Below are 138259 nucleotides of genomic sequence, written 5' to 3'. Positions count from 1 at the left end.
AAGAGCCTTTGATAATGAAATAATGATTTATAACTTTAAGGGTGACAATTAAATGGGATTTGTTATTTTATCGACTATTTTTGTCATCATTCATGAAATCTAACCTATATAAGTGAAATGCCATCTGCTTACACAACAACACGAAGAGATAAATCTCATCTGTCACTTCTATAGCTTAGCTATCCTGATCTCTTCCTCCTCAGTTTCCTCCATAGAGACATGACAACTGTAGATCATATAATAAGCTTGATTACAGGTGCAGTTCAAGAAGATGGTTCATCACTGCGTTTTTCTCTGATTCTACTTTTGGTGACTCTGGTTTGGGTTTCTTGGTATTTTTGGATGCCAAAGAAACTGGGAAAGCCACCGCCGGGACCTCGAGGCTTACCATTTGTAGGTATTCTTCCATTTATGGAGGAGGGCATGCACCGCTATTTTGCAAAATTGTCTGAAACCTATGGTCCCATCATGAAGCTTCGTATGGGTCCCAAGCTGTGTGTGGTATTGAGCTCATCCTCCATAGCCAAAGAAGTCCTTAAAGACCATGATGCAATATTTGCAAATCGTGATCCAAACATCGCTTCAGTAACCATGTCTTATGGCGGCGGTGAGATTACATGGAGCTCCAATGATGCGAATTGGCGTTTGATGCGCAGGATATTCACACAAGAACTGATGAGTCCCAAGAGTCTTGATGCTTGTTATCATCTTCGTCGACACGAAGTGAGAAAAATGGTGAGACAACTCTATTCCAAGACTGGTGAAATGATTAACATCAGCGAGGTGATCCTTAAAACAATGTTTAATTTGTTATTCACCATGTCTTGTGGTGGAATGCTGCGTGAGGATGACAAGGATTCTTTCTCAGCTGAACTGCAACCTCTGATAAAGAGAATGATTGTATTGGTTGCAAAACCTAATATCTCAGACGTGATTCCTATTCTTGCTCAATTTGATTTACATGGGGTTAAACGTGAAGCTCTGATGCTGAAGTCTGAGATGGATCGTATCTTTGATTCAATTCTAGATAAGCGGATCAAAAGGGATGAGGGCTCTGACGACAACCATGAAAGAAAAGATTTCCTGCATATCCTTTTACAGCTTCAGCAGCAAGATGGCAAATCTGTGACCGGTGACCATGTCAAGAATTTATTTGTGGTAAAGTCTCTTCCTTCATTGCCTTATTATCTCATGCAATTACTTAGTTATTATCTGATTCAAAAACTTAGTGTGTATTTTCTAAGAATGAAATTCTTTGCAAGAATCGTTTTCTAGTGTTTTATCTGTGATCTAAGCACAATTTTGACCGTTTGATAAAATTTGGGCTGAGATTACAGAGACATTAAAAAATAAATAAATAAATAAATAATTTCTTATGAAAGCGGGAATGAGTTAGAAGTTGGGTTTGAATGAAGTTTGGATTGAGTGTCATGTTTGACGTAATTTTGACATGAAATCTGTTTTTGAGAAGGACAAAACAAGTCAAAGTTGTTTTACAAAAAGTTTTATCAAACACAAAAATTGGACCAATTCGTTTCTTGAAAACGAAAGAATGACTCATTTTATCAAATGCTTTTTGGAGTTCTGAGAATGAAAGAATTCCTTGGCCCGTTACCAAATGTGCCCTGAATGAATTGATGTTTTTATGTTTTCATACACTTATGTTGCTATGCATCAGGATGCAATTGCAGGTGCAACCGAATCTACATCCACTACTCTAGAGTGGGCAATGGCAGAATTGATACTAAACCCTGAAAAACTGAGGAAAGCCAAAGAAGAATTGACTCAAGTGGTTGGTATGGAGAACATAGTTGAAGAGCATCACTTGTCCAAAATGCCATATTTGGATGCAATTATAAAAGAAGCACATAGATTGCATCCAGTGCTTCCATTGTTGGTTCCACATTGCCCAAGCGAAGCCTGCACTGTTGGTGGGTATACTGTGCCGAAGGGTGCTAATGTGTTCGTAAATGTGTGGAAAGTGCAAAGAGACCCCGAGGAATGGGACAGTCCCTCAGAGTTCATACCTGAGAGGTTCTTGGCTGATTCTGATAAGTATAGTTATAGGGGAAGCAATTTTAATTTTCTTCCATATGGATCTGGAAGGAGAGTTTGTCCTGGGATTCCGTTAGGGACAAGGATGGCCTCTTATGTGATAGCTTCACTTCTGCATTCATTTGATTGGGAACTTCTGAAGAAGGAAAAGCTTGATCTATTGGATAAATATAGAATCCTCTCAAAGATAGCATCACCACTTGAAATTACTCCAACTCCAAGATTACCAAAGGCGGAACTCTATGCTTAATCAATAAGAAGGATTTCATGTTTGATTCACTGTATTTTGTACAATAATCTCATACTTGGGAGGCTTTCATATTGCCTCTCCAAAGTGTGCTCAAGAATTTCATGTTATGTTTTGATCCTGTATGTGGGTTTATTCTCTTCTTCACTTGGTATATATATATATATATCGATGTTTGTAATACATGCAATTGCATAAGCAGTTAGTTTATTCTGTAGCAACAATTTTTCTTTGCATGTCAAGTTTCAACCTTAATGGAGTTGGCTAAGTATACTCCAAACTACTCATATATGATTCCTTCTTAAGGTCCTTTTTATAAAGTTGGCAGTGATTAGAGGGACCTTCTGACCTGAGAGGCCGTAGACCGATAATATCAAAGAGTATTTTTTTAACCATTATATAATATATTTCAGAAAAAAAAAAATATTTATATGACAATAAGACATATTATCTCTTGTAAGGCATCTGTCTTTTAGGAATTCTTTTATTATTTCTACTTGCTCATGGTGTCATAGCTTACATAGATTACTTTGTCCATGGTGCATGTATATGCACTACGTCAAAACTAGGATTGAGAACCAAAGAAATAATTGTCTTATCCCCATATAAATGTGTAAATGATATCCGACTTGATGCTGCACATATTTATAGGAACGGAGTTCTCCAAGAACATTGCCCCCACCCAATTATTTTAGACGGATTTTATGTCTCACGTTTAATTACTTTTAACAATTGAATTCTTCTTAGACTTTTGTAACTTAGGTTATAGGGGTCTCTTAAAAGATCTACCTCCACCCAACTGGGGAGCTTCCACTCAAATGAGTGCAAAAGTGAAGCTAACACATACGTTGTCATCTTTTTTGCCAATGGAATTCTTTTAAGTTGGTACACAATACTTGGCAATTGAAGGATCATAAATATTAAGTCAGAACAGACAAGAGTTTAACAGGACAAGGCTTTAAGTTGTATCTTGGTAAATGATTTTGAAGCATCTCCTTCTTGTTGAAGCTCCATGAGAAATTGTAGGTGTTAAGGATAATATGGGTTTTTCTCATGCAAATGATAATTATGGTATTAATTATCATGCAACCTTAGCCAAACCAAACGTTGCTAATCACCATACTCCTCCATGCATGGAGGGTATTTTGGAAGCTCCTCTAAAACCTTGGCAGATCCAACCACTTAAGACACCATCATGATTTCAAGCCTCAGACTCCATCTCACACACCTCAAGGTCTTCAGAAGATTACATTATCTCAACAAGTGAATCATACCCAGAATTGTATTCAAAAACACAAAAGACATAGTCAATGTAAAACCCTAATACCTACCTTGTCTAAATAGAACGAGTTCTATTTACACAAGGTACGTATATATTACTCTTCTATTTAAACAAGGTAGGTATTAGGGTTTTACATTGACCATGTCTCTTATGTGTTTGAGTATAACTCTTGAGAATGAAATGTGCTTCCTTGAGATTGAATATATATAGATACAATAGTCCTTGTTCACAAATTGATTATATATAGATACAAGAGTCTTTGTTCACCACTAGTCTAGGACTCTTAACACTCTAGAGTTCCATTTACACAAGGTAAGTATTCACACAAGAGACATTGTCAATGTAAAACCCTAATACTTACCTTGTGTAAATAGAACTCTAGAGTGTGATTCACTTGTTGAGATAATGTAATATTTTGAAGATCTTGAGGTGTTTGAGATGGAGTATGAGTCTTAGAATTATGATGGGTGCCTAAAGTAGTTGGTTCGGCCAAGGCTTTAGAGGAGCTTTCAAAAATAACCTCCAAGCATGGAGTGATGGCGTCTACGGCAACCCTAGGTTCGACTAGGGTTGCATGAAAAATACTATAATTATCTTAATAGTAGGAAATCCTTCTTTTCCTCCTCTCTTCCTTTTCTTAGAGGGAATCCATCCTTTTTATTTGTTTTATTCACGAGGATCTCTCACTCACTAGACGTACATAATTCGATTACTCTTTAATGAATAATTTTATTGCTTATCAAAAGAAAAATGATATGCTTTCTGGGGAAAAAAATATTTTTATCATTCAATTATTGCTAATATGTATTATTCAATTGGTAAGTGAGGTACAACAATAAAAATCCCTATATTTTTCGTACAAACATGTAAGCACCATTATTTATTTGTGGTCATGTTTGTATTTATTAGCAAGTTCATAGAAGAAAATACCAAAAATCTTGAGGGAGAAAAGGATGTCATACCTAACAAGAGTAGAAGACTAAAAGAGTGGGAAATTGTGACATGCATTAACATTGTTTAAATAAATTATTCTTTCATCTACATTTAGAAATAGATTGATTCACTAAAATGACAAAATGGTAGTACTTACATGAAATCTCAAAGATATTATTGTTTACTTTGCAGTATTTTTAACAAAATATGTAGGTGTTGAGTAAAATACCATAGCTATATAAGTGAAACGCCATCAGCTTACAGACCAACAGGAAGAGATAAATCTCTTAATTGTCATCTCTATAGCTTAGCTATCCTGATCTCTTCCACCTTAGTTTCCTCTTTGGAGACATGATGAGCGTAGATCTTATTGTAAGCTTGATTACAGGTCGAGTTCAAGAAGATGGTTCACTACGTTTATCTCTGATTGTACTTTTGGTGACTCTGGTTTGGGTTTCCTGGTATTTTTGGATGTCAAAGAAATCGGGAAAGCCACCACTGCCGCCGGGACCTCGAGGCTTACCATTTGTAGGTATTCTTCCATTTGTGGAGGCGGGTATCCACCGATATTTTGCAAAATTGTCTGAAACCTATGGTCCCATCATGAAATTGCGATTGGGTTCCAAGCTGTGCGTGGTATTGAGTTCATCCTCCATAGCCAAAGAAGTCCTTAAAGACCATGATACAATATTTGCAAATCGTGACCCAAACATCGCTGCACTGTCCGTGTCTTATGGTGGCAGTGACATTACATGGAGCCCTAATGGAGCGAATTGGCGTACGATGCGCAAGATATTCACCCAAGAACTGATGAGTACCCATAGTCTTGATGCTTGTTATCGTCTTCGCCGACAAGAGGTAAGGAAAATGGTGAGACAGGTCTATTCCAAGACTGGTGAACTGATTAACATCAGTGAGATGATCTTTGGAACAATGTTTAACTTGGTATTGAACATGTTATGTGGTGGAATGCTAAATGAGGAAGACAAGGCTACTGTCTCAGCTGAATTAAGGCCAGTGATAAAGAAAATGATTGGACTGGTTGCAAGGCCTAATATCTCAGATGTGATTCCCATTCTTGCTCCATTTGATTTACAAGGGATTAAACGTGAAGCTGCGATGCTATCCTCTGAGATGGATCGTATCTTTGATTCAATTCTGGACAAGCGGATCAAAAGGGATGGTGAGACGCAAGGGAAGGGCTCCAATGATCATGATGAAAGCAAAGATTTCCTACAGATCCTTTTACAGCTTCAGCAGCAAGAAGACGGCAAATCTCTGACCAAAGGACATCTGAAGAACTTGTTTCTGGTAAAGTCTCTTTCTTCCTTCTCTTAATCTCATGCAAGTACATAAAATATAGTGCAGAGCTGATTAGATGTCATTGTGTTTTCATGCACTTATGTTACTATCAGGATGCAATTGCGGGTGCAACGGATTCCACATCCATTAATGTAGAGTGGGCAATGGCAGAATTGATTCTAAACCCTGAGAAACTGAGGAAGGCCAAAGAAGAATTGACTCAAGTGGTTGGTATGGAGAACATAGTTGAAGAGTATAACTTGGCCAAATTGCCATATCTGGATGCAGTTTTGAAAGAAGCACATAGATTGCATCCTGTGGTTCCTTTGTTGGTTCCACATCGCTCTAGTGAATCCTGCACTATTGGTGGGTATACTGTACCCAAGGGAACTACTGTCTTCACAAACGTGTGGAAAATGCATAGAGACCCTGAGGAATGGGACAGTCCCTCAGAGTTCATACCTGAAAGGTTCTTGGCTGATTCTGATAAGTATGGTTATCAGGGAAACAATTTTAATTTTCTTCCATTTGGATCCGGAAGGAGGATTTGCGTTGGGATTCCATTAGCAACAATGATGGGCATGTATGTGATAGCTTCACTTCTGCATTCATTTGATTGGGAATTTCTGAAGAGGGAACAGCTTGATCTACTGGACAAATATCGAATCCTCTCAAAGATAGCCACACCACTTGAAATTACTCCAACTCCAAGATTACCAAAGTCAGAACTCTATGCTTAAACAATAAGAAGGATTGCAAGTTAATTCACTGTATTCTGTAAAATAATCTCACAATTGGGAGGACTTCATATTGTCTCTCCAAGTGTGCTCCAGGATTTCATGTTATAGTTTTTGAACTGGTGTATGCATGGGTTTATTCTGTTCCGTATTTGGCATAAATATTGCTTTTTGTAAGAATTTTGTACTTATTTCTGTTATTGCAATAATTTCTATTTATGTCTACGTTTCAACCCAAATAGAGTTGGTTAAGTATGATAATATGGAGTTTCGTGAAAATTCATCCACATAGAGAATGTCAGGTAGGTGTAACTAAATTTGCTCCTAATCTCAACTATCTATTTGATATAATCGATGTTTCGTCAGGTGGTGGGTGGTGCACTACTGCAGTGTTATGCTTGGCAGATTACAGCAAAGGTTTTTCTTCTTTCATGGATTAAGTGTTATAACCCTAGTTGTGGGTGGGACTCAGGAGTCTAATTAATAATAACAAGAAGGGAGTTCTTTTTCCAACTTGAATAAGTGCCCCCAGCAGAGCATTGGGGCACTTTGCAGGACTTGGGCTAATACAAAGTTCTTTTATTCAGGACGAGAGACTTTTTTCAAGAAAATAGGTGTCATCCACGAATGCAGTTCCCCAGAAGAATTAACATTTAACATCATTAACTACTATTTTTTATATAATTCCCCCACTTAACATCTTTCTCACAATTTTGCAGTGATTAGGGGTTCTTTCTAACTTGGAAGGTAAACTGATGATATTTGGGGAAAAAAAATAACAAAGCTGATCATATCAAAAAGAGTATTTTCAACCAATACTCCAATCAAAGAAGAAAAAAGCCAAGGAAGAAGAAAGGAAAATCTTTGCGACAGTGTGGCATATATTATCTAGTAAGGCTTTGTCCTTCAAAAAAAATTTCATCCTATCTCTTTACTCATAATGTCATGGCTTATATAGATTATTTTGTCTTGTAATGTACATGTTACACCAAAACAAGGATTGAGAGTGGAAGAAATAATTGTCGCATCCCATAAAAATGTACAAATAATATCCTATGTGATGCTACACGAAGCGACGTTCTCAAAAAATATTACCCCACTAGTATTTTAAATTGATTTTACATTTTCACATTTAAATTACTTTTAATAATTGAAAGCATCTTGGACTTTTTGTAGTTTAGGCTATAGGGTTTCTTAAAAAAAATAGAATAGATAATTTAATTTTTCAGAAAAATCTTGTAGAAAATGTTGTTATAACCAACGTTAGCTACAATAAGATTGTTAATCTTATTTTTTGTCACCTTGTTTTATTCTACTCAGAGGTCAGCAAAGCTTTAAAAAAAAACTGAATGCTATCCATCATTATTTTAATTTCATAAACAATCCTAATGTTATCCTAATTTAAATAGCTTAAGTAAAATAGGAAATCCAGAAAAATGTATAATTACATCTTCTCATTTCACTTACTCGGTGAGAATACAAAAAACACCTAAAAAAAATTGTGGTAGAAATTCTATACATTACATGGCACGGCTATGAGAAAATTTTCTAAATGGTGAAATTTTTTAAAAAGATTTACTCAATAAGATATTTTAATTTTTTTTTTTTTTTAACTCAAATGGATTCTATTTTTAAAAATAATTACTAAATCTCAAATTTTGTGATAATTTTTCTTTTCCAACTAATATTTTATCATAAATTGCTCAAGATATGCTCAAGTCTTTCATTGCAAACGATAAAATTGATGAATGATAGGAAGAGTGGGAGTTACAAAAGAATTGATGAATGACAGGAGGAGTGAGAGTTACAAAAGACAAGATGTTGTCAGCCTTAGAATTACCAAGAGATTAAAGGAATTAATAAGCTTTTCAAACAAATTTCTATATAAAAACTTAGAGGGTAATTTTGAGATTTCAGTTCATCAATCATGTAGAATATTAATTGAACACAAAATATTATCACCAAAATATCTGATCTCAGTAATTAAAACTTTTCAAACAAATTATAAAAACTAGAGGGTAATTTGAAAAGTAGATATTTTTTTTTTTTGACAGACACCGCCCAACCCCCAACCATAGTAGAATATTAATTGAACAAAAATATTTTCACAAAATTTCTGATTTAATAATTATTTCAAAAAAATCTATTAAAGTAATATTTTTCAAAAATATTCTATTGAGTAAATCTTTTTAAAATATATGACCATCTGAGAAATTCCTTTCTTTTTCTTTTCCTATGTTGAAACCATTTATTTTCACCAAATTAGACATATGGCGTATATAACTAGTCCAAAAAATCAACAGAGATGGTAATTAATGCTTCTCAAGAAGATGGCTCTCGTCTTTGCCTTGGCAATCTAAGCCAGTAGCCAAAATTGATCGATTTTCCTCAAGAGGTCCAGTTCAGACTGGTGGTTATATGAGATTAGGTTTATACTTTTTGCTGTTTTATTGCTAATTCCATCACCCAAAGAAAAGAAGGGTTAAAACTTATATCATGCATTGTGTTCTCCATACTTATCATCTTATGTTTTACTCCTTATCTCCCTTAAGTCTCTCTAGAACCAGTTTTTTCGCTATGGCCAGACCACCTCTCTATTGCTATTGTGACTCATTGAAACATAATATATATATACAGAAAAGCAGATGCAGTGCATCAATGTGCAACAAATACTAGCCAACCTTTTATTTATTAAAAACAGTACTGCTTTTACATTGGATGATGGAAATGAAACGAAATCCTCATCTGCTAATTAACTATAAAGCTTAGCATTGGGTAATCTTGGAACAGGAGTTACCACAAGTGGTGTTCTTTTCTTCAACACAATTCCAAATTTCTCTGAAAGATCTAGCTCCACTCCATTTGGCAGCTTCCACTCAAATGAGTGCAAGAGTGAAGCCAACACATACATTGTCATCTTTTCTGCCAATGGAATTCCTGCACATATCCTCCTTCCAGATCCAAAAGGAATATAAGTGAAATTGTTTCCCCTATAATCATACTTCTCAATATTACTCAAGAATCTCTCAGGTAGAAATTCTGAAGGCCTCTCCCATGACTCAGGGTCTCTATGTAGTGTCCAAACATTTATGAAGACAGAAGTGCCACTAGGGATGTTATAACCAGCCACCGTGGATGATACATTTGGACAATGTGGAACCAGGAATGGAATCACTGGGTGTAACCTGAGAGTCTCTTTCACCAAAGCATTCAAATATGTTAATCTGGATAAGTGAGACTCTTCCACCATATTTCCCATTCCAACCACTTCCTCTATTTCTTTTTGGGATTTTCTCATGATCTCAGGGTGTTGCATCAGTTCTGCCATTGCCCATTCTATAGTGCTCGATGTTGTGTCCGTTCCACCTCCAATAATATCCTGGTAAGATACCATAAATATACAAAATGACATTAGTTATATAGATCATATTCTATGGTATTTAAAAAAAATAAAATTCATAAATCTAGTTAGGAATTGAAGGATCATAAATATTGTATCAGAACAGAAGAGAGTGTACCAGGAGCAAGGCTTTAAGTTGTATCATGGTTAATGATGTTGAAGCATCTCCCTCTTGTTGAAGCTCCAAGAGAAATTGCAGGAAATCCTGCTTTTCCTCCTCCTCTCCTATCTTTCTTTCCTGTCTATTCATTTTCAGTCGTTGACTTATAACTGACTCGATTAATCGATCCATCCATGCCAATAGCTTCTTCCCTCTTCGCTCAATCCCTTGTATGTCAAGCCAAGCAAGAACAGGAAATATATCTGAAATGTTTGTTTTCAAAGACAAATCGACCATTTCTGCCACAACTTGCCTTATCTCAACCCCAAGACTAGTCTTTTCCTCCCCTTGTAATGTGCCACCCCACAACATTGTCATAAACAAGTTGAGCATAGTTAGAAACATCATCTCACCAATGTTAATTGGAGTCCCACTCTTAGAGTACACATCTCTCAACATTTGGTGAACTTCTTGTTTGCGAAGGCCATAGCAAGCATCAAGGCTCTTGTTGCTCATCAACTTCTGACCAAACACCTTGCGCATTGTGCGCCAGCTTGGTCCATTAGGGCTCCAAATAACATCAATTCCACCATAAGTCACAGTCTTTCCTGCAATGGGTGGACTGCGATTGGCAAATACTGCATCTTGATCTCTGAGAACTTCTTTTGCCAGAGAAGGTGAACTCAATACCACGCATAGCTTGGAACCCAATTTGAGCTTCATGATGGGACCGTAGGTTTTAGCTAACTTTGCAAAACACAGGTGGAGATCGGCTTCAAGGATTAGAAGGTTCCCAAGAAATGGCAAGCCTCGAGGTCCTGGTGGCAATTGCATCTCCTGTTTCTTCCATTTTTGCCAGTGCCAGTGCCAAGCAAATACAATGGAAGCAATGGAAAGTGCAACCACTGTCCATTGCAATATGTTAGCTTCCGTGGTACTAGTCCTCAGCCACCATGACCACCCATTGTAGACCATGATTTTGAACCACTCTGATAGCGCGTGAAGGTTTTAGCCTTTTAGGGTTGGTATGCAACAACTCTGTAATCCCTGATACAAACTTATATTAGTTCTTCATCGTAGAAATACTTAGATTCGAAATGAATAAGCAAATGAAACTTTGCTTTCGCATTGTCCCCACACTGGTGCTTATGGTCCCTTTAAAGAAATCTTTTTCCTTAAATTAATTTACGCATGCTTACACTAAAACGACGTTTAACTACTTTTAACTTGCTTGTTTAATTTATTAATTTTCATCAAAAAGGAAACAACGAACAAGATCGTATATTATTCAATGTGTAACGTATGAAATATAACCTCATATATAAAAAACATCTTTATCCAGCAAGTGATATCATAGATATACCTTTAACAAGATTTTGTTTCATTAAACTCACAATATTGCTGATTTCATGCATACCCTAGAGAACTCTTTGGACCCTTTTCTTGGAAGAAATCCGTCATTTTTCATTTGTTTTATTCCCAAGATCTCCCACTCACTCTACGTGGTTTGACTGCTCTTTAATGAATAATTTTATTATTTTATATTTATCATCAAATTATTGCTAACAAACAATAGAAATCCATATATTTCACGTACGGCCATAGAAACATTATTATTTATATCGAGGGTCATGTTTGGATCTATTGACAAGTTGACAGAAGAAAGAAACAAAAAAATTGAGAGACAAAAGGATGTCACACCTAATAAGCTAGAGTGGAAGACTTGGACAAAGAGTACGTGAAAAATAATATGTATTAACATTGTTTATATTCTTCTTCCATCTAGATCAAGAATTAGATTAATATGACAAAATGGTAGTACGAAGGTGAAATCTCAAAGATAACATTATTTACTTTTCAATATTTTGCACAAAATAAATGTTGAAGTAAAATACTATATATGACTTATTCAAAAATTGATAAGGGATTAGTTTTTTCATCTAAAAGTGTACAGCCATTGAAAGCGATATATATTATTTTCATAAGGTGTTGAGAGAGACAGAATCATAAGTTGTGTGTGAGGTGATAGGCCACACTCGTGGGTTCACTTACTCTACAATTCCCTATAATTCCTATCTAGGATTGCAACATGTGGTCGCTAATTTTAGGCATTTATTAGATTCAGTTTCTAATTGGGTTTAGCGTTTATTAGACTCATTTTCTAATTGGGTTCTAATTCTAACCCTTGGATAATTAACTGCCACGTGTTGCAATCCTAGATAGAACATTCTTGACATAAGAAATTTGAATCGAGATTTCACCCCTACTATAAAAGTACTAAACATTTTAACCATGACTCCATAGAAGTCTTTTAAGGATGAATTTACGAATTTCATTCCAAAGATTCAGGCTAACCAAACAATTAATTTTATTAACCATAACTCCATAAATTTGAAATCTGTAGATATTTTAAATCTTCAGACTCAAGTAACCAAACAAGTAAAGATTGGAGATCCGTGATTACCAAAAGAAAAAAAAAGTTATTATTGGACGAGATTAATAATATAAAGAATGGCAGGGTTCAAACCTGCGTGGGTGGAGCCCAATAGAGTTCAAGTCTATCACCTTGACCACTCGGACACGTCGGCGATTAATCCTTTATTGAAGAGTGTATTATTTTTTTATTTTTTTATTTTTTTATTTTTAAGGCTATAGATACCTCAATTTCCTTCCCCCCCCCCCCCCAAAAAAAAAAAAAAAGGCCATATACCCAAAAAGAATAACCTATTTAGGTTGATTAGGAAAGGCTCAAGTTCATTATAAGATTTGTTTATTCTTTTTCATGGATAAGTAGTTAACATCAAATTTATTAGAAGGGAAGATAAGATGTTTACATCCAAAAGGAGAACCTGAGGCCTAAGGCATATGAAGGCTAGCCTTAATAGATCAAAGGTCTTCAAGAAGAGCAAACCTAGCTACCACAGAAAGAACCAAGAACATAAGACTGGTATAAGAGCCCAAGTAGATCATCAATGCCAACGTTACAGAAGGAGAACCAAAGAATGCCACTGATGAAGAACCTTGATCAGGATGATAGGTCCAAGGAGGAATAGTCCTCCAAGTAGCTAAGGAGAGAAGACATTCCAAAAGTACTTGGTACCCTTTCACCTTTACTCTGTTAAATTTGTACACATATGCCCTTACTTGTGTAGTCCTTGGAAGATCTTCAAGAGTAGAGCTCTAGATTGCATAATCCCCGGGTTGGGGTGAGAAGGAGTGGTGATTTTATCTTCAAAACAGGCCCAAATTCCTCGGAGAGATCAAGATTTACCCCATCAGGTAACTGCCACTTGAAGGAATGCAAAAGAGAAGCCAAGACATACACTATCATCTTTTCTGCCATGGGAACTCCTGCACACATTCTCCTTCCAGAGCCGAAAGGAAGATAACTGAAGTTGGTTCCTTTATAATCAAAGGTGTTACCATCACTCAAGAACCTTTCAGGTAAGAATGTTAAGGGATTCTCCCATTCATTAGGGTCCCTATGCATTGCCCAGACATTTACAAATACATTAGTACCCTTTGGAATGGTATACCCCCCTACGGTGCAAGACTTGCTTGGGCAATGCGAGATCAGCAGTGGAAGTGGTGGGTGCAACCTGTGAGACTCTTTCAGCATTGCGTTTAAGTATGACAATTTGGGCAAGTGAGACTCTTCTACTATGTTGTCCATCCCAACCACTTGCTTCAGTTCTTCTTGGGCTTTTCTCATTATCTCCGGATGCCGAATCATTTCTGCCATTGCCCACTCTACTGTAGTTGTAGTCGTATCTGCTCCAGCTCCAATCATATCCTATTATAGAAAAACCACAAATAGCTGATAAGAGTATATTCTATTCACAATACATGATAATTGATAGCTTACAAGTTCAAATCACGGCTGCTGATCTTATCCTTTTGTAACATCGATCCTTGGCAAGTTTGAATTGAATAACGAAACAAACACTTTTGAAAGTACCTTTTATCTTATATAGGTAGCTAAAGACTTATAACATTATTGTATGATAATCAGTTTGATGGCTTTATATTAGAACATAAGTTGGATATAACATAAATACCTCAACATATCTTAGTATTAATAATGTATAAGTGTAAGAGAGAAAAAGAGAACTAGACATATACCTGGAGCAAAGCCTTAACTTGTAACTTGGTCAGTAATGGTGCTTGGCCATCTGTTTGCTTAAGCTCCAAGAGTAAATGTAGAAAATCTTCGCTTTCCTTCTTTTCATTTTCTCCCACACCTTCTTCCCTGCTCATTTGATCAAGCCGTTGATTTATAACAGGATCAAGGATGTCATTCAACCGTGACAACAACTTCTTGGTTTTCCTCTCAATCCCTTGTATGTCAAGTGAAGCTAGAATGGGAAAGATATCTGAAATGTTAGGTGTCACAACCAGTTCCCTCATTTCTCGCATTACCCTTCGGATCTCTTCCCCGATACTACTCTTCTCATCATCTGGTAACGTGGCACCCCACAACATACTCATAATCAGGTTGATCATCGTGAAGAACATAACCTCGCCGACGTTAATTTGTGAGCCATCAATCTTTGCTTTTGCATGCACTTGTTTCACCATTTCTCGAACTTCCTGTCGACGTAGGTTGTAATAATCTTCAAGTCTCCTGCTACTCATCAATTCATGAGCAAAGACCCTTCGCATCTTTCGCCATTCTGGACCACTAGGGCTCCATACAATGTCAATGCCACCGTAAGTCATTGCTGCTGCCAAAACTGGTGGATCTCTGTTGGCAAATACTGCATCTTGAACTTTAAGGACTTCTTTGGCTAAAGAGGGTGAACTCAACACCACATATAGCTTAAGACCCAATTGGACTTTCATTATGGGACCATAGATTTGAGCCAATTTGGCAAAGCATCTGTGGAGATCAGCTTCCAAGAATGGAAGGTTACCAACTAAGGGCAATCCCCATGGTCCTGGGGGCAGTGGTAGCATTCCTTTGTTCCTTGATCTCTTGGACACCCACCAAGAAACCACAAGCACAGCAAGCAAAAGAGCACCTACTACCACTTGGGTAGTGCAAATATTGTTGTTGCCATACCACCATCGCCATGAGCACTCATCATAAGCTGGTTTTCTCACTAAATCTGAGTCCATGTTTGGAGCAAGATGTAGTACCCCTACAGATGAAGAAGAAGGATGTGGAGTTATAGAACCTGGTGGTGGTGGGGATTGAAGCAAAACTATAAATAATTTAAGTAATGCACGACATTCATTTGGATAAAAAAAATATATGGACGTCCGCTAGGTCACGTGTCGTTCATCCATTGAGCGGATGGACGAAATAGGCGGTGAAGATATTTATTGTAAGTTTGGATGTAAGAGAAAACATTGGCTACCGTGCACGTTGCATGTGGCTCTTTCTCTTCTATTGATGGCTGATAGGTTTAGGAAGCAAGTCAACTATTCTCAATGTCAACTATTGTCAATTTCAGAGTGTAGATCATCATCTCCTTTGATGTTTGTAGGCCAACCACAATTATATGAATCGCACAAGTATAAATTAATAAAGCATTTAAAAAAATAAACTCCGTCACTCTAATCCTGTGGGGCTCCTTGTAATTTGTGGTCAACAACCCTCATCCAATGGGGATTACAATCCAGACTCATCTAGATCAAGGAGAACAAATGACGAATAAGTTATTTTAAGAATTTCCTTGCATGTAATAAAACAAATGTTTATATGGAAAAATGATTTGAGAATCTATCCAAAATAAATCAATCCAATTGCGTATGTTAACTGATGATCAGAGAAAGAGAGAAAGAATCGGTTGGCATAGAGGATAAAGATCCATGTAACAAAACCAAACAGCCCATATCATTTATTTACTCAACCCAAGATTTTTGGAGGATGCCTATCATTGTGATATACAAAACAACCAAATGTGTCCAAAATCAGGTTTTAACCATGGAGCTAATGGGCATTCTTAAGGGCTTATAAACGACTACACAATATACATGGTGTTCAGTGGGTTCAGATTTTTTTCAATTCGCGGGAAGCCATTATCATGATTCAAGAAATGCACCAAACTTCTTGGTATGCTAGGGATATATTGGATCATATTAATCATTTGAAGGGGAAATTCAGGTATTGTTTATTTATTCACCAATTCAAAGAGAGTAATTTCGCCGCCCGACCACTTAGCCAGTCTCTTTGCTATCAAAGATGAGATTCATTTTGACCCTCGTGGGCTACTGCCAATATTTGTGAATATTATTCAACAAAATGCTGCTGGAAGATCTTATACAAGAATGTAGCAATTTTTATTTTTATCTAATAGAAGCTCCCTTAATTTTCCAAGAAAAAAAAAATGAAACAAAATCAACATAGGTGATGAGGCAAACTGGAACTCTCAACCTAGACCATTAAGGTCTTTCCAACATGTAAAAGCCACTTGGATGGTGAAGTTCTAAGGAGATACAATACATGTGGGGGTTTATTAGAGAGGAAACTGATCCGGATCTTCTAGTTTCATTTCTAAGGTTTCGTTCCATTTACTGTTTCATGTGCAAAATTCATTCTTATGATCAGAGAATTCAATTCAAATTTAGAATCTTTATAAATTTAAAATGCAGGATAGGTTTTTTAAAAAAAAGTTTAGGGCATGAAGCTTATCCCAAATGAATGAAGAAACCTGGCTTCCTTAATCCTATTTTAAGTATGTGTACATTAAATCCTATTTTACGTATGCATACATTATGAAAATAATGTTTAACTACTTTAACCAAGGTTTAAAGTATCTCACAATACCATACGATACTAGCTGATAAGTATTCATATTTGACCCAACCGATACGATACATCTCTATACGTCTCTCTCCATTGAATTACACAAAAATACATTAGCCATAACAATACAATACTCGATACAAGACGATACGTTTCTTAAAATCACACGATACTCGATTCCAATACTTTAAACCCTGCTTGTTTTTTTAATTTTCATGAAAGAGATAACACATAGAGGATTGTATATTATTCATTGTGTGACGTATGAAGTACAATCTCCTATATAAAAAAACTTATCTATCCAGCAAGTGTTACTTTAAATATACCTTTGACAGGACTTTGTTTCATTAACTCACAATATTGCTGATTTCATGTTTGCCCTTGGAACTCTTTAGAGCCTTTTTCTTAGAAGGAATCCATCGTTTCTCATTTTTTTTATCCACAAGGATTTCTCACTCACTCTACATAGTTTGACTGCTCTTTTATGAATCATTTTATTGTCTATCAAAAGAAAAAGTCATATTTATCATTAAATTATTGCTAGTATGAATTATTTTTTTTCTAGTTACCTAGTATGAATTATTCGATTGGTAGGCAAGTTACAATAATAGAAACATATATATTTCACATACAGCCATACAAGCATTATTATCTGTCTCGAGGGTCATGCTTGTATCTGTTGGCAAGTTAACAAAAAAAAAAGAGAGAAAAATTTGAGAGACAAAAGGATGTCACACCTAACAATAATAATGGAAGACTTAGACAAAAAATATGTGAAAAAATGATATGTATTAACATTGTTTATATTTCTTCTTCCATCTACATCAAGAACTAAACTAATATGACAAAATGGTAGTATGTACATGAAATCTCAAATATAACATTATTTACTTTTCAATATTTTGGACAAAATAAATATTGGAGTAAAAGACTATAACTTATCCAAAAATTTATAAGGAATTAGAAATTATTTTTCATCTGAAGTGTACAGCCGTTGAAAGGGATATACATAGGATCATATTGACATTTTCCCTTTCATGTGTCAATGGGCTGTTTTAATCCAAACTGCAACCCAACCCTAAGCTTTCTTAAGTCAGCCTAGGGCTATAACAGGTCCAGCCATTTTGGGCCAGCCCAAACCCAGCAGCCTTTATAACTCTGATGGGTCGACTGGGTTGGGCAGGGACAAGTTGGACTCTAGTGGGATGGTCAGGTTCATTTTAAGAAAGAAATGCTGCGTGTGGGTGATTTGAGAACAAGTAAATGTGAAGATTATTGCAGGTCAGTTGATCCTCTGTTGAAGAGTATATTTAAACATTTTGTTTTTCTTTTTTAGAATATTTTTTTGGGGGGAAATCAACCCAATAATGGCTCTATACCTAAAAAGAATAATCAATTTAGGTTGATTAGGAAAAACTAAACTTCCTAATAAGATTTGTTTTATTCTTTTTCATGTATAAGTAGGTAACATCAAATTTATTAGAAAGGAAGAGAAGATGTTTACATCCAAAAGGACCTTGATGCCTGAGGCATATGAAGGCTATATAGCCTTAATAGATCAAAGGCATTCAATAAGAGCAAACCTTGCTACTACAAAATTAACCAAGACACACAAGACTGGTATAAAAGCCCAAACAGACCATTTATGCCTAACTTTATAGAAGGAGAACCAAAGAAGCCACGTCACTCATGAAGAACCTTGATTGGGATGATAGGTCCAAGAAGTAGTCCTCCAAGTAGTTAAGAAGAGAAGACGTTCCTAAAGTACTTGGTCCCTTTCTTGACCAGGCTTCAATTGAATGGGTACCCTTTCTCCTTTATTGTGTTAAATTTGTACACGTATGCCAAATAAATATGTGATGCCTATAAACATATGCCTTTACATGTGTAAATGTTGAGTCCATGGAAGATCTTCCGCATTCAACAGTAGAGCTTTAGATTGGTTAATCTTGGAGTTGGGGTGAGAAGGACTGGCCATTTTGTCTTCAAAACAAGCCCAAATTCCTCGGAGAGATCAAGATTTACACCATCAGGTAATTGCCACTTGAAGGAATGCAAAAGAGAAGCCAAGACATAAACTATCATCTTTTCTGCCATGGGAACTCCTGCACACATTCTCCTTCCAGAGCCGAAGGGAAGATAACTGAAGTTGGTTCCTTTGTAATCAAAGGTGTTACTATCACTCAAGAACCTTTCAGGCAAGAATGTTAAGGGATTCTCCCATTCATTAGGGTCCCTATGCATTGCCCAGACATTTACAAATACGTTAGTACCCTTTGGTATGGTATACCCCCCTACGGTGCAAGACATGCTTGGGCAATGCGAGATCAGCAGTGGCAAAGGTGGGTGCAACCTGTGAGACTCTTTAACCACTGCGTTTAAGTATGACAATTTGGGCAAGTGAGACTCTTCTACTATGTTGTCCATTCCAACCACTTGCTTCAGTTCTTCTTGGGCTTTTCTCATTATCTCTGGATGCCGAATCATTTCTGCCATTGCCCACTCTATTGTAGTTGCAGTCGTATCTGCTCCCGCTCCAATCATATCCTATTATAGAAAAACCAAAAATAGCAAATAGAGTATATTCTATTCACAATACATGATAATGATAGCTTACAAGTTTGAATCACGGCTGCTGATCTTATCTCTTTGTAATATCGGTCCCTTACAAGTTTGAATCAAATAATGAAACAAACACTCTTGAAAGTACAGTTTACTTTATATAGGTGGCTATGGACTTCACAAAATGGCAATCTATGGGTTCTTTGTTAGAGTTTAAATATAAGGTTGCTTAAAGCATTACACCTTGAGTATCTAGTTTGAAATATCACATCGTTATTTATTGATAACACTAAGTTCTATGGTTAATAGGATCGATTTTCCATAAGGCTTATTACATTATTGTATGGTAATCAGTTTGATGGCTTTATATTAGAACATAAGTTAGATATAACATAAATACCTCAACATATCTAAGTATTAATGATGGATAAGTGTAAGAGAGAAAAAGAGAAGTAGACATATACCTGGAGCAAAGCCTTAATTTGTAACTTGGTCAGTAATGGTGCTTGGCCATCTGTTTGCTTAAGCTCCAAGAGTAACTGTAGAAAATCTACGCTTTCGTTATTTTCATTTTCTCCCACACCTTCTTCCCTGCTCATTTGGTCAAGCCGTTGAGTTATAACAGGATCAAGGATATGATTCAACCGTGACAACAACTTCTTGGTTTTCCTCTCAATCCCTTGTATGTCAAGTGAAGCTAGAATGGGAAAGATATCTGAAATGTTAGGTGTCAGAGCCAGCTCCCTCATTTCACGCATCACTCTTCGAATCTCTCCCCCGATACTACTCTTCTCATCCTCTGGTAACGTGGCACCCCACAACATACTCATAATCAGGTTGATCATCGTGAAGTACATAACCTCGCCAAAGTTAATGGTTGAGCCATCAATCTTTGCTTTTGCATACACTTGTTTCACCATTTCTCGAACTTCTTGTCGGCGTAGGTTGTAACAATCTTCAATACTCTTGTTACTCATCATTTCATGAGCAAAGGCCCTTCGCATCTTTCGCCATTCTGGACCACTAGAGCTCCATACAATGTCAATGCCACCATAAGTCATTGCTGCTGCCAAAACAGGTGGATCTCTGTTGGCAAATACTGCATCTTGAACTTTAAGGACTTCTCTGGCTAAAGAGGGTGAACTCAACACCACATATAGCTTAGGACCCAATTGGACTTTCATTATGGGACCATAGATTTGAGCCAATTTGGCAAAGCATCTGTGGAGATCAGTTTCCAGGAACGGAAGGTTACCAACTAAGGGCAAGCCCCGTGGTCCTGGGGGCAGTGGTAGCACTCCTTTGTTCCTTGATCTCATAGACACCCACCAAGAAACCACAAGCACAGCAAGCAAAAGAGCACCTACTGCTACTTGGGTAGTGCAAATATTGTTGTTGCCATACCACCATCGCCATGAGCACTCATCATAAGCTGGTTTTCTCACTAAATCTGAGTCCATGTTCGGAGCAAGACGTAGTACCCTAAAGATGAAGAAGAAGGATGTTGAGTCATAGAACCTGGAGGGGATTGAAGCAAAAGTGCAAAACTATAAATAATTTAATTTTGTACGACTTTGGATAAAACATTGGGTACCGTGCACGTTGCATGTGGCTCTTTCTTTTCTCTTGAACTGTTTTTCTACATGGTTCACGAGGAGACGCGAGTTTTTTTTTTTTTATTTATGTATTTATTTTTTTTGTATAAATGCAATTTATATATAAGAAAAACGTGGATTTAAAGTATTACATACATATATGCCGGACAAGGTGACGCGAGTTTTGGTACAGACATGGACATGGAGAACCAAACAAAAGCAACGCGGTGAGTTTTCATTAGCTATTAGGTAAAGCTGATGACGTACCCCAGTTGAAATTTAAGGAGTGAGTCAACTTCACATGACTATTGTCTATGTCAGAGTATAGATCATCTCCCTTAGATTTTTGTGCTTCAATTACAAATTATATGGGGTCAATAAGTAAAAAATAATAAAATATTTTAAAAAATAAATTCCGTCATCCTAACTTTGTTGGTCCCTGTAATTCAGGGTCAACTGCCGTTTGTGCTCACCTGACAATGTTATGATCCAGACTCATCTAGGTCAAGAAGAACACATGGTGACCATAAGTTATTTTAAGAATTTCCTCACGTGTAATAAGACAAATGTTTATATGGAAAAATGATTCAAAAATCTGTCCGAAATAAATCAATCAAATTTCCTATGTTAATTGATGATGAGAGAAAGAGAGAAAAAGAATCAGTTGGCAAAAAGGATAAAGATCAATATAACAAAACCAACCCACCCGAACCAAGCCTAAAATTTTTTTTTTTTTTAACGAGAAGCCATTCTCATGATTCAATGCATCAAGACTTCTTCGTATGTTAGGGTATCTGGATGACATTAATCATTTGAAGGGAAAATTCAGGAATTGCTTATTTATTCACCAATTCAGAGAGAGTAATTTTATCGCCGACCACTTAGCCGGTGTCTTGGCTATCAAAGATGAGATTCACTTTGATTATGGTGGACTAGCCAATGTTGGTGAATATTATTCAACAAGATGTTGCTGGAAGATCTTATACAACAATATAATATTATGTAATTATTATTTTTATCTAATAGAAGCTCGCTTTTCCAAGAAGAAAAAAAAAACAAAATCAAGAAAGGTGATGAGGCAAACTGGAACTCTCAACCTAAAACATTAAGGTCTTTCCAACATGTCAAAGCCACTTGGATAGTGAAGCTCTAAGGAGATACAATACACATATGTGGGGGTTTATTGGAGAGGAAACTGATCTAGATCTTCTAGTTTCATTTGTAAGGTTTGGTCCCATTTACTGTTTCATGCGTAAAATTCCTTCTTATGATTAGAAAATTCAATTCAAATTTAGAATCTTTATATATTTAAAATGTAGGATTGGTTATTAAAAAAATTTAAGGCATGAAGCTTACCCCCAAATGAATGAAGAAACCTAGCTCCCTTAATCCTTTGCTTAAAATTATTTTAAGTATGTGTACATTATGAAAACAACGTTTAGCTACTTTTAACTTGCTTATTTTTTTAATTTTCATCAAAGAGGATAACACCTAGAGGATTGTTTATTATTCCATGTGTGACGTATGAAGTACAATAATATCATATATAAAAAACGTATCTAATCCAACAAGTGATACTATAAATATACTTTCACAGGACTTTGTTTCATTAACTCACAATATTGCTAATTTCATGCCTATCCTTGGAACCCTTTGGAGCCTTTTTCTTGGAAGGAATCCATCGTTTCTCATTTGTTTTATTCACAAGTATTTCTCTCTCACTCCACGTAGCTTGACTGCTCTTTTATGAATAATTTATTATCTATCAAAAAGAAAAAAATTATATTTATCATTAAATTATTGCTAGTATGAATTATTCTTTTTTTGGTTACCTAATATGAATTATTCGATTGGTAGGCAAGGTACAACACTTCAAACCCATATATTTCACATACAACTATACAAGCGTCTTGAGGGTCATGGTTGTATCAATCTGCAAGTTGACAAAAGAAAAGAAAAAAAGAAATCAAGAGACAAAATGATGTACCTTGTGGAAGACTTAGACAAAAAGTATGTGAAAAAATTATATGTATTAACATTGTTTATATTCTTTCTTTTGTTTACATAAGAATTAGACTAATATGACAAAATGTTAGTTCGTACATAAATGTTGGATTAAAATACTATAACTTATCCAAAAAATTATAAGGGATTTTTTTCATTTTTTTTTTTTTTTTTTTGGTAGAAAAGGGTCTATATATTAACGCGTGACCCACGCAAGGCATCCAGATTACAAAGATCAAGAAACCCAGGATCTAACATAGGCCAAAGAGTCCGGCACGCTACGGACACACCTACCAAGAAGGAAGTCCGACATTACACTCCCTTTTAACATGAAAAAAAGAAATATTTGGAATTCTAGAGGAAAGATTCACCACATCCCAGACTAAGTTTTGAATGTCCACTGGAACGGTCCGTGGTCACAAATTCGATCGCCCCGAACCGATTCCACCAGGACATTAACAAAGCCTTCCTCTAGAGCCAACAAAATACCTCTCTAATAGCCAGCATCTCGCCCATCAGCGAGAGTCAAAAGGCGGGATCGCAACCCCTATAATGGGTTTTCCATCCGAATCCCCGCAAACGAGGCCCAGCCCACTTCCACCCTCACTTAGAGCCGCATCCACATTAATTTTGACGAAGCCCAAAGGAGGAAAACCCATCTTACCAACATTCGGACGATTCTTCGCGAAGACGATCCGCAACCCGAAGAGAAGAGGTGAAGCCGGAATACTCCGCGCCTCCATTGCCGCTTTCTCCACCACCCGCAGAGACCATTGTAATCCCAAACACCGGGCATTTCGGGCTTTCCAAATTCTCCAGATATGTATGCGATGAGAGATGATGCTCTCCGAAATCCGATTTCTCCTCGTAGGCATCTCTTCCAATTTGAAATCGCATCATGCATCAAAGGATTCACCGGAGGAGAGAAAGAAAAGGGAGATGCAAACCATACCTCGGCGAAATCCCGAAGGTGATGATTGATTCCAAAGCCCACACCCCGGATCAAAACGATTCTTTTGGAAAGCTCCTCCGCAAAGCCCACACACACCCAACATTTAATGAGCAGAACAATATCCATACCAAACAATACCATCCCCGATGACTGTTGTACCCCCTATGAGTAAGGATGGTATGGATTTCAGAAAGATTCTGGGATGTCTCTAGGAGTTAAGGATTATCTTAAGTAGCTGATCCCCTATCAAACATCCTTGATTTTTTTTTTTCATTTGAAGTGTACAGACGTTGAAAGGGATATATATTATTTTCATATGGTGTTGGGAGAGATAGGATCATAAGGTGGGAGTGGGATCATCAGCCACACTAGTTGACATTTTCCCTTTCGTAGTTTCATGTGTCAATGGGCTGGTTTAATCCAAACTGCAACTTATGTCAGCCTAGGCCCATAATAGGTCCAACCCTTTTGGGCCAAACCCAAACCCAGCAGCATTTATAACTCTGATGGGTCGACTGGGTTTGGCAGGGATAAGTTGGACTCCAATGGGATGGTCAGGTTCATTTAAGAAAGAAATACTGCGTGTGGGGTGATTTGAGAACAAGTAAATGTGAAGATTGTAGGTCAGTTGATCCTCTGTTGAAGAGTATAATTAAACATTTTGTTTTTCTTGTTTAGATTTTTTTTTTTTTTGGGGAAATCAACCCAAAAATGGCCCTATACCCAAAAAGAATAACCAATTTAGGTTGATTAGGAAAACTAAGATTTGTTCTATTTTTTTTCATGTATAAGTAGGTAACATCAAATTTATTAGAAAGGAAGAGAAGATGTTTACATGCAAAAGGACCTTGATGCCTGAGGCATATGAAGGCTATATAGCCTTAATAGATCAAAGGCATTCAATAAGAGCAAACCTTGCACGTACCACAAAATTAACCAAGACACACAAGACTGGTATAAAAGCCCAAACAGACCATTGATAGCCAACTTTATAGAAGGAGAACCAAAGAAGCCACGTCACCAAGCTTCCATTGAATGGGTACCCTTTCTCCTTTATTGTGGTAAAATATGTACACATATGCCAAATAAATCTGTGATGCCTATAAACATATGCCATTACATGTGTAAATGCAGTATATGGAAGATCTTCCGCGTTCAACAGTAGAGCTTTAGACTGGTTAATCTTGGAGTTGGGATGAGAAGGACTGGCCATTTTGTCTTCAAAACAACCCCAAATTCCTCGGAGAGATCAAGATTTACACCATCAGGTAATTGCCACTTGAAGGAATGCAAAAGAGAGGCCAAGACATAAACTATCATTTTTTCTGCCATGGGAACTCCTGCACACATCCTCCTTCCAGAGCCGAAAGGAAGATAACAAAAGTTGGTTCCTTTGTAATCAAAGGTGTTACTATCACTCAAGAACCTTTCAGGTAAGAATGTTAAGGGATTCTCCCATTCATTAGGGTCCCTATGCATTGCCCAGATATTTACAAATACATTAGTACCCTTTGGAATGGTATACCCCCCTACGGTGCAAGACATGCTTGGGCAATGCGAGATCAGCAGTGGGAGAGGTGGGTGCAACCTGTGAGACTCTTTCAGCACTGCGTTTAAGTATGACAATTTGGGCAAGTGAGACTCTTCTACTATGTTGTCCGTTCCAACCACTTGCTTCAGTTCTTCTTGGGCTTTTCTCATTATCTCCGGATGCCGAATCATTTCTGCCATTGCCCACTCTATTGTAGTTGTAGTCGTATCTGCTCCAGCTCCAATCATATCCTATTATAGAAAAACCACAAATTTACAATACATGATAATTGATAGCTTACAAGTTCAAATCACGGCTGCTGATTATCTTATCCCTTTGTAATATCGATCCTTGGCAAGTTTGAACTGAATAACGAAACAAACACTTTTGAAAGTACCTTTTACTTTATATAGGTAGCTAAAAAAGAATTCGGATCTTCTCCCCGTCGGGGAAGCACAGATGGCTTCCTGACCACAAAAATCAGTGGGTCCCACGGGTGTTGAAAAAGTTTTTTATTTTATTTTTTCCAAAAAGTGTTTTTCACCGTGGACCCCACTGATATATGTGGTCAGGAAGCGTCGGGTGCTCCCCATCGGGGTTGGTGATCCGGACTCGCTAAAAACTTCCCAAAATGGCAATCTATGGGTTCTTTGTTAACGTTTAAGCATAAAATTGCTTAAAACATTACACTGCCTTGAACATCTAGTTTGAAATACCACACCGTTATTTATAGCTAATATTTATAGACGACACTAAGTTCCACAGTTAATAGGATCAATTTTCCCATAAGGCTTATTACATTGTTGTATCGTAACGAGTTTAATGGCTAGAACATATGTGGGGTATAACATAAATACCTCAACATATATAAATATTAATGATTGATAAGTGTGTGAGAGAGAGAGAGAGAGAGAGAGAACTAGACGTATACCTGGAGCAAAGCCTTAATTTGTAACTTGGTCAGTAATGGTGCTTGGCCATCTGTTTGCTTAAGCCCCAAGAGTAATTGTAGAAAATCTTGGCTTTCCTTCTTTTCATTTGCTCCCACACCTTCTTCCCTGCTCATTTGATTAAGCCGTTGATTTATAATAGGATCAAGGATATAATTCAACCGTGACAACAACTTCTTGGTTTTCCTCTCAATCCCTTGTATGTCAAGTGAAGCTAGAAGGGGAAAGATATCTGAAATGTTAGGTGTCACAGCCAACTCCCTCATTTCACGCAACACCCTTCGGATCTCTTCGCCGATACTACTCTTCTCATCCTTTGGTAACGTCGCACCCCACAACATACTCATAATCAGGTTGATCATCGTGAAGAACATAACCTCTCCGACGTTGATTTGTGAGCCATCAATCTTTGCTTTTGCATGCACTTGTTTCACCATTTCTCGAACTTCCTGTCGACGTAGGTAGTAACAATCTTCAAGTCTCTTGTTACTCATCATTTCATGAGCAAAGACCCTTCGCATCTTTCGCCATTCTGGACCACTAGGGCTCCACACAATGTCAATGCCACCGTAAGTCATTGCGGCTGCCAAAACAGGTGGATCTCTGTTGGCAAATACTGCATCTTGAACTTTAAGGACTTCTCTGGCTAAAGAGGGTGAACTCAACACCACGTATAGCTTAAGACCCAATTGGACTTTCATTATGGGACCATAGATTTGAGCCAATTTGGCAAAGCATCTGTGGAGATCAGCTTCCAAGAACGGAAGGTTACCAACTAAGGGCAAGCCCCGTGGTCCCGGAGGCAGTGGTACCACTCCTTTGTTCCTTGATCTCATAGACACCCACCAAGAAACCACAAGCACAGCAAGCAAAAGAGCACCTACTGCTACTTGGGTAGTGAAAACAATGTTGTTACCATACCACCACCGCCATGAACACTCATCATAAGCTGGTTTTCTCAGAAAATCTGAGTCCATTTTGGAGCAACACTCTGAAGATGAAGAAGGATCGATGTTCTTGAGTGAATATACATATGCAGAACCTAGTTGGGATTGAAGCAAATATTATAAATATTTAAGTTCCATACGGCACCCACCTGCTTTTGGATAACCGCATATGTCACGTGTCGACCATCCAGAAGCAGGGGAAAAGGCAAAGCATCGGGTACAACGTACAAGAACGTTGCATGTGGCTCTTCTGTTACTGGCCGACAGGGTTCACAAGGCGACGGGAGGTTTTGGTATACACATGAACATAGAAAATGAGCACACGGAAGCAACGTGGCCAGGTTCTATTGGCTGCTGGTATCGAAGCTGATGACCTGTCACTTTTAAGTTTTTAACTGGTAGTTAAATTTTGGAAGCGAGTCAATTTCGCAGGTGGCTGTCGGGTCAGGGAGAACAAATGGGTTTGCAAATGCGTTACGATGAGTGGAAGCACTAGTTATTTTAAGAATTTCGTCACGTGTAATAAGACAAATGTTTCCATGGAAAAGTGAGTCGAGAATCTGTTCAAGCCAATTTTTTATGGTAACGGACGATCAGAGAAAAAGAGAAAGAATCAGTTGGCAAAGAGGATATGGATCAATGTAACAAAACCAAATCGAACCGGACCAAACCCATACCGTTTTAGGAGTTCTTGGGTTGAAGGACGGCTCAATTTGGAGCAACTTGAGTGGTGAAATTTGAAGTAGATACAATACATGTGGGGGCCAGTTTATCGGAGAAGAAACTGATTCTGGATTTTTTAGTTTCATTTCTAAGGTTTCATTCCATTTACTGTTTCATGCGCGAAATTCCTTCTTATGATTGAAGAAATCAATTCAAATTTAGAATTTCTTTTATATATTTAAAAAACAAGATATGTTATTAAAAAATAAATAAAATCAAGGCATGTAGCTTATTCCAAATAAATGAAGAAAAGTGGTTTCCTTAACCCTTACAAAGGGGACGAATGTTTCTCTGACCATGAAACCGTGGCGAGGAACTCCCTGTAGTTAGATAAAGAACTAATTAGTACAGTCGATCCTGTGTTGAAAGTCAGTCTTTTTGTATACTTAAAATTCAAAGATAAAAAAGATAGAATTTTTAAAATGAAGACATGATTTTTTTCCTTTTTCGGACCTAAATTACACTTCATTCTTCATTGGTCGTTGTTAACTAGCAAGACTTTCTCCAAGAAGTGACTTCCAATCTACCGTACCATGGCATATGAATCGATTTATATATATTATGAAACATGAAAAATAGAAAAAATACATTAAAAAAAAACTCTCTTTCTTTTTTCGAATCTAAAATTTAACCTATGACCTCTTCGTTAAGATCGAGGTGCTGATCATTTACAACTAAACAACTTTTAATGGTTAAGACAAATATATAATTCATTACGGTGTTGTACACATGCACTAGCTTTGTTTTGTGAACCTCAACTTCTTTAAATACGCAATAGTACCAAGCATTGAACTTACCCCCAACTCCTTTTTGGCATACAAAAGTACCAAGCATTGGACTTATATGGGAGCTGAGGTCCTAACTACCAAATTCCTTAGTGCTGAAGTTCAAATTGTCTTATCTTCATTGCTAGTTCCTAAAGCCCATGTCGACAATTAATGAATCAGATGATCTTTTCTCAATAAAACTGCGAGTGAGCATATTCATGAAATCGACAAGTCGTTAATTTATCATATATATGTATGTTATTCACATATATAAATTTTCTGATTTTTTACATTGACCCTAGTCCTAATTCTAGTTCTAATTTTGTCCTTGATACTTTGTCTCAATGAATTGTTAACATGGACAAGGATAGGACCAATCAGGGCCAGGGCCAAGGACAGGACCAATTAGGACATGAATGAGCTTGGCTTAGCCTTGTAGGGTTTAGGGTTAAGGTGAGAATTTGCTTAGATTAGAATATATAGGGTGAAGCTTAATTGAGATTGCAAAAGCTCGGCCCAAGCCCTTCCCCGTTGCAGGCCTAGGACTATGGGCCGTTGACGTTTGTGTATTTGTTGTTTATTCCAATGGGTCTTCAATGATCAGTTTTTGCAAGGATTTCGCTTCTGGTTCGCGGCTTTGGATCTTTTATGCCATGTATATGTTTTGCCTTTGCGCTCAACTTCCATGTAACATTCTCTTTAAGAATCAACAATTCAGATTATTTTATTCTGATTAATTTAACTGTTAGGATTATTGGCGACCACCAGAACTTTTGTCATTTGTATATTGGTTGATGATCACAACAATTATCTTACTGATATCAGAGATTCATGTCATCAATGATTCTTCATTGGGAAAATTGGAGTTCAATTGTCTGCTAATCATGTCAAGACAAACATACAAGGAAGAGAAGCAGTACCATACTTGGTCATATAGCCCTAGTAGTCTCTGCTCATTGATCCCTGGTGGAAATCCTGTGTGCATGACGAGACAACAATTTCTTGCCGAACATAAAATGATGGCAGCTACAAATCAAAATGGAAGAAAGGAGATCGATAATTAATGTATTAAATTAGAGTCACCTTAATTTGGCTAACTCCCCAAGCAAACTAAGGTATTTAAAATGCAAATTAACCGTACGTTCCCACAAGGCATGCAGAGAGAGATTAGTGGTGACCGATAAGAGAGAGTACCACAATGAGAACGTCTACTGAAATTCCTGATCGAAGAACCATTAGAAATGATCGAAAAGAAGGACGACAAGAAGAAGCAAAGGAGGTTATAACTCTCCTGCCTCTCATCTTCTTAGTCCATTTCCAGGCTTCTGGGGGCCCATACGGAGAAGAACCAGCCATAAAAGCAGCTGTGCCATCCTTGGCTTTCTCATCATCCCTTTCATCTGATGTATCCCACTAGCCTTCCTCACCGCAAAGCTTGCCACTTCCTTCCCCAGCAACGGCGGAGTGAGAACATGCATTATGGGTTGGGATCTTAGTATCAAGCCTGACAACATATGGAGTTCCTTTCTTGGGCTTTACTGACATAATATCATTGGCAAATTTCCTGTATGGCCTGGGAATGCTATTTGAGTTATCTGCGTTTAATCTGGCTTAGAGTGAAGCAGCCATCGTTGAATAGAGCATTTAAGGTCCCCATGGGAATTCCTGGTGCGTGGGTGATGTGTTTGGTTCCAACTTCCAAGTGGGCTTTTGATCTACCGTACGTGAGACAAATGGATCGAGGGTGGCAAATGCCAGGACCCTGGTGGGGCGGCATTTGCACGAGGTTTTGCAAGTCTAGGAGCTGTTTTGAGTTCGGCAAGGATGAAGTTGAAGTTGAAATAGTTGAACCTGAACTTGAACTTGAAGCCGATCGCATTGAAAGGACTGGTGAGGAGGCAATGGTAGACCGTAGACCTACTACAAGTGTAACTTTGATGGGCTTGTGTTTGTGTTTACCTCAAAAGAAAAAGGAAAAAAAAAAAACTTGATGGGCTTGTAGGTACTCAAAGTTAAAAATCATGGGACTTTCCCACCCTAATTGGGCCCGAAGGTCAAGACCAATAACAAATTAGCTCTGACATAAAAAACGAAAATTTTGTTTTTTGATATGAAGTTCATCCAAGCCGACATAAAAATTTGTTGAACCGATTCAAATGTCCACTGAAAAACCATCCCCCAATTCTTTTTTCAAAAAAAAAATAAAATTAGAAAACCATCACCCAAATACCCAATGTTACCACTTGGTCTACTTTTTTTCTATCTTAAACCAAAATTCTTGTGTGTGTGGACAACGTTTCAAGCTGGCCATACTTGTCTTTTTACAAAATATGAGGTTGCCCACAATTACTTTTCTTGTTAATTTTAAAATTCAAATGGTCATTTTACCCATAGAGTGAAGAGACAAAATTTATAATTAAACTTTTTAGTTCACTTGATTAAACAACAAATTTAGATGAACAAGTGAACCTGAGAATTTAAAAATTAAATGGGATGCAAGAATTTTGGCCCAAGTGGGAAGCATTAAAAATGAAGAAGAAAAACTCAATTCTTTTTATCTTTGTTTTGGTAAAGGATTTGTCGCAAAGAACAAAGGAAACGAGGGGCCACAGGGAACAAGGGCAAACAACAAACGGAATCAAAGAGATGGGCAAAAAAGGCGGAAGGCGGCCACCACAACAACAACGGCCTTGACGATAAGAGACTTTATAATATTCCCGCTTGAGGAGCGCATTTTGTAACTTTATCCCCAACACTACATACAACCATCTAGCCTAAAGCGCAACTACAAGCAGGACTAGTACCGTAGATTCATCTATCACTGCATTCACAAATGGAGACTTTGATGTTATGCATTATTAACTAATACATTTTTCTTTATTATCAAAAAAAAAAAAAAAAAAAACTCTTTTTATCATTCTCAAATTTTCTTTCTCCTTTTTCCAGTTTCTATTTCCAGTCAAGCAAACAAAAAAGAGAAAGTGTTCGCCGCCCGCCATAATGAGGTTAGGTTTTCGAGTCTCGCACGATTCCCACGTTCCATCTCCAGACAGCCACGACTTTTTTTAATTGCTGGCCCCACCAAATAAACGGAGAAAAAAGAAGAAAGTTTAGAATTAAAAATTACCGTTACTCCCCTCCACCGTCTGCAACTCCGTGCAGAGAACAGAACGGAACAGTGCGTTGGTCACTTGGTCCTTTCGGAGTTTCGATAAAGTAGTAACTGACGAGTGACGACACAGTAGACGTAAGCAAACCCTAACGATGAAGCTGACACCACAGGAAGCGTCAGCACACGACTTCGTCAGCTAAAAAGCCTGGCTAAGAACAAGGAAACCCAACTAACCAAATCCCCTTCATTTTCACTTCTCTCTTCTCACCGTCATATTCAACTTCCCTGAAATTTTCTTTATCATTGAATTCCTCTGTTTTCTGGTGTTGGAGGGTTTTCTTTTTCTAGTCTTCATGGATTTTTTAGATCTGTGGGAATTTCCTCGAATAAAGCTGGTGATTCAGTTGAAATTCACAGGGCCTTCCAGTGAACTAGAAATCCTTCATTTGATTTCTAATAATGGAAAGCGTTGACCTTTGAATTAGCTGAGTGGATCTAGAAGGATTACCCCCCACCCCCTCCTTCCTTTCCGTTCCCTAGTCTCTGTCTTCTGCTGGAAAACAAGAGATACAAGGGTTTTACTGTACTTGCGGTGGAGTGATTAATTGGGATATACCAGTCAGTTTTCTGGAGAATTTGGAGGTAGCCCAATATCTATTCTATGGTAGTTGTTATTGTGACTCCCTTTTTTTATGATTTTTGGGTTGAATGTTGGTAGAATTTTGCTTGAGATGACGAGTTGGTGGAATTCAAGTGAGATCAGAGGGGTGTTTGGGTTTTGAATTTCTTCATTGAAGACTGGGGAAAGTTCAAGGAAATGTGGGGATAAATCGGAGGAATATGCAGTTTTAAGTTTTATAGGCCTTTCTCTGAGATTTCTGGGTGGAACTTCTTCCACCTCCTGAAAAAACATTCGTGTTCCTTGCAAGTTTGAGGCTTTCTTCCTCTGGTGAGCTCATTGGACAGTCATAATTTGTTTCTGTCCATTGCCATTTTCCATTTTGATTCACTGAATGTTACTTTGGGATGCTTTCTTCAGTGAGAGGGTTCTGCTTACACAATTAGTAGCAAATTCTTGGGTTACTTTTTCCCCCTACCAGTTTCCATCTATTTCTGCAACTCCCTGATGACTCGTGCTTCCTACAATTTAGCGGTATATTTTAGTTTCAGTTCCTGTTTGTTCTTGCCAATATGCTGTTTCCTTGTTAGCCCTAGCTACTGTTGTAAGTTCGTTCTTTGATTTCTCTACCTTTTTCACTGCATACAATATATTATGATCTTTTACATGAATTTGTTTCCACTGGATGTGAAGCAGCTGGGATATCATGAGTTGGATGATTGAGAAGTTTCACTGTTACACACTTCGTTATACCTTACTATTTGCTTTCCTGTCTGAACTCTGGTTATGGTGATATCATGATTTTCGGTTGTTTCAAATGCTGATTAGGTCCAATTGGAAGGATTTAGATTCTACGGTAGAACATGATGAATTCAACTGAGCCATCGTCCTTTTTGAGCTTTACATCATCTTCCCATCTATCAAATGATTCTAGTAGCTCTAACATGTCTGCCTCCAGTGTGCCTGAATGTGGAGCCAGCCTTGAAGTCCTTAGTTTGAGAAAGCTTGGCTTTAATCTGAACCAACTTTTGGTTGACTCTACATTTGACTATAGTGATGCAGAAGTTATTGTTGAAGACATTCCAGTGGGTATTCATCGATGTATTTTGGCAGCCAGGAGTAAATTTTTCCACAACCTCTTTGTACAGGGGAATGTCTCTTATGGGAAAGAGGGTAAACCAAAGTATTACATGACCGACTTGGTGACTTTTCATAAGGTTGGTTATGAAGCCTTCTCGGTTTTTTTGAGCTACTTGTATACTGGAAAATTGAAGGCATCTCCACTAGAGGTTTCAACATGTGTCGATGGTGTCTGTGCTCATGATGCATGCAGACCAGCTATCAATTTTGTTGTTGAGTTGACATATGTTTCTGCAGTTTTTCAGATAACAGAGCTCGTCTCTCTTTTCCAGGTCAGTTATTTTCTCTACTCTGATGAATTCAATCATATCTGGACACGCCTAATCTTATGGATGTATTATGGATCTGCCCTTAAAAAAAAAGGGAATCATAGAGGAAGATATAGGTTAAGACTCTTAAGCACATAGAAAATGGAAGGGAAGATCTAGGAATATGAAACATTGATAAATATTAGAGATGAATAAGAAAGAAACATATATAGCAATGTATTAGAAATAATTATAGGAAATAGAAAGGGTTTTATCAGGTTACCAGAACATTATTTGATTCTGATTTGATATTTTCACTTCAGATTTCCTTAGAAATATTTGCTTTTCAACACTGTTTGAAAATATCTGTAAAGCTTGAGTAGTGGAGTCCATTAACTTGCTAAGCAATTTTTCTTGTCCACGTTCTTTACCACCCGTGAGATATTTCAGCTTATAGCAAAAAATGCTATTTAAAGCAATGCACCATAGCTAGATCCTAACCAAGCAATCTTTATCCATCATAGCTCAACCAGCTATATTCCTCTTAAAATTTGAATTTGGTTCCATTTGGATGTTGATGATCTATCGGGATACTTCACTAATTGGAGATTCTGCTCAAGGGAGTTAATCTTGATTTCAAGGAAGTAAATTTGATTTCAGATTGGTAAGCAGTTCTGTGTTCTCACTGCACAAGTTTTTAAGGATGAATGGAGATAAATCTATAGAACCTTTATTCTGTTGAATTCCAGTGATTTCCTTGTGCCTTAAATGACTAAAGTTTTTATTTTAGTTTATTTTATTAAGATGGCAATGCTTAAATGCATGTAAAAAATTACATACTAATTGAAGATTCTCAAAATCGTCCAAAAGTTGAGACACAACAATGGTAGCCCCAGGATTCAAATGAAGCACAAATGGCTTATTTTCAAGTACTATGAGGTGCTGTGCCTTGTCTGGAACGTTCACGGTTCACCATTGGAAACTCTTCTGCCAGTGCTACCAAAAAGAAACTCTTCTTGCCAATGCCCTCCATCTCCCCAATCCCTCTTTGGTGAGCCGTGGTTTCCATCTAACTAATCATAATGTGAACACATGGCAATGATTTAGAAGCCTGCTTTACAGATTACATCAACCTTAAGGAAAGAGGGAATTCGATAATGAATCTACTTGGATAGTAGGCTGCATAAAACAGTATAAACTAACAAGTTTTCAGCTTTTAAATTGTCTGATCATGCTAAAAACCTCCAAGAATGCATACGGAAGTAGAAATTACCTACAATCTCCATTGGAGAAGACTGATGGAGAAGATCTAGTATTTATTGGTTTTAAGTTGGATGGTTGGAAAATTTGATGAATGGTTAAATTACGGGGGAAGAAAAAATGTTGAAAGTCTGACTTTTATCTGTTAGCCTCTATTTTACATATCTTGCGTGTACAATCTATTGTGTGGGTTTCGCTTCCTCATTTTTATTGTATGTTTTAGGATATTGTCTGTTTTTGCTGGAACCTTAGGTTATACATCATTCTTTTTCTCAGCATAAAATGACCACGCAACCTGTATTTTGTTTCTTCTGTTTTCTGTCTCTGTTAAGTAGAAAATTTTCTACTCTAGCAGGCCTAGAGAGTTTCTCTACTCTATCACCAATATTTGCCCCAAAGCAGACTGATTGAGCTGAAATGTGGTGGAATCCTAAAGGCCCCTGTTCAAGTCTCAAGTTTCAGCCCAAAATGAAGTTTTCCAAAAGAAAATGGATGCCTTAGAAGACTAGTGTTGGAAAGGTGGTAGGATGAATTTGAGTCTGAAATATAGCAACCAGCCAAAGTAGACTATTTCATAGTGACATATGTTCATTGCCACATCAACCTTCCATGTGGCGAAACTTGGTGCGAGGCTAGAAAAACTTCCGCAATTTCTTTAATAATTTTGTTGGAAGCGAAAAACAAAGCCTAAAATATGATTAAAGAGGCAATGTATGAGTTCTGCATGTTTAAGTGTCTGTTATGGCTGATCCAATTGAAAATCAGTTATCATTTACATGTAAATAATCATTACAACCCTGAATACCTCAAACCAACTCCCTTCGAGACATTGCTTCTGACTGTTTAGAACACAGTTACATTAGTATCACAGAGGAGATGACACTTCTCCCAACATTTTTCCTAACTCAGTATGCTAATTTCTGTTTTCTAGTAATGTAATTTCCTATCAAATCACATGATTTTCATTCCTAGAGCAAAGTAAATTTCCTTATTAATACCAACATTTGTGTGTATACTATTTTCCTCATTCAAACATTTCTAGCAAGGAATATTCAGTGAGAAAGCATGATTTGGAACATTTGTGTGTATACTATTTTCCTCATACCAACATTTCTAGCAAGGAATATTTAGTGAGAAAGCATGATTTTGAAACTGTGAAGCAATGAAAATACAGAGATTGTAGCTCTACTTTTTCCCTTGATTCTTTTTATGTTTTAATGCTTTGTCTGATATTAGTCACTTCTGACTTTTGGATACTTCCATGTTCATCTGTTCTATTTGGATATATTTCTATTTTTGCATCATTGATATCAATGATTTTTATGTCTATAAACTATTCAATCCAAGAAGTGATCCAGATGATTTTTTTAATAAAGGCAATATGTGGTCTATGCAGCTGCATAAAATTTTTCCTCCATTCAAAATTGACTTGTTATTCTAGTTCTATGTCGGATCTACCTGATTTGCTCTGTTCAAAGCATTTATATTTAATAGTTGTGTTTTCACATATTTCCCTTCTTCTGTACTTAATTATAAAAGGATTGTATTAGGAGCATCCAAGCAAACATAGCCTTTGACTCTACGTGATGGGTCTTTACCTTTTCTCATCCTGTTCTTAGATCGATTCTGAGCTCAGATTCCATTTCCCATGCAGCGTCGTCTTCTAAACTTCGTTGAGAAAGCATTTGTGGAAGATGTCATCCCAATCCTTCTGGTCTCCTTCCATTGCCAATTAAACCAGCTTCTCACCCATTGTGTCAGTAGAGTAGCTCGGTCTGACCTTGACAGTGTCTCTCTAGAGAAAGAGGTCCCATTTGAGATCATGGAGGACTTAAAATCTCTTCGCCTGCAGTCTCTTTCAGCCAAGGAAAATGAAATGGAAATGGATGCTATGCGTGACAAAAGAATCAGGAGAATTCACAAGGCATTAGACTCTGACGATGTTGAATTGGTGAAACTACTCCTCTCAGAATCTGATATAACCTTAGATGTGGCCAATGCTCTTCACTATGCTGCTGCCTATTGTGACCCCAAAGTTGTGGCTGAGGTCCTGGATCTTGGATTAGCTGACGTCAACCTCAGGAATGACCGAGGTTACACAGTTCTGCATGTTGCCGCCATGCGTAAGGAGCCATCAATTATAGTGTCGCTGCTGACAAAAGGGGCTTCTGCATTGGATACAACATCACATGGTCAAAGTTCTGTTACTATTTGCCGGAGGCTGACAAGGCCAAAAGATTATGGTTCAAAGACCAAACAGGGCCAGGAAACGAACAAAGATCGGTTATGCATTGACATCCTGGAAAGAGAGATGCGGAGGAATCCATTAGCAGGGGACATGTATATATCATCACCAGCTATGGCTGATGATCTGCATGCATGGTTGCTATACCTAGAAAACAGAGGTGAGCTTTCTATTTGTTAGTAGTTTGTTGAGCTTCAGACATTATATTAATGTTCTCTAGCAGGTAATGAACTTTATATTCATCTTTCTCTCTGACCTCTTAATGAAATCTCAGTTCCTTTGATGAGGTTCAGTTTTGTTTTCCGTCAGTAAAAAGTTCAACTACTGAAAATCTTGATTAAGATGTATTGAGTATTTCTGTTGATGAACTTTTTAAGTATCATGTTGCAAAATTGCTTTCTTTTCCCTAAGAAGTTTCTAAATAATAATTGGAAAGGCCGACTGCAAGACTGAAGCTTGCCATGAGGGATAACTTAGGACACTCAAAACTACCCAGCACCCACTGCTGTTCTTTTGTCTGTGGAAATAGATTTTTCTCTCTGTTCCTTTTTCCATTGTTTGCGACTCCAATAAAGGAGTGGCAATTCCTTGCTCACATATAATATCTGGCCTGAGGGCCTTTAGAGAACCATATAGAGGCCTAACATGAGTGGGGCTTGTGACTCATTTGGACCCCATACTTAAGCTGCTTGTATAAGTTTACAAAGTATATTACATTATATGACATATAAGTGTTATTTACTTGAATGTAACACCACATCATATAAATTTACCAAAATATAAATCATTATCTGGATATTCAATAATATACCTTGCACCTTAGTGATAAGAAACTTGGGAACTGTGTCACATATGATGAGAGAAAAAGCCCTGACCAGATCACTTGTTTTCTATATTCCTTCACAAAATATGCCAAGGAAAATAGTGTTCTTGTGTCTTTATTAACCTACATCTGCTTTATCTCTCCTTATTAGCCTACATCCACAGGAGAAGTCTTTCACTCTGTATTCAACTCAATGTACAAGAGTCCTCTTAAAGGAGAATCTGAGTGGATCCTGGGATTTAATCTCTTTACGGGGAAGGAGGATTTCTATGGTTAGGAAAATTGGTCCTTGTCATTATCTGAAGCATCAGCTTCTTCCTTTTGTTTACCTATAATGACCAGGTGAAGAGGATATGGTTATTCTAGTACACCCCTCAAGCACCTTTAGATTGACCCTAATAAGAATAAGCCGAGCAAAGAGTGAGCCTTTGTAATGATATCAGGGCATCAAGATCTCCTTTGCAACTTTGGGCCTTACAAAGTGAAAATCAATTTCTACTTGTATTGTCCTTGCATGGGAGATTAGATTGGTTATGAGGTATGTGGCACTGACATTGTGATACCACAAGATCAGAGCTGCTGAAAGGAAAATCTGGAGTGCCTTTAGAAGAGACACTGGCCAAGATAAGAAACAGAGTAAACCTGCCTGTTGGTTTTTTTGTTATTTGGGCACTCACCTGATCACTGTCAGAGCAGATAATCAGATAGAAGAGTGCCAGTGAAGGAGCAGACTGTGAGTGACAGTTGAGTTAGCATTGATGAATACACTTCATTGCCTTCCAATGATCAATGGTGGGCTGAGGCATTTTACTGGGAAACTTTGTTGACAGGATACGTGATGTTAAGACAGGAAAGAGTGGCATACTTCAAGGCAACAACACTACGGAGGTATAACATGGAATCAGTGGCATTTAGAAAGTTATTGAGCCAAAAGTGGAGATAGGAGTAGGTGCCAACTAACAACCTGTCATCTGTCTTGTGGAGGAGGTTGAAAATGTATTGTTTCTGGGAGAGAAGAAAGCCCCTTATCTATGGTTTATAGCTGGGAAAACCCCTTATCTATAGTAGAGCTGGGATTCTTATCATTTTCTAAAGCAATTATTTCCTTTCCTTACTAGTGTCCACCGTGAATAGATGTAGAAGAGATGATTACTCTTATAATACTTACATTCAGCACCTTCCCATGTCACCAACCTTGGTACTCTGTGTATACTTCTGTTCAGTGTCTCTTGGGGTAGAATGGCTTTTGGCCTCTGATAATTGCTTTACTTGATGAAGCAGTACTTCCACTGGAAGGTTAGATAGGCTTTTCTGAGGTGTGACACCTTGGAGTACTTGGTTTATTAGGAGCAGATGAAGCGCATATTCCTTACATCTTGATAGAATTAATGTTTTGGAATTTCCATGTTTGTGCAATGGAGCCCTTCTTTGATGGGGCTGACTAATTATATTAGTTGAATTCATAGAGGTCAGATTTATCAAAAGGTAAAATGTTCAGAGGAAAATGAAAAACTGGTCAACATGAAAGAGTGTTGCAGATGTTTATGTAAGCATATTATTACAGATCACCTTTTCCATTGACATATACAATGGCTGCAGAATGGTGGCCCGTCCACTAGCCTGGTGCTGACATGTCTTGAACTGTATCCGTCTATAACTTCATTTGCAATCCATGTAACTCAGGCGTCAGATTTATCCCTATAATAATTAATTACCCGTAATAGTTCATTTCATCACAAGGGTATGCAATTGAATGCTACAAGTATCATTGGCAGTGGCATTTGCAAGACTGTTCTTTCCCTCTGAAGCCAAGGTGGCCATGGACATAGCACATGCTGATACAACATCAGAGTTTATTGGTCTTTCTGCTTCAGAACGCTCGAACTTGAGAGAGGTTGATTTGAATGAGACACCAACAATGCAGCAGAAAAGGCTCCGTTCAAGGTTGGAAGCTCTTAATAAGACAGGTAACTCTTTTCACTTGCAACTCTTCAGTCTTGTTTTTGTAACTAGTATACTGGGGTTTGGATTTGTAATGTCAACTAAAATCCTGTGTTAGAATATATGAAAAGGTAAAGCATTCTATATACTACGCTATATTAAAGAACGCTTTATATGAGCGTCACCTATTGTCACCAGCTGGAGTGATGTCTAATGAGGCTCTTTTTTGTTTTTTCTTTTGGGTGATTGTTTGTAGTGGAAATGGGTCGACGCTATTTCCCCCACTGCTCACAAGTGCTGGACAAATTCCTGGAGGAGGATCTGCCTGACTTGTTCTACCTTGAGAAAGGAACTCCTGATGAACAGAGAATCAAAAGGGCACGTTTTACTGAGCTTAAGGATGATGTTCAGAAGGCATTTAACAAGGACAAAGCTAAAATTAGCCGCTCAGGGTTGTCATCATCATCATCTTCGTCAACTTCTTTGAAGGGGTGTGAAAATTACAAGGTCACAAAGAAGTGAATATATGGTAGTTTTAGTCTGTAGAAAAAAGAAAATACTGCTGAGTGTAGAAGTTTTGTTGATGCATCTTTTGTCATATAAAAGATAATGGTATTTTGCTTTAATGAAATGCACAAACATGGGTATAATAATTAAAAATATATATATATAATTATTATAAAAAAAATTAAAAAGAGAAAACCATGTTCGATATAATAAGCTGTTGGATGTGCCCTGGAGAGGTACTAACACGGGAAAGAATCTGAATTCGGACTACTATTTCATACTTACCATTTGGATTAAAGTTTGATGGCCATTGTTGCAGAATAAGATCTCCCTTGCATAAATATTCAGCAATCACATTACTCCCCTTGTTTTTAAGAACATGCAGATCCAATGTCTCGCAGCTCTCGCTTAATCAAGTTACAGGAGAAGCAAACCACGAGTAAAATTCCCATTACCAATACAGTGTCGAATAAACGGCTGGCCTTACACTTGGCCTTCAAAGTTCACACCGAACTCTCAAATAGTTTTTCAAACATTACAGCAGAAAGATCAATTAGAATCCCCTTATTTAAAGTTAAAATGACAGTCATACTGAGGAAATTTAAACTCCTTAAGAGAAGAGTTAAAAAGGCACTCATATGATTTGCCCCAGCCCTTAAAATCAAATCCTATAACTCCCCACTCAAAGGAGAAGACCAAAACTCAAGTTCCAGCGAGATCCTTGAATAATAATAATCTCCATCAGAATATCAGACCCACATTTAGATAGGTGACAAAATACAATGAAACAATCCATACGAGTTGAACTGTTCATCTCACACTGAAAGGATGGTTCTCCAAAAAAAAATGCATAATGTCACTTTCCAAAAGTAGAAACACTACAGAGAGTCATATCATAACCAAGCAAATGGTTGTCCAGCGCTGGTGGACGTATAAATTGATAACTAGATGCAATAACAGGTTTACAAGTACGACAATATATTTCCAGTTCTTCATCAGCCTCGACTAATAAAAAACAGTATTGGTTCAAGAATTAAACCAAGACTGCCACCATACTTGCCTTCAATTGACCTGGATATATGCAATGACTGCTTTGGTACCAACATTCTATTACCTACAACAAAAAGAGGGGGAAGGGGAAGGGAGAGAAAAAAGGGGATTGGTAAATTTGTCAGTAACTTCTCTCACCCATTACCAAAGCATTTTGAATAAAAAAGCTGCAACCACTCCCAAAGCACAAACCAACAGAGATTGGTAAGCTATTTTCTCCGCCTTTGTGTCCTCTGCTTGGGGAATTGGAGAGGCACAGGAAGGGAAGCCAACACTAATTGGTTGACACGTGAAAGCTTGCAACCTAAGTGCTCATAATGCTGTCTCAAAGAAATAGGAGTCATCCTCAAGTCCTTGGCAATGTCTGAAAGGTCGGTCTGGAAGTCATCAGCAAAGAGTGTCAACACCAGGACATAGCTTATAAGAAGATTGATCTTCTCATCTGACAGCCTGAATGAATTATCAGCAAACATTTTCAAGAACTTCTGACGCAGGATGGTTGGGATTTTATGTTGCTTTGCCGAAGCAGCATTGTCTACTGATCGTTGATCTTTGAATTTTAAGAGATGAGTCATGTATGAGAAAATGCAAGCAAGTTTACTCCTCTTTTCCTCATCCTGTAACAGAAAATAGTAAAGCTTTTTGTCACACAGGGTAGTTGTCATGGTGCTTTCCACTGTTACATAAAGTAATGTGATTTTCCCTCAGGAAAAATTTTACCTGGATCTCCTGGAGTCTATGAATTCGATTGCAGACAAAATTTGGATATGAATTGGGTCTAATTTCTGCTCCTGATTGCAGGAGCTCCAGGATATCTAGAAGGAAATCCCATTCCCCTTTGAAAATAATCTTCTCCAGTGGATAAGCTTTTTCTGGTGTTGTTGCAGTAGAATCATGAGGGGGGATATTCCGAGCAGTATATAAACTGGAATTTTCAAGATCCTCCTTGTTTATCACAAGACCCTCAATTTTTCGAGCCATTTCTCCCTGAGTGCTAGGATCTTCCTTTTGGTTCAAGGCCTCCAATTTGAGAGCCTACAAATTCAAAATAAGCCGGCAATTTTTAGATAAAATAATCACAAAGCAATATTGCAAGTATGAGGCTAACTAAAAGACAAATACTGGTAAGCTGTATAACCACATTAGAACACCAAACTTGCTGAGTTGTCTACTAGCACGCAGGTTGGGATGGCATATTCTTTAAAGTTTATTTTAATGCCACCCAATGCCTAGACAGACCTAATGGCAACGAAAAAATCTTCCGACAGCGTACACTACGTTGTACAGTATTATCAACCTGATGATGCAGAATTGGCAGCAATTGGCAGCAGATACAAAAGAGAGAAAAACCCAAAGCTCAAGCCCATTAAAGCCTAAGGACATGACCCAAAACAGCCCATGGCTTGCATGGGCTAGGACTATTGGAGCGGGTTAAAATGAGCCCATGGTTTCATGGGCTTGGATCACTTTAGTGGAAGAAGAATATCAGCCCACTATTTTGAACTAAGCCCAAGTCTAGCTTTGAAAAGTCAACAAAAGGAGCTAGTAGGTGGTGTTGGTTAGTGGTGGGGTATAATTGGTGGATATTTCCATTATTGTTTTGACTAGTGGTGTTGGGTAGTAGTTGGATGTTTCCAATGTTGTTTTGATTAGTGGTGTTGGGTAGTAGTTGGATGTTACCATTAGTGTTTATGTCTCTTTAGAATGCTATATAAAGAGACTTATGTAAGAGGTGAAGAACAACTTGTGAAATGAAATCAAATTGCTTGCTAGCATTCCTCCTCTTGGAGAACCCTTGTGTTTGATCAAGGTAGATTGGTGTTCAATCCAATCGATCCACCTTGCGGTGAGAAGCCCGGGTGTTAAGACTCTTTGTGTTTGATCAAGGAAGGTTGGTGTTTGATCCAATTGATCCACCTTGCGGTGAGAAGCCCGGGTGTTACATGTTACTTTGTTGTCCTTATTGTTTTCTTAATTCTGTTATATTGTTCCATCCATTCTTCTTTATAGCATACTGCTGTTTTGAAGACCTAGTTAGTCCTTGTTCTTAAACCAATATCCTTGTTCTACCACTTCGGTTTTCAGCCTTCCATTATATCTGAATTTTATCTATGTTAAGTCTATCAAATCTGAAGTTGATTCCCTGTGAAATGTCCTATTTGGCTACTGTTTTGATCATTCAAATACAGTACTACATTACCTGAACTAGTTAAAAGTTGTCATTTTTGTGTAAAACTCAGGCTAAGGCACCAAAATCATGGGTATCAATCCGCATAACCACGAGAAAGAATTCAATAGGTCAGGAGTCTTCTTCCATACTGCAGCAAGACATTGTCGGACAACTTCAGGTTACACCTAAATTTCCAAGACTGACACCCAAGTAATGGTGGTATGGTCATACTCATTGGAGGCCTAGGGACACCCCAGTTAGGACTAAAATGATTATGAATAAATAAGCTAAAAGAGCTAGGGGCAGGCCTAAAATGACAATGGGAAAAACGGCGTTTCATATTATGCTTTGTCTAGGTCTTGCACAAACTATGAACTCAGATAGCTTATTAGAAGGCCAGATCCCCCTTTTATTTATTTATTTATTTTTTTCGGAAGAAGACTCTGCCAATGTTTAGGTTGTGCCTCTCCTTCTCAACCCCCCCCCCTTCCCCTTTTCTTTTATTAATTTTGTTCTAATGTTGAGCTAAAGATCAAGAATCACTTAACCCAAATAAACCCACAATGCCAAAATATTAGACAAAGGGGCAGGAATTAGTCAGTTAGGGTCTGAAATAAGCCGGTCAACAAAAATAAGACCATATCAGGTTCCATTGAAGCTTTTGTACTTATGACAATCAGAACTGCAAAACTATAATTATATCAGGTTCCATCGGAGATTGTAGTTATGTGAATCACGACTGCAACTTTTGCTTAAATCAAATGCGTGGAAAAATGTGAGTGGTCACTAAAATAGAAACTATTTTCAGAACAGCAAGCATTTTTGTTTGACAGAACAGATGATCAAAATACTTGTTACTTTTCATCAAGCAGCAGCAGCAACACAAGGGAGAGGCGAAGTACAAGTATTTTAGTCTCTAAGCAAGGCTCCTTCAGCTCTAAGATTTAGCAATCAACAGCAAGGTCCCCTAGACACTAATGTTTAGCTCTCACAGCAAAGCTCCGGCCCTCCTTATCACTTGTGCCAGTACAAGAAAATAAACTCAAAGCAAGCTCTGTAAATCAATTCATTAAAATCTGGGGGCTGAGAGCAGCCTTGCATATTTATAGAGAAAATGTTTGCTCAGTAAAAATTAAAAACTCCTAAATACTAAAATAGAAACTAGGATTTGTTAGGTTATTTAGCCAATATTCTCGGCAATAAAAATATAAATACTTCTTAATCTGAAATTAGAAACTACTAGTGTATGATACTGAAATAGAAACTAATCTTTAGAAACTTGAGAACAACTAGAACAGAAATAAATAAAATATAATAAAGTTTTCAGTCTTCCAAAGCTGCAGATGCAAGGGGGTTCCACTAAATCTTCTAATATATAATTCCACTAATCAAATATATTAGGGCAGTGGCATCTGAGTACCGTCCAACTCCTTCCCTGCACTCCCCCAATATATATATGGTAACTGAAAATAGAAGCATACCCGAGATTTTGCCTTCTTTGTTCCATACAGGTTTGTCAGAGCCTTTATTTTATCTGCCTTCCTTTCTGATTCAACAATTTCTTCTTTTAACTCCTCAACAGGCTCCTCATCAGAGTCTGTTGACCCTCCAACCTTTGGTTCCAATCGGAATATCTGAAACAACATATATCACCAAGTGGCTCAAGTAAGGTGACGATAATCATGAAATATTCCCATATCATTGATAATTTGATATAAAAAACCAACCAAAAACAAATGAGTGGCTTTACTTATAAAAGAACTATGGAGAACCAAAATAAAAGTAGCTTGGAAGACTTTAACCTTGAACATTACTTTTAAAGTTAATATTCACATTCTAGTCCTAAGAAACAATCATAATCAAAAAAGAAAAAAAGAGAAGAACTGCAGTTTTTCAGATATTCTATGCAGTTACTGATCTTACTTCACTAGAGATGAGTAAATTTCCCTTCTTTATAAGACCTCAGTGATCAGCTACCTGTAGTTGGTTTAAACAAAGTGCTACAGAAATGTGACTAGATAAGGGCAGCTGGCAAGGCATCCCACCCATACAGTGGACTCAAACCGTTACTGTGGCACGTCCAACTGATGGTTGGATTCCCAGCTGGCACCCTACAATTTCTTTTTATATTATACCTTGTGGACAAAACTATAGCATTTTCTCCTTAAGCCAATATCATCCTTTGAATAGTTGATCTCAAACTTTGGCCCCTCATAAATATGCTGAAAGCATAAACCAACTAAAAAACTTCTGCATAAGCTTCCCATCATATATACAAGATTACAAGGGTCACCCATTAAATGAAGGAATAATTAGCATAGTGAACCAGGTTATTCAAAACTAAGGATTTGTTATCAGTGGGAAACACCCCCCCCCCTCCCCAACACCCCAGTAGGATTTTTGACACCACTGGACTTCAAGTGTAAACACTTTGTCCTCTTCTTGAATCATAAATGCAGGTTGTTAACCACCACTTAAGTTTCCTTCACAATGAATTTGTAGAATGTCCATGAAGCAGACTTGCTTTTGAAATCTGGTATTTTCTAAGCCAAGCTCAAAGTATCATGGGCTGATTCAAAGTTGAAGCTGGTCAATTACCAAAACTAGTATTCTCTTTTTTTTTTTTTTTTTTTTTTGGGGGGGGGGGGGGGGCTTGAAAGTACTAAAATATGGATGAAACATGGTATGGTTCAGTACAGACCCCAATGTTGTCTTGGAAAGGGTCATAACCGAGATATAGTTTCTGTGTTTGTCAGTATATTATAGTTGATTCTGTTCAAGTTGATGCATATCTGTGTTTAATTGAGCCATATATGGCTCTAATAATGACTTGTTTTAACCATCTTGAAGTTAAACCATTAAACCTAGGTCAATTACCTGCGCAGATTCAAGTTCAAAATTTTCTCCCTTGGGTTGCACAATTACTGCTAAACATCAGTAATGAATCTTTTCTAGTAGCAGTGGTGAACATCATTTTAAACCTGAAGCTGTATTTTAGGATTAACCCGTAATTGCCAATCCAGCTTGGAACTTGATGGATTCCTAAAGGACCCAGAAACTAAGTAGAAAAACAAAATCACATGAAGAGAAAATGACCAGATTTTGAAATTTCCTATTAAGTAATAATCAACAACTTAGATGGGAATGAAAGTCGGCCCAAACGTCACTTTTGTGGTCTAAAAGAACCTATCAAAACTCTTAATATACAACTCATATTCTTTGTTCAAATCATTGAGGGCGGACCTAAATGAAATGGAAAGATTGCTCTGCTGCAACCAAGTAGTCACCGGTTCAGATAGCAAAATAGTAAAGCAGAGTAACACTGCATACCTTATTAGATGCAATGGGAACCACTTTTAGGGTTTGTGTCTCCTTGTCGAGGATTCCCAGTGCATAAGTGCAGACCTGAGCCGTAGTCGCTTCACCAGTGTAATTGGTACCAACGAAATCCACATTCGAACCATTAGGGCTAACAACGAGTTGCAGACGATTAGGTCTAAGTTTATTTCTGAAAACCGAAACACTAGGTTCATCATCCTCTCGGTGCTTTTCAGGGTCGAAGCCAGAGGGAAAATAACCCACCAAAGGAGCGATCATGTTCGGCTGTTCAGAGATAATCTCCATCTTAGCATCTAATCTCTTTCTTTTCTTCTTTTTCTTCGTACTTGTATCATCTTGTGGGTCTCTCTCATAGTTGTCTGTCTGCATTTCTCTATCATCTCTCATGAGAATTTCTGCACTAAGTAGTGTCTGCAAGCATTGCTTTAGCCGATTAAAGCACGTACATGGAGAAGAATCATGAAATTATTCAAAGGAGATATCTGGGAAGGGGAAAGTAAAAAGAGCATACCTAGTCCTCAAAGCAGAGAAAAGATGACTTTGCTTGGAGTTGAAAGACAGGGAAAGATTGGCTTGAGGTTGAAGACGCTCAGAAGCTCACAAGTTAGCGAATTACAAAAGCTTAAACCAGGAGAGAAAGAAAAGAGAACAAAATTGCCGCAGGGTTAATTATTTTGCCCTAAAATCTAAATTAAGCAAATACGTGGGTCTAGAACCCGACCCGGTATCGGATACGGATTACGGCCATAACACTTATGCGGTTTCGGTTTAAAACCAAAAAGAACTTAGCAGGGAAGATTTCGGATTCGGGCATCTAAAAGTGGAATCAACAGGGTCTGAAACCCGATAGAGAATACATTCGATTGGGTACAGCCGTACAGGTGGGTGCGAAACCCACGAGGCCTCAAGGGTCGTATCCATCTCCATTCCGAAACCGGACCCGACCGTGAACCGCCCATCATGTGTTATGAAATGGAAAGTCGGAGGGACCACGGATCGTGTAGCGCACCTCTCTGTCTTCTGCTGTAACCTTTCAAGCCTTCCCTCCAATTCCAAAAGTCGTGAACGGCACAACGGCTCTCTCTCTTCAGTCTTTCCCCACAAGCTATTCAGTGTACAAAACCCTCTCTCTCTGTGTCAGTCTCTTCACACAGACACATAGCCACAGAGAAGGAAATGGCAAATAAGCTTAGGGTGGAGGAGCTTAGGACCCAGCTTGCTCAAAGAGGACTTGACACCTCTGGAACCAAGCCTAAGCTAGTACGCTCATCTGGGTTTGTTTGTTTGTTTATCGATTCTGCAGAGATTATTGATCACTTCATGATGTTTTCTTACAGGTTTTGAGGCTTGAATCTGCTCTTCGCGAAGAAAACAAATCTTCTACGGATGGAACTGATGCTTTAGCGGGAAAAAAGCGACCAAGGGAACCGGAGAATGAGGACTCCAATGGGACCGAGGAGGTTAAAGACATTGAGAAGCTCCGAGAAATGGGTATTCGCCAATTACGCGAACAAGCTACCCTGCGAGGGATTTCATCAAATGGGTCGAAGAAGGAACTCTTGGAGAGGCTCTCCGTGGAATTGCAAAAGGATTCTCAATCTAAGCAGACTGCTGAAGGTGCATTTGGTTTTTCTTGAATTTTGATTGTATTTGAATGTTATCGATTTCAGAAACGATAGGAGGACAAAAAGTTGAAAGGAAATGGGGGGAATTTATGATAAATTAATTTGGCAGGTAAAGAAGAATCCGATGCTACCGAAAAAGAGAAGTTGGTTACGGCTACTAAGAAGGGTTCTGCAGTTCTGGATCAATGGCTACCTGATCACATAAAGACACATTACCATGTTTTGCAGCTTGTAAGAAACAGTTCCTATTATATCAGTTATCCTTAAACTCTTGCGGATTGAATTTGATACTGCTGACCCTTGACCAGAAATCTGGTTGTTTAGATGCTATTTCTTCGGAAGGAAGAAGAGGTTCATGTGGGATGGAAGAAGGGGGAAAACTCACTATAGACTTATAGAGGGGGAAGAAAAAAAAACTGGACTCTTTGGTTGCTCTTCTTGTGAGGTTTCTAGGGCCAGTTACTGCATTTTTGGACCATTCGTTATTTACTTCCATCTGAAAGAGTATTTACTTTCAAATTTTTGGATGCACAAAACCCTAATTAAAGTTTCAAGTGTCAATGAGAATAAAGTTTTTTGAAGGTTAGGGAGAGAAAAAAACTCCAACTTGAATTCTCAAGAGTTGTCACCATGATAAAGACGGTACAGGTACTCTCTGACGGTAACCTAAAGGTGATTCTCTCAAACATCCATTGAGTTCAGCATGACAATGGGATTATGGTTCTAGTCCATACAAGGATCTTAGACTATTTATCGTGTTTGTTCAATAAGACTTAGGTTCTGACAGCTTCTGATTCTTTAGGCTTGTTTTACCTTCTAGTAATGTTGGTTCTTCTTGTTGTTATCTCTGTTTTACCTTCTAGCAATTCAGCAGAGCACAGCAATGGAATCACAGGAAGGTTCCACTGCTGGTGGCCATTTACCAATCCAGCTTCCATTTGTAGACTCTAATTGTCGTCCAATGGAGCTGCTTTTTAGGTCCGGTATATTTCCGTGACAGTGCTGTTGCTAGAAAAAAAAAATCAACCTTTTACCTTTCTGAGCTTCAGTTAATTCCCAAACATGGCTTATATACATGCACGCATATATGCAATCCAGTGTAGTTGCAGTGTTGAGTTTAGGATTTGCTCAACTGCCTGGCTATAACATTAGCTCTCTTTTTGTTGCAGGGGGATGAGATCTATGATGCTACCCTGAACCAAACGAATGTTTCTGACAATAATAACAAGTTTTATGTGATTCAAGCTCTTGGTATGTGTTGACTCTTGGATCTTTTAATTAACCTGTGGAATTATCACTTTGAGAAATATTTAGGTCTATAAAATGAATTAATTGATGTGTTCAATGAGATCAATGGAAGTTGTACTCTGAAACTTTAGTGTCAAATTTTGCAATCCCTTATTGGCACTATTTGAAAATGTTTGCAGAATCTGATGATGGTGGTACGTTTATGGTGTACGCTAGATGGGGTAGAGTAGGAGTGAAAGGGCAGGACAAGCTACATGGTCCTTACAATTCACGTGATGCAGCAATTCGGGAATTTCAACAGAAGTTCTTTGACAAGACTAAAAATTATTGGTTTAATCGCAAAGAGTTTACTTTTTATCCAAAGTGCTATGCGTGGTTGGAAATGGACTATGGTGAAGCGAAAAATGGATCAGTTAGTAGTTTATTCTTTCCCAACATCTATGTTGATTCCTTTTGATAATTGATTTCTTTAGATGTCTTGTATTCTTCTTATCTTAAAGATCTGATAGTTGAAAAAGTAAAAGAACTTACCTATCATCACGATGATTCTCAGTTTTTTCCTGAGATTTTGACTTTCATTTTCAGGTTCCTGAGAAGCTAACTGACCCTTTAGTCAGAGTTCAACCTCGGGAGTCACGGCTTGAACCTCGTGTTGCCAAGTTCATCTCTCTAATTTGCAATACCAGCATGATGAAGCAGCAGATGTTGGAAATAGGTTGGTGTTTCCTTCCATTTAGATATTATGTATCAAGGAGCGTATTCTACATGATGGAGAATCAGTTGAGAGAGGACAGAAAATAATTAGCCTTATGGTTTGTAGTCTATTAAGTACTTATATGAATTTATGCATGCCATGACCTGTAAAATGTATACACAGCAGCCCCAAAATCAAAACTTTTTTTTATTTTTGATATTCTGTTTCTTGATGATGTTGCCTGAAATCTTGACTCTCTTATTCAAATATACAATCAAGTAATCAAATATGTAGCACTCATTTGACAGAATTAATCCACACAAGGTGGCCACTGAATCACTGACCACTCATTTATTAAGTTATATAATAACCCACTGGGACAATCATGAAATTTGGTTTCATCTAAGTGATGATAAATTGACTAGCATTGCCCCAAGAAAGGAGTACAAGTAGCTGTTATCATAGCAATAATAATGCCAATGGCCAGCGTGTTTGAATTGTTTACTCAATCAGATAAGCTAATCATATACTAGGATTGGCTATGCACTCCTACATTAGCTGGCTCATCTACTTGAGAGTTTTCTTATCTCTTTCTCCATTGGAAGGAAAAGTTCAGTCCCCTGACCATTTAACTGCTGGAAACTAACATTACTTAAGCTTACTTTGTTATAATGTCAAGGAGTAGTTCTGTTCATTTTCTGGCTCTCTTCCTTGATAGGATACAATGCTGACAAATTGCCTCTTGGGAAGCTAAGCAAAGCCACAATTCTAAAGGTGAAATGCTGAGTTCATGTATTTATGCTTTGTATTTTTCTTTTGAGAGATATTGTCATATTGCATACAGTGGCATGTTTGAAAGTGACATTGATAAATATAATGAGTTCATTTGTCCCAATTCACAGACCCACACATTGGTAGGGCTTTTAGAGCTCTCGGTAGGCTGTAAAGGGGTCTGTTTTAGGGTTACAGACTTGTGATTGTGTTTTCAGGGATAGGATGGAGGTTTGGTAGTTGTGGAGTTAGGGTTCTGATAATTTAGGGTCAGGGTTTACAGTTTCAAAATTAAGGTTCAAGGATTAGGGTTTGGGAATCTTGGGCAGCAAGAAATTAGGGCTTAGGATTGGGGAAATGAGACTGCAAGTGAGTTCGAGTGGTAAGGAAGGTGGAGGGACGATAGAACTGTACTGGGGGCAGAATTCTGATGGGAAAATTAGGGGCTATGGATTCTAGGTTTTATTGTAAACAAGAGAGTCGAATGGGCAGTTTGTAGAAACAGAAACTTAAGTATAGGAGGAGAATGGGATCGGTTGCTGACTTGTTACTTACCCGTAGCACAAGTCTGGTAATGGGCTGAGATGATGATGGACAGTAGTGAAGGCAGGCTTGTTACTGCTGAAATCAAATCCTTCAATTAGAAAACCTAGGTTGTTTACTTGTTTACTCGATCACTTCAAGGTACCTTACCATGGGTGGAGAAGCTCTAATATCACCTTAGTACTCAAAATAAAAACTAATTTTGAAATCATGGTTTGAGAACTTGTGAGATCTCAGCGAGATTTCGCTTAGATATCTCGGATTCTTGGTTTTTTGAAATCTCAGACGAGATCTCATGTAAAACCTTTGTTTACAATATCTCGGCTGAGTTGAGATACTGAGATTTTTGTTGAGCCAATGCTTTAAATATCCTCTCTCTCAGTTGAGACAAGTCGAAATAATTCAATCTCGACTCCATCTCAATAGATCTCACAAAGTCTTTTCTACCCTTGCTGGTTTTGGTCATTTTACTGGATTTTTCATGAGAACCTTGGTTGGAACTCCACCTAACCTGCATCTGCAACATGTTTAGAGCATCTACAGCAAGGATCAACTGATTTTGAAGCAAGGTGAGATTGGTGGAGCTGGTGGAGCGGGAGTTGGAGGAGCTGCTTTTTTTGGATGAATGAAATAATCATTAACCAAAGACCCCAAAGGGGAAAAGACATATACAGGAAGAGAAAGAGGGGGGGGGGGCAGCTTACAAGCAATTAGTTGGCAAAAGAGAGGATTCAAGACCCCAGGAGACAACAATAACTCTTTTCCTTGGGGTATCTAAAACAGGGGGGGATGGGGGAGAGACTGAAGCCTAGCTGAAACATCAAAGTGGCAGTGTCTCATTGATTTTACTCTTATATTCCCATGGTGTAACTTATAAGTAAACCAATCTTGTCATGTGAACAATTGAACATGTTTGATGTTTTTTTTTACTTCAAACCTTTATGTGTTCATTTATATCAAGTAATGGGTGTGTACTTCATGTTTACAAGTGTGCATGTTCACTCCTTCAACATATTGGTTTTAAAGTTAGGGTCAAGTTGGAATGCACCAAGATGGGACACCCAGTTGGCTCGAGTTGAGGTGGCAACAAAATAACATATCTCCGCTGAGATCTCAGTTTTCTGAGGGACCAAGATCCCCAAAGCCATCAAAATCTCAAACCACATTTGAAATAGGACTCTTAATACTAAATGTTAACCTAATAAGGGCTTTTTACTCATGTGTATCAAGCCCTTGATAAGGATTATGTAGTTAAGGTGTATCAAGTCCCGATAAGATCTATTTAAATTAAGGTACATTTTTCTTAATAGACCTGACCTAATTTAAACAAAATAAATAACCTATTTTTCTTACTTGGCAGAATCACTAAACTTATGGGCCCATAGAATAGGCCCATTACCGCATAAACCTGCTGAACAAAGGCCCAACACCCATATCTATTGACCCTAAGTTGATTTCAAAGGAAAATAGGCCACTGTTGAACTTGCATCAAATTGTGCTTTTTTAATTGGAACGCCAAGGATTAGCCAAGGAGTGGGGATAAAGCCAGAAGTTGACAGTTTTCTTCAACATTTAAGAGAAGAAAAAAATACAGCAATTACAATAGAAACAAATCCCCACCCACATTAGATTTTAGAATGAATGAGGCACCAAGAGGTAATTATGTGCCACTGATAACTTGCTTCTGAAATCAACAAGAATGGTGTCCCATATTTGTTGGAAGGATCTAGATTTGGATGTCCAACATCTGAGGTTGCACCCTGTCAAAATTTGAGAAATTTCAGCTCCAAAAGCTATCTATCCACATGGTCACAAACAGAGTTACACATTGATGCAAATGCACTGAAGGCTGAAAGTGCATAATTCTTCTTCTCTGGGGCCAGAATCTAGGCAGGAGACCATCCAATCTCTTGAAAGGAAAGTGACAGTCAAAGCAGAGGTGGTCCACGTCCTCATTGCCAGTCCAACAGAGGCAGCAGTAAAGAGAGGGGGGGGGGGAAGTGATCAGCCTCTGAATTATGAAAGACTGAGTTAGACTGTGTTGGGAGTCAGTCAGTCAGAGACAGCCTGCCAGGTAAGGAAGCTGTGATGGGGATATGGGTCTTGACCCAGATCAAATTGCAACGTGGAATAACAGGGCCAGAACTGAAACGGAATGCCAAGCTCACTTGAAGCTTAAAATCCCTGAGGATTAGTTAGATCAAGAAAGGATATGATCACTACCACTGGGCCTTCTGGGTATAACTGGCAGAGCCAAACAGCTAGCCTAGATAGCTGATAGCTAGAGGGAGGTGGAGGAGGTGGAGGAGGTGGAGAGTTTCTCATCGACCCACGAACTTGGGCGGGGTTCCCTTGGTATGCCGATGTTTCAACCATCTACTCGATGCATCATCATCAAAAGAGGAATTGTAGACAAAAAAGAAGCATATGCTTCAGAACCTTCTGCCAGACAACCTAAGAAGCATCTGAGATCACTGGAGCGATCCAAAAAGTGGCCTAGCTGATGGGAGGCAGACACAATTTATCTCATCCCATAGCACAATAGATATAATTTCCCTTTTCCTTCATTTTCTGTTATTTGATTAACATTCATCACTTTCACTTCAATTTTTTTGTTCATTTACTTATTTTTGTCACATGCAGTAACTCATCTTAATTTGAAAACTTTAGGGTTATGATGTCTTGAAGAGAATTGCTGATGTGATTGATCAATCTAGTAGGAAGCAACTCGAACAACTAAGCGGGTGAGATTTTCTTCTCCAGTTGATTCTATTTTATTTTATATTATTTATACTGGTGCTGGTTAAACCTAGTTTTGTGCCTCCACAGAAATGCTTTTCATGTAAAATCATTATTGTCATATCAGAAATGGTGGCCAGCTCAGTGGTTAAGTTGTGGTATTGCACAATGTTTTTTAATGGGTTAAAAACTTTAAAAAAAGGCTCTCTTGTGAAGCTGGTGGTAAGGCCTTGTACATTTGCCCCTCCCAAAAGGGAGCCTTGTTCACTGGGAAACACACTTTTAAAGTTTGAACAATTCTATATGGCCCTAATTTTTTCATATTACTTTTTGCCACCTCTTTTTATAAGTATTTTTTTTTTCATTTCTTTTCTTTTTTTCTTTTTTTCTTTTTTGTTGGCAGAGAGTTTTACACAGTCATCCCTCATGACTTTGGTTTCAAAAAGATGCGTAAGTGTCTAATCTTAGTATTCTGGGATTTTCTTGGTATCATTTTAAGCAGCTAGTGGAGAATATAAAGTTCTGTTCAATTATGCACATGAAAGTTTGATATTTATTGTTTTTGTGAGAGTTTTACACAGTCATCCCTGATGACTTTGGTTTCAAAAAGATGCGTAAGTGTTTAATCTTAGTATTCTGAGATTTTCTTGGTATCATTTTAAGCAGCTAGTGGAGAATATAAAGTTCTGCTCAATTATGCACATGAAAGTTTGATATTTATTGTTTTTGTGAATCCAGATGGCATAGATATGGAACTAATGTAAGCTTATAACTGTTGACAGGTGAATTTGTAATTGACAGCCCCCAAAAACTGAAAAAGAAGTTGGAAATGGTAAATCTGTTACTCTAATCATACGTTGGCTTTCCTATTCAGATTTGGATACAGGAATGGTCTTGATTTATTCCAATGTTGCTGTTGTTCTTTCCTCACATATATTTATTGCATAAAAGGGTTCTTAGGGTGTTACAAGTACCATTTCTTTCTGGACATTTTGATTCATTACCTTCTTTTTCTTTTGTCTCAACATGACCATGGGAGGAATAGTATCCTGAGAGAACTTCCTTTCCCTCTGTTGCAGGTTGAAGCCTTAGGTGAAATTGAGGTTGCAACTAGGTTATTGGAGGATGACACAGAGAATCAGGTCTGCTCCTGTTCTTCAAGTAATCTATGTTTTTTTTTTTTAACTATTTTTTATTTTGTGCAGTCGTATAATGTAGTCTTGCATAGTTATTTCAACTCCGTAGATGCCTCTGGAATATGATTAAACTTGTTGGTGCAAGTATTCAAGGTTAATGATGCATTGCACAATTTACATTTTAAGACATATATCACCTTTTTCACTTCTTTAACCCTAAATAAGAAATGTTCTCTTCCCTGTCAGCTTCCAGTGCTCACGATATATGATAAACACAGTCAGTCCATCGATGATTTAGGATTTGGAGAATCTGAAATTCAATAGGGGGAAGTTCAGAGTTAGGGTTCTGGATGATTAGAAGAACAATATGGGGTTGGGGATTAAAAATAACTCATTAATGTTGTAGGGAGTCCTTGGCAGCAGCTTGTTTACTTGAACAACTTGTATAAAAACTTCAACTTGAACAAAACTTGTGGAACCTTTAAAATTTGAACATCCTGGGCCTCAGATCTTCAAGGAGTTGATTGGGATTGAACACCAACACCATTATTGATCAAACACAAGACAATCTTCACCAGATAAGAAGAGAGGAGTGGAAAAAAAGCTATCATTAGTATCATATGTTTAATATTTTCTCCTTTTACATCCTATATAAAAAGACTGAATAGAATCTTTATACTTGATAAGAAATGCCTAACCGAATCATAAATCTATTGAAAACTTAAACCGACTAGGAACTGAAATAGACTCCAAACAGTCCAGCCCCATCAAAACACTTGCTAATAACTACTTGCAAGTGAACCACATTGAACTAATTCAATTTAACTTACCCAAAACCTCTTAAGATAAAATTAAGTATATAAAGAAACTTGCTAATCTGAATGCATTTTAGGCCCATAGAAGCAGTCTGTTACATAGGAAACCCAAGGATCAAAAGTCCAACATATATAGGTCCTAAAATTACTCCTAATAAAACAAGCCTATTTAGGTGATGAATAGCATCTCCAACTTTTAATATGACTAACTAAAGGTCAACTTCCACCCATTTGACCGCCATAAGCAAGTTATGAACCTCCCAAGCTTGTGCATAAGCCATACACTTAATGATGTATTTATATGCCATGCAGAAAACCTGGGGAATTTCTTACAAACAACCTAGTTGTCATAATAATCAAAATTCAAAAAAGAAGTTGCTCATATAGCAATGAATCCATCTGGAAGAGAAACTAATTGTATCTTTCCATTCAAATTATTTACACTCTAGAGCCAATCTATGTCATACAACACATATTTATAGGCCAGCTGTTGGGTCCAGGCCTTACTCAGAGCCTTAGCTAAACCAGTTCAGAAAGAGGAACACACCTTTTGATCATTAATTAATATCCCAAGAATTCTGTTGGTGGAAAACATGAGGTCCAAGGTTTTCATCAAATTCGAGGCAGTTATAATCTTTGAGGGAATTGGGATCTGCAACTACACCGAAGCACAATCATGATGCGATTCAATGCCAAAACCATCAGATATTGTCAGGTTCCCCACCCCTTCCCCTTTAGGCTGGGTATATCGACTGCTTTCAGTTTCCGTAGAAGTAATAATGTTGATGCTGTAGTTTGAAAACTGGATGTCGAAACTGAAGGGGATTTTTTCTCTTTCCTGTTCAAGCATAAATTGTCACTTAAAGAGAAAGGATGAAAGGCCATACATCAGTGCAAGTTTCACTTTCGTGCAGTTCCTGGGTAGGGTGGATTGAAAATTGTTTGTTGACCTTTTGATTTGGAGCAAAGTTGCCGCTATCAACAATCTGTCAATTGCAGCAAGTGATGGCCTCTCGATGGGAAGGAAAGGGAATTTGAGAGAATATCTGGAACCATTTGAGGGAGTCCATCCTTCTATATGTCCTAAGTACTGGGGTTCAAAATTGTGGCTACTTTTACTTCATTCCTCCATATCTGGGACTTGCTTGTTCCCATTTTTTTATGCCAAAGAGGCTTTGTATTATTTCACATTAAATGTTTCATGTCTTTTCACTATTCAACCCAAGTCATTCTTGGCCTTCCCTTTACATCAGATCTCTTTTGTTGCTGACGCATTTTTCAGCCTTTATTTTACATGACTGAAGTCTATCAAAGATCATTCATGATGTGTTCTTTTTTTTTTTTTGGGCCACTCTGACTTTCATGTGCAACAAATCTGTATTTGTCTGGTCATCCTGGTTTCCAATTTTTTACTTCCAATTTTATGGCAGGAAGATCCGTTGTATTCTAGTTATCAGCGCCTTCATTGTGAACTTATGCCTCTTGAAGTGGATTCTGAAGAATTTTCTATGGTAATTTGTTTTGCTATTACTTTCTTGACCTGATAACTCCGCCTTTACATGTCATGCTTATCCTCCTCAAATGAATTCAGGGGGAGAAAGAACCTAAACTATTTCAGTACTTGGTGTAATTTTATGATATTTGTTTCTTTTTCATTTCGCACCCAGATTGACAAGTATATGCAGAATACTCATGCAAAAACACATTCCAATTATACTGTTGATATTGTACAAATATTTAAGCTTTCCAGAGATGGTGAAGATGAACGCTTCAGGAAGGTAAAGAATGCAGCACCCATGATTAGAATCTTCTTGATTTCACTTGCAGAAAATTTTACAGTTCCTGCTATAAGGCTTAGTCTTCCAGATTGTGAAAGTTCACGTCCTTTTTTGCAGTTCTCTAATACACCCAATAGGATGCTTTTGTGGCATGGTTCTCGTCTTACGAATTGGACTGGCATTCTATCGCAAGGTTATAACTCAACTTTTCCCGTTTGGAATGAAGAATTTTATTTTTTATTTTTTTCCTATTTATAACCTCCCCCCCCCCCCCCCCCCAAGTGTTTCACTTTGTGATCATTAGGCCTTAGATGAGTTTGCATTAGGAAGATATCTGCTCCAACTCTTTTTTCCTAGGTTTTTAACCCAGTTATCCATTTTAAATTTGTTTTGGGGTCTTGTGTTAGGCACTTCCAAGGCTGTGCTTGGATCTGTAATGTTGAGGCTTACCTCTCTACTATGTGTGAAGGATGCTCAGGGTGAAGCATAATAATATCTAGATCCATTACGTACCAAGGATTCACTTGGAAATTGAATCAGATAGGGATTCCGATATAGATCTGAAGCGGAGCATAACCCAGATCCGCCAGGAGAAATTTGTTCCCAGGTTAGGATCTAAACGGGTCCAATCCACATCTGCCATCATCTTGTGCCCTTGACTCCACTATTCTTCTATTACTTCCACAAGGACTGCAGAAGTACAACAAAATTTTCCTTTTGTTAATGATGCTCAAGGAAAGGGGGATCCAACATAAACTAAAAGCACCTAGGTGGGCAGCTTGACTGGGGGTTAAAAAAAAAAAGAGTTTCCCTATTTGATAATTTGTCCTTCTGCAGTTATACTTTTGCTTTGGTTATTCAGGAGAGTGGCCAACAAGCATCATATGCAACTAGGCTAGGTTGTCAATTAAACGGAAAATGTGCAAGAGTAAGAAGAAAATTTCTAAATTGATTTTTTTTTTTCCTTTGATAATTTCCTTTTAGACTGTTTTAGGCTGGAAGATCTTGGTGTGCCTGGAATATCTACCACATCCACAGTACTAAGGAGGATACTCTCCTTCATCTTTTGACTCGTTATTCTGTGGTAGCGTGGTGGAATGTTCAATGTTGCTTTAACCAAATGATTCTTCTCATTCTTTGACTACTTTTAAGGGCATCAATTTTTTCTGTATTGAGAATAAATTGTGCAAATTATCTAAATGCTACTACTACAGTTAATAAACAACAAGAGATCATTTCTTTTTAGTTTTCAATTTAGGAAAGATTCATTCAAAATTTCTAAATGGTACTTCTACTATAGTGAAGGATCTTTTCTTTTACAAATTGAGAATGACTTCTGCAAGAATGTTTAAATGCTAATTCTACTGTTATAAAACTACAGGATTACGAATAGCTCCTCCAGAAGCACCTGCAACAGGTTATATGTTTGGAAAGGGTGTTTATTTTGCTGATATGTTTTCAAAGAGTGCAAACTATTGCTATGCATCAGATGTTACTAGGGCCGGCGTGCTGCTTTTATGTGAGGTACTCAACTTTCTAATTAATAGCTGAAACTGTTTATACAAGATAAGGACTGGGGACCAAACAGGACTGGCTTATGTTCATGGGTACACGTCATACATGTGCTATTCAATCCCAACAGTCTATAAGGGTAGCTATGGTTATTTTCTTTCTTTTTCTGTCATATTTCATTCCTTCCAGCTTTCTGTGCTCTGGGTTTTGATTCGGATATGCACTTGGTGGAATTTTGATGCAATCCATGGGTTGGTCCAATTGGTGGACTCTTGATAGTCTTTGACTGTTGATTGTTCTTCCACCCAAATATGCTTGTTTGTGGTCGTCCTAGGTGTGTATATCTAGCAGACTGTTCCTTGTTGAAACCATTGAACCTTCTTCCTCACAGGTTGCACTTGGGGGGATGGCTGAGCTTCTATATGCAGATTATAATGCTGATAAGTTGCCGGTGGGAAAGCTTAGGTACCTTTCTCCTCAGGATTCTCCGTCCTCTTCTCAACTGATTTTCATACTATTCACATGGCTTCTGGAAATCTGGTGTCAGTATATAATTTATAATTAATTGTTGCATGTGCATAGGGCCATCTGTTTATATTAATGGCCAAGGCTCTAATGAGCCTAGGTGGTTCTTCATAATAGAAATAAATTTTAATATTTTTCTTGGGAAAATGATTGAACTGTATGTTTTGTTATGAGAGAAAGGTAACTCAATATAGCACTTTCGAAAGGGGGTAGTTGGATGGGGGGGGAAAATCAGGTAAGATGTCATGGCAGCAAGGCAATGTCCAGTTTCCATGACTCCTATTGTCAACAAGATTGGCCAGGCAGGCACCATATTCCAGGTTTTATTTCTTCCTATTTTTTCCAATTAATATTCTTTCAATCTTGTGGGCGTTGATGACTTGATCCAAAAGGCAATCATTGCCTTGGTCATTGTAGCCCACCTTGTTGCATAATCGAAGTAGGCAAGTCTTCAACAACTGTGTAGGTAAGTTGATGACTAGATGATGTCCTTCCTTAGGAGTAGACTAGATAATGAGTGGATAGTTTTCTCGTTTGAATTAAAAGTAATAATAATAATAAATAAATAAATAAAAAGCACCATTCTTGATGGCCAACTGCTGGAATTTGGATTAGATGAAGACACAGGGTGCACAAATGTGAAACAGGAGTCTATACAATGACCTCCTGGGGACATGCACCTCAATTAGTGAGCAACTACCAACCAAGCAGACGTTCACTAGACTTCTCATATTCAAGACTGTTACTTGTAGCCTTCAATGACGCTAATGTGCTCAGAAATTCAATATTGCAGCACAAAAGGAGTAGGACGAACAGCTCCAGATTCGTCTGAATTCCAGACTCTCAAAGATGGTGTCATTGTACCTCTAGGAAAGCCGAAGGAACAACCGAATTCCATGGTATTATGCTTCACACTACTAAGGTTAAGCTGGTGGAATTTTTCCAGACTTACAGTGCCCAATCATTTATCTTGCAGGGTCATTTGCTATACAATGAGTACATCGTGTACAACGTGGAACAGATTCAGATGCGGTATATCATTCAAGTGAACTTTAATTTTAAGAAGTGGTAGGAAAAAAGATGCTGCTCCTTGATATTGTTTTCCTTGAGGTTGTTGTTTCACTTGTTTAATAGCACAGATACTTCTGTGTTATTAAACTTTTCTTTGTTTTCTTGATCTTCGTCAGTTAGGTTTGTCAGCTATCTTCTAATTCAAACAAAGTGGAAAAGAACCTTGGCTGATTCCATCTGTAAAGGGTTTAACCCACTTGTATTCCACAGTAGTTTGTTATTAATGTATTCATCTGCAGAAAAAATCTTTCCTTCAGTGCCAGAGCTAGGATTTTGACAGGGTGTTTACGAGAATAACGATGAAACCTGTAGTTGTGGATACCGAGCGTACTGGAGGAGGAGGATTGTAAGATTCACTCATCATCAGGATTATTGTTAGGGTTTTGATGTTTCCATTTGATGTGGTTGTATTCAAATTGGAGGATAAACTCATCCATTTTCATGGGAACTTTCTTTCATTGGAGACTCCCTGGGAAGGTTTTGCCCACCATCAATTTGGCTTGTTCCAAGCTCAAAAGGGCTTAAAACTTCTAGTTTGTTTGAATAATTCAGCGATCAGCTCGTGGATAAATTTAGTTTTCTCAAATTCTTAGTTGATCGGTGGAGGTAAAAAGAGAGCCCTAGATTGGGTGCATCTTTTGTTCATTCTCAAGGAAAGTTCATGGGAGGTTCTATGAAGCGTCGGGTTAGAAGCACAAATTATGATAATTTTTTACTTAAAATAATTCTAAGTTTTATTTTTATGCATAAACTTATACAATAAAAAAGAGTTTAGATGTACAATCTATATGGATACATGGCATAAGGTATGCTAGAATATCTATATTTTTCATTTTTATTTATTTATTTACTTATTTCTGTAAAAAAAAAATTAAAAATTTGTGTGCATTGAAACGCTAGTACGAAACCGTACAAATATAATTGAATTAGAACATGACGGTTTTTCCGAAAAGAGTAAAAAAGAGAACATGATAAAACCGCCGATAATAGAATCTCTCAACCTGAAAAAACCGTCTTCGAGAGAATTTTCCTTTGAGATAAATGTCTTCCAGATTTTAACGATACCTTCTCTCCACAGCAAAAATAATCTCTTATAAAAACCTTTTGCTCAATGCAACCATAAAGAGTCCAAGAACCAAAACTAATCCATAAAAACCTTTTCCTTTTCTTTGTCATTTCTATTCCTTCTTCCAACTGGAGATTCCGATATAAGGATTAGGCTTCGTTGTTGTTCTCTTGTTCTCATTCCAGTTGGGTCTCGTAACATTTATCAAATCTCTTTCTGCTTTTCCTTTTATGCTTTTGTCGAGATTTCTATGCCTGATTGGTGGTTTCTGCAATCGAATTGTAAGTTCCTTTCCTTGTCCTCCATTTTTGGCTTTCTGGGTATTCTTTGTATTATTTCACTATGATTCTTATTGCATCCATTGTTTCAATTCCGTTTTCTTTGTGTCTGAAGTCATTCTTCAATTGTACCCGGCCGAATATTTCCTGCATTTTGGATGATTTTGCTTCACCTCAATATTGGAGATTTTGCCTATATACAATGCTTAACGTATGATGCCTCACCATCAAACAAGTACTAAAACGGTGAAAAAATTAGCATTTTGTGCTGCAAATGGCAGGGCTACGGAGCAACTACATGAAAATGACGAGAATGTAAACAACAAAATGTACTAACAGGAAAGGATTCGTTTTGTGGATCACATTTTTTCAGAAATCAATCTATAACCTCTGGTTGTTCATTTCAGTTCCAGGTGAACCTCTCAAGCTATCTAGAGAAGAAAGTGAAAACAAATGACGTTCCAATTTTCAGTACTTTCATAAACCGTAAGTCTCTCATCTTTTCCTTACTGAACGTTGAAATCTTCCTGAATTTTCTCACGTTTGTAGGTTTTGGTGTCTTTCAATTGTTTTGAATTTGTAAAATAGGTGTTTCTCTCCCTTATTTCTCTTTAACTCTGATTTTAATATCGGCATTGTTTCCTTAATTAAAAAGTGAAAATTTCCTATTTAAATTGAATTTCAGCATTTTAGACAAAAAAATTATGGATTTGAGTTTTATTGTCTTCTGTTCCTCTCAGACTGTCAATATGTGATGATGACTGCTTCTAAGAGGACGGTTATGGAAATCAAAACTTACCAAGGCCAAGCAGAGTTACTGGTGAGGGACTTCTTGCTGGCTCAACCTTATATCCCGTACACATCTGTCCTTGGTGGCATCTTTGCCTGCAAACTGGTATGTTGCCATATTTTCTTCTCCTTGTCTTATTTCTACTTGTACGTACCTGTAGTTCTGAGTTCTAATGAAGACTAGACTGTGCTGTCATTCATGATAGACCTTATTTAGTTTTTTTTTTTTTTTTTTTTTCCAATACTGTTTTGTTTTGTTGATAGTTCATTTTTCTAAAGAAGAATTGAAGGGTCATAAGTGAGAGTGGTTATTTCAATTTTTTAGCCTTTTGAGTTCATATTGATTTTGCTTCTTTATAGAAGTTGGCAGTTAATTTCTTTTTAAGTTTTGTCCGCCATGTTTTTTCTTTATGTTTTCCTTAATTGTTTTCTCTGTTTGAAGGCCTATGACCTTACCCAGGTGGTTAGTTCGCTTTACTTCAGGAGCTTTGTGGCTCTTACAAAATTGCAATTCATTGAGTGGAACAATAGGTCAGTTCCAATGAAATTTGTGTCAGTGCTTCTTCCTGTTTCTTTTATTTCTATGTCCAATTGCTTATGGCTCATTATCTATTTTTGTAGGGGTATATCCACTCTTCATGCCATTTTTATCACAATTATGTCATTATACTTAGCAATTTTCGCGGATCTCTTTTCTGAACATGGCAGACCTGCTGGCCTGATTGTATTTCGAAGTTCACCTCTCTCTACTTTTGCACTGGGGGTGAGTACAGAACTTTTGAGCTGGGTCTGTTTGAAAATTCACATTGCTATCTTTTATATCTATGCTGAGCCAAATTTCATGTCGGAATATCTGAAATTAGTCTATTTAATTTTTGAGCATTTGAAGACAAGTCTTTTAGTTCTCTCAGTACATTTTTCCGGAAAGATTCTCGGCCTTGTCTAATTTTGCCAGGCATTAGAAGGTTTAATATTACCCAGGTTTTTAACTTCAAGAAAAATAAAACTGAAGTGCATGCCCTTCCCCCATAATTTTGCCACCCCCCCCCCCCCCATTGATGAGCAGCATTTATCATTATTGACTGTACCTTACTGTTTCTTTCAGTTAGTACATCTATATGGCATTCATTTTCTTTATAATAGAGATTCCTTTTCATTAAAGTATTAAAACCAAAAGTTGCATGCAAATGGTAAGGGTAAAGTTCAAACTCCACCCTTTTTTTCTTTGAAGGTTTTGAACTGGTTGTGCACTATTGTGTATTTTGTTCTTCAAAGTGTTCTGATGGAATTGTTATACATCCTGGGATACTCACCAATTCTCTTGCTACTTAGTTGTTGCTTTATTCAAATCATTCAGTGCAGTCGTAACTAAGCAGAACCTTGCACAGGTTTCTGTTGGATATTTCCTTGTGGACCTTGGATTGCTTATTTGGTTCTATCCTTCACTTGGTGGAATAGAGTATGTAAGTTTGTTCTCTATGTAAAAATACATTGTTTCAGCATGTTCTTTTCCCTGATAGATTATTATCTTAACCATAAATAAAGGAGAAACAAAAAGGGGAATGATTCCAGCTGTTGAGAAAATTGTCTTTGGAAAGTGAATGACTCAGAAGATGGTTTTATGTATCTGTTAGGTTCTCCATCATCTTGTGTCTCTAGTTGCAGTAGCCTATTCCATGTCGTCTGGAGAGGGGCAGTTCTACACGTACATGGTTCTCATCTCTGAGGCCACAACTCCTGCAATCAATTTGAGATGGTAATTTTGGATTGTTTGCATTAGCTTAATTAATGTGATATAAAATACTCTTTATCTTATTTCCTGGAATCTGAAATTTTGACCAAGTCTTCTAGAGTTAGAATTTAGAATACTTATAAGTGAGATGGAGCAACGTAAAACCTCAAACCTTTCAAAAAAGCTTCCATGATACTTGTAAGACAGGTAACAGAAGCTTTGATATTGACTGCTGTTCAGCCAACATGGCCTACGTCCAAACTCAGACCCATCTAGAAAAAAAATTAAATTGCCACAATCATTTCCTTCATCAGACCACTCAAGAGACATAATTGGACATTCTTAGGCACAAGCAATGCAGAATGGGACTTCTAACTTCTCATATCATGTTTGCACCTGAACTTCTCAGTAGTATGAATTGCAAGCTAGCAGATGCTGTAGCTATTCAGCTTGTTCCGATCTGCTAGCCGTTGTATGTCAGGCCCTCTCTTGTTGTTGCCTCCATTTGTTGACCAAGACCACCTTCATTTGGTTATGCTGCTGTGATCTGAGGTACAGTCATCCTGAGGCAGCACAATGTATTACCCCCATATTTTTCTCTCTTAAAGTCCCAATTGGCAGTGGCTTTAATGCAAAAAAGAACACGATTTTCCAAGCTAGATTAGAGATTGTTTTGTAGAAATTCAGGATCACAAGAACAGAGTAAACTGAATAATTTATATCCGAGAGCAGAGCTATTAGATAATTTCTGGTCTAGTACTACTCTATGCTGAGTACTAGTAGCCCTCAGAAGGTCTGAAAGACCTGAGATCAAAGTGGTCTGCAGAGTTCTCCTAGTGAGACTAAAACACAGCTGCTCTGCTGAAACTAGCATTTAGGAAATTAACTTCAGATATTGATCACCGGTATTGGGAGAGAAGATAGGAACAAAGGGAAGATCAGAAGTATCCATATCAGTTCCTTGGAATCCACCAGGCAACCCACTGAGAATCGAGTCAGCAACACTATAGATCTCTCTCAGCAGACAGCTTAAGAGCAGAAAAATATTATTCATCTAATTCATGGGTGAGGCCACAGACCATTGTATCTAGTGAGTCTTTTTTTTCTCTAGTCATTTGTTGGATGAGAGCCTACAGTGTCGAAATGTTCTAATCTAAAGAAAGCTGCTGATGTCACTCAGGGAATAGCTCCTTAATTCCTTCTTGTCTCACTTAGGCTTTTTTTCTTTTTTTCTTGCCTAGTTGTCTTTCAAGCAACTATTGATGCAGGAACAAACCACTAGAAATAGGTCTCACTACTGTAAGAATTGTTATATGATTAATTTCCAGACATTGACCCTTCAAGGGTTGACCATGCAGGGGAAGATAGATTGAGTAATGAGCGAGGTACCTAGGCACTATTTATGGGTCTCATAACACAACTCTCTGATAAGTCTCCTTTAATAACATTCAACTCAAAGAAGTTCCTGGAGTGGAAAAATCAAACTAGTATTTGACACCCCTACTCACCAGGGCTCAGAAAAAAAGCAAGACCAATGATTCTGCAGATAAAAGACATACAATTAAATCTGGAACCAAATACCTAATGATTTTATGACTTAACTACCTTTTAACATTAAGGATAAATGGATTCAATTAAGTCCAGAAATTTGAATAATTCCAGTTGACTTATTTCGTATTCCTAGCTGCCCATCCTATGTTGCCTTTTTTTTTTTTTGGGCCCAAACTTATATGTCTATTAAAATGGCCTTGTACACAACCCCTTGGACCAGCAGCTCAACACTTGTAATCCAGCCCAAGGCTTTTTGTCTAATAAAATGAGCACACTTATATGGCTTACATGCCTCAGCTCATTTACGTAATTTACCCGCATACATGACTATCGCTATTCAAGATGTATTTTTTGCTGATTTATCTATATGTTTTGGCTCATAAAGGTACCTTTGTACTGCTGGAATGAAGGACTCCATGGCGTACCTCATTAATGGGGTTGCAATATTCTTTGCTTGGCTGGTTAGCTTTATCCCTTATGCTGCTCTCTTAATTTAAATGGTTCTGGGTACACATATTATAGATGAGATATATATGTCATGTTGATCTTTACCACTAGACATGCCTGCTGAAATAAATTATGATATGCAGGGTGCAAGAATTCTGCTGTTCATTTACCTATTTTATCACATCTACTTGCATTATGATCAGGTAACAGTAAAAGCTTTGAAACTTCTTGCCATTTTTTAGGAACTCCATGGAATGGTCCAGTTTGTTTTGTCTGGAATCTGAACGAAGCCAACCTGACTCTAGAATGGTCCAGTGTGTTTTGTCTGGAATCTGAACTAAGCCAACCTGACTCTAGAATGGTCCAGTGTGTTTTGTCTGTATCAAGGACTGGATCAGTATCAGAGTTATATCTAAGCAGTTTCTATTGCTAGAACCTTGTGGATGGTAACTTGGTGGCCATCTGAAAATTAATGCAGATCTCAAAAAAAAAAAAAAGAAAACCCTAATTTGAACCTCCAGTAAGGAATTCCAGTTGGTCTTCATAAAGAAAGCAATGCCATACCTCCATGCAAACCAGCAACATTTAATTTTTCCTGTTTCCTTGTACAACAGGTTAACCAGATGCAACCATTTGCTCGGCTCATGGTATTTGGTGTTCCACTAATGCTATTTATTATGAATTCGTTTTGGTTCGCAAAGATTGTCAGAGGATTGAAGAAGACATTGGCAAAGACGCAGTGAACGATATACATTCATTTACCGTTCAGGTGTATAGACCTGTGCAATTGTCTTTTCCTTTTTTAACTCTTCTTAAACCAGTGTAAATGATAGAAGGAAAGAATGGGGGATTAGGGGGACCAACTTGAGGCTAGAGGTTACTACTAAGGAACTATGTGGTTTCTGATCCATTGTAATTTGAAAATGTTGTAAAGTAATTGAATAATTCAATTTTGTTGCTCTATACTGTTGGAAGGTAACAGTGGCTTATTGATTGATTGAGGCACCACCTACACTCAGTTATAAACTTATAACTCTCCCTAGGTCAACCGAGGTAGAGGCTAGAACAGGGTTTCGTTGCTTAATCAACAAAACAGCATTGGATGATCTTTGTTCCTCACATATCATTTCATTTTCTTTAAAAACTGTGACACTGGTGTTGCCCAAGCTTGGGTGAAACAAGTAACTCGAGTATGCCCAAGTGCTTCTTGTTCCAAAGCATGGATGATGGTGACTAGGGGCCATCTGGAATCTTTGAAAAATTGCCAGTAGCAAAAGGGTTACAACACCAGACAAATTAGCAGTGGACCTAATGAAGTTAATTAGGGTACGGTCCCTAGACCAAATTACTTGGCAAGCTTAAGTAGCTTTGCTAAAACCTAATTAGTGCGTGTTTGTGAAAATTAAAGCAATCATTATATACTATCATTAGCGACTGTCTTGTCTGCTGAGCCTATGACTTTAATTACTTATTAGGGAAGGTGATCATAAACTATTATTTTAGCAGAATTTCATCCTTTTATTGAAACTAGGGTTCCAACAAAAATTATTGGTAAGATTTCGTAGGAAACCTGTTTACTCAGACTCTGCAGCAGTCTTTAGCACTGGATTCACCCTTTTATTGAAAACTAGGTTTGAGAAATTAAAACTTTGCTTCCTAAGAGCCTTGTGGCTCTGATCTGATACGGAATCGACCAAAGCCAATTCAAATCGAATTCGACCAAACCAGGGGTGAAATAATTGATGCCATCAGTAGAATATATGGCTTAACAGGTAAATGAAAAAGTAGTTTTCCTTTTCCACATAAAAAAAACAAGGACAATATAGAAAAGGAAAAACAGAAGAAAAGACGAACGCATCCAGGTAGTTTGTGGATATGCCATCCCTGTGAAAGATTACTGTCATGTTACCCCTTCACAGCTTCACTGTTTCAGACCCTCACATGCACAAAGAAAAAAGTGACTGCCACCATCCATGTAGGCATGTTAATGCACCAATAACTATTAACCATAGGAGAACTTCGTTTTCCTTTCAGCTAGAGTTGAATCAGTGGCATTGTGTAATTTTCTCAGAGTGCTATGCTATGCTATTCTATGCCAAATATCATTGACTGGAGAGCTTGACCAGCCTCTGTCATTGCCAGTTCTGGTGATGGTTAAACTTCAAAGTACGGGACACGGTTCTCAGAAGTTAAAACTGCATCTCTATCACAAATAAATGATATCAATGGCTTTCCCCATCTTCAAATATGGATAGTTCAACTATATGACTAATGAGATTGTAATAACTTTTCTGCCAAAAGAAAAAAAGAGATTGTAATAACTTCAAATTTGGGGGGTGGAACACAAATGTGATTTCAATTATATATAAGCAAGCAAATGGGTCTTAGGTGATCAATGCCATCTTTATTAACTATGGTTTATCTTGGGGCAGATGAATTTTTGTCTGAAACTAATGAATGTATAGAACTGGCAAGCTTGTTAATGGCATTCACAAGACCATTAACTCCTTCTCTGTTGATCTCAGTCTTTGACTCTTCCACCTTGAGTCTTCTCTCCTGCAGACTGAGAAGATCTCTGTGCCTCTTCTCTTCCTTTTCTTCACATGCTTGAAGAGCTTCTGCTATAATAGAAGCACTCTTAGAGATTGCAGAACCCACTTCATATGAGGTGTTACCAGAGCTGCTGGTTCCTTCTTCCCTTCTCCTTCTCTTGGCTGATGAGTTTGAATGCTCACTTGTATCAGAATCTGAGCTATCACACATCTCGAAACATGAAATATGGAATCAAACTAATTAATAATGACTGATAAAATACAAGGAGCAAACTCAAAGAACAGCCCGAGAGAGATTGATCAGGCAACCAACACTCCCTTCTACAAAGAGGAAAAAAAGTAGCAAATGTTTACATGGAATAAGCAAAAACTCGACAGTAAACCGTTCAAACGGATTTTAGAAAGGATGGAAATAAAACCCCATTTGATGCAATGGCTCAGACAACAATTTCTCACGCATAAAGAGAAAAAAAAAGACAGACAACAATTTCTAGCAAATGAAGCTTTGACATCAGGAAGAGTGATGACATTAAGAAATCGAGACTCGGAAAGGCATGATTAAACCTACTAGAAATTAGTGTTCTACACATATAAACAGAAAATAACACTCAACGGTTCCATATAAACTGAAGAAATCAAATAATTTATAGCCTAATATCTTCTTAAGAGAGAGAGAGTACCTACTGAAGGTAATGTCTGAGAATGTAGTAGAGGTTGAGGAGGTGGTGGTGGTGGTGGTAATGGTAGAGTGGGATTTGAGCAGTGATACTGCAATAGAGGTCGCATTGAAGGCTGAGCACTAGAACTAGGCTCATCCATGTCAGGAGCTGATCCACCAGTAACCCTTGGAACACCTCTTTTCTCCACCACTTCTACCACAGTATCATATATCTCAGGCAACATATTAGAAGGCAAGTTCCTTTCTTTCCTCACATGCTTCTCAAGCTTCCAATATGACTCTTCTTCTCCACCTTCTCTCTCAGCCAACCTTCGCTCATATTCTCTCACTTTCTTGTAATCTCTCATCAAATTATCCCACTTGTCATTACACTGGTTTTGGCTTCTCAAACACCCATGTCTCCAACAATAATCCTCAACCCATTTCCATCTTAGCTCAGCTGGTCTGCTCCTCCCCTCTCCATCTTCACTTCTCTTCATTCTCCTCTCTTCATCCATCTTCTTTGCAGCAATAAGCACAGTAGTCTCGTGTACTGTCCAGTTACCTTTCCTATATTCTCTCACCCCACCACTCTTCCCTTGGTCAGCCATCACTAAGTGCATGCAGATCGAGTACACTATCAAGCTAGGGATGAAGAGACAGACAAGCATAAAAAATGAAGCTGGGTGCAGTTGGGTCTTTATCTCTAATGACTTACCTGTTTGTTCAGAGTCCAAACTCGGAGCAAGGTAAGGCTTTCAATGGCTCTTCCTAGACAAGGAATGGGCAAGAAGCTTAAGAAAACAATACCAAAGAGAAGTACTTCTTCAACTTAGGTATTGCTCCCATGTTGCTGTTTGCAGTAGAGGGAAGGATTATTGCACCCACAAAAGATCACAGGAGAAGAATAAAAACAAAGTGTTTGCTTTCACACTTTTTTCTCTCTTTTTGAGTTCTCCTTTTTATTATAATTTCTGCCCTCCTAAGCTTTTGATTTGATATCGGCTTCCTACCTAAAATCTTAGTTCTTACTCAAAATCTTCAACTACTAATTCCAGCCACTGCTCCCACAAAGTAAGGAAGGCAAGCGAGAGAGAGATAGAGAAAGGTGGAGATTGATCACATCATTATAAGAAAAAGCCAAGCAAATCCATTCAAACTGACAGATCAACGAACCCGAAAAATCTCAGAATCACAACGAGCAGTGAGAGAGAGCGAGTGGTTCTTTATCGAGAGAAAAGCTGTTGCAAGAAGGAAAAGATATGGCTACGTGGTTGACCACGTAGGTTCTAGCCCCGAACACCTCAGAATCACTGATCATAGCCGTTCAATAGGTGAGTCTTTAATGGACACCCATTGTAGGGATAAATATTACAACGTGTACGGTTGTAATGAATTTACTACTGACTTCAAGTGTTGTACGGTCCATCTTTTGATAAAATCCCGCATTATATAACTAAGAAGCTAATGATTTGATTAGTCTCTTTAACCAAAGTTTAGCATCGCCTAAGTTTAAAACAGAAAGTTCTATCCACAAAGTATATTAAATCAGATATCGGGTCCTGCATTTACTTGAAAGCTCTTGATATTGCACATCAATTACAAGATTTCTTGTCAGGTATAAAGGAAATAGAATCGAGGACAGTTTTGTCCTTTTATGTAGATTTGGAATCGATTCGACTTCGTATTTCAGGCGTCGCAGTAGTGCATTAAATCCTCGGTGCCACGTGATCATATTTTTCACCTTTTTAAAATGTGCCACGCAGAGTTGCTTTGACCATACTTTGACTGGGGGGTTGGGGGGACTGGGGAGGAGGTGCAGGGGCAGTTCAGTCAGTTAATCGGTTCACACACGTGAATACCTTATGAAGGATGGGACCCACAAAATAGTCAGACCAATGATCACGTGTGAATGTCACGTACATTATATCAATTATTAGGCATGGTTGGAAGTTAGAAGCTTTTTTCTTTTTCTCGTTATACAGGTGGTAATACATTTGCCTCGCGTACTACCCAAAAAAAATATATATACATTTGGCTCGCGAGTGCACAATTTCTACACTAACAAATATTTGTCTTATTACTAGAATAATTCTACGTTGACTGTTTAGAGCCGCTCTTTTTTTTTTAACAAAAACAATATTTCATTTTTCTAGAGATGTGAACAAGATTTTGATCTGATGATGAATCAACTTGTCAACCCTAGTCTTCTAATTCCATCATAAATCTCATGAGACGATCATTTGAATTGTCCACAAAATATGATAATGCAAGCTCATCTTGAGCTCTATTACTATAATTTCAGGTTACACATTACAATACTCAAAAACATTATTTCTTGAAAGGAGCAAACCCTCCTTTTCACGATACTAGCACTTCTATAAGGGCATGTTTGGTTACATGAATCCAGAGATTTCAAATCTCTGGACTCATGAATTTGAGAATTATACCTGTTTGGTTGTAAAAATCTTTAGATTCATGAAATCTAGAGATTCACCTTTCCTAAAAGCGTGAATCGAGATTTATGGGTAATGGGTGAAATCCAGAGATTTCAAAAAATCTATACATTTGCCATTCACAAAAATCACATCGATCAAATAGTTTTTTAGGATGAATCCACATATTTCATTCCACAACCAAACATCTAATTTTATAAATTATAATTCCATAGATTTGAAATCTATAGATTTGAAATCTCTAGATATTTGAAATCTCCAGACTCATGTAACCAAACAGGCCCTAAATGATTTAACAATAATTTGACAATGCAATTTTAATAGAGTGGTAAGATTCATGTTTCTTAATGGATAGGTTATGGGTTTGACCCTTATGAACGATAAAACTCCCTCTAAAGATGTAATCAAGGTGGCAAGGTAAGCTGGCCCAAATGAACCTCAAACACCAAATAATAATAATAATTTGACTTATTTTGGTAACAACTAAATTGCAATAATATGTTGATAAATCCAATTCAAAAGTTTGCATCAACTTAACTACTACTTCTCAAGACTATAAGCTTTCTCATCCATCTCATTGTTGCTTTATGAAGATTAGTGTATGCTTTGGCTGATTTTACATATACCCTAATTGTTTTCATGATAACCTATAATCTAGGTTGTGGGTTTTAGTTTACATCCTGTAACCTTGCCTCCACGTAGTACATGTAAAGGTGACTCCCTTTTGTGGCTATCCATCCATGAAATTTCACATATTTTCTTCAATATCTGCAATAAGTAGTGATGCGTTCAAAATCTGTTTAATCCTCAAATTTCTTGAAGTTGGCCTGCAAAAGGTTAGATATGCGCCGACCATGCAGTCGGGTAGCTACCATTGAAAGTTAAGTTAGTAATGGATCACCACCAAACTCTAGCTAGTTACAGAGGTTAATTGAAGAATGATAATAGAGGGAAATGATTCAGTTACTTCAATTGTGTATGAACCTATAGTTTATATAAGGCTTAGGATGATAGGACTACAAAGTACAAGGGACCACAAAATTAGGGTGATAGGACTTCTTTTTTTTTTTAATATTTTTTACTTTTTATTTATGGCCTAACATAATTTGTGGTTATAAAGCCGTGGGAGAAGCACTCCATGACTCTAATGATCCACACTCAGGGAAGATAGGAGAAAGAAAATTTGAATTTTTTTTAATAAAATGAATATTAATTATTATTATTATTATTTATAGAAACGAAATGTTATTATTATTATTATTATATTTTTGGTTGAAAAAAAAGTGATTATTTGTTATGCACTCTGCACATTGCCACATTGTACATAACACGAACCGAAGAATAAACCCAAGTCCGACGGACATCAATCGTAGATCTTCACCGTCTGATGGCCACATAAATTTCAGAATACTAATCCAACGGTAGTCTGAAAAGGCAGACCTCTGAAGTTATAATGTTCGCTTACATAGATTATCTTCCATACATCGCAAAGATGAAAGATGTCAACAAACCTGCAAGTCATTAGGAATCCAACCTAACAGTCCAACTTGAATTGATCAGAAATTCCCAGATTACTTTTTTCCTTTCCAATTTTCTGGTTTCTGATATAATTTTCTTAAGCCTCTGATTCTACTCTATTCGATTGCTCCATCATGGCTTCTAATGGAATATCTCCGGTGAGCTTCCTATGTTTTTATTAGCAGTGATAGGGATTTCCTAGGTGTGGCTGAGGACTTTGGTTTCAGTTGCAAATTGGGTTCTTTTAATTCACTTTACATTTCTTTTCTGATATAGCAGAGGGCGGATACTGAAAACAGTTTGGAGAAAATCAAGAGGCAGCTTTCGACGGGTTCTGGAAGGAACCTGTTACAGGGACCGCTCCTCAAGAGATCTGAAACGGTACATGCTTGGTTTTCTTTGTTATTTTCTTTAAACTGAAGATTTTATTCATTTGACCAGTACATTATTGCTTCGGAAATTCTGATTCTTAACTGATGTGAATTTTGTATTTAACCTGGACCGAACTTTCGATGTTTAATTACTTTGTGGTTCCCTGTTCGACCAGTGTTAGTGTGGAAACATATGAATCTTCCAGTGGAACAGGTGTAATCATCAGTCGTTGGAAAAATTGACATTCTTTCTATGAGGGCAGCATGCCAGCAGTTAAAGAATGCTACTGTTTATACGACAACCCTAGGGTTGATGTAAATATCATCAGAGTAGGTCCTCAACAATCATGATTATTGCAGCAATTATCCTATCAGACGATATCTCAAGTCATTTAAGACTTAAGAGGGTTATCGATTTTAATATGTTTCAACTTTTGTAATTGTAACTAAGTCTTAATTGGCAAGCCCCTAGAAATATCTACTGTTTACGGGATAAGAAACAAGGAAAGAATCTTGAGTATTATGATACGATTGAAATGGATGAACGATTTCTAGCTGCTTTTAGGATTGACAAGCTTTTGGCCAAGCACAATTAGCTTATCATGGATGCCTGGTATGTCTATGCTTGATTGATGAAATAAAAAAGTCATAAATGCCAAGTTATAACTGTGGTAAACAATAGGTGTTGAACTTAAATGTCTTACCAGCCGTGTTGAACTTAAATTTCTTACCAGCCTTTACTCAATTAGTAAAGGCCTATCAAAAAATTTTAGAAATCAAAGTAAATAAGATTTCCAGCAGTAATTGTTGCAGCAAAAAAGGAGCAATGTATGTTGCTGCGATGCTGGGAAAACTCACCAAAACTCTTGACAATTCAAATCTGAACAAACCCAAGTAGCAGTACTTCTCTTGTCCCAGTTCTTTCTGATATAGGTTTGGCTATGAAAGATTGAAACAGGAAAAAAATAGACTGGAATTTCTATTTCCTGGTAAGACCACACCGCTTACTGAACGCTTGTGACTTTATTACTTTGCCAGTACTCACCCAAAGCTGTATAATTAATCAATTTGTGGCACATAAATAAATGTCCCTTGGTGAAGTTAACAAAGTTACCCTCCCTCTATGTTTCTAATTCCAAATAGGATGATCAACTGAAGCAGCTCTTATTCTGTGTGCTGGGGTGCATAAAAATAATTTTGATTCCTTTATTAGTTTTGATCTCCTATGTTGGATTTGTGTTTAATGTGTACAAGATCCAGGGGGACTGCTTGAAGTGCTGTTTTCATATGTGAGCCAATATAAGGCTTGTATATTTTTCCTAACCGTCATTCTAAACACAGATGATATCCTACTTGTGTTCAGTTGTACCTGGAACATTTTGATCCTCATCATTTTAAATGAAGTTTTTTTTTTAATAAATATTTTATATACAGCCTGTTATGCTCCTGTAAGTGTGTGTATCCATTTCAATTCCTTTGTCCGTGTTGGCTAAATCAAATTTTCTGGCAGCTAAGGAAATGGAACGAGCGATGGGTCATATTGGACCCCACTACTGGAAAAATGGAATACAAGTATGTATCTTTGCATTTGCAGAGGCCTTCAATGTTTGAAAATTGTTATCTTTCACAGTTCCCTGTCTGTTGTTGTAACACTCCATTGATGTTGCTTCCAGCATATATGAAAAGGAATGAATCTTATTATTGTCACAGCTTAACATCCCACTGTATTGTTTTCCATTAGGATTCGGAGGAATGAGGCAGTTGTCAAGGGAACTATTATATTTGATGTAAATAGCACAATTACCATGTCTCCTGTAAACTTCCAGTAAGATCCAGTCTTCTTTGTTATATTCTTTCTTTCTTTTCCTCAAGTACTTATTCTCGTGAAAGTTAAAAGAGAGAGTGGGGGGGGGGGGGGGAAGAAAGAAAGAGAGACAATCCATTAATACAAGAAATTGACCAGGAATGGTAAAGGTCAAAATAGAGATTTATCTTTGTTGGTCTTACAAAGTACTGATTTGTTTACTCTTTCTCCATTTTCAGTGGACTTCCAAAATATGATGGCTGCTGTTTCTGTATCCATTTGCATTAACATCTTGAAAAGTTTACTGGCTTTATAGAGAAGGATACTGTTTCCAATTCCTAATTCACTCTTGTCTTTCATATCACTGGCTTTTTGAGTGTCATGTTTTTTAGCTTCTTAAATGGGCAAGCCTTTGCACAGTTGTTCTTTTTAGCTTCTTAACTGTTCTCAACAGATATTGGTACCCCCCAGAAACAAGATTACTTCCTCTGTGCTGAAACTCCTGGTGCTGCTAGAGCTTGGGTATCAACTCTACTGTAAGTCTTCCAAAGCTTTGATTTACTGCTACACTGGGAAAATCTTATATCCATAGAGTTCTTTCAGAAAGCGTTCTGCAATACATGCTGTGGTTGATTAATAAATCTTATGGGAGTCCTCATTGAGTATATTCATCTGTTCTACTGCTATGTAACAATGAAACTCTAATTCTCTGAAATTTGATCATGTAAGGAAGGGTTCAATATTTACTTTTTGGATAGGCATGGATTGTTTTGTGATATATCCTTAGTTTTTAACTAATATTTATGGTTTATGATGGAAAATACCCATGGTTCATTAACAGTACATTTCTACTATGCTTAAAACATGGTTTGGGAATTTTCTTCTGTGGAATCTAAAAATAGTGACGCTACATAGACTTAGTAAAAAAATCCAAAATCTGTACTCTGCAGGAATGATTAGTTATTTATAGAGCGCAACTACTTTTATCTATTCAATAATAGTTATTTTGGTATAATAGATGGTATTTATTTTAAATCATTTTGAAATGAAAAGGTCTTGTATCCTCTCCAAGTCCTTGTATCTTATTTTCAGGTGCTTTGCTGAGTCTAATCATAGTAAATGCATGTTATATGCTGTGCTTGTCTTTCCCATTTGAAATTCTGTTTTCCATATCACACCAAAAGTACAGCAAAAAAAATGGCTTTTTATTCTAGTCTACCATTCATCACTCATTTCCATTTTATTCAAAGAAAAAGAAAGAGCTTTTTGAGTCCTCTGAATTTTTAGTGCACCAGACCCATGAGGTGTGCAATGCAGAAGCAAACTACCATGGTGAATCCCTCTCCCAAGTAAATTTAATTTAGTACCCTTATTGATTGAGTGCCCCTATATCAAATATTAATATTAAATTGATAAGACTACACTAGGGCACTGCCAAAAGGCTGAGAAAATCATGTCAGTCTAAAGACGTGTTTTCCTGCTTGGGAAAGCCTAATCCTTTTTGCTTCGTACGCTACCTGATGTGGGATTAAAGCTGGATTCTGTTTCCTATTGATCAAAGTTTTCACTATTTTCCAAGAAGTAGATGACCCTGGGTACACCCTTTTATTTACCTGTGATGTGACAACATTATCTACTGATTTATCTAGTTATCACTTCCATATTTCCACTACTTTTGTCACTTAAAAGCTGCTGTTAATTGTTAATAGAATTTTATGTATCATTGAGTTAGATGATGTGGCTGGAGTAGTGCACAACTTACCTTCCTATTGCCTACTTTCTTACAAGCCACAGATTGTGCAGGCCCTGCAGGGCTACAAGGTGGCACCATCATGAGAGATGTTAAATACCCTTGGCAAGACATTTAACATTTGGAGTTTGACAAAGACTAACTTCTTTATAAATGTATGATGAGTAGTTCTCTGTGCGAGATTGTGGCTTATGCCTTCCCTGCCATGTGTCTGTCTCTCTCCTCAAAACAAGGGGGCAGAAATATCTTATCATATGATGAGTGATGCAAATCCAGCACCAGATTGGCCTATCTCCCTCTGGAATCAACCTAGGGTTGATAGTTATAGGTGTTGGTCCTTTTTTAGTATGTTTGCATGGTCATCGATCTATTCTATGGGCCCAAAAGTTTAGCTTCTTGGTCAAGTACGAAAATAGGTTAGTTTTCTAGTTTAATTGGTTTAGTTATGTAAATTCTGCCCAACTTAAGTAATAAGGGCATGCTAGTCTTTTTCTTATGTTTTATTTCTGAGAGTCTAAGTCAGTCAGTCTCTATTTTCCTAGTTTAAGTCAGTTTCCTAGTCCTAATTTTAGTAGGTCTTCTTATGTAAGGTCTATAAACTGCCCCTGTAGATTATTAATAGATAATTTTCTCTTCAAGCCTTGAGCATTTTTGGTTGTGTGATGCTGCTGTAACTATGGGCTTATGGAGTTGAGTATTCTGTTGAGATTCTTGGTGGAGTCGAACCAAATCCTTGCTATGGCTGAATGGACAGCCATCAAGAAACCATTCTTTTCATCCCAAAGTTCTATAAGATTCCTTATAGCCTGAACTCCATTCCCCTTCTTACATCACCTCCCCCCCCCCTAGCGGGAATTTTCTGACTTTTCAAGAGACCCAGAAGTCAAGATCAGATCTATACCAATCTATCTATCAGGTCTGTCCCACACTGTGGGTACATCATCCCCCAACCCTATTAACCTTAGATCTTAGTTTTGCCCCATTCTAATCCTCCAATTTCAAGATATAAATATTTTTTTGAATTTCCATACTCCCTAAAACCCCCCAATACAAGAACCCTTATATCTTTTATTTAACCATCCAAGCACCACCAAACTTGGGGATTGTATCCATATATTATTACCTACATTCCCTCTAAGTATCTATCCATTCTAACAATTATAGGTCCCAGTTTCCCATCTCAAGGAGCTTATTCTATGTCTCCCACGGGATGGGCTAAGTTTCCTGGATATCCTAAATATCATTTTAGAATGTTGGACTTATAACCATACAGCCTTAAACCTTTTCCTCTAAAACCAAACCTATCCACCCCATATGAGTTGGTTCTCTGAAAGATCTTGGAAGACTGGCCCTCATTCAATTGAGGTTACATCATCGAGAATTATGATGATAGAGATATACACATTGGAGTTCTTGCATGGGGCACAGTCCCTGACAGTTCTTTTTCCATAAGTGTATATCACCATATCTTCTTGTGTCTGCATTTTTCAACTAAATGTTTAAAACTTGTTTTATCTGTTTCCCAAATTTTTCCTTCTCAAAATATTTGACTGGATTTTTTTCCACTTCATTCAAATTCTAAACCATTTTAAATATGTAGTACTGAGCATCATTTAGTGCTGTACATGTCTAAACTTACCATGAGCCGTAAACCTCAAATTTGTGTCAGACCAAGTCTGTGACATGTTACCCATTACCATATAACATAGGCTTCTCCCTTTTTGAACAATTTATCTTTATCTTAATTTATTAGAATTTCATGTCCGTCTAGCTTTTGCAGAAAACCCAATGTGTTTGACAATATATTATGAAACTTTGTCAGACTAAGACCCCTGTTCTTGTCTTGCTCCCTCTTGTAATATGTTGTATTATGAAAATCTTTTAATATCTTATGGGCTTTGTCAGTTTTCATTACTTGCTTTATGTGTACCGAATGATATGGCTGTTATTCACCTCTTACCATTTTTTTCTATTGTCAAACTACTAGTGCAACTCAGTTGGTGTTAAAGGCCCACAAAGAAGCTGTTAATTCTTTGAGTGGAAATGCTTCTACAAAATTGGGGACGGTTGCAACAGTTGTTGCTGAAGCCAACTCAAAGGCTCAGGAAGCTACTAAAGAAATTGAAGCAGCAATGCGGATCTCCATGAGAAATGCTTTGGGCATGGTGTCAAATAGACCAACTGAAGGTCAAATGGACGATCTGACGATCATGAAAGTATGTTAACTGCTAGGCATCCTTTTTCATTTGTGTCACATAGATTGTGGAATGCCAAATGAAGATTTGCTCAGATAGTCTTGGTTTAATCTTCTATGGCATTGGAAATAAACTGTTGAACTCAATGATGAGTCTGCAATATGCTGTGTTGTACCTTCTGCATGTGTTGGTGCCCTATTTAGTTGGAACTAAAGCTACAAAATGATCCAAAGAGAATGCATTCTATCTTAGAAAGAATTAAGGAAACTATATCTTCGTGTACTCTTTGGACAATACATTTTTAATTGTATAATCTGTTTCCTGTGGCCTGAAATAATGACCTTCAAGAGTATGAGTATTTGTGCTAGTATATGCTGAATATGAAATTCACATCCTATCTAGTTAGGAAGGTTTCAGTTTTTTCTTCCCTTTGGGCTCTTAAGGAAGAAAAGTTATATTTCAATTTTCTAATGCTATTCATACATAGGAGACATTACGAGTGAAGGATGAGGAATTACACCAGCTAGCAAGGGATGTCCGTGCACGGGATTCAACAATAAAAGAAATAGCAGAGAAACTGTCTGATACTGCTGAAGCGGCTGAGGCTGCAGCAGCTGCTGCCCATACAATGGATGAACAGAGAAGAATTGCCTGTGCTGAAATTGAGCGTTTAATGAAGCATTTAGAGAAAGAGAGAGGATCAGCAATGTTAAAGGTACTAATGTATTCTCTTCTTCAATGTTGAAGAGGGTTTTCTGGCACCATTTTCACCTGAATTTTAAGTCATCCTATTCAGGAAGTGCTCTTAAAAACTCTTTTCAGCTTTCTAGTTTCTTCTATACCAAACATAAGTCTGCAAGAGATTATGATTTATTTTTGCCCAACTGTTTTAAACATGGAAGTTCTCAGTCTTGGGAGCGCTTAGTTAACTTTGAACTTTAACTCTGTTTGGGGACAAAGCTGAAGCTCATACCATTAGTTAAGATTAACCTTGGGCCTAGCCTCTGATACAAACCCCCACACTTCAGTTCCCTATAATGAGAATGTTCTCTTCCATGAAGCAGAAGAGTGACATGGAACTCCTTTGCTTGTCTGGTCTAAGAAGGGTTTGTGGGTAACAGGGTAGAGTGGGTGAGGGGGCAGGGAACCGTGTGACATGGTGTACTCCATATCCAATAGTGTCCTATCCAGATGTCTCATTTATGTCTAGAGCACCCATCATGTCATGAAAGCTTCATGGGTATATGTATCAGTATGGTCATGGCATATGTGTCCAAACTGCATGGAATTGACCCCTTTTTTTTTTTTTTAATGTGTTTGCCTCCTTATAAAACATAGTCAGGTTGTTATATACATCTACCCATACTAGGCCAACATCTGGAGTGAGTGTGTATGGTTTTGTTTACTCGATACCCCCTTTTAATTTGATCTGCATATTATAGATTGCCGGTCACATCAAATCCCCGTTTTCATATTCTTTTGTGTGTATGTCATCTTCTTATGGTCTTTCAGTAATACGGCTAATAGTGGCTTTCTAACCCCACATTGCTTTGGTTTTGCAAAAATTGTAGTCAAGGGAGTTCAACGAAAAAATTGAGGTTCTTAGTAAGGATAGGGATCAACTAGTAAAGCAAAGAGACGCAGCTCTTCAGGAGGCACACCTATGGCGTTCTGAGCTTGCAAAAGCTAGAGAACGTGCTGTAATATTAGAAGGAGCTGTTGTTAGAGCTGAAGAAAGGGCAAAGGTTGCAGAGGCAGACGGTGAATGTAGGGTTAAAGAAGCTGTAGAGAAAGAGTTAGCTGCTCTCAAAGAGAAGGAGAAGCTCCTAGCATATGTTAATATGTTGCGAGGACAACTACAAAGGTATAGTGCCCAATCTTTTATATAACCTTTAACATCCAACTTTTTTCTTGGTGAATTTTTATAAATTGGGGAAGAAAAACAGTCAGACACGGTTGTCTTACCTGTATCTACCTCATGTGGTGAAACCTGTCACAATCAGCTTCTTTTAGATGATGGATTATCCATTGTCTGATGTATAAAATTCTTGTAAATGTGTCTCATTTTTACTATTGGTCACTTAAATACTCAACTTATACGTAAAGCCCTTTATCCTAGTACTTTATGTTTTTTGCACAGAAAAGTGGAGGCTCTTTTTTATGTTTTCCCCTTTCTTTCTTTTAATTTTTATTATTATTATTCCAGGCAGCAGAGTGATACAAAACAAGTCCTTGAGGAGAAGACTGAATCATCCTCAGATGTGGATAACACACGTCCATTAACAAAGCATGTAGACTTGTCGGAGAATGTCGATAAAGCATGTCTTAGCATTTCAAGATCCGTCCCTGTTTCTGAGGATTGCATAGTCCAGTTGTCTGTTGATCAAGTTGATCTCCATTCGGTTGGGGATGGGGAATGCAGTGATAACAGGGCTATTCAGGAGAGGATTGCTGATGTAAGAATATCCCCTGAAGCAGAGGGTAGCAGCTTGGATATTCCTGTTGTGAGTCTACCAGATGATAATCATCATGAGCACGGTGGTAATTCATTTCACTAGCCTTAGCTTTAGTAACTGTTGATGTACCATAAGAGAACCAACTCGATTGTGTGCAGTTGGGAGTATTGTTATAAAATCAGGCTTTTCATAGTTGTTCTTCACCTTCCCCACCTCTGCGTAACAGGGTCGTCAACTGACCAGTTGGCCATTTTGTTTATTTGTGTGTATTATATATTCTTTTTTCCCCTGGTGAAGCTATAAACAGTTATTTGATCCCAAACACTCAAATCGGAAAATACTTTATATTATCTATTTCAGTGATGTTTGGCATTCATCAGACCATTTTTCGTTATTTTTTGGTGCTTTTTTCGGGATCATTACCAGGGGGCTTAAAGTTCGTTAAGTCATTAGTGATATGAGATTGTAAAACCACCTAGTGGGCCCAATCTCATGACTTTCTTTTTCTTATGAAAAGGAAAATATTATAAAAACTTTAACAGGTACAGTTACATACTTACATCTCCTATATTGGCATTGGTTAAGGGTAAACTTGAAAGCCATTTTTAGGGGTGATCTAAAGCCACACAGGATGATGTGCTTAGTATATAGCAATAATTGTGCCTAAATGGGGACCACTTTTAGGGGCCGTGCATGGTCATGCTTTTTGGGTAGAGTTTATGTCCTCTTCATTGCACCAGATTTCCTTTATTTGCACTCTGTGTTTTCTTGACGTTTTCATTCCATAAAAAATGCCACATGTCAAAGCCTCCAATATAGTCGCAAGACTACACCTTCCCAATGCTTAGGAATTGGATACTGTCATTCTAAAAAAGTCTCACACTCCATTCAATGCATTTTAGATGTTCATTAGATACCTGAAAACCTACACTTACATGCAAGAAATTGCAAAAAAAAATCAAATTGATTAAAATGCCCTTCAAATTTTAAACCAATAACTTCTTTGTTTCAGAAAACCTACCATATCAGAAAAGCTCCACCATATTATATGAAAAGACGAAAAATCACTCAGATAGACTAGAATGCCTTTCGAAATTTGGTGACCGTAACTTCTTCGTTTTGGCTTCGAATTGGGTGTCTATCACGGCCATGTGTCGGTGACAATAGCCACTAGCTATCAAATTTGTCATATCAACAAATCTATATTATCTTAAGCAGGAAAAAAAAAAAACTCAAATTGACCAAAATGCCCTTTAAGTTATTTGTTTTGGCTCCGGACGCAGAGCACGAAACGTACTGATAAAATCTCGGAGGATTCAACTCGAAATCTCGATTAATTCATGTCATTTATCAGATGAGCTCAAAGTTGAACTTCGGAACACGAAACTTCTCAAAAGTGGGGAGATGAATTCACGGCGCTTTTTGGTTTCAGAATCGCCGAGACGAGCACAAATTAGTGGGGCTTTTGGGGGGGGGGGGGGGGGGAGATGAATTCACTGGGCGGCTTTTTGGTTTCACTGGAATCGCACGATCTGACCGCTCAGTCACAAATTAGTAGGGCTTTTGCGTAATCCCAGGGGTGTATTTTTTTCCCAGATGGATTCTCTGCGCTTTCCCTAGTGACAGATTTGCGATGTACCTGCCGTCCACTGGTAGCGGCGTTTCTTTGGTGGTTGCCACTGGAGATGCAGCACGGTTTCAATCTATTCCACCAGAGAAAATGTTTTTAAGGTAAATTTCAGAGTGAACACGATAAGGTAGATTGACAACACAGCCAACGTTTTTCTTATTTATTGCGTTTTATAGTGATTGTCCTCTCAGGGGGGGGGGGGGACTAGCTACTTAAAAGTCATCTGCGTTTGGCTACTCTAATTCCATGCTTTATCACTTTATGCAGCTATTAAATTCGGTTTTCCCCAGCTATAAAATTTCATTTTGAGCTGAATTCCTTAGTTTTTATGGAGAGACTGGGGATCTGTAGGCAATGCAAAAGTTTCCTTTGGTCCAAAATATGGTTTGTTCTGCTTGGAAAAAAATAAACACATTAGATTTATTGAAACTGATTGGTTTGGTATTATTTTGAATCTTTCCATTTGGCAACTTCACTTCTTATTCTTATTCTTTTTCTTTTTCTTATTTTTATTTTTAATATTAGCTTGTTTTTGGTTTCACAGGAATTTCTTCCCTGAGTTTGTCCGTTGGATTAATTAAAATTTGTTGCCCGTTCCACGAGTTTGATATTAAGTGCATGATGTGGAAACGTAGGTACTGGAAACTGCAAATCAATATGAGGTGTAGTTCTTGAAGATCGAAATCAGTTTGTCACTGGAGAAATGGGTTAATTGGGGTTGATTGATGCAAGTAGTGTGGATTACCCTGCAATAGTGAAATGTCCATGATTTGAAAGAACATTGTCTTTTATTATCTGTGGCATTATTTATCTTGCCAATCGAACCTGCAGTGCGGTTTCTGATTTTAACAGTAAGATTCATCAACGTTCTGTCCTTCCGATTTCTTTGATTGGTAATTGAAAATGTTTGGATCATTGTTTACTTATCACACGATAAGGACATCTAAAAGCCTGAAGTTGGTGATTCTTCAAAACGTTTCCTGTCCCCTATCAAAAGATGTCATTGCATTCGGTCCTTTCAACTTAAATACTCAGAAAAGATGGAAGAAACCAGTTGTCACCGCACAGACACGTTTAGAGGATAGAACAAGGGATCTTAGGCTTGATAAATTGATGAGCCAGCTCAAGAAATTGAAGATTGTGCTGAAATTGCAGGAATTGATGTTAAATCGTAGGGGTCCTTATGTATCTCTTCAGCTGCTCTCAAGATGGAAAAATATCATTGGCCTGAACATAGGGCCTGGTATTTTTGTTCAGAAATACCCTCATATTTTTCAGATATTTAGACACCCTTTGAAGAGAAACCTTTGTTGCAAACCAACTCCAAGGATGCTTAATTTGATCAAGGAGGAGTCTAAGGTGATCAAGGAATCAGAGTTGATGGCTGTTCAGCGTTTAAAGAAACTTCTTATGATGACAACAAATGGAACGTTGCACATCTATGCTTTAAGGTTGATAAGAAGAGAACTGGGGTTGCCCGAGGATTTCAGAGATTGTATTCTCCTCAAATATCCAAATGACTTCAGGTTAGTGGACCTAGAAATAGTAGCTTTGGTTTCTAGAGATGAAAGCTTGGCTGTAGCTGAGGTAGAAAAGTGGAGAGAGGAAGAGTACCGGGAAAAGTGGTTGAGTGAGTTTGAGACAAGATATGCTTTCCAAATCAATTTCCCGACTGGATTTAAGATTGAGAAAGGGTTTAGGGAGAAACTAAAGAATTGGCAAAGGCTTCCCTACTCAAAACCGTACGAGAAAAAGGATATCATTCGAGTCCAGACATGTGGTGGAGTTGAGCGCTTTGAGAAACGTGCTGTTGGTATTCTTCATGAGCTTTTGTGTTTAACAATAGAAAAGATGGTTGAGGTGGAACGCTTATCTCACTTCCGTAGGGATTTTGGCATGGAAATTAATATCCGAGAACTTCTTTTAAAACACCCTGGAATTTTCTACATATCTACCAAGGGAAGCAACCAAACTGTATTTCTTAGGGAGGCATATTGCAAAGGATGCTTGATTGATCCAAACCCTATATATAAAGTTCGGAAAGAAATGCTTGACCTCCTCTTGTTAGGGCGCCGGAACACCAGAAAGTTGCAACAGGGTCTCTATGAGGTGAAGGATGGACATGATAACATGGTCTCTAACACAATAGCGGAAGGTTCAAGAGATGGAGATTGGGTTATTCCGTTCTTAGAGAGTTTTGATGATCAAAAACCTGGTGGGGATTCCCATGATGCTGGCGAAACTTGTGAAGAGAATCCCAATGAGTTACAATGATGCTGCGTGCATTGAGAGATGAATTAAATTATCATCACATTTGTGTTGCTGCCTGCATAAATACTGAGAGGGTTGCCTTCTTGTGTGATAATCCATCTCGGGTGCTGCTCAAGACGAACATGTCCATGGGGAACTAGTGACAATTATGGTAAGTACATTATGCTGTTCTCATTAGTCATTCTAATTCATATTGAACAATTAGATGTGGGTTCTACAACCGTATAATCATGTGTGGGACCTGGGAGATTTATTTGTTTTTACTGAAGCTTTTGTCACTCTCATATATGCCAAAATTTAGTCTTTCATCAGAGATTATTTAGCAAACATTTTTGCTCTCCTCTATAGCCATTATAATATGGCAAATACCAAGTTTAGCTGTTCTTATATATATGGAAATTGAAACCATAAAACAATTTAGTTTATGATCTACCTGTTACACACGTACGTCATAATACAGATTTCATTTTAGTGCTTCAATTTTTAGTCTGGGGCACTATTTTCAAGACATCGCGTATGCAGCTTTGACTGCATTAGCACCTTCTTGGCGTCACCTTACTTCTTCCCTCCTTCAACGCCCCCTTCTTCTGTTGACCACCTTGGTTCAGCTAGGCACATTGACAGCTATGGTCGAGGTCCCACTAGAAAACGTAATTGCATGGTGGGTTAAGCATTCAGCGCTGGGAACAGGGGTAAGGCTGCATATATTTGAGGCTTCCTAGACCCTGCTCAACATGGAAGTCTTGCATGTTGGGTATGATCTTTTTTCGTTTTTCAGTGGGTTATGAATGGATAATAATAGTCTTGTGGTTGTGCTTTTCCAGGTCATCTATGAGTTATCTCAAGAGTACTTGAAAATGAGAGAAGGCTAGTGAAGATGGATGCACGAGGTCACATCTTATAATTTAGGTACTCATTGATGCATAGAGACCTGTTGGAAGCAATTATGGAGGTAGAATATGCTGTACTCCCAGATTGGTTGAATTTCTCCAGAGTAACAATGGAGACTGTGATCCATTTTCAAGTGCTGATCGAGCTTTTTGGAGACAAGAATAGTCATCTTTGATCTAATGGTCTTGATATAATACCAAACATCAAGAACCTGTTCTGGCACATTTGTGTAGACGGACTTGCCATTGGTATTGCTCTTCGTCATCATTGGGTCCATCTAGATGGCCTCTGCCAGTCCTGTAGGGAGGAAGAATCATGCAAGCCCATTTTTCTGCATGTAACTTTGCTCGCCTGGTGTGGTTTGGGTGTCACTTATCATATATGGTTCCTCAAGGTAATGACCTTACCTACCATTGCAGTGTGGATCAATTCCCAGAGCAATTTTGATTAACTCAGGAAGCAAGCAGCATGGGAAACCTTTTTCTTTGTGCAGCTTTATTTTGTGGTTTCTGTTGTGCTCCAGAGATGATGTGCTGTGTAGAAGCACATGTAGACCACCGTTAGTGTTATTATTGCTGCTCAAAAAGCTTATGATGAGTTCCTTGGATCAGATGCTGATGAATAGCATGTCACTTGTTTCTGGGTACAGCCTGTTATGAATATCTTGATCGCCTCATCCATTGACCTTCTATAAGGTAACTTCTGATGCTTCCCTGCCCCTTAACGACGCTTCTGGCGGTACCACTGTGGTAATTTGGAACCACCTAGGTCAGGCAAGGTTGCATTTTCTAAGCCAATTGTGGTGGATAATGTTACTCATTCACTTGATATCATAGGTGTTTGTGAAGGTTTGTTTGGAGCCATTTCTGAGGTTCTTACCACTAATAGGTTGAGAAGGACAATTCAGAAGTGATCTCCACTCTGCAAGATTGCTCCTCCCCTCCACGCACCCGAAAGAAAAAAAAAAAAAAGAAAGAAAGAAAGAAAGAAGGAAGATCATGGATCACATGAAGCACTTGATTTCTTTCTTTGATGTTTGTGAGTTCATTTACATTCCAAGGTTTACCACCGTGTATGAACCTTTTGCCCATTCATATAAATGACAATAAGGAAAGAAAAGAAATCCGAAAAAAATCTAGGTTGATGGTCCCATGCTTTCTATCTTGCCAAACACCAGCAGATGTATACAGGCTGACTATATTGTCCAATGTCGACTCTCCTGATTCAACAGTTTGCTCTGACGTCCGAAAAAGGCTATTAAAAAGAAAAAGGAATTGATAACTATCTGTGGCAGTATTACGAATTTCTGATAATAATTTATGATAAATTCTCCCGATGCTGTTAGGAGCAAATTTATCACTAAACTGATGTCCTGGTCAAAGCCCAGCAGCAACCACAACAGCAACTTAGGGTTGGAAATAGATTGCCTCAGCAGTTTGGGTACCCAGTTGGGCTTCACCTCTACGAGGTGCCACTCCGCCTCATGGGTTTGATGCCATAGTGAACGAGAAAGGCAGCATAATAGCTGCTGATGCTGCTATGACAGGGCATCCATTGACATCTCAAGGATCACTAGGATCACTGGATGCATCTCAAGGATCACTAGGATCACAGGAAGTAGTTCAGGGATTTCAGATTTTGAGAGCACACCCAAGATCGCAAAAAAGCACACAATAAAAAAAAAAATTCAAGAAATGGAACAAATGGATCAAATTGTCTAGATCAACATTACATTTACATGATTGTCATGGGATCCAAAGATGGGTTTTATGTTTTGAGACTTGAAAAAACAGAGAGTGGAGAGAAAGGGCGAGAGATCATTATCACGAGAGCTCCATTGACGCTGTAAGAGAGAAGTCATTGGAGAGAAGGCATCTCTTTCACTCTTTAGGGCTTGCAAAATAAAGGTTTAGCTAGGGCGAAAGGAGAAAATGGATCAGAATTGGATAGAATGAGGGGTTCCATTTAGTAAATTTATCAACTTTTAAAACCCTTAAATGTAAGACAGAAAGTCATATTTATAATTAAACCCCCACCCTTAGATCCCACACCACCGGTAGATTGCCTTTTGTACATATGGCTAAATCTCCACCGTTTTTTCCACAAAAATCCCTAAAGATACATCCAGAACACCACCTAAAATTTCGACCTAAAAAATTGGGCTCATTACAAATTAAAATACCTGAAGCAAAAAAGGAAAGTACTACCATATTGCAAATGTCAGGGATTGAAACCGGATGCCAAATTTGGAGCAAAAATGCATATCATAAACTTCCTTCTCTTGGAACTGTTTACAATCAGTTTCTATGCCGCCAATAATCTCAAAAATAATTTTACAACACATAAGTTGGTTAAAGAACAAAAGAGTAAATTATCAGTCTAAAGGAATTTCTGAAGAAATGCACAGTTTTGAGTCTGCCCCACCGCTGACCACGCTATCACCTTTCCACCAATCGGCACATAGCACCTGTGTTTTAATGTAGGCATCAATGTTAGAGGAAATAGCAGCATGTATACATGATCAATGAAGAAAGACACATGGGAAAACAGGTACCTTGTCATTATGTGAGTTTAGAGTTGCAACTGGCCACTGAATCGAACAGGAGTTCCAATTGCACACCAAAAAAAGGAAAAATTAGCCCACACAAATGAAAAATCTTTAGCATAGAATAGTATAAACTTATAGGAGGGAGACAATACCGCAGTCCTTAAATCCCATAACATCACTTTCCCATCATAAGATGCAGAAACCAAGTGAAACCACGATTTTTTGTGCCACTTGCAAGCTGAGATCCATGACTTGTGAGATGAGAACTGATAGATGGGTGCTGAACTTCCTGCATAGAACATTAGTTTTAATTGAGCTGTAAAGACAAAGAGTTTGTGTACGTGTGCATCTGAGAGAGAGAGAGAGAGTGTGTGTGTGTGTGTGTGTGAGAGAGAGAGAGAGAGGGAAACTTTATTCTCTTTATCTGAGTAACAAACCTGGTTTTCGAGGATCCCATATACTAATGACTGGGTCAGTACCACCAGCAGCAATAAGTGAAGAACTTTCACCTCCAACATCAAGGCAGTTGAGGGCTTTCCCACAAAACTACGTAGAGAAGGTAGAACGTAAACTCCCCAGAGAATTATTGTGGTGGAGAAAATGTTAATCATTCAACATCACAGACTAAAAATGAAATTTCCTCTAATGCCCAGTTGATCCCAATCTAGAATGTTGGCATTCTATTTCATGCCTCCTCACACTCCATGTGGCAAAAAAGTGGATAGGCCAATCAGTGAACATTTTACATAATCAGCTAGCTAATATCCACCTGGCTGGGCAGCAATCATAATTACTCGATATGCCTAACTTGGAAGTGAGCACAAACAGTAATGATGAGACTTTCTCTTCAAAGCATTCAAGTCTTAGCTATCCAAAGAAGAATTTGCCCAATGAAAATCCCCACTAGCATATTGGTGTCATAAAAAATGTGTGTACTAATTACTATGTCATGATGCAGCCCATAGTTGATTAGTAACTCATCCAAGAAACAGAGACATTATTCATTCCAAACTTTGGTACACGCAAACTAGAGGCAAACCAGGACAACTGTAATACAAAATATCAAACACGACGACGCCTATCAATTCAAAGAAAAATTTTCCTGATAAGGGCTACCAGAAGGAAGAGCAGACAAAATTAAAGACCGTAAGATGTCAAGTTCTCAAACCGAGCACCAATAAACCAGCAGTAGGTTTTCCTAAACTAGCATCTGGGTAGCAAACTCCATTCGGTCAACCCATAATCCCAGTCTCATCTAATTTTGTATGAAAAATAATGCTTGTGACAGCAAAAGAAACGAAAATAATGATATCAAACTTACAATGTCCATGGATTTGCCAGTTTCCAAATCCCACTTTCTAACAGAATGATCCCACGATGCAGAATATATGGTTTCCCGTTCTGGCCAGACAACGGAAGATACACATTGTTTATGACCTACAAGTGTGGATACAGCCTCCTCCTGAATGCCAGTAGAAGTCACTAATTATTCTAAATGTAGCAGTCACAATGAAAAAAATTGCTTAAGAAAAAGTAATTAAAAAAAAACTGAAAAGAGAACAATTATAAAAAATTACAGTTATAAAAGACTAAATACTTTGAAGCCCTGACTTCATATATATTGTACAAGAAAATTATGGTGAACATGTTGATTTTCTCGCTTAGCTATCCAAAGAAGTCGCTTGAATTGACGTATTCCCCACCAGCATATTGTTGGCACTTGGCATAGCAAATAATGTTTGCTTCTTATGATGCAGCCCCATAATTGAACAGTAACTCATTCAACAAATAGAAACATGATTCATGTCAAATTTGAACTCAGGACAACTGTAGTACAGAACATAAAAATAACAGAGCTCTGAAGCCTATCAATTCAAAGAGACATTTTCCAGATAAGGTCGAAGTTAAAGACAAGCCTTCTTCCCACAATTTATCCTCTTTAAGGACAACCTAAATTTCTTTATACAAACTAAAACAGTAGAATTAATGAAAATAACAAATCTTTTCTATTTTTAGATGATAAAAGAATGAATACCTCTGACTGCAATTCTTCTCTCTTGCTTCCCACTTTTCTCTTTTTTATTGAAACTAGATCACCTTCTGCATCATACTCATTTGTACGCCATAAATTGATAGTGCAATCCCAAGAACCAGAGCATACCTACAGCAAATGAAATAAAAATTGTAAAACAACATAAAACCATCCATAGCCTCAATTACAAGCACATTGTTATTGACATCGAAAGGATGGATCAGAATTATCAAACCATATCTCCAGACATCTGAGCTGCAACACTTTGTACAGATTGTTTGTGCCCATTGAGGATTTTAAAGGCTCTAATCTTCGTTGGATGATCGTGGACCTCATCTACATCAAACTTTTTTTTTTTGGGGGGGGGTCGGTGGATGGAAGAGATATCAGGCAACAAGGTTCCAAATCAAAGTCAAACATTAACAGTTTATCTTATTTACCTTCCACAGCCTTAATGTTCGATCTTTTGAAGCTGTGGCTACAAATAAGTTGTTGACATCCTCAGTACCTGTAAAAGCACAGCATTGCCAATTAATGGACAAAGACAGAGAAAGGTTGCTCATGAAAAAGCACATCCATGATACAGTTCATGCTTTTGGACATTGATAACTGATGAAACCCTGTTTCACAGAAATAGAGAAGTTTGTTGCTTTGCAAAAAAGACATTAAGTCAGTAGAGAGTGTAGAGACCGGGTGCATTTCCGCATTCAAGAGATACTGAGATGATGTTAAGTTTTTGTGACATGATACCCACATTTTCAACTTTTCTGCTCTAGAGACCGGGTGCATTTCCACATTCAAGAGATACTGAGATGGTGCTAAGTTTTTGTGACATGGTACCCACATTTTCAACTTTTCTGCTCTAGAGACCTGTTTCATTTCCACATTAAAGAGATACTGAGATGGTGCTAAGTTTTTGTGACATGGTACCCACATTTTCAACTTTTCAGAAAACCCGTCCCTTTCTTGTTCTCCCACCCAACTACCAATGGGTCTCACCTTTCTATCTTTCCCACCCCCTTTTTCTCTTGCAAAAAGAAGGGGTCTATTAAGATACCGATATCTCGAGACAAAGACCAAAATTTTGATCGAAGCTTTGGTCAAATTGGTTTCGAACCCCCAATCTCATCTCATGCAGAGGGGGGGGGATTGGTTGTGTGTGAAGAGGGGGAGGTTGAGATATCCAAAATCTCATCAAAACTTCATTTTGTGGTTATATGCTTCTTCCATTCTCAGATAATAAGCATTGTTTTTCTTGCTAGACTAGCTTTGAAGTATCAGACATGCAATAAAGTAAAGATAACAAAAAAATTTCCTCCACCCCATGACTAAGGGACTCAATTCCTCCTATGCAACAATATTTCCTCTTTCTTAGAATGAACTTTAAAAAATGTACTACAAGAAATGAGGAAAAAGTCCACCATGCAATCTGCCTTTTGTTTGATGAACAAAGATATTCTAACTGTACATGGTCTGCACCAAGCAGAAATCAGAATACAATGAGGTGGATTCCTTGGCAAGGGAAATGCCACTTAATGAGGGGATAATGACCAAAACTTTCATCATACCTTTTTTATTGACAATAGTTACAGAAGTGACTGCATCACTATGTCCATCAAATATATGTGTACACGATCGACCAGCTTTCCATACCCTGGAAAAAAGCAGAAGCTTTAATGTATGTATAACTATTCTTGAAATATTAGATTCATATGTCGAAGTAGTCACATTAAATAAATGAACAAATGAATTGGTGATGTACTGATACTCTGATAGAATAAATTTTTTTCAAGCTTTACCTTGCAAAATTGTCATAGGATCCAGTTATGACGAACCTGTCAGATGAAACATGTTAGTGAGACCTTCAGAATTTGAAAACAAAATGCTGACTAGAAATTATCATTAAACCATGGGCAACTATTTCAGGAATGTCACAGAGAGTAATACTTCTGACTTCCTTCCAGAATCTTCTAAGCTAGATAAAGTAAAGAATGTCCACCCCTCTTCCCCTTCCTTCTATTATTAAGTTGAGAAAGAAGAACATGACGAATCAAAGGTCAAGTTTTGAGCCTCCAATCAGGACAAATGCAGAAAACTTTTGACTTATAGCAGGTAAGTGAAAACCAAAAGGTTAAATTACATTTTCAATCTTCTCTTATAAACATGGACATGCATACCTAGGATCAGAGCCATCAACTGCACTAACCCAATCATCATGCAAACATGACTCCTCCTTCTTCCGTGGTGCTGCTAACCTTATATATTCAATTTCAAGAGTCTTCTCCTGTAATGTACATGAAAAATACCATGTATGAGTTAGAAGCGAGAAAATCCAAGCCACATGATATATCAAATATCACACTCGAACCATGCCCTGATAAAACACTGGTTGGATATCCAATAGAAAAAACAGAATACCAAGGAATTCCCAAAGTTTCTGCTTTCAAACAGTTATGTCGGTCAGATAACTTGTATAGTTGATGACAGAGTAAGAATCAACATGTAAAGAATCCAATTACCGCAGAAATTCCCTTAGCAAGAAGAAACTGTTCAAGTGGCATCCGAACCAGCTCACCATCAATGAGAAAATCAAAAGGTTGAGGTTCCCACTCAGAATTTCCTGATAAGCATGTAACCAAAAGAGACAATGTTGCATCAACAAATTTTATATGAACTGGCAAGAAACCAGGCCACAAGGTAATTCCTACACAATACATGGCAGCAGCAGAAGTAGTAGGAAAGACACCCATAATCCATAACCAAAGAGACAGTGATTACTACAAGTCAAGCACATACAAAATCAAATTACCAGCTTTGAGAAGTTCATTGACAACATCCGATAAACCCTTCCTGGTGAGGTCCGAAGGGATTGCAAACTTAGATGCCGGAACTCTCAGAGGCGGCTTGAGCTTTGTCACAAAGCTAACGATAACCCGCTTTGATGATTCTGCTACATCTCCGTTAAGACTCATGACTGTGGGAAGAGAAGATGAAACAAAGTAAACCAATGTCCAGAAAACAGCGATAAACCTTGAAATGGGCTTCTGCCCTTAAACGCTGGAGATAGTCGTAGCAGGCTAGCAGGGCGAGTGGCCGGTGGGGTTGCAGGAGGAGGAAGAAAGAGCAGAAGGGAGTGGGGCGAATGAGAAGAAGAACAAGAAGAAGAAGAAAGAGAAGAAGAGAGACAATTCCCCGAAAAATGGAGAGATTAAGTCCGGTAATGTAAAGAATGAAAACACTAATGTAAATAATGAAGAGATTAGGGTTGAGAATGAACTGATTAAGGTAAATAATGAAGACATTAAGGCTCAGAATAACGGGATTAAGGTGCATAATATTTTTAAACTTAAATCGTAAACCCTACGACTAGCCGGATCCACCACCACCTTTATCTTCATAACGCAAACCCTAAACCCTGCTGTAAATATTAAAACCCAATGTTGGCCTTTTCTTTAAATAAAAAAAAATAATAACAAATAAATAAATAAATAAAAGGAGGGAAAGGGAAGAAAGAATCTCAAGGGCCTCCTAGTCCTTATACAGGGGCATTTCCAAAAAAAATATAAATATTGCTGGTAATACCAACACCTCTTAGTGAACATGTCATGGATTAGATTCAGCTTGATAGTATATTGAGCGTGGATCATCTCCCTTGACGTCCGACAGCTTTATAACCACAAATATGTAGGGCCTACAAGTAAAAAAATAATAAATATTTATTAAAAAAAAGTCTCACATAACCCTATGGGCTCCTGTGTAATTTGTAATTGATGCCAAAATTTGATCGTGTTGCTAACCAATAAAAAATAAAATCATATACTAATCTAGCTAACTGAAAGTACAATAAATTTAAATTAAATATATTAATTAATGTAAGGACTTAAACTATCAATACGTGAAGATCTTTTGGATTTCGAATTCCTCAATGTTTTTCACTAACTGATATAACTTTACACTTCAAAACAAATGATGATACTTCCAAAAAATGCCCTATCTTTGCAAGACTATTGTCCTTCGTCGAAGCTTGGCACGCTTAGTTTGTTGAGCTATAGAACATCTTTGGTCAGACTCTAGAAGATATAAAATAAAGTCAAATTAATAAAATAAACAATGGTTCATTTACATATAAAATAAAATTAAAAAAATAAAAAAAAAAAAAAAATAAAAGAAGCAACTACTCATTATAACAAATATCATAAAAGATGAAATTTAGAGAGAGATGTGGTCTTCTTCTTGGTCAATGAGAAAGATGAGACCCTAAATCCGTGGAGCACAGAAGTAACCTATTATAATAATAATAATAATAATTTTTTGGATGAAGTAAAATGACACCAAATCGGGCATGACCGTATTGTTGAAAATTAGGACTAGTATGACTCAATCAATCCTCAGATCTTTGAAACATTCTTTCAGACCTATTTCGTGCTAGCAAAAAACCTTAAAAATGAAGTTTTTTTACTAGTGGCTCTTAACTGGGGTGAAACTAAAGATACCTCATTAAATGCCAAATATTATTGGTGACTCACCTCAATATTACTAGTAAATACCCTTATGTAGAATATTATAGCCAAAGGATCCTCATTTGCGTTGTCAAACTGGTTTAGTTCCGTTTTATGTAAAACCTAAAGCCGCCTATGAGAGTTCAGGTATCTTCTAATTCAATCCCCCTTCCAATCTCACATTAGCAGTACTAGCCACTAGGTATACAATTTGAAGGTAGGATGATAATTATGTAATTGTATTGGACCAATGCACATCCAAGCATTCTCATGGCTTTTTCACTAAATCCAAGTGGACATACACCAGAGTCCTAGACATGGGAATCTCATTTTCAATCCTATCTATTCCATGAGGTCTTTCTTTGTCAATCATACCGCTCTAGTTTTTATTTTTGGGATAACTTTGTTCTAAGCTATTACTCTGCGCTTAATGCTTTTATTCTAAATGTAACAAAATAAAGACATTGGAACACTTCCCAACATGATAGAGGAAAAAAAATAGAAGTAAAGAAAAGAAAAGAAAGAGATCCCAGAGAAAATGCTACTACAGTAAGCCACATGGAGAACTTGGGAGGATCACGATCATGTAATGAAGCGACCATGATTCCCAGATGATTGGTAAAATTAAAACACAGAAAGAGCAGCAGGAGTTTATCAGAATTATGTGCTTTTACATTGATTTGTCTTGTGGAATTTCATACATTTAGCAAGGACCTTGATTTTCTGAACAGCTAGAAAAGGCTTTACAACCAACGGCCCTGTAAAAAACCTTTTGCCCTGAGCAGTAAACTCTGGGAAGAAATTCTGTACCAATTCCCTTCATTTTGGACCGAATTTCAACAATGGGATGGGTGCTTGGTCCTCCATCACACGGAGCCAGCCAATTCCCATAAAACCCACACTGAGGCATATCATATGGGCAAGAAATCATTAGGAATGATAGCACCTAGAACCATCCTTTTTACATCACCCTTGGTGCCATTCATATGCACTAGAAGTCACCTCTTTTGGCGTTGGAGGAATGAGAACAAAAAAGACTGATCAAGAACATGCGAAAATGTAAAAATGAAGGACAAGGCCTGTGCCACTAATTAACTGTAACTACTATTAAAATAGAGCTGAAGAGTACACTTTGTATAGCACATCACACAATTCCAACTCTGCAAAGACCGGTAACTGTTGAAGTATCACACAAGTACTTTATAAAGCATGGAAACTAAAAAGATTTGAGGATTTCCTTCTTTTAAATGACATGATATTGTTCTGCAAGTTCCCAAATCACAAGGAACAGATGACCCCCTCAGAAACAGTATGGCCCAGCAATGGACATTTTCTTACTAGAGTGAAGGCATATACATTTACTGCAAAGCCCAAATAAGAGTTCTGGGCATTTAACGGCTTCGCAAAACCCGCTGAACAAAGAGTCAGTCATCAGAAAATATGTCAGTTCATTTCCAGTCAGGAAAAAGAAGAAGAAAAAAAAAAGGGGGGGCAGAACAGGCAATTCACAACATGTATAACTATTGCAGCAACAGCAACAATAATCATAGCAAGTCCAATATGATTTAGATAAATAACCTATCATAAAGCTTAAAAATTTGCTAACATCGGATAACAGAAAGACTTAAAATCCAATAGCAAGGAACCTCCTGGATCTATGACACTAATTCCTTTTTTTGGGGTAGAATGTGGCCAATAGTTTCAAACCGTACAATAAATATTTATTTATTTATTTATTTGGTTTGGGGGGGGTTGCATATGTCCATGTCAAGTTACACAAAATTAACATCTAATTCACGCTTGGACCACTGGCATTACTTGGAAATTTATTCACCCGAAAGAAAGTAGGTTGTCACCCAGAGCAAACCCTCAGATATGTTTTTGTATGCAAAATTAAATAACTGCCTTTTCATTATTTAAGACTGAACAAACCATTAGTGTTACTCACTTCTCAGAAGCAGATTCTTCTATTTTAAGTCGTATATAATTTTTTTTGGATGAATGAATAATATATTAAAGAAACAAGCAGCAATACAACAGAAAATTACAAAGGGCAGACATGAAAAAAGGGGGGGGGGGAAGGAGCTCAAGAGGGGGAGAGGAAGGAGCAGCTGAGGCCCCAGAAACTAACAATCAACCTATTTATGGGGCTGTCAGCAACAGGGGGGTGGGGAAGGGAGAGCAATCTAGATGAAACATCAAAGAAGATGGCTTTCCAAATCATGTCTAGGGATCACTATTTGGGAGTCCATCTTCTAAGGTTGTGCTCCCACCAAATGTGATGGATGGCGGCACAAAAGACTAGCTTGCCAAGGCGGTTGCAGATGGAGTGACCAGCAAAATTCCTTGAGATCCAATACCAATCACGAACGAACCCGTGCTAGCGCCTCGAGCGGGGCCAAATGGAAGCAAGGGCTATATCCCAAAAGGGACGAGAGAAGGGACAGGAGAAGAAATGATGGTCAATGTCCTCTGAACCACTCCAACAAAGGGTGCAGCTAGGGTTGGCAGGGATGTGACGGCTGATGAGGAAGGATTGTGTAAGGAGAGCATAGTTGAAAGCTCTCCAAAGGGAGAATGATGGGGAATGTAGCCTTTGAACCAAACCAAATGGGACCAAGGGGTAGGGGGATGGGGGGAGTGGAGAAGATTCCAAGCAAAGGCGGTGGTAAATGATTTAGAAGGTGAAGAGGACCAAATGGTGGTATCTCAGGTCAAGCTAAGGATCGAGGGGAACGCATTCCAAACATGAGTGAGACTAGGGTGGGGGAGAGGGGCCCAGTCCCCGTGGGAGATGAAGGTGTCCAGGGTGGCAGTCTTAGGGATGCGGGTCTCATAGACTGCACAAGGACCAAGAAGGTTGAAGAAAATGCCCAATGGATGCCAAGGGTTTAGGCAGAAGAGGGTGGAGGAACCATTCGAGACTTGGATAGAGATGGCGGAGAGGGCACGGGGCCGAAGGAGAAGGATTTTCCTCCAGATTCAAGAAGGGTTTGAGGGCAGGAAGCAGTCCAAAAAGAATCTTGTCTGAGAATGTAAGGATAGACCTAGGAGACCCAGATTGAGTCATGCTTGGAAGAAATCTTCCAAATGAGCTTAAGGAGGCAGGCCAAGTTAACATCAAGGATACGACGGATGCCAAGGCCGCCCTCAGCTTTGGGACAACAGACCGCCTCCCAGGAGATGGGATGGAGGAACCTGGAAACTTCTTGACCTTTCCAAAGGAAGGAAGAGAAGAGGGACTCCATGGACTAGATAATGGTTAGAAAAGAAACCACTTCAATAAAAGTAAGAAGATTGGAGGATAGATTGAATGAGCACCACTCACCTAGCAAAGAAGCTTGTCTTTCCAGAGTTGAAGCTTTTTCCTAATATGGCCAAGCATAGGAGAGCAGTGATGTCGGGTGAGCCTACCGGGGATAAGAGGTAGGCCAAGGTAGGTCACAAGGAAGGAGAGCCAGGACTAAACCCTGAGAGCTGCAGGAGAGAAGCTCGGGTAGCATCCAAGACACCGGAGAGAGAGAGAGAGTGGATTTGTTGAGGTTGACACAGAGGCCAAAAAGGGATTCAAACAAAGAGAGGGAAGAAAGAATGGTGGAAATGGATTGATGGTCAGCTTTGGAGAAGATCATGAGATCATCCGCAAAGGCGAGGTGGGTGAGGTTAGAGGATCTGCACTTGGAATGGGAGAGATGAGGAGCTGATCCGTATTAGACTGGAAGATCTAGGAGAGGACCTCGAGAGCCAGGGTGAAAAGGTAGGGAGAGAGAGGGCAGCCTTGGCGGATTCCCACCCTAGAGGGGAAGTAGCCAGCAGGGGAGCCATTAGGTTGTCACCCAAAGGAAACCCTCATATATGTTTATGTATGCAAAATTAAATAACTGCCTTTCATTATTTAAGACTGTGAACAAACCATTAGTGTTCTCACTTCTCAGAAGCAGATTCTTCTATTTTAAGTAGTACATAATTTTTTTGTGTATTGACTGAAATTCCAGCCTCAGATGTGCAACCAGGGAAATACCATACATGTATCTGTTGTGCCTACTCTACCATATCATGGAAGGGGGAAACAGAAAACCTACCCTTGATCCACGATCAGCTACTTGTCTTTGTCTATTTGCCATTCTGTCTTGCTGTTGTATCAACTGTGGACTATCATGCTTATAGAAAGCTTGCAAGGTTCTCACAACAAAAGGACGTACTATATTCACTTCCATTGCCGACAGATTTAGCTGCAGACCATTGGAAAAGAAAATCAAGGTGTAGCAAACTTGTAACAAATTTAAAAAAAAAAAGAAAAAGAAAAAAAGAGATAGATGAATTGATAAAATTCCATTTTTTGTTCACATTGTTTGTGGACATTCTTTGCTTTCACCAAAATGGGAAAATCATCTAGGCAAGGTACAAGTAGAAAAGCAGTGCATCATTCATTTCCGCCCCAATATGTTTAATGTATTAATTGAAAAGCTAAGATATTCTAGGAAGATAAATCAGCTCTCCCACACCCCAGGGAGAGAAGGAACCATACTGTTGATTGAGAACTAGAAACTCTCTTTTGGAGACAATTGATAACAGTTTTCCAACAACCAATGACACCTACACTCATAACCTAATAGGTTATAACGGCAAACACAATAGATAGTTCTTAGTTTACCATATCGCATACAATCTTTAGATGTCATTTTTCTAATCCATTGCATGTAAGAATATCCTATTGGAGCTGCCACAGCATCAGATCGAATCAGACCAGGGCTGATCTAGTCTGATAAACTGACAGATCACTAAGTTTGTTTTCCACATCTGTATTACAGTTGCTGTTAGGTGATCCATGGGCCATCAAGGAATTGGACCATGAGCAGGTGCCAAGCAGACCAACAATCAACTAGAACACTAAAAAAATTTGAATTTGAATTTGAATCTGATAAGGATCACGACCTGATACAAATCCGATTTGATCCATTATAAAATACCTTCCTATCAGCTATGATTTCAACTTCTTGTTTTTCAATTATTATAACATACCCTAGGGACAGACAATTATGTCTCAAGGGTTCATTTTAAGGGGTTCTTTTACCTTGTAAAAATACTAAGTGTCTCAACTATTAATCACTTTAAAGAATTATGCGTGCATCCTTAATCAGATGTTTTGGTATAAGTGATTTCAGTCAGATCAATCATAAACTACTTGAATCAAAGGAATTCCAGATTTGATTGGATTAATAATTCTATCACCTGCTATTGTGTCAGTCTGTCAGAGAAAAAAAATCTATTGGAAGGCTGTATCAAATAGAATTGATCCCCATCAGTATCCAATCCAACTGGCAGGCCCATAACTTGCCAGCCATTAAGCCAATTTCATGGTAACATACAAATCTGCAAGATTGGGGGTTGTCATCTAAAGGAAATTAACAAAAACGACTCAGTTTAATCCCAACTAAATGAGGATGACTACATACCTCCTTGTTCTCCAATCAGTTTTATTTGAGTCAATTCTTGGTACAAGGCCAAGCTATGCATGTCTTTTCTTGTACTTCTCCTAGACTCATTATAGGTCTCTGCCCTTGGCTCAATGAGTTCCTTCAATATGAATCAACTCACTTCTCCATACTGCAGCACCCCAAGACCTCCCTTGAACAGGACCATGCTACCTCTAACAACTTTCCCATTAGTTATCATGTATTGAAGCTACTCCCAAATGAGCTCTAATGATCATATCCCTCACTTTATCATTCCTAATTTTCTCACACTTCCATCTCAACATCCTCATCTTCACTACATTGAGTTTATCTACATGATGCTTCTTAACTGCCCAAAATTCCACACCATATACAGTAGCCAATCAATATCACTGCTATTATTACCTGTGAAATTAAACAAATGGATGGAGGGAAAATCAAACATACCTTGACTGCATGCGTACGACTAGAAATTTTCTCTAAGTCAGTCTCAACCTTATGAAACCTTACATTCCTGAGGTCCTCAATAAGAGATCTCACCTGAAAGAAAGTGGTGTGAAACAAATAGTTTGGAATAGAAAATAAAGCAAATTAAGGAGGAAATAGATAATAAAAAAAGGAAAGTGGTCTCCCAAGCTCACCATATACATGTCCGCGATGTCATCGCGAGCACTGTTGTCAATAATATAAAAGTAGGCATCTTTAAAGCAGTTACGATTAAAAAAAAAAAAAAAAAAAAAAAAAAAAGGTAAGGTGGAGTCCGGCTGCATACTGATCAAATAGAAGCCTTGAAATCTCCACGTAATGGAATGGTACTGTCTGAAGTAGTAGAGTGTCCCTCTCAGATTCTAAGGCCTGTGTCAATTTTTCTGGCCCCATGACACAAAAAATAATAAATAACAGATCAATCTTCATAGAAAGAGCTTTTGTGTAGCTGTTCATATATCTAAAAGAAGCACCAAAACAGCATGAAATACAATACAAGTCACGATTACATTTCTTTTACCGTCCTGATTGCCCTTGGAAAAACACCATATCATCACCTAAATTTCAGTTGTCTCTTAGATTTGATATGGGATGGAAGATAAATAAGGCTCTAGGAATATGTATATGGGAAAGCAAACTGTTGGTGATAAGTACGAACAATTATATGGTTTAGTCAACTCCGAGGACAGGGAATCTTGGAACACATTTTCATTATCCTATGAAGCCTGCCATTAGACTGTCTTAAGGAGAGACAAGATAAATTCTGCCATTGAATTTCAATCTTAAAGATTGTCTTAAGAAAGTCTTTCTTTCCCAAGATGAACAGTTAAATAAAGATATGGTATCTCATACTTGGTGTGAATACAAGTGCAAGTATCTTATACTAAAGAGCCAATAATACAAAATCCAAACTTAAATCAGAATGTGTGAATGATATTATTATACAAGACTGTTATTAACATTTCCAACCGCAATGCCTGGACCAGAAAATAGACATCTAAACCGGCGCCCAAGGTCTAAGCTTGGACCAAGGAGGTTCAACAAGTACTTCTCGGATGTGGCACTTCCCGGAGGGGCCCCCTTCCAGAAAAGCCGCACGAAAAATGGCATAGCCATGACGATCACTTAATCTCATGGGACTTCTCAGCAAGGAGAACGAGAGTAAGAAATCCAACGCGATGTCTATTCCAGCATTTAATGCATGAAGGATTTTCGATATCCCGCTGTAGATAAGGAAGCTTCTGACCCACTCAAAGCCTTCCTCGAGCCCAAAGCCGACAACTCATTTGGGCCACTATCACGTCAGCATCAAAATGACGCTGACCACTAATTCATCGATAAGACCTTCGATGGCAGGTTCACCTTGGCAATCTAGCTTGTCTTTCAAGCCTCCATACGAAGTCACCTCCACCCTCTACTAGATGAGATGCGCATCTAAGGGCCATAGTATGTCCACAATCGCTGGAGGTATGAATCCACTATATATTTCCTCTTTGTGCTTGAACAAAGGTAAGACTTGGACTCTCTTGGAATCATTCAGAAACTCATTCTCTTTCTCCTCCCTGAGCGCCTATTCCTCAAGAGGAGTCTCTACTTTCCTTACCTGAACTGACACAATCATCGGAGGTGGCTTCCCGTCCTTAGAGGCGGCCCACTCTCACCCTTGCTTCTGCTGGGAACCGGAACGGAGTCAGGATTGAACCGGAAAAGCTAAGAGCACATTTTTCACCTCAACATTTGGCAATGTCTGTTGGAACGCTAACGAAAAGTTCAGTAGCTTTCCCCTCACTTAGATTATTTCGGGTCGCTGAGGGACTCCAAGAGATAACTTGGTCGACAAAACTTCCAAGTCTCTCAAAAGGCCCTAGTTATGAATCAAAGGGGGAACAGCTGGAAGTCTGGAAATCTCTAGGAGATACTCAAGTCCTCAAGGAGCATGAGAGGTGAATGGTTATCCGTAAGTACTCGCTGACCCTCCCTGGGGAGCGGCTCGTGCTCTCATGCACCAATGTGCAGCTTCAACTCTCTGAGGCAGGCGTTTCTTCCCGGTCAGAGGTAGAACAGGGGGGTCAACCAATGTGCTCCCCCCTCCTCAGCGACCATGACTCCATTCTCTCATGGACAAGTCATACTCCCACTGTCTCGGGCGGCAAAACCCAGGAAAAAAGGCAACCATGCTTCACGTCCAACGTCTGGAGCCGAAGGGAGGCAGAGTACAGTCGTTGCAGGTCTCAGGACCTAGGAGAATGTTCAGAGAAAGCATAAACTCCCCTCAAAAAGTCACGATCTGCAGTCCTCATGCAAATCCGATACTCAGAAAAATTAGGTTCACTGAAAACCCCTGGAAGAATACATGCATAACCCTAAAGTGGGGCTGGCACGTTTGCAAACTGCCGTTGCAGCGAATGCAAGAGACACCATACTCATGGCTAGGGGTGCAAGTTTGGCCCTGGCGCCCTGACCCGCCCTGAGCCCGAATAAGGCTTGGGCCAAAGATTTTAGCCCTAAAGGCGGGTTAGGGCCAAGATATTCTGGCCCTGAACTAGGGCCAAGGGCGGGCCTAAGATTACTCTGTGACCTGCCCAACCCATCCCGGCCCATCCTTGATTTTGGCCCTAATCTTAGCCCTGATCTTGGCCCTAATTCTGGCCCTGATTCTAGCCTTGATTTTGGCCCTGATTTTGACCCTAATCTTGGCTCTAATCTAGGCCCATGATTGTCCCTAATTTGAGTATGGACCCTCCATTCATATGGAGAGGAATTAATTATAATCCACATGGGTGAATATTTGACATGTGTCAAATTTTAAAAACATAATCATGTTTTGTAAAAAAATTAATAAAAATAAATTATATCTTCATTACCAATGTAGTAAGCATCCACCTGATTTTGACCCGATCCTGACCCTAATTTTGGCTATAGTCTTAATATTATGACCCTGATCATGTATTAGATTTTTACCCTAATCTTCACATTAACATTGATATAACTATAAGTCTCGACTTTGACCTTCAGTCATTTTGTTAATATTAAACTATGAGTTCACTTTTTATATTAATTTTAAGATAATTATTATTTTTCGAACTAAGTCATTTTTAGTTCCAAAAACTCATTGATTTTTTTTTTGACTAAGGTGAGATAATATATTATAAATAATAAAAGCTAGTATATAGAGAATTAATGTCTAACAAATCTATACCCCAACTTCTCATCATGAATATTGACATCTTTCTTTTACCTCCAATGTGATATTTCAGGGGGGGAAAAACACTTATTAAGGACAGATAGCTATGTTTGTAACTAAAATATAATTTTCTTTAACTACGAAAAAAATATCAATACTAAATATCGTTGATTTACTTGTTAACAAAGTTTTGAATATGATTTTTTTTTTTGTTGAATAAGGATATCAATGGGAGGGGTTTTCAATTTCCATCACCAAAGTAATGAGAGAGGTTTTCAATTTCCATGATCAAAGCAATGAGAGACTTTCAGAGATCAATATAGAATTATGGAGTATGAATTTATTTATGTTTAAAGCAACACTATCACCTTAGACATTATCAGAGAAATATCTTATATCGAATTTTATTTTTAGTTTACTTATGATACTTTTATTTTTATTCTTATTCTTATTATTATTATTATTATTATTATTATTATTATTATTATTATTATTATTATTATTATTATTATTATTTATGAATTTACATTTGATATTTTAGGTCCAAGGCTAGGACCAATTAAGGCTAGGGCCAAGATAGGGTCAATAAGGGCCAGGGACAAGGCTAATCAAGGCTAGCGCCAATTAGGGCCAAGGATAGGGCCAATCAGGGCTAGGGATAGGGCCAATCAGGGCCAACCCGTCTTGACCCGGCCCAATTAGGGCCAATTAGGGCTGGAATGGGCTTGGCTTGGCCCCGTAGGACTTAGGGCCAGGGACAATAATCCTTGGCCTTGAACTAAGGTCAGGGCGGGAATGGGCTCAGATTAGAACATATAGGGCTAGGCTTGGAATTGCAAAAGCCTGGCCCAACTCGGCCCAGTTGCAACCCTACTCATGGTTGTCAGCTGCTAAGAGTAAGGATGAGAAGCTGACCCCCGGAGGGCGCTTAGGTTGGCATATAAAGGCCCCTCACAGGGACGAGGCTCCATCTACACCAAGAAAGCACAGCAGGACTCCTCTATATGATTGGACTGAGTCAAGAGGGAAGGCTCCAATGGTACTCAGGGACGAGGACCTTCATAGAATGACTGCAGCATTCACAAGGTTCACTCCCAAACTACTAAGGCAAATAAAGCAAGCAACACGTATCACAGCGACACGCTTTATTCAAAGTGAGCCAATCACTTTCGCTGAAAAAGGAGCTCAATGATGTCTATATCCCTCGCAAATAAGCTATTGTATCCAAGGATAGGTTGGTTGAGTCATGGGACAAGAAAAATCTTGGTAGATACCGGATCATCAGCAGACGTTATGTCTCTAGATACTTTCCCTTCACTATGGACCAACCAAGAAATGTCACCATCAACTGCAGCCTTAATATACAGCTTCTCGAGAAGTTCCATTCCCATTAGAGGGAACGCAGTCTGATAGGATTGTAGGAACTTCCACCCACAAGTAAGCTGACCCATTGTGTTTGCGGTCAGGCGCAGCTTTTCGGCGTGTGGCATATCTTGGGGTTACCCCTCTTTCAGGGCTGTTTAAGTAATTATCCCCCATGCGTGCGATGCTAAAATCACCAACCGTTAAGGGCATTGGAATTCCGCAAGACTGATCGAAGACAATCTAGGACCTGTCGAAACGACTGACGAAGGAAAGTCCACAATCCACTTGCAGAAACCACTCTCACCGACTAAATGTATGCCAACAAGTGTGAGAGATTGGGGCAACGAGGAGAACCGGTCAAGAGGGGGCCATGGTTACTGAACCTACCCCATGTACTAAAGGGGTGACTTCCTTAGAAGTTTTATCCAAGGGCTGTCCCGGGAAGTGACTTACCTGAATCAAAAGATGGAGGCTTCCTAAGCTTTTCCCTCAGCGAAAAGCGTTTGCAACTTCAGTGCTGAAAAGCGTTTGCAACTTCGCTGCTAGAAAATATTCGCACCTTCCTTGAAAAATGTTTGCAAACTCACCCAGAAATGATGGAAACTTCATATCCACAACCTTCACAAAGAAGTGATGTGCAAAAAAAACCTTTCTTTAATCTTTGATACAAGAAGCAGCAAAGGAGCTTCGGACAAACTTGAAGTTCATTGGGTGATATTCGAGAAGCTACTCACTGTAGTAAGCTAACTTCTCAGAGGGGGAAAGCCATATGCCCGCCAAAGGTTTGGAGGGCTGACAGAAAGCTTGTATATGCATCAAAGGATGGACATTCAAGGAAAGTTTACTCACTAATGAGGCATATCACGAAACAAGCCAACTACAAGCATTTTCCCAAAAAGTGACTTCTCAAACGAAGGGGACCAGCCCATGCATAACTGTCAATATGATGCTACACAAGTTTCATATTCGGTGCGAATCACAAGCCCAGTATCAAGGAAAATACAGAATTCATAAACTTGGACAAAGTGATGATAAAAAATAAATAAATAAATAAATAAGACTTTCCATTCATGAGCAAAGGAAAATTTGCAAAAAGAGAAGGGGCTGCCAAAAAGATAGGAGCCCTCAAAAAGATTCCAAAAAGGATAAAGTGAAAAGAAAAAGAAAAAAAAGATGAAACACTTTTTCTAATAGAGCCAGAAAATTTAAAGGTTGATATCATCTTGAATGGTCACTACGATGGTGCCATATGGGTTCAATTGTTGGAGAGGAACAGGTTCTGCATCTTCTTCAGAGACTTTGGGATCGGAGGCGGCGACAATAGTGCTACGAGGAGAGGAGGACCAAATTGCACCCTTGGAGGAGGAAGTAGACACTTCTTGCGAGGATTGCATCCAGCTGAACACAGGAATATTCAACCATCTACACACATTGGCATCAAAAAGAGAATCTTCGCAGACTCTCTCCAGCGCATCTTCTGGAAGCCTCTCGGTCATCAACTTGAAGGCATGATCCAGCCCAAGCTTAAAACTAGGATTAGCGGCATCCAACATCTCCTTTTTATATTCCTCGGATCTCCTAAAGGCATTTATGGTCTCCTCCCAATACCTACTCGCCCTTTCAATCAGCTTCCTAACATCGATTTGCATATGGTCCAATTCAACCTGAAGAGCTTGTTTCTCATATTCCATCTTTGCACATTTGATTGTCTAGGCCTCTTTTTCTCTTTGGAAGCTGGCTAGGGAACTCTCCAGCTCTTGTACCTGAATCTATAACCTAAATCTCTTAGATTTCATTGCCAGTTTTCCTTCAAGAAGTTCCTTGCAAACCTTGTTTGTTGCTCTCTTTTCCTCAACCGCCTCGTCCCTAAGATTTTTATACTGAGCATTGCTTTTAACAAACTGTCCAAGCTGCTCCTTCAAAGACTCAACTTTCCTCTGAAGCGTGTCCCTTTCAGCCATAACCAGGTCACACTTCGCCATCAAAGTTGCGTCATAATCTAAACGCTCTGATAAGCTTCTGGTCAGATTGGACACTTCAGAAGCCAGATATCTGCTCCGACAAATCAGTTCCCTCAATCATGGAAACAGAATGGTAGGTGTTCCTGAGAAATGAGAGGGATTAGCCAAAAAAACAAAAACCAAAAAACAAAACAAAACAAAAGAGAGAGAGAGAGAGAGAGAGAGAGAGAGAGAGAGACAACTTAAACAACAAAAAGAGCTTACTGTGCAACTTGGGAAGCTAGGGTGTGCAGGGGAAGCTTGTTGGCGGCCCGCTTGTCATCAGGGGCCACACCGTACTCCATCCCTTCCCTAATTTTGCGATCTCCCCCATAAGTCCGCCCTTCTCCGAAATCTTCTATGGAGGAATCCAAAAGGAGTACGAGGGCTCTGCGGGACTTTGTCTTCCCTAAGCGCCTTGGACAAAGACACTCCTGTTGCTGCAAAAAAAGATCTCGAAACTCTCAATGGAGCCTTAGGCGCTTGGGCTACGGAAGCCTCTAAAGCTATTCTGTACATTGGAACTGTTATTGTAGTTGTTGGTGTTGGTATTGGTATTGCTAGTGTTGTTCCTGGTGCTAGTGTTTTTGGTGTTGTTGCTGCTGCTGGTGTTGAAAAAGAAACACCAACAAATTGAACTTTCTCATGAACTCTGGAAAGATGGGACACAGAAGTCCTGGATGCTCTGCTGGTCCTGATAGCCCTGGAAGTAGTACCTTTCAAGGGATTTTCCCCAATAGCCCTGGAACCACTATTGGGATGCCCTTAGGACTTTTCCTAGATTGGCTGGCCTTCATCATCTTTTCTTTCCCTCTGGGTGAGAGGGGAGACGCAAGCCGCTTGCGGCTTTCCTCCCTGGCCGCCTCTTCTCTTTAAAAGGTCTCTAGAGGGCTGCCTTCACGAGGGACGTCAACAGACGCTTCATTTTCCCCCACTGCTGGCTAGTCGGTCTCCCCTTTCACTTCTTGGATTTTTTCCTCCATGGGGTTGAGAAGCCCGGCGGGGGGAGCGAAAGGGCCAACCTCTGTACCCTCGTGCTTCTCACATTCCAGTCTAGCTGATGTCTACGCAAACATATAGCGTTGAAGGAAACCTTCTCTGTTAAGTGGCATGTCGGGAACTGCAAAAGACAACTTTTCAAAAAAGACAAGCATACCAGATCTACATCACATTTGGGAAAAGGGCCAAGGGGCTCACCGGTCATGAGCCCCCAAAGTAGCAGGGGAGCTTCAAAATCCATCTCACGACCATGGACTAGGGCCCCCCTTCCTTTGACAAAAATATTATAACCGTGTTTCTCCTTTTTGCTCAAAGGCAGTTTGAAATTCAACTTCTTAATGTCATTCTTGGAAATAAAGGGCCAGGCGAAAGAAGGGCACTCGGAAGGGATTCTGCAGGCAATATACCTGTCTTTCCATCTCTTATAGCTATTGGGGAGGGAGTTATCTTCTAGAATCATGAACTTAAGGGCGGAGGTACCCCGCTTACTGAAACTATACCACCCTACTCTCCCTAAAGCTCTAAGGGAAGAAACCCACATTCAAGCTGCATTCAACTCTAAGGCGGTGACAACATCCCATGAAACCTATAAGATATATCCATCCGTTCGGGGCTAACATCCCAGGATTAAGACCATAATACTCTAAAGTTTGCTTAACAAAGGGACAGAGTGGGAGCCTTAGACCACCCAACATAGAGTCAAAGTACAGAGGGATTTCTCCCTCTCTCAACAGGTTCGCCCTCTCTATGGGACTTGGAAGTCTCACAGGGAATTCTTCAGGGATCCAAAAGGCTACTTTCATCAATGCGACATGATAAGGTTGGAGAAGACTGGGGTAGTCCAAAGGACCTGATCTGGAGTCAAGAGTGTCATGTTCAACGAAGGAAATAAGGCAAGATAACGCTTCGATGGGCATACCCTCTCCAGCAGAGCGATCAGGGGCAATGCCCTGTCGCTGGGACATTATTAGTACGCCAAAAGAACTAGAAGCAACTTCAGGAGAGGAGGAAGAAGGGAAACTACCTGCACTGACCAAGGGGTCCTCTCTGTTCTCCACTTCTTTCTGAAGGTCCAATGGGTTCTTGGCGTTGGGTTTAGTAAAATGGTTGGTTTTCCTTGCAGTTTTTCTACCCATTGCACTCTCTAAAGGTGTAGATAAACTTACAGAGCAAAGAAGAACTGAGGACTTCTACAATACGCTAAGTCAGGAAGAAAGTTACAGAGCTTGCAGAATGAGCAATGAAAAGAAGAGGATACAAAGATTCAACTTATAAAGAACTTTGGAGCCAAAAGCGACGTCCCAGATCTTTCTGGATTAAAGACCCTCTTGTCTTGACGCTTCGGCTTCAAAGGGAAGTTATTATGAACAAGACACGTGCAAAAAAGCAGGCACTTCAAGAAACTTGCGCGTTGTTAAGGATGATGTGATTAATTGGCATAACCGTCAGGCCTGCCAGCTTTAAAGACACAGATTTATCCAAACATTGGGACTCACCAAGAAGATATGTTGCTACTTCCTAAGAAGTTGTTCTGGCTTCCTAGATAACTCTTGGCTCCAAAGACATTGGAATTCGAGTTAAGTATTCTTCATGGCAAGGGATTGCCATAAAGACTAGGGAGCTAATGTTATTAACATTTCCAACCGCAATCCCTGGACCAAAAAATAGACGTCTGAACTGGTGCCCAGGGTATAAGCTTGGACCGAGGAGGTTCGACAAATACTTCTCGAATGTGGCACTTCCTGGAGGGCCGCCCTTCCAAAAAAGTTGCAAGAAAAATGGCATAGCCATGACGATCACTTAATCTCATGGGACTTCTCAGCAAGGAGAACGAGAGCAACAAATCCCACACGATGTTTGTTCCAGCATTTAATGCATGAAGGATTTTTTATATCTCGCTGCGGATAAAGAAGCTTCTGACCCACTCAAAGCCTTCCTCGAGCCCAGAGCCGACAACTCATCTGGGTCACTGCCACGTCAACATCATAATGATGCTGACCACTGATTCATCATAAGACCCTTCGACGGCAAGTTCACCTAGCAATCTAGCTTGTCTTTCAAGCCTCCATACGAAGTCACCTCCACCCTCCGCTAGATGAGATGCGCATCTAAGGGCCATAATACATCCACAATCGCTGGAGGTATGAATCCACTATATATTCATCTTTGTGCTTGAACAAAGGTAAGGCTTGGACTCTCCTAGAATCATTCAGGAACTCATTCTCTTTCTCCTCCCTAAGCGCATATTCCTCAGGAGGAGTCTCTTCTTTCCTTACTTGAATTGACTCAATGATCGGAGGTGGCTTCCCGTCCTCAGAGGCGGCCCACTCTCACCCTTGCTTCTGCTGGGAACCGGAACGGAGTCAAGAGCAAACCGGAAGAGCTGAGAGCACATTTTTCACCTCAACAAAGACCATATAGAAAATTCAGGCCCTACCGAAGTTCTAGTCAGCAGAATTTACCACAAGAAAGCGATTACTTTAGAGTTTAAACATGGTCCACGAATTTGAGCTCTTATTGTTCACGTGTTACATTTGCATAGTGGGTCAATCTATTAACCATGTCCACCAAGATTCATCAAGAAGTCTAGTGCTATTTCCTTCGCCTATTTGTAGTCTACTGAAATTTTCAACTTGCTGGTAATGCATTGGTATTTGTTATGCCATTGACCCATTCTATCTAGGGAATAGAGGGCAACAACATTGGAGATACATGCTGCAAGTTGATAAGTAAGATATAGAAATAACCCATAGAATTTTCATTGACACACAAAGGACACCATAAGTACTGCTAAACATTTTTTATGTCAAGACTACAAAACAACCTCAGAAATATATAGAAGTACACACTTATAGTACATTGAGAGGGGTGAAATAATTATAACAAATCTAACTGCAATTATTATCTGATCAATAGAATCCTTTTTTTTGGATGAGTAAATAATTATATTAAAACCAATTCAAGGAAAAGGAGTTTAGACTCCAAGAACTAACAATCAACCTATTCCTCAGATATTCATACACTGGGGGGTGGGGGAAAGTAATAAGCCTAGAATAAACATCAAAATAGATGGTATTCCAAATCAAAACTCGGAATCGGGATTTGGAAGTCCATCTTCTCACGTCGCGCTCCCACCATAAATGGTGTACAGTGGCGGCGAAGACAAGCTTGCCCACTTGGTCACAAATCGTGAAGCCAGAGAAGGTTCTAAGGCTCCAATTCCAATCTCGAGCAAAACCAAAAGAACGTCCCGATCTAACGCCAAAGGGCTAAACTCAGATGGATCGGGAAAAGGGACAAAAAAAGAAAAGGTGGTCAAGGTCCTCATTTCTGTTCCAACAAAGAGTACAGTTGGGGTTGGTGCACATTTCAGAGGCATCCAGACAATATAGTCATCTCAAGTCATATAGTATATATATCAGATTTTGCAAAGGCAGAATTAAAGACCATGGGAACAAGGCACTGGGTCACCCATTCTCTTAAAAGTCTTAATTGATAGCAGAATAGGATAGTATGCTAGTACTTGTGTGTGTTTTGGTCACCTGGGCATGCAGCCTTGTATATCCAGGCTCTCCAATGCCTTTAAGGGCCTAAGCTGCATGACACCTATGGCTGAATCAAGTTGTTGTCCCATGGCAATAGTTCTGAAAAGATAGGATAGACACCCAATCTCTAGCTAAAATCTCATTTCAAAGAAAGCATTCGATTCAGCAACATGCTATCAGATGATCTAGCTAATGAGAGTGCCAAATGGAGCATCTTCATGCAGGGCATTTCGAATTTAGCATTTTCAGCAATCCAGTGGGTACCTAGGGCCCATATATTTCCTACTAACAATGGTTTCCAGCTTAAGCATGTGCAAAGAGGAGCTAGCAAGGTGTTAGATCTATTGGAAAAGTCATGCTTGTGAGTGCTACATCAACACTTACCTTTTCTGCATCTTATAAGATTCCCACTTAGGTGAGATTTTCTATTTTATGATTAGCTTGGTTTAGGTTCTTTGCTATCAATATGTAAATGTATGCTGGGGTGGATAAAAGGATCGATATCCCTCAACCCCCACCCCCAAAAAATGATTTCCTCCATTTTATGATTTCCTAGAGTTCCGAGATTTAAAGAAAATGTGACAAGCTTTCTTCTTAAATTTGATTTACTTGTAATGGTAGTGTACATTTCTCCTTATATCATTTATACATATTCTATCAGACATGTTATTTAAAAGAGAAGGCAACCCCAACAATATTTTGCTTATCGGTTTGAGTCATCTTCTATATCACAGAAGTTCGTGGACTATCTAAGAACATACTTATACCGGAGAAGTACATGGCCAAAGATAAGCCCCATAGGATCCTTCACTGAACATCAACACTGCAGATTGATCGTAAGATCCCAATTGCCAGCTAAATACAACAGTAGGAAGTTGACTATGATTCAGTTTCTGACTTACAACTTTTGATCCTAAATATAACCCTCAGTTACGTCTTATATGATGGAAATTATTTGAACTAGGTGATAACTAAAGTATCTAAACAACAATGAAGATGATAATAGCAATAACAATGACAAGATGAAGTCTCACCAATAGACATCCACTGGGGAGGCCGAATAGTGCATTTTCCTCTCTTCTTCAAAGCCACAGCCAGCCATAGTGGAACTTCAGTAGTTATCTGTGGATAGAAAGGACCATAATCGCCCTATTGATGTATCAAGCCAAACATTAGACCTAGGCAAAACGTACTCTCTTCAAAAGCTAGAAATAAAATGAGATTAAGGAGGAGACAATACAGAAATAAAATTTAAAGCACCCATTTTCATATTAGGGACAATCTCCACAATCTCATCTTCCGCCAGAAACTCCACCTGAAAATCCAAATTCAGTCTAGATAATCCATCTCAACAACATCTAACACAACTTTAGTGCAATAGCATAAATAGAAAAATTCAACTAGTTAAATAGGATTATTTAGCTGAAAAGGTAATAAGTATAAACAAATAAATAAAAGAATGGGAAACTAAAGCTCAGTCAATAATATGTCTGATACCTCTGCTGCAGAGAAAAGTGACAAATGAGGATCAGATTGTCCAGCCATTTCTGCAAATTTGGAGAATAAGAGATATGTGGCAAGCTGCAACTCTACAATTGCGTCTGTATCCTGCAAGATGCCTCAGGTAAATTAAAAGGGAGGCCATTTTTTATTTTTTTTTTTGGGGGGGGGGGGGGGGGGGGGTGTGATATGCAAAGAGGAAAACATGAAACATTAGATTGAAAGAAGTTGAAATGTTCACCAATAATTACAGAACTGCCACTGGAGTATTATAACCAACTAATTATCATTTTATTTCATCAAATTATAAATTAAATTAAAATTATTAAAGCCCATCACAATCTTTTAGCAACTAAACAAATATCCACCACTTATCATACTATCAAAGTGTCCAATTTTCAATTTGTGATTTTCTGTCTAATAAACGTAAACTCCAGGGCTTTGTTGACCCAAACTGATTAGTTCTTCAGCAACCTACTTTTCAAGACCAATCTCAGAATAATTTATGCAGGCACCAGCTACGGTGTTGTAAGCTATGACTCTTTCTTCTGTTGGCAGTGTTTTTAGTGAGATCTGCTTCTTTATATGGCAAAACTGCTTTAATTAACAGATCAATTAGGCAGCCCACGTGCCACAAAAAAAGGGGGGGGGAGGGGGGTTGGCAATCCTTATCAAGCAGTGCTAATCAGCTACATTCAGTCAAGGCAGCAATAAGTGCGGTTTCATTTGGCTCAATAACTTCCTTCTTCATCTGCTCCAAGAGGGTTAATGTTTTACTTTGATGCACATGAATTGCTACCCATGTAATCATTATAGTCAAAGCAAAAGTGTGTACATACCCAATCTGGTAGAAAATTAGCATGGCATCTCTGCGTTTAGCATACAGAGCTGCACCAAAAGAAGAATCTCTTCTTGTATCTCGTTGGAGAACAAACTGATGTATTAATCTACCAAGTTGGAGGTCAAATAAACTGGCGGTTGCTGAAAAGATTATAATGGTGACTTTATTCATCTGCTTTTATGCTCTCCATCTCCATTTTCTTAAAAATGTATTGCTCATTATTCGCGTTTAATACGAGTTTAAAAGCGAACCGGCATAGAAAACGCTCTTTTAAGTTTTAACCTTTTATACAGTGAAGTGCGTGAATAAAATGTTTTCAACAATATCTCCGAATATGGAAAGAAAAAAAAAATACGCATTTTCACTAAGGGTACAAGTTAATTCCAGCTTGTTGAGTCTCTCTGAGGCATTATGTCAAAAAGTTGGTAAACTTCTTGAATGTGTGCACTAGACCTACAAAAGTCGACGAGAGAATTCTACAACTAAATACTATATTCAAGGCCAAATCAATGACATGAAAACAGACTGCTTAATCTTCTGGAATTGAAACCAAAAGTGTGCAAAGGAGTGGCTATACTGACAGGTTTCGTTGTTATTTAAGTATTTGCATATGAGAATGAGATAGTGACGCAGATCCATGTGGGCGTAGTGTGTACGAGACCAGTTTTAATGGTTTAGGCAACGATCTGAGCGTGTACACAGAGAATCGTAGTTATTAAATTTGGTTAGGGCAGAGTATCATGATGCTATGCAACTTCCCTCCTTGCTATTGAGGGTGCCCTCGTCATTTTTGGCAAGGATTCGACGGCCGCGCCTGCTCTAGGGTTCACAAATGGTGATTCCAGAAAAGGGTGAAAGAATGAAGAGGAAAAAAAATCGTTGGAAAGAAAGAGAGAAAAAGACAAAAATATACGTACCTGGAGCGGCAGGTGAAGAACGGCCGTCTGCGAAGAGTGATCTTGGACAGCAGTTCAAGCTTCGGCATTCGACAAAAGTCGGTTCACAGAGGTTCCTGCAACGTGTAGATGGTTTTAACTTTTAACAACCCAAACTTTCTTTTTTTTTTTGGGTTCAAGAAAGTACTAGAAAATTGGCGCCATTTATCAAAGAAAACGAATTTTGGCGCCGAATGAAAATTTCGTCGAGGGTACGTTCGGTACTCGAAGAAAAACAGGGAGAAGGAAATAATGAGAGCCGGTGGTTTCTTGATTCGGCCCAAGGTTTCAGGTATTCCAAAAACCAGCCGATACGTATCCATAAACCAATACCAAATATATCGATATGTCTCTTTATTTGATGGTACTAAAATGCATTGGTCAGTGTGATACAAGACTTAGATACGAAATATTGCGTCTCCTGAAATCATCTAGACTGATACAATACTCAATCCCAATACTTCAATCTCGGTTCGGCCAATTGTCCCAAAATGGGTTTGTAGTGATGGTGGTTTCTTGATAAACCGACTGGTTCGGTTCGGCAATTTTGCAAGGAGTCATCGCAGACAAAGCAAAACTACGTGAAACAGCCACACAGGTACAAAAAGACTCAGTGGGCATGAAACACTGAAGCTTGCATATAAGTTTTAAATTCTTAAATTCAACGACTTTTTAATTATTATTTTTATATCCAACGGTCAGGTTACATTTAACGCAAGAATATAATTCTTTCTAACATCTTTATGCTTCCGGCATATCACAGGAGAGCATATCAGAGGAGGTTGAGTGACTTTTTTGCTCTCATTCTTGGCTCTGCTCTTCCGAGGTAAAGATTCAAGCCCCTCTACATCCGATTATTGATCAATTCGTCATATCTGCTTTATATTGTCGATAGAAAGTTCATGTAGTTGGGATCTGCAAGTCTAGTGTATTAGTTCGTACTTAATTTCATGGATTTTAATCTGTTTTAAGTTTATATTGACTTGGTATAATTCATTTTAAGGAGTGGAGACACAAATATCTTGTAGCTGCTTTAATGGATGTTAGATTACCATCCATGACGAAAATTATATCTGTTTGTTTCTTATTATGTAGGCTTTTCATGAGCATAGCCTATGGTAGCTCTTTGTTTTATGAGTGGTAATTATGTTTCTTTTTTGGGGGTGCTTTTTTGGCTTGTTTGCCATTTGTTAAGGAATTAAGAAAAAGATCTTTACTTCACAGCCTTTTGTTCGTCTTGTTCATGTTCTATATGCCATGGAGATTCCAATCCATTGTTCTTGTTGCTACATCATCTGGGTTTTATCATTTTGTTGACATGGTCTTAAGATCCTTCTGTGGGTATAATTTCTGAAAGACCTTCACTTTTAGAGTTTCTGAAAACCAGCAAACTCTAAAATTAACTATCTGTAGAATCCCTCCCTCACCCCCCCCCCAGGCTCCTATTTATGGTGTTTCAGCCTTGAAGAGCCTTTCGGGTTATGGCCTTCACCATGGAGTTGGGGAAACTCGTTTCATTTCTATTATGTTTCTCGGGTGAATTCATTTCTATTATGTTTTCTAAGATATTTGTATGATTACTTCCTGAAGCTTTTTTTAGTAATTTCTTCACTTGATTTGTAGTCTCTTATGATTTTTGTTTTGGTTTAGGTCACCTTGTATAGAAAACCAGCATGGGTGTTTGGTGGCAATCTACTTGAGTTGATATTTTTATAATTGTAAAAGGAGCACAGTGATGTAATATCTATATGGGTAGAAGAGGGTTTTCTTAATGAATTAGTAGACCCAATTGTTCCTCTCCCCTCCCACCCCCCCCCGCTTTCTCTCTCTCCCTTTTGATATGTGGAAGACAGAGCTGCTTGACGTATTCTAATTACTTAAATAATCAAGGACCTCCCATAATCCCCCCCCCCCACTTCTGCACTGTGGAAGGATTCTGGCATCTATTCATATTCTGACTTGCATGTCTTTTTTAATATTTTCTGTTTGATAGTTTATTTTTTCATTGCTTGTGTTCATATTGCATTAGAAGATGCTGCTACCATTGTCGCAAACAGGTGAGGAATTTATGGCCTTGCTGTACTATTTTATTTTTGCATAAAAGAAATATATTGTTCTTTTGTTTCATGTGGTGGTCCTTTCTATTTGTAGTTACAATGCTAAATGTTTCCTTGTGCTTCATTTTTGGATTGTGTTGGCCCCATTGATTGGTTGTTCTGCAGACTTGCTTGCATTTTACTGATGTTATCCTTGTTTCTTATTTCTGTGGTTAATGATACTGACTATTAGCAAAACTCCAGGCTCTTGCTAATTATTCACTCTTTAAAACTGTTGTAGAGACTATAACTACAATATATCCATTATCGAGGGCTGCTAAGTAAAGAGCAGTAAAAATGGTAAGACTGCTGCTGAATAATGTTGTATTCTATTGGTTATCTGTCAATTTTCTCACCTGCTTATTGAGGAGTTAATTTAATCTTTGCAGGTGAAGTTTACAGCAGAAGAGCTTCGCAGGATTATGGATCTTAAGCACAACATCCGTAATATGTCTGTGATTGCACATGTGGATCATGGTATCAAATAGTCTTTGCCTTTATTTTAATTGTTGGCTATAAAACTCTATCAACCTAATTTTTTTCAAGGCTCTTCCTGCCCTTCTTCTACCTAGGGGTTGTATGCTGTTCTACTAGGCAGGAAGTAGTCCACTATGAAAATCTCTTCACTTGAAACTTAGAATTCTGGGTCTGGGAATTCCTTGTTGGATGATGTGGACCAACAATCAAGGTAGAAAGAGTGTTTTTTTGCAAAGAAACATGCTTTCATACTTCAAGAAGCCTCACTGTTCAATAAAACAGTATCCTTCTTTGATATCCTCTCAGGGCTCAACTGGAAATAACATTCACTTTTTTCCTGAAATTGCAACTAATGAAACTGATTGTGTAGTTTTTTGCTTATTTATCACCCTTTTGAGTCTCTTTGATTTTTTTTTTTTTTTTTTTTTTTTTTTTTTGAGCATTATGGATGTGTTCATGGTAACATTGTTGATCGAACTTTCCAGGGAAGTCTACCCTTACAGATTCTCTTGTGGCGGCCGCTGGAATTATTGCACAAGAGGTTGCAGGAGATGTTCGCATGACTGACACTCGTGCAGATGAGGCAGAGCGTGGCATCACTATAAAGTCGACTGGTATTTCTTTGTACTATGAAATGTCAGATGAATCTCTGAAGAACTACAAGGGACCACGTGTAGGGAATGAGTATCTGATCAATCTGATTGATTCTCCTGGACATGTTGACTTCTCATCTGAGGTTACAGCTGCTCTACGTATTACTGATGGTGCACTAGTGGTGGTAGATTGTGTTGAGGGAGTCTGTGTTCAAACTGAGACTGTGCTGAGACAGGCACTTGGTGAGAGGATCAGGCCTGTCTTGACTGTAAACAAGATGGACAGGTGCTTCCTTGAGCTTCAGGTTGATGGAGAAGAGGCTTATCAGACCTTCCAAAGGGTCATTGAGAATGCTAATGTCATAATGGCTACATATGAGGATCCACTTCTTGGGGATGTCCAGGTTTATCCAGAGAAAGGTACAGTTGCCTTCTCTGCTGGTCTGCACGGTTGGGCCTTCACCTTGACCAATTTTGCCAAGATGTATGCCTCCAAGTTTGGAGTGGATGAGGCAAAGATGATGGAGAGGCTTTGGGGTGAGAACTACTTTGACCCTGCTACCAAGAAATGGACTGGCAAGAGCACTGGGTCTCCCACATGCAAGAGGGGTTTTGTTCAGTTCTGCTATGAGCCTATTAAGCAGATAATCAATATTTGCATGAATGATCAGAAAGACAAGTTGTGGCCAATGTTGCAGAAACTTGGTGTGACAATGAAGTCTGATGAGAAAGAGCTGTCTGGGAAGGCTTTGATGAAGCGGGTTATGCAGACCTGGCTGCCAGCAAGCAGTGCATTACTTGAAATGATGATCTTTCACCTTCCTTCACCCTCCAAGGCTCAGCGGTATCGTGTTGAAAACTTGTATGAAGGTCCCATGGATGATATTTATGCAAATGCTATTAGAAATTGTGATCCTGAGGGGCCTCTTATGCTTTATGTGTCCAAAATGATTCCAGCCTCCGACAAGGGTAGGTTCTTTGCTTTTGGTCGTGTCTTTGCTGGAAAGGTCTCCACCGGTTTGAAGGTTAGAATTATGGGACCAAATTATGTCCCTGGTCAGAAAAAGGACCTATATGTCAAGAGTGTGCAAAGAACTGTTATTTGGATGGGAAAAAAGCAAGAATCGGTTGAGGATGTGCCGTGTGGTAACACTGTGGCATTGGTTGGTCTTGACCAGTTCATTACCAAGAATGCAACGCTTACAAATGAGAAGGAAGTTGACGCTCATCCAATTCGTGCTATGAAGTTCTCTGTCTCACCTGTTGTGCGTGTGGCTGTACAATGTAAGGTTGCCTCGGATCTTCCAAAACTTGTTGAAGGTCTAAAACGTCTGGCCAAGTCAGATCCTATGGTGGTGTGTACAATAGAGGAGTCTGGCGAGCACATCATAGCTGGTGCTGGCGAGCTCCACCTTGAGATCTGTTTGAAGGATCTGCAAGAAGACTTTATGGGTGGTGCTGAGATTATTCAGTCTGATCCTGTCGTCTCTTTCCGTGAGACTGTCATTGACAAGTCATCTCGAACTGTGATGAGCAAGTCACCCAACAAGCATAACAGGCTGTACATGGAGGCCAGGCCCCTGGAGGAAGGGCTTGCAGAGGCCATTGATGAGGGGCGTATTGGTCCAAGGGATGATCCTAAGGTTCGTTCGAAGATCTTGGCTGAGGAGTTTGGGTGGGACAAGGATCTTGCAAAGAAGATCTGGTGTTTTGGACCTGAGACAACTGGACCGAACATGGTGGTTGATATGTGTAAGGGAGTACAGTATCTGAATGAAATCAAAGATTCAGTTGTTGCTGGTTTCCAGTGGGCTTCAAAGGAGGGAGCATTGGCTGAAGAGAACATGAGAGGTATCTGCTTTGAGGTTTGTGATGTGGTGTTGCATGCTGATGCTATCCACAGAGGTGGTGGTCAGGTCATTCCAACTGCTAGGAGGGTCATCTATGCTTCACAGATAACTGCTAAGCCAAGGCTTCTTGAACCAGTCTACTTGGTTGAGATCCAGGCACCAGAGCAGGCACTTGGTGGTATCTATGGTGTTCTGAATCAGAAGCGTGGTCATGTCTTTGAGGAAATGCAGAGGCCAGGTACCCCTCTTTACAACATCAAGGCTTACCTTCCTGTCGTTGAGTCATTTGGGTTCTCAGGTACGCTCAGGGCTTCAACCTCAGGTCAGGCCTTCCCCCAGTGTGTGTTTGATCACTGGGATGCCATGTCTTCTGATCCATTGGAGCCTGGAAGCCAGGCAGCACAGTTGGTAGCTGATATTAGGAAGAGGAAAGGTTTGAAGGAGCAGATGACACCACTCTCCGAGTATGAGGACAAGCTGTAAGTCTGTCAAGCCATTGGCATTTTGACAGGTCAAGTCATCAACGGATAGATGACTGAGAGCAGCAAAGTATGTGTATTTTTGACAAAAATATTTCTGTTTCCCCCCCCTCCCTGCTGTGACAGCACATGTGATTCTTCTTGTTGTACTAAAACTTGTAAACTTTATAAACTGAAGTGGTAAATGTCATAGATACCAGACAAATCAATGATTTACGCTTCTAGATCTGCTGATGAAAGAAGGCCTAGATACTTGGACTGCTTACCTTTTATCAAACCTTCTATTCATTTCGTTTTTAGTTTAAATTTGGAACATTTTATTTCTCTATCTAATATGATTGCATGTTTCCCTCAAAGATTAAAGGTTGAAACTCTGTCGATACTTGATGGATGGCTGAAATTTTTTGTATGAAAATGAAACCTTCACCGAATCTTCTTCTCTAACGTAATTTATTTTTGTTTGCGACTTCTCTCTTAAGAAAAATTAGAATTTCTCAAAACCTGAGTACCTTAGTTGTCATTTATCCTTAATTCATATTCCATTCTCATATGACATCATTTAATTAATCAAAAGTTTACTCAAGACTGTTTTATTCTATTCTTATGTGACATTAATTAGTTAATCTGTAGCAGTAGTGGTGGTGGCACCCAAAACTACCTGAGGGATACGATAATTGTAATAGGTACATTACCAACCTAGGGGGACCAGGATCAGAGGACTGGTTCCTCATCTGGTGGAGTCATGTGGTGACTTGTCAATGGTTGCAAGGGAATTATGAGGATTAGATCGATTTGCCTAATCTGCATGATGGAAACAAGAATCATGATTATAAAACAAAATGCTTCAGTATCTTTAAGTTTTCATGTCCTCACCAACAGCTTGGAAACTGAAAGAGTAATACTATCACTATTTGGGAGCAGATAATCAACTTAATTAGATGACTACACAATGTGTTCTAGAGAGTGAATTCCTCTTTTTCTCTTTCAATATCATCCCAGGATGAGATGATGATGATTTTGACATACACCAACAACATAAAGAAGAAAAAGAAGACAGAATTGCATCTTTTTCACTCATCATATCCTTCCTTATCGTAATCTCTGGAGCCATGGTTGGAAATGTGATTTCAACGGATTCAAGTCGGTGTATTTGACTTGAGAGATAAATGCATTGAGCCATTGCAATTGCAAGTTTTTTCAATAAACTTTGTGTCGCCCTCCACCTATTTGGATCAAACTTATTATTTTTCCTTCTTTGCTTTTTTTTCCTGTGTATTATAGTTGGATGACTTTTTTTTTATTATTATTAATTAGTTTCTTCGTAATTTTTCAACTTGTTATGTGATCTGGTTCTATGTTTTTCCCCATTTTAATCTTCTACTCTTTATTCAAAAAATGACAGTTTCCTCTGCCATTTATACAAGAGACTGAATTGAGAAATTATTTTACTAGGGAGAGTGAGTGTGAGACATACAAGTCCCAGTGATATGATCATTCAGAATGGAGGCTCAGAGAATGTTGGTGTGTTCTAATGGTCACAGAACAGTATTTCTATGTAGCTTGATATACATTAGCAGCTTCAAAGGAACTGTGAATAAGATTCATTTCATTCAACTTCCTGGCAGCTGGTCTGTTGAACTTTTTTTTTTTTTTTTCTTCTCAAAACAATGTTTATGCCTTCTAATGGTTAGAGAACAACGTTTCTAGCTAGATACTAAGATTTCCTCTGGGATCTTTGGAGAATCTAAAACATCATGTATTCCAATTTACAGCACTTGAAAGGGTTTCAAAATCACTGAAAAGATGATTAAGTTTATTAACTTAGTATGTACTCATACAGCTGTTAAGTTAACCAGATTTGGGTGGTTGAACTTGGCTTTCCTCTGAAAGGCAAGTTACAGGTGGATAACAGTTGATGCATTTTCCATATGCATTTGAGCAAGATGAGCTGGATTTCTTTCCTTCAACTGCTGACTTGATATTGATCTGGTTGAGTACAATATCTGAGCATTCAACGGTCTTACTGCAACTCAATTGAACAGCCTCATCTGTAGTTGAGGTCCCCCGTACGTCTGTGAATGTCACATTGCTCACCTCAACAGCTGATGCCTTCCAATTGTTCATAAGCCCAAGGAGTCAAATGCACAGAGCATTAGCAACAGATTAATGGATTCACAGAGAGATCAGTACATACAAGTAATGTCATGTAAGGTATACACTCTTATTAGTATGGTGAGTAAGCTTACTTGAATTTTGCAATCATGGTCAGTACAGTAGAATTGGTCTATGATGATGGGGTTTGCTACAGCATTTAGTTTGATTTGTTGAAAAGAGATATTCCTAGCAGAGCCAGATCCTCCCTGTAAAACCACGAGGAATAAGAAACTGAGTTCAAATGTGAAATAAACTAAAAAGAAATTGAGGTTGCTTAAATAGAGCTTTTGTTACCTGCCATGTCTTGATCCTTAACCCATTTGTAGTTCCGTTGAGACTGCAATTTTGCACATGTATGTGTTCTACATATTCCTCAGTTCCTTCTGCTCCTAAGCTTCCTACACTGCAAATAGAGTTGTTTTTCTCTGTTAAGTAGTTCTATAGAGCCAAGAATGTCCTTGTTACCCAAGACCTAGTGGCATTGAATTATGTTTATCAGTGAAAGAGTTAGTGGAGGATCTCCCATCAATCTCCAGTAGAAAATTTGAACCTATAATCAGCTTGATGAGTAGAGAATGAGCAAATCCATCCAGTGTGAAATTACACAAACAGGCTTCTACCCTGTGGGGCTGTGTGTGTCTGCATTGGAGTTGAAAGATGATGAACTTATGACAAACCTTATCCCATGGCCTGGCCCACATGACACATTTGTGATTTCGACATAGGAAGATCCACCATTAATTGCAATACAATCATCACCTATGGTGATTATCAGAGAAATGAAACTAAACCAATCAGTAAATTAACAGAAAGCAAAGGATAGAGAGTGGGAAAAAAACAAGAGAAGAGAGACAAGAAAAACCTACCTGTTCCGATGATGGAGTTTTCTATTTGAATGTTTGATGATTGAGATATATCGATGCCATCAGTGTTTGGGCTTTCTTCTGGAGCAGTAATATGGAGGCCCGAAATGTTTACATCGTTGCACCGGGAAATAGAGATATGATTCTTTGGGCTGTCCATATGTGTAAGCCCACTCAACCTAAGCCCATTACACTCATAAAATCGCAGAGCCTGGACAATTCAAACGACATGACAAAAGAAAAATTATTAGGTTTAAAGTTAAAAAGGTGAGCGGATAGGATGGAGTTATTATAATATACCATCAGCCACGACTTCTTTACTAAGAGGTGTCGGTCTTACCAACCGAGCAACCCTACAATGGTGTTTCAATTGATTTGTTAATAAAAACGTGATGAAAAGTTGACTCACCGTGGGTCGATTGCAGCTTTTCACCTGAAAACATACAACAATTGCAGAATATATTAGAAAAAAGAAAGGTGGAGAAACAAAACCAAGGTAATATAAAAATGGGAGGACCTAATTTCTATATAGAATCGTTTTGATATGACATCTTACAAGTTGTGTGGTAATGTTTTTGTTCTTTTTTCCTATTTTTAGATGATAGTTAGTATTTATTATATAATTACAAGAAAAAAATAAAATAAGGGAAAAAATTTAGTTCTTGATATTTCAAAATATGAGGTAATGTTTCAATGTAAAAAATATAAGAATGCCTTTCCACCTTTTCAAAAGATGCTTTTATTTTTCCATATTAAAACACCGGTTTGGTGCTTCTCAAAGTGAACCCAAAACTATCTTAAAATATCGTTTCAAAGTAAATAATAAATAAATAAAAAAGAATAAAACACGTGAATGTAGGACACACATTCCTCTTGCCTGAAATGAGTAGACCCCGTGAGTAGGGTTGTATCATGCATGGGTAGAAGGATAGACTGGTGAAGAAATTTTAATTTTAATTTGAGACACTTTTTATTTTTAAATTGAAGGAAAAAACAAAAAAAGAAGAAAGGGAGAAGAAAGCGCACAAGAAACATGAATGTTGGCTATACAATCCCATAGCCTCAAATGCAATATGAAAGGGTATTTTCGTCTTTATAACATAGTGAACCTTGAGTCCATTAATGGCGTCAATTCAACCAGGATCACGAATGTCTTCCTATAGTTAGATAAACTTTCAGTTTACTGGAGCTTGAAATATTATGATTAGTTACTCTATTCCGCCCCTTTATGAATGGTCATATTTTCTACCAAAAAAACAAACAAAGTCAGAAATCATACCTTAGCAACACTACATGCTTTTGGTGCCCACCAGATTGAACCTTGACCGTTAATTAATCCCCCTCCATCAACAGAAAGTCCCATTACACCCGTAAAGCCAAGCCATCTATCATCTATTTTATCATCCTTAATGTAACTTGATATGTCATTTGGTGCAACAATATTTCCCAAAACCTGCAATCACCATTGATGAGGGGGAGAGAGAAAACAAAGTAAGAGAAATAATGCTTAACCTTCTACTTACCTGAACATGAATGTTAGTGGCATTGCAGGGACCTTGGAACTCCAGAGGCTTTAACAAGAATGTCTTCCCTGAAGGTATGACGAGTGTAGATGCAGCAGATGCATTAGCTCTGCATACAGCTTCCCATGCTTGCATGAAAGCCTTTCAAAACAAATAACAACAGAGGATTAATTTATGGATTCATTTCAGAAACTATAGAACTAAAAGAAGAGGGCTGGATTGATGAGGAGATTTGTACTCATGAGGGGCTTACTTACATTTGAATCATCTGTTGTTCCATCTCCAATGGCTTCGTAATCTACCACATTAAAAGTTGGGTTCATATTCATATCCCAAATTGATGAAGCTGTGTAAAGGAGCATGAGAAAGGATTTAAGTTCCTGCACAACACATACAACAATAAAAAGCTAATAGTTAATACATAACTGGATGACAAACTTTTTCAAAAGAGAATACATGAAAGAGAGTTGCTTATTCATTTTTTACCATTTGATCTCTTTAACCTTGTGTCTGAAACCTTGAAGAAAACCATACATAAATAATAAGAAAACGAATGATGTTAGAGCTAGGGAAAGATCAGGCAAGATTGATAAAATTCAGTTTGTTGTACATGGATGAGGACTAAATTTATAGACAAGAAGAGAATCAGGAAGTGAAACATATTGATTCGTTTTAAAAATAATTAAAGCCCTATTTGATTTCAGTTTCTTATAATAAAATAGTACAATTAACAAGTTTATAAATGTAAATTATGAAATTTTAACTTCGTTATTATAGTGTTACGTATTAATAATTTTAACTGAAACAATTAATAAATTGTATTACCAAAAAAAAATTGTATAATTTATATGCATATTATGTCATGGAGTAGTGGCCCAGCCACCCACTGTATCCGGCCCATAGTTGAGGATATAAAATGTGTTGCATCTAAATTTATGGGTTTCAGGCCCATGTATGTTCCTAATAAGTCCAATGGAATAGTGGATCTTCTAGTTAGGAAGGCACTCACATGTTATGCAGAGTTAATTCCAGTGCATTCTGCATCAATAGTGGAGGACATTAGGCACCTGACACATTTTTTTCATTTCTTGTAGTATTGAACATGTTACTAGGAAGTAGACTTTCTAGCCTGGAAAGCATGGTATATTTTGGACTCGGTTGTATGGGTTATTTCCACTCCTTGGTTGCAAGTGTTATTCTCTCTTGCTCCCTTGGCTTGTCCGATTGAAATAGAAAAAAAGAAGAAAAAAAATTGGTTACCAAAACAGAAAAAAAGAAGTTGTCATGCATAGCTACCCTAGGGGCAAGGGGGGGCATGTTCCCCCACTCCCTTAATTTTTCAAATTTTCCTATACAAGAAACCCTTTGGTTTGTTTTTTTTTTTTATGCATGAGGTACCAACACTTGGCCTCCCCCACTCCAACCTTGATTTTTTTGAAATTTTTCTATAAATATCCCTCTGACCTTCTTTTCAAGTTCAAAATATCAGTACTTGACCCTCTTCTCTTCATGTGGTTTTGTTATCCACATCCCCCCACCCCCTCGCAAAATGTTAAAACTTGGCTCCACCCGTGACAGAGTGACTTAATTTTATTAAGTGGTTACTAAAGCTTTGCTCAGCTACTCCCTATCAAGATTTGAAATGTTGCTAGGGGGCGGAACCCTGATATGTCGAAGATATTTCACCAACAACATAATAGGGTTTTGCTGGCAAGAGTAGGTAGTTTTATTTTGGACGAATAAGTTGCAAGAACCATATGATTCAATCGCTGCCACTCTAGTAATGATGAACCATGGAATATGAGCCATATCTGTTGCTGTTTTTGTCACAATTGATAGTGTAATTGAAGTAATCTAGCGAAAAGGGTTTGTATATAGAGGAGCACAGAGCCATAAAGGAGGACGAAATGTGAGAATGGAACGCAATGAACAGCGTAAAATAGGAATAAGAGATTTGAGAGCCTGGATTTTCGATTTTTCACCCATATATTGGCAATAAAATGTGATTTTCGATTTTTTTTGGTGACATTGTGCAGAAATCTTTTTGAAAAGGTTTTTCGCATCACATCTTCCAAACAGTAAAATATCAGATTCACATCCTCTGTAATTCCTTTTCTACAATTCCCTACAATTCTCTCATAGGATTGTGCTATGTGGTATTTAAGTAATTCGACGGTTACCTAATTTAAATTAAATTTGAATTTAATTTAAAGAGACCCATAAACTTGAATTTTATTTAAACTCTAGTTTGTTGTGTAATGTTGGATTACTTAAATGCCACATGGCACAATCCTATGAGGGAATTTATAGTGAATTGTAGGAAAAAGAATTACAAAATATCGACAATATGTTTTACACTTTCTTTTTTTTGGGTACGAAGGAGCTTTATTAAGTCAGGGACGGGGATATAAATATGCCTCAGCAAGATTCGAACTCATGCACTAAGAGTTGTTGGTTTCAACCACTAGAAGAGTTATGTGTTTAAACCAACGGGGATTGGTCCAAGTGGTAAGCAGCTTGGTTTGCTTAAGCAAGGTTCCGATATCGAATACTTGTAGATGCAAAAAATCTCCGCTGGAAGACTCACCCACCACAACCAGGTGTGCGATGCGGGTCGAACCATCGGTTTATAAACCGGGGTTGGCAAACAAAAAAAAAAAGAATAAGTTATGTGTTTGGATGTTTTACACTGTTACCATGCATGCGGAGCATTAACGTTTTACCCAAAAGATGTTTATCAAGTGAAAAAAAAAAAAAAAACCCTAAACCAAACGATAAATATGCGACCCGACCCAAATCCGGACTGCCGCCCCAAACTCGACCCGAACAGAAGCAATGTCTCAGTTAGGGTTTAAGGCAAGACCCGACATCTCTATTAAAAGAGCTATGCCTATAAACCCTCCGTTTTCCCATGCGTTGCTTCATGTTCTTCTTGCGGCTTTCGTTCTTTCGTTCTGCCCCTAACAAGTGAAAGCTCCCGGCACCAGCAGCAGAGACAAGGTACTCTTTCGCTCTCTCACTCCCCCTCTGTATATCCTCTTTTGCTCTGTCTCAGTTGGTTTCTCATCATCGTTTTCCTTTCCTGTTTCAAAAATGGAGATTTCTCTCTAGAGGCTTTGTATTTTGTTACCGTTTGTGATTTCGAAGCCTTTTCTACTTAGATGTTGGCTCCCCACTTTCTCCTGCAAACATTCACCTCTATTTCTATCTTTTTACTTGTAAAATTATGCGTAGTAAGCATGATCGAGTGTTAGGTGTAAGGAAGCACAGTTAGTGGATGGTTAGTCCTTCTAGGTCGGTCCCGCTTGTATGTATGTGAACTCCTAAGAGCTCCGGACTCTGAACTGTGTTTGTCTTCTGGACCTTGAAGAGTCGGTAGCTGCTGAAATTTACTCCATTGCACTGCAAAAGAGGCTCCTTGTTAGATATTTCACTATGTATTTGAATAAATTTCGACTAAAAATGCGAACTGTTTTTTTCCCCCTTTTTTCCCTGCTGTTTCCTATGTGGGCAACAGGTCGTTGAAGGAAGTTCTCTCTAAAATTTTGTATAACAGTTTGTTGGTACTGAAACTCTCTGTAGACGTTTTGTTAAGGCTAATCTCTGTAGCCGTTTCCATTTAGTTGGATAAGGCTGATCTTTTGTTGTTGTAATATCTATGACCGGCAAGTCTCGGCTAAAAGTGATTTTTTCCACCTTTGAGTAATAACACTTTCGTGAAGGGTGAAAAATCAATAGTTCTGAGAACGAGGATTATGTAGTGTAAGAGGAAATCTTTAATAATTAACACATGGTGGACCTTTTGCTTGAGATTAGGCATGTAATTTGAAAGGTGGCAGTCATGACAAACAACTATTTCGGAACGACTTCTGTCACTGTCCCATAGAAGATATTATACTCATGTATAATAAATATTATTTTTTTATTAATATTTTTCTCCTTGTCAATTTCATGTTTGAAAGCTGTGAAATATTGTTCATATGAAATAAGCTGGTTGGTGCGGTTGGGGGTGGGAGACTGTTTCTGAGTTGATAGATTTATCGTCGGTTGACTCTTGGTGTTGGCTTTTGAAGCTTTTGGTGTTTAAGTTTGTTGAAGTTGGTGGAGGCAACCTGATTTCAGTCTATTTGTTTTTGTGTTTTCCTTTTTATTTTTAATATAAACTTAGGAGTAAATGTGAACCTCTAATTGAAGGAAGTAAAAGAGACACCATAGACCTAAATTGTCCTTTCGGGAACTGCTGAGGTAAGACATGCATACCCTAAACCGTGTATCAGATATGAGCTTGAATAGAGCTGACATGGAGGGCAAGGATCTGTGTAGCTGCTCATTTAGTTGGAATAAGGCCGAGTTGTTGTCTTCTAATTGTGTGTTATATGTGTTGATTTTGCATGCATTTGGTTAAAACGGAATTGTTACAATCATAATTGTTGGGTTCTCTCTATGTCAGAGTTTGCTGAGTTACTACTGCATGTGGCTATTGTTGTTTTTGTGCTTAGGTGCCTGAGGTTTGAAAATGCTCGTACTATTTGAAACACCCGCGGGTTTTGCCTTGTTTAAAGTATTAGATGAAGGAAAGCTATCTGCAGTTGATGTAAGTAACATTTATTGTGTAGTTGTTTCATCATCAGTCTCTGCATTGTGTTTTGCTACTCCTGGGCCCACTTTTAAGTGAATAGGATCCAATGTTGTTGATTGTTTTGTATCTATGTTTCAGGACCTGTGGAAGGAGTTTTCCTCATCAGAGTCAGCTAGACAGGTAATCTATACTCTCCTGTGCATTTTAAGTTGTAAAGTTTTGGGCATTTAGAAATCAGCTTGCAGAATTAAGTATAGCAATACTAAGCCCTGCATCATATGGCTTGGAATATGATCAGAGCTTATCCTGATGACATTGCCCCATATAGGAATAGTAGGTTAAGGCATTGACCAACACTATGTAACAGATAAAGTCGCTGAATACCAAATTTTGTTTTTTGTTGATGAGAAATTTTATGCTGGGCAATGATTTGAGGTCTCCTAAATTAACCTGAATGTCAGAGTGAACAGATAAGCTATCGTTAGAAAGTGAGGCAGTGGTTATTTAGTGCCCCCCCTCTCTCTTCCCCCCACCCCCTTTGACTTCGTCTCACTTCTCATTATGTTTGATGATCCTGGCATTTCAACTCAGTAATTGAGATTTTTGTTGATGACTTCGACTTGAACTTATATTCATCTTAACGAGCAACATCCGGTGAGCGTTACCCCCATCCCTATGCTGAAGAGGGTGGGGAAGTAATGAAACAAAGAAATCTGGCTTGCCCAATTAGGGATCAGTCCAGGCTGATCAGTTGGCAGTGAAGATACTCAAATCTTAATGCATCAACGTTTGTCTAACTTTTTCCTTGTATGACTGGCATCAGGCGGGAACTTTATCTTTAAATATACCCAACTCCTATGTAAATACTATCTTAGAATCAATAACTAAATATGTTTTTTTCAAGGTATCTGTTCTTTTCTTACTGTACTGCTTATTTTGACTGTATCACTCTATCTTTATCTTTTTCTCAACTATCTTTATTTTCTATAGTCAACTTGCAAAACACTTGCTCTTTCTTTGTGTGTTTTCTCGTGACTTACTTTAGACCTGATATTTGTTTGCTTACACCTCAATATCAGATAGTGAAGCTGAAAGCTTTCTCCAAGTTTGAGAACACAGCTGAAGCATTGTCAGCAGCGACCTTGTTAATCGATGGCAAGCCCACCAAGTCTCTTCGCAAATTTTTGCGTGCTCATTGTGACGGAGAGACATTAGCTGTGGCAGACTCAAAGCTTGGAAATATCATAAAAGAAAAGCTGGTATACTCATCATCTGAATGTCATAACTCTGGAATCACAATAAGAATAAGGAGCCTTGTCCCATCTAAATTGGGTTGGCTAATCATGACTCCGTAATTATTATTGCGAATTACTTGGTCACATACTATTAATGGGATATTCTTTTAATGCAGGAAATAGAATGTGTGCACAACAATACTGTGATGGAGCTCATGCGAGGTTTAAGAAGTCAATTAACTGAACTGATATCTGGTCTCCCTGTTCAAGACTTGGCTCCAATGAGCTTGGGTTTAGCTCACAGCTTGTCTAGATATAAGCTAAAGTTTAGTCCCGATAAGGTAATGAACTCCTTTATGGTATTGATTACCCTTTGATTATGACAATCATGTTACTGGTTTTCATGTAATATTATCATTCATCCTTTTGACTGATGCTTTGTCTGTTATAAACCTTGCCGGTTTATCTGTCTGGAAACCTAAGTAGCAAATGAATAAACTGTCAGTAATTTAAATTCTGCCTTACAGTAAAGTTCAAAAAACGAGATTAGCAAATTTGACCTTTTCATGAATTGCAGAAATGGCATCTCCTGCAACAAGATGAAAGAGAAAAAGGAAAAAAAATGAGGAGGACTAGAAGAGAGAGAAGGCTTATGGTTAGCTAGCGTTCCTATGGCTTTCTGTGTACCCTAGGTCAATGCCAATTAAAAATTGAAGTGAAAAAAGGGGATAAGAAAGAAAAGAGAGAAGCTAGACGAATCAATGGGGAGATAAGGTGAAAAAGCTGGTACACAAAAAATAAGAAGTAGAGAGTGGATGGCCACTTATTTCTTTTCTCTCCACTCTTTTGTCATAGAGGGATGCACATTAATATGTATTAAAAATCCAACAAAGTAAGAAACAAAATCTGAGAGAGAATTTTGCCTAATCATTCTTCCCAGAATAAGGGGGTGGGTCTAGTGGTTGTCCAAACATCTGAATGAGGTTATTTGGTGTAGAAGATCATTTATTCATCCAATTTAGTTTCAGTTTCCCATTCGGAACCCAAGTGTAGTGTTTTCTTGGTTTCATGCATTACTAAGTTGCCTCTTCTCATCTCTGTGAAGAATTTTTTTCTGGGGTTCATGTTTGAGTAAATGATGTATTTTACCACCAATAGATCTCTACTTAATTTTCAGCCAAAACTATCTGTTGAGTTCTGTAACCCTCGAGAGTATTTGTGTTTTTCCGCTGGTAGGTTGATTTGTGGTTGTAATCGAGATATGAGGGGCAGTTTTGTCATTTTATGTTATCTTGATTATGAATAAGAGGCTTGGTGTTCTTATTTGACAATCATGCATTAACACCTATGATTGTTAACACTTTCCCAAGGGTTTCTCCCCCACCCAAATGATTTACAAGATTCCCTTTGTTCCCCCTCCCTTGTGGAAGAAAAAGATTCCTTGGCATTGTTCTCTGTTGCCCCTTCTGTAAAAAGTGGTCAAGAGTCTTGCTATCAAAATGACAAATTTTCTGGAATCTTAAATCTTCTGTTTCCACTTCATTGGAATTTTGTTAGTATTTAATCGACTGCTATTTGTCCTTTAACTTAAATTGTATCCTCTGTAGGTAGATACAATGATTATTCAAGCGATTGGTTTGTTGGATGATCTTGATAAGGAGCTCAACACATATGCAATGAGGGTTCGTGAATGGTACGGTTGGCATTTCCCAGAGCTTGCGAAGATTGTTCAAGACAACATTCTTTATGCCAAGGCAGTCAAGCTTATGGGGAACCGTGAAAATGCTGCAAAGCTTGATTTCTCTGAGGTAGAGTTTTTGGTCTTTACTATAAAACTGCAAGGAGTGGCATGTAAGAGCTAAAACTGCAGAGTAGATGATATACATATGTATATGATGGATGCCATCCTTAGCTCAAAGGTGGTCAGTGCATGGTCTCATTGGTTTCCAGCACCAATTTTGATGCTTTACTAACCACAAGGATGGGTCAGCTTAATTGGCTGGGTTGGGACTAGGGTATGGTGTCATAGATGTCATTATTTTTAGTACAACCTCAGGTTTGGTTTCCAGATGTATAGCTATGCACCCAATGCATGAGAGATTATGGTGTCAAAGAAAGCCTATGCTAGGATGATTAGGATCATCTTTAAAATCTTATGATCTCGAATTGTTGTGACCCATCTACTAGACCAGTGACCCCATTGATCCTAGCCACTGCTTGGCTACATGAGAAATTATGATGATCAAGAAGGTTTAATAATTAGGATCTTCTGTAAATCCATGTTCTCGACATGCCTTGTGACCCATTAAATTTTGGGATCCAAATTGGCGAACACTGGTTTATTTGGTACATCATCTGTTGATAAATGCCATGATTCCAAGGAAAGAAAGATGCGTAGCTTTGATTATAACAAACCATTCCTTCCTACAAAATGCAAATCTAAACTTTTTTGTCACACAGATATTGCCTGAAGAGGTTGAGACAGAACTAAAAGAGGCAGCGGTGGTGTCCATGGGAACTGAAGTCAGTGTCCTTGATTTAATTAATATTCGAGAACTCTGTGATCAAGTGCTAGCACTTTCAGAGTATAGAGCTCAGCTATATGATTACTTGAAAAGCAGAATGAACACTATTGCTCCAAATCTGACTGCTCTTGTTGGAGAGCTTGTTGGTGCTCGCCTCATTGCTCATGGAGGAAGCTTGATTAATCTTGCCAAGCAGCCTGGGAGCACAGTCCAAATACTGGGTGCAGAGAAAGCCCTATTCAGAGCTCTGAAGACAAAACATGCTACTCCCAAATATGGGCTGATCTACCATGCATCTTTAATTGGTCAGGCAGCTCCAAAACTGAAGGGAAAAATTTCTCGATCCCTTGCTGCAAAGGCTGCATTGGCCATTCGATATGATGCTCTTGGAGACAACCCAGATAATTCAATGGGACTAGAGAACAGAGCTAAGGTAATATCAGTCTGCTCTATAATTCAGAGGTCTCGTTACCTTTTCTCCGAGGACCCTCTTTTTAATGTGAAATTGTTATTGTAGCTTGAAGCTCGGTTGAGAAATCTTGAGGGAAGAGAATTGGGACGGTCTGCTGGGTCAGTGAAAGGCAAACCCAAGATTGAAGCGTATGATAAGGACCGGAAAGGGGCTGGGGCATTAATAACTGCAGCAAAGGTATGGTGTATTTCAGGAGTTCTTAACTTTTGTTCGTCACTCATAGATAATGAATTAATTGTTTATGCTCCTTTTCCTGTGTAGGCTTACAATCCTTCAGCTGATTCCACGCTCGGGCGCACAACAGGAATGGCAGTGGACCATCAGGATGACGAGGTTTTGAAGAGGAAGGATGTAGCTGCGGAATCAAACCTAATAACTGAAGCAGGAGAAGCAACTACTGAGAAGAAGAAAAAGAAGAAGAAGAATGTGGAAAGCCAGGACACTGTCCAGCAAAAGATTGACGAGGTGGAGGAACCAGAAGAGGATGACAAAAAGGAAAAGAAGAAAAAGAAGAAAAAACATACAAAACCTGAAGCTGATGTGGAGGTCGAGGATCAGCAAGTTGAACCTGAAGCTGGGGAATCAAAGAAGAAGAAGAAGAGAAAGCATGCAGAAACAGAGGAGGAAGACACGGAAGGGAGCAAGAAGAAAGAGAAGAAGAAGAAGAAAAAGAAGAGTGATGAGTGATGTTGGCATTGGATCTAAGGGGGTGGCTTGTCTGTGCTAGCCAACAATTTTGATGTTATTTGATGTAAAATGTGGTTTGTCTCTTCCATTGCATTCCTAGGTAACTTATTTTGTTTTTTGTTTTCTTGTCGACTTAACACTAGAATTTTATACATCAAATTACCGCTCGACCGTGAATTTTCATCTGCAACTGAATTAATCTTTTCCCCTTAAAATCTTCATGTATATTGAGAATCGCCCCCACCCTACCAGTACCAAGTGAGAAGAAAAACCAGAGATTCTTTTGTCTGTAGAATCCCGTGTATTGATAATTTCAAGGCTTCCATGGAACAATACCATGCAAGTTTTGCTAGTTGTGCCCGTTTCAGATTTGGTTAAGTACCTGTTTAACTTCAAATGACCCTATACCAGAGATGTTTTAACGTCTAAATTTCAACGTTGGCGGACCAACGGGTGTCTTATTTTTATGTTAGGATCTTGCTAGGTTAGTGTCATTGACATGGTGCTGCTTATGGTGCTCAATGTTAGATGGCCGTCACGTGAATTCCGTTAGGTTTTGGGATTACGACCTCAAATGGGAGCCAGACCAAACCGACTCAACCCTAATCAGAACGGCGAACATTGTTGATAATCCCCAATCCATATAGCATAGTTAGTAAGTTCAAGTATATTATGCACGATCGGTTTTGGGCCCGAAAGAATGGCTGATTTCCATCGAGTGGTTGGTGGCATGTTCACCCCCACCTCCCGCCCGCTTTGAATAAGATTGTTGTTTATCAAAAAAAAAAAAAAAAAGTATATCATGCACGATAATGAATCTTTTTTGACCAAACACGATAATGAATCAACCCATAGGCAAGTAGAACATTTCCAATAATTTGGTCCAATAAGTCGTGTACGACAATTGTATTTTACATATTTAATACGGCTAATTTGAACAAGTACAACAATTGTATTTTACATATTTAATACGGCTAATTTGAACAAGTACAAGAGCAAAAATATGGTAAAGGAGAGGGGTTTAGTGTTTGAAATATCAAGAGCGAATTGATTTTTTTACAATCAAATTTAGAGTTTTCATGCACCTATACGTAAAAACCTTTCATACAACAAAATAAATAAATAACTAAAACAAAAACCTAATTTGAGACTTTTTTTTCTTTCTTCTTTTG

General features: G+C 38.3%; 18 protein-coding genes across 23 annotated transcripts; 9 read left to right on the top strand and 9 right to left on the bottom strand.

The window, feature by feature from the left end:
* Positions 1–153: 153 nt before the first annotated feature.
* LOC149026400 (labd-13Z-ene-9,15,16-triol synthase, chloroplastic-like) lies at positions 154–2582 on the top strand. The gene is made up of 2 exons (XM_089143313.1): positions 154–1158; positions 1679–2582. Exons 1-2 carry the CDS (start codon positions 220–222, stop codon positions 2303–2305), a joined length of 1566 nt encoding a protein of 521 aa, XP_088999439.1. The 5' UTR covers positions 154–219; the 3' UTR covers positions 2306–2582.
* Positions 2583–4770: 2188 nt separating this feature from the next.
* On the top strand, positions 4771–6811 carry LOC149026399 (ferruginol synthase-like). The gene is made up of 2 exons (XM_089143312.1): positions 4771–5828; positions 5933–6811. Exons 1-2 carry the CDS (start codon positions 4869–4871, stop codon positions 6557–6559), a joined length of 1587 nt encoding a protein of 528 aa, XP_088999438.1. The 5' UTR covers positions 4771–4868; the 3' UTR covers positions 6560–6811.
* Positions 6812–9182: 2371 nt separating this feature from the next.
* On the bottom strand, positions 9183–11122 carry LOC149026398 (geraniol 8-hydroxylase-like). The gene is made up of 2 exons (XM_089143311.1): positions 10075–11122; positions 9183–9935 (listed from the first exon to the last, which is right to left on the bottom strand). Exons 1-2 carry the CDS (start codon positions 11029–11031, stop codon positions 9309–9311), a joined length of 1584 nt encoding a protein of 527 aa, XP_088999437.1. The 5' UTR covers positions 11032–11122; the 3' UTR covers positions 9183–9308.
* Positions 11123–12837: 1715 nt separating this feature from the next.
* Positions 12838–15267, bottom strand: LOC149026397 (cytochrome P450 76M5-like). The gene is made up of 2 exons (XM_089143310.1): positions 14179–15267; positions 12838–13849 (listed from the first exon to the last, which is right to left on the bottom strand). The coding sequence occupies exons 1-2, from the start codon at positions 15172–15174 to the stop codon at positions 13223–13225; spliced, it is 1623 nt and encodes a 540-aa protein (XP_088999436.1). The 5' UTR covers positions 15175–15267; the 3' UTR covers positions 12838–13222.
* A 2338-nt stretch (positions 15268–17605) lies between these two features.
* Positions 17606–20943, bottom strand: LOC149026396 (cytochrome P450 71AU50-like). Its single transcript, XM_089143309.1, has 2 exons — positions 19834–20943; positions 17606–19354 (listed from the first exon to the last, which is right to left on the bottom strand). The coding sequence occupies exons 1-2, from the start codon at positions 20827–20829 to the stop codon at positions 18728–18730; spliced, it is 1623 nt and encodes a 540-aa protein (XP_088999435.1). The 5' UTR covers positions 20830–20943; the 3' UTR covers positions 17606–18727.
* A 4132-nt stretch (positions 20944–25075) lies between these two features.
* Positions 25076–27378, bottom strand: LOC149026395 (cytochrome P450 71AU50-like). Its single transcript, XM_089143645.1, has 2 exons — positions 26383–27378; positions 25076–25702 (listed from the first exon to the last, which is right to left on the bottom strand). The coding sequence occupies exons 1-2, from the start codon at positions 27376–27378 to the stop codon at positions 25076–25078; spliced, it is 1623 nt and encodes a 540-aa protein (XP_088999771.1).
* Positions 27379–31988: 4610 nt separating this feature from the next.
* On the top strand, positions 31989–41054 carry LOC149026394 (BTB/POZ domain and ankyrin repeat-containing protein NPR1-like). 2 transcript variants are annotated; one of them, XM_089146686.1, is made up of 5 exons: positions 31989–32592; positions 33398–33981; positions 36872–37622; positions 40061–40252; positions 40483–41054. In XM_089146686.1, exons 2-5 carry the CDS (start codon positions 33433–33435, stop codon positions 40746–40748), a joined length of 1758 nt encoding a protein of 585 aa, XP_089002812.1. In that variant the 5' UTR covers positions 31989–32592; positions 33398–33432; the 3' UTR covers positions 40749–41054. The 2 variants fall into 2 exon arrangements, with proteins under 2 accessions (XP_089002812.1, XP_089002810.1); XM_089146684.1 differs by having other exon boundaries at positions 31989–32899.
* A 529-nt stretch (positions 41055–41583) lies between these two features.
* On the bottom strand, positions 41584–47941 carry LOC149026393 (DNA binding / DNA-directed RNA polymerase). Its single transcript, XM_089146687.1, has 5 exons — positions 47804–47941; positions 47284–47703; positions 45435–45587; positions 42504–42818; positions 41584–42400 (listed from the first exon to the last, which is right to left on the bottom strand). The coding sequence occupies exons 2-5, from the start codon at positions 47677–47679 to the stop codon at positions 41993–41995; spliced, it is 1272 nt and encodes a 423-aa protein (XP_089002813.1). The 5' UTR covers positions 47680–47703; positions 47804–47941; the 3' UTR covers positions 41584–41992.
* Positions 47942–48340: 399 nt separating this feature from the next.
* Positions 48341–63579, top strand: PARP2 (poly(ADP-ribose) polymerase). The gene is made up of 19 exons (XM_089146682.1): positions 48341–48552; positions 48630–48909; positions 49027–49148; positions 50087–50168; positions 50345–50577; positions 50751–50880; positions 51578–51633; positions 54844–54917; positions 55316–55362; positions 55695–55744; positions 55992–56054; positions 58294–58374; positions 58531–58641; positions 58759–58834; positions 60023–60165; positions 60545–60618; positions 61472–61577; positions 61655–61746; positions 63501–63579. The coding sequence occupies exons 1-19, from the start codon at positions 48469–48471 to the stop codon at positions 63508–63510; spliced, it is 1914 nt and encodes a 637-aa protein (XP_089002808.1). The 5' UTR covers positions 48341–48468; the 3' UTR covers positions 63511–63579.
* On the top strand, positions 62597–68606 carry LOC149026391 (uncharacterized). Its single transcript, XM_089146683.1, has 10 exons — positions 62597–63096; positions 63501–63579; positions 63834–63988; positions 64325–64413; positions 64504–64645; positions 65271–65345; positions 65517–65638; positions 67551–67626; positions 67756–67815; positions 68227–68606. Exons 1-10 carry the CDS (start codon positions 63046–63048, stop codon positions 68353–68355), a joined length of 978 nt encoding a protein of 325 aa, XP_089002809.1. The 5' UTR covers positions 62597–63045; the 3' UTR covers positions 68356–68606.
* Positions 68607–69996: 1390 nt separating this feature from the next.
* Positions 69997–71986, bottom strand: LOC149026390 (uncharacterized). Its single transcript, XM_089143308.1, has 2 exons — positions 70845–71986; positions 69997–70359 (listed from the first exon to the last, which is right to left on the bottom strand). Exons 1-2 carry the CDS (start codon positions 71491–71493, stop codon positions 70031–70033), a joined length of 978 nt encoding a protein of 325 aa, XP_088999434.1. The 5' UTR covers positions 71494–71986; the 3' UTR covers positions 69997–70030.
* Positions 71987–74756: 2770 nt separating this feature from the next.
* On the top strand, positions 74757–83740 carry LOC149026389 (uncharacterized). Of its 2 annotated transcripts, none has more exons than XM_089146681.1 (10): positions 74757–74954; positions 75076–75177; positions 76678–76739; positions 76909–76992; positions 77211–77242; positions 77426–77507; positions 80709–80937; positions 81404–81631; positions 82488–82780; positions 83123–83740. In XM_089146681.1, the coding sequence occupies exons 1-10, from the start codon at positions 74931–74933 to the stop codon at positions 83472–83474; spliced, it is 1488 nt and encodes a 495-aa protein (XP_089002807.1). In that variant the 5' UTR covers positions 74757–74930; the 3' UTR covers positions 83475–83740. The 2 variants fall into 2 exon arrangements, with proteins under 2 accessions (XP_089002807.1, XP_089002806.1); XM_089146680.1 differs by having other exon boundaries at positions 75073–75177; positions 83123–83739.
* Positions 83741–85068: 1328 nt separating this feature from the next.
* On the top strand, positions 85069–89557 carry LOC149026388 (Ubiquitin carboxyl-terminal hydrolase family protein). Of its 3 annotated transcripts, XM_089146677.1 has the most exons (3): positions 85069–85103; positions 85547–87424; positions 88098–89552. In XM_089146677.1, exon 2 carries the CDS (start codon positions 85906–85908, stop codon positions 87274–87276), a length of 1371 nt encoding a protein of 456 aa, XP_089002803.1. In that variant the 5' UTR covers positions 85069–85103; positions 85547–85905; the 3' UTR covers positions 87277–87424; positions 88098–89552. The 3 variants fall into 3 exon arrangements, with proteins under 3 accessions (XP_089002803.1, XP_089002804.1, XP_089002801.1); XM_089146678.1 differs by lacking the exon at positions 85069–85103 and having other exon boundaries at positions 85220–87965; positions 88098–89557; XM_089146675.1 differs by lacking the exon at positions 85069–85103 and having other exon boundaries at positions 85220–87424.
* Positions 89558–90371: 814 nt separating this feature from the next.
* LOC149026387 (Transducin/WD40 repeat-like superfamily protein) lies at positions 90372–96133 on the bottom strand. The gene is made up of 13 exons (XM_089146679.1): positions 95554–96133; positions 95264–95364; positions 94922–95028; positions 94544–94579; positions 94313–94398; positions 93185–93252; positions 92980–93090; positions 92748–92873; positions 92034–92174; positions 91150–91258; positions 90865–91001; positions 90719–90754; positions 90372–90631 (listed from the first exon to the last, which is right to left on the bottom strand). Exons 1-13 carry the CDS (start codon positions 95714–95716, stop codon positions 90539–90541), a joined length of 1314 nt encoding a protein of 437 aa, XP_089002805.1. The 5' UTR covers positions 95717–96133; the 3' UTR covers positions 90372–90538.
* Positions 96134–97884: 1751 nt separating this feature from the next.
* On the bottom strand, positions 97885–117751 carry PSF2. 2 transcript variants are annotated; one of them, XM_089146674.1, is made up of 9 exons: positions 117537–117751; positions 115776–115886; positions 115519–115593; positions 115313–115400; positions 103472–103568; positions 103341–103371; positions 103147–103239; positions 101326–101475; positions 97885–98655 (listed from the first exon to the last, which is right to left on the bottom strand). In XM_089146674.1, the coding sequence occupies exons 2-9, from the start codon at positions 115821–115823 to the stop codon at positions 98635–98637; spliced, it is 603 nt and encodes a 200-aa protein (XP_089002800.1). In that variant the 5' UTR covers positions 115824–115886; positions 117537–117751; the 3' UTR covers positions 97885–98634. The 2 variants fall into 2 exon arrangements, with proteins under 2 accessions (XP_089002800.1, XP_089002799.1); XM_089146673.1 differs by having other exon boundaries at positions 97887–98655; positions 115313–115427; positions 117537–117750.
* A 542-nt stretch (positions 117752–118293) lies between these two features.
* LOC149026385 (elongation factor 2-like) lies at positions 118294–123394 on the top strand. Its single transcript, XM_089146672.1, has 4 exons — positions 118294–118380; positions 119892–119950; positions 120040–120127; positions 120613–123394. Exons 2-4 carry the CDS (start codon positions 119948–119950, stop codon positions 123051–123053), a joined length of 2532 nt encoding a protein of 843 aa, XP_089002798.1. The 5' UTR covers positions 118294–118380; positions 119892–119947; the 3' UTR covers positions 123054–123394.
* Positions 123395–124897: 1503 nt separating this feature from the next.
* LOC149026384 (putative polygalacturonase At3g15720) lies at positions 124898–128665 on the bottom strand. Its single transcript, XM_089143644.1, has 10 exons — positions 128657–128665; positions 127847–127969; positions 127590–127730; positions 127346–127519; positions 126476–126499; positions 126070–126277; positions 125881–125962; positions 125498–125606; positions 125295–125409; positions 124898–125166 (listed from the first exon to the last, which is right to left on the bottom strand). The coding sequence occupies exons 1-10, from the start codon at positions 128663–128665 to the stop codon at positions 124898–124900; spliced, it is 1254 nt and encodes a 417-aa protein (XP_088999770.1).
* A 1815-nt stretch (positions 128666–130480) lies between these two features.
* Positions 130481–137361, top strand: LOC149026383 (putative nucleolar protein 5-2). The gene is made up of 9 exons (XM_089146671.1): positions 130481–130589; positions 132089–132183; positions 132307–132348; positions 133248–133427; positions 133580–133744; positions 135011–135211; positions 135864–136361; positions 136446–136577; positions 136662–137361. The coding sequence occupies exons 2-9, from the start codon at positions 132106–132108 to the stop codon at positions 137085–137087; spliced, it is 1722 nt and encodes a 573-aa protein (XP_089002797.1). The 5' UTR covers positions 130481–130589; positions 132089–132105; the 3' UTR covers positions 137088–137361.
* The last annotated feature ends 898 nt before the right edge of the window (positions 137362–138259 follow it).

Source organism: Hakea prostrata, chromosome 2 (assembly GCF_041222555.1).
Source record: "Hakea prostrata isolate BN-2017 chromosome 2, UWA_Hpros_2, whole genome shotgun sequence".
NCBI classification, from domain to species: domain Eukaryota; kingdom Viridiplantae; phylum Streptophyta; class Magnoliopsida; order Proteales; family Proteaceae; genus Hakea; species Hakea prostrata.
The sequence above is the reverse complement of the archived record's forward strand: the minus strand, read 5'-3'. Positions and strand labels throughout refer to the sequence as shown.

What these genes read in the sequence shown, in the direction of transcription:
- LOC149026387 (XM_089146679.1), bottom strand. Translation starts at nt 95,716, where the DNA reads ATGAGTCTTAACGGAGATGTAGCAGAATCATCAAAGCGGGTTATCGTT. An exon ending in AACTATTGTCAATAAAAAAG is followed by an intron (nt 93,253 to 94,312) that starts GTATGATGAAAG and finishes GTGCTTTTACAG; the next exon opens with GTACTGAGGATGTCAACAAC. An exon ending in CTCAGATGTCTGGAGATATG is followed by an intron (nt 92,874 to 92,979) that starts GTTTGATAATTC and finishes CATTTGCTGTAG; the next exon opens with GTATGCTCTGGTTCTTGGGA.
- LOC149026397 (XM_089143310.1), bottom strand. Translation starts at nt 15,174, where the DNA reads ATGGACTCAGATTTAGTGAGAAAACCAGCTTATGATGAGTGCTCATGG. An exon ending in AAGTTAAGGCTTTGCTCCAG is followed by an intron (nt 13,850 to 14,178) that starts GTATATGTCTAG and finishes TTTCTATAATAG; the next exon opens with GATATGATTGGAGCTGGAGC.
- LOC149026396 (XM_089143309.1), bottom strand. Translation starts at nt 20,829, where the DNA reads ATGGACTCAGATTTAGTGAGAAAACCAGCTTATGATGAGTGCTCATGG. An exon ending in AAATTAAGGCTTTGCTCCAG is followed by an intron (nt 19,355 to 19,833) that starts GTATATGTCTAC and finishes TTTCTATAATAG; the next exon opens with GATATGATTGGAGCGGGAGC.
- LOC149026389 (XM_089146680.1), top strand. Translation starts at nt 74,931, where the DNA reads ATGGCTTCTAATGGAATATCTCCG. An exon ending in ACTGGAAAAATGGAATACAA is followed by an intron (nt 76,740 to 76,908) that starts GTATGTATCTTT and finishes GTTTTCCATTAG; the next exon opens with GATTCGGAGGAATGAGGCAG. An exon ending in TTGCGAGGACAACTACAAAG is followed by an intron (nt 82,781 to 83,122) that starts GTATAGTGCCCA and finishes TTATTATTCCAG; the next exon opens with GCAGCAGAGTGATACAAAAC.
- PSF2 (XM_089146673.1), bottom strand. Translation starts at nt 115,823, where the DNA reads ATGGCTGGACAATCTGATCCTCATTTGTCACTTTTCTCTGCAGCAGAG. An exon ending in GTGCTTTAAATTTTATTTCT is followed by an intron (nt 115,428 to 115,518) that starts GTATTGTCTCCT and finishes ATACATCAATAG; the next exon opens with GGCGATTATGGTCCTTTCTA. An exon ending in GTCGTACGCATGCAGTCAAG is followed by an intron (nt 101,476 to 103,146) that starts GTATGTTTGATT and finishes AATGGTCTGCAG; the next exon opens with CTAAATCTGTCGGCAATGGA.
- LOC149026394 (XM_089146686.1), top strand. Translation starts at nt 33,433, where the DNA reads ATGATGAATTCAACTGAGCCATCGTCCTTTTTGAGCTTTACATCATCT. An exon ending in AGCTCGTCTCTCTTTTCCAG is followed by an intron (nt 33,982 to 36,871) that starts GTCAGTTATTTT and finishes TTTCCCATGCAG; the next exon opens with CGTCGTCTTCTAAACTTCGT. An exon ending in GGAAGCTCTTAATAAGACAG is followed by an intron (nt 40,253 to 40,482) that starts GTAACTCTTTTC and finishes GATTGTTTGTAG; the next exon opens with TGGAAATGGGTCGACGCTAT.
- LOC149026399 (XM_089143312.1), top strand. Translation starts at nt 4,869, where the DNA reads ATGATGAGCGTAGATCTTATTGTAAGCTTGATTACAGGTCGAGTTCAA. An exon ending in ATCTGAAGAACTTGTTTCTG is followed by an intron (nt 5,829 to 5,932) that starts GTAAAGTCTCTT and finishes TGTTACTATCAG; the next exon opens with GATGCAATTGCGGGTGCAAC.
- LOC149026388 (XM_089146678.1), top strand. Translation starts at nt 85,906, where the DNA reads ATGTTTGGATCATTGTTTACTTATCACACGATAAGGACATCTAAAAGC.
- LOC149026393 (XM_089146687.1), bottom strand. Translation starts at nt 47,679, where the DNA reads ATGAGAGATGATAGAGAAATGCAGACAGACAACTATGAGAGAGACCCA. An exon ending in TTCCCATTGCATCTAATAAG is followed by an intron (nt 45,588 to 47,283) that starts GTATGCAGTGTT and finishes ATGTTGTTTCAG; the next exon opens with ATATTCCGATTGGAACCAAA. An exon ending in ATAGACTCCAGGAGATCCAG is followed by an intron (nt 42,401 to 42,503) that starts GTAAAATTTTTC and finishes TTTCTGTTACAG; the next exon opens with GATGAGGAAAAGAGGAGTAA.
- LOC149026385 (XM_089146672.1), top strand. An exon ending in GATTGCACATGTGGATCATG is followed by an intron (nt 120,128 to 120,612) that starts GTATCAAATAGT and finishes CGAACTTTCCAG; the next exon opens with GGAAGTCTACCCTTACAGAT.
- PARP2 (XM_089146682.1), top strand. Translation starts at nt 48,469, where the DNA reads ATGGCAAATAAGCTTAGGGTGGAGGAGCTTAGGACCCAGCTTGCTCAA. An exon ending in ATCTAAGCAGACTGCTGAAG is followed by an intron (nt 48,910 to 49,026) that starts GTGCATTTGGTT and finishes TTAATTTGGCAG; the next exon opens with GTAAAGAAGAATCCGATGCT. An exon ending in ATTCTGAAGAATTTTCTATG is followed by an intron (nt 58,375 to 58,530) that starts GTAATTTGTTTT and finishes TTTCGCACCCAG; the next exon opens with ATTGACAAGTATATGCAGAA.
- LOC149026400 (XM_089143313.1), top strand. Translation starts at nt 220, where the DNA reads ATGACAACTGTAGATCATATAATAAGCTTGATTACAGGTGCAGTTCAA. An exon ending in ATGTCAAGAATTTATTTGTG is followed by an intron (nt 1,159 to 1,678) that starts GTAAAGTCTCTT and finishes GCTATGCATCAG; the next exon opens with GATGCAATTGCAGGTGCAAC.
- LOC149026390 (XM_089143308.1), bottom strand. Translation starts at nt 71,493, where the DNA reads ATGCTTGTCTGTCTCTTCATCCCTAGCTTGATAGTGTACTCGATCTGC. An exon ending in TCAGACATTACCTTCAGTAG is followed by an intron (nt 70,360 to 70,844) that starts GTACTCTCTCTC and finishes GTGATAGCTCAG; the next exon opens with ATTCTGATACAAGTGAGCAT.
- LOC149026395 (XM_089143645.1), bottom strand. Translation starts at nt 27,378, where the DNA reads ATGGACTCAGATTTTCTGAGAAAACCAGCTTATGATGAGTGTTCATGG. An exon ending in AAATTAAGGCTTTGCTCCAG is followed by an intron (nt 25,703 to 26,382) that starts GTATACGTCTAG and finishes TTTCTATAATAG; the next exon opens with GATATGATTGGAGCTGGAGC.
- LOC149026391 (XM_089146683.1), top strand. Translation starts at nt 63,046, where the DNA reads ATGCTTTTGTCGAGATTTCTATGCCTGATTGGTGGTTTCTGCAATCGA. An exon ending in TCTCTACTTTTGCACTGGGG is followed by an intron (nt 64,646 to 65,270) that starts GTGAGTACAGAA and finishes AACCTTGCACAG; the next exon opens with GTTTCTGTTGGATATTTCCT. An exon ending in CACTTGGTGGAATAGAGTAT is followed by an intron (nt 65,346 to 65,516) that starts GTAAGTTTGTTC and finishes TGTATCTGTTAG; the next exon opens with GTTCTCCATCATCTTGTGTC.
- LOC149026384 (XM_089143644.1), bottom strand. An exon ending in GGGCCAGGCCATGGGATAAG is followed by an intron (nt 125,607 to 125,880) that starts GTTTGTCATAAG and finishes CTCTATTTGCAG; the next exon opens with TGTAGGAAGCTTAGGAGCAG. An exon ending in TAAGGATCAAGACATGGCAG is followed by an intron (nt 125,410 to 125,497) that starts GTAACAAAAGCT and finishes GTGGTTTTACAG; the next exon opens with GGAGGATCTGGCTCTGCTAG.
- LOC149026383 (XM_089146671.1), top strand. Translation starts at nt 132,106, where the DNA reads ATGCTCGTACTATTTGAAACACCCGCGGGTTTTGCCTTGTTTAAAGTA. An exon ending in CATCAGAGTCAGCTAGACAG is followed by an intron (nt 132,349 to 133,247) that starts GTAATCTATACT and finishes CCTCAATATCAG; the next exon opens with ATAGTGAAGCTGAAAGCTTT. An exon ending in CAAAGCTTGATTTCTCTGAG is followed by an intron (nt 135,212 to 135,863) that starts GTAGAGTTTTTG and finishes TTTGTCACACAG; the next exon opens with ATATTGCCTGAAGAGGTTGA.
- LOC149026398 (XM_089143311.1), bottom strand. Translation starts at nt 11,031, where the DNA reads ATGGTCTACAATGGGTGGTCATGGTGGCTGAGGACTAGTACCACGGAA. An exon ending in AACTTAAAGCCTTGCTCCTG is followed by an intron (nt 9,936 to 10,074) that starts GTACACTCTCTT and finishes GTATCTTACCAG; the next exon opens with GATATTATTGGAGGTGGAAC.